Genomic DNA, 120,582 nt, shown 5'->3' on the forward strand with positions numbered 1-120,582 from the left:
TTTAATTTTTAAAAACAACTTGGCAAATGTATGATTTTAGTGGTTAGAAGTATTAATATAGCAGGGTTTTTTTTAGCCTTTATTTCATGCATGCACTTCTCTGGGAAACTGTCCAGATGTTTAGTTTTCAATGATGTGGCAGTTGAATGAGTCATGTAAATGTGTAGCTTTAACTCTTGAGCAGTGATACTGAGGTTAGCCCACTGGAACAGTTGAAAGTTAAAACTGCATGTGGGGCCACTATAATAATCTAAGCATTCTCAAAAGGATTTGGAAATTGTTACAGTCATTCCAAGTTAACAACCAATTTCAGTCATGCAGTTTTAGCTATATCCTCTTTAATACCTATAATATCTCAGAAATGCAAAGATATTATTTATGTCTTTCTGTCAGCAAATTGTCTCAGATTTTAGAGAAAGTACAGCAGGTATTCAAATGGGTACTTATAAATCTAATCATATAAACAGAATATGGAACATGGATCAAACGAAATTACACTTAATTTTAAGGTGCCCTTGTTTTAGTAATTATACAATTAAGTACTGAGTAATATTAATTAATATCATCTACTTACTATGTACTAATAGGGTATGTTGCATGTAATTATGCATTAGTTATACTATAATAAGTAGGCCTATATATAATATGCGTAACAAGAACATTGTAAAATAAAGTGTTACCAAAATTTACAGACATAAACAAGTGGATTACAGCAATTCTGTTTTAAAAGGCAACATTCAAGTAAACTAATTCATCTCATAAATATCACCAGTATCATGTCATACATTTTACAATTTACAACATCTCTCACTTTAAAGGCAAGCTTTCTGCACTACTCATCAGTTAATATAGCTTACTCAAGGAATAAGGTATTTTCTTATGCTGGTCAAAGACCAGGTCTAACACAAGAATCCTAGTTTAAGCATTATAAATAAAACTGATCAGGAACGAAAATCTCTATGATGACCAGAACCCAGTTATGGTAGATTTGCTCTGAGCCCCACCTGCTGGACAACAGGCTGCAACTGAATCCAGAAAATCAGTAGTTCCATAACAAAGACAGATCCTTGTGAAATTCAAATTCTTTACCATTCATTACCTTTAAATACTAGTTATACATAATGGGATGGCATAACTGATGTGTTCTCACATTTCTGAACAAGATGGTTGAAAAAACTTCATCAGCCAATTGTGAAATTGAAAATTGTATCAGAATCTTCAAATAATTGTTGTAATCATTTGCTTTCTTTTGTGTTTCATTGATCTTTAAGTCTAATCTTATATCCTATGTAAAAATTTCCAATGATGGAAAATTGTAACACTGATATCTACTAGATGAAATAAACCAAACTTTAAATGTTCAAGAACGTTTGTGTTCACTTTTTAGTTAGGCCTAGTGTTCTTTGCGTCCTAAAATTTTGATGGAGAATATAGCAATGAAGCTTGTTAGAAAACACTTCTAATTTAGCCTGTATAAGACAGAGTTTTTGTAAGACCAATTTTTTTTGTAAATGATAAAATACATAAATAGCATAAGTCCACAACAATATGTGAAAGTACCATCACTTTTCCCGTTGTTTGTGATTTAGTGAATAGGGCTTAAGGATAAGGATTTTAAAAATATTAAAATAAGAGAACTTCTTAAAGACACAGCAGCCCAAATAAACGGTCAAAGAGAGCGTGGGAAATAGTCAAAACTAAAACTAAACATGGCTGTTTTGACGAAGAAAAAAGATAACATTATAACTAACATTATAAGTGGACCCCTGAGGGGGGGATATGACCCCTTTAACCCAGACTGTGTCACGTGACCCGACATTCTCCGGACTGGCCAGGATGAGCGAAGCCAGAAAATGGCGGATTTTGAGGAGTTACGGGTAGGCGAAAGTGAAATGATAGCTGGTTACTTCTTTGCGTTTTTCATATTCTGAAGATATTTTGCAGTTACCGTTTTGATATGCTATTCAACCGGTCGGTTTGCTGCCCATGGGTTAGTTTCTTTATAGTTAATATAGAGACGTAACATGAGTCCGTTAGACGGATTGTGTTTAGCTTGTTAGCCACCAATCAGCTAGCGTACTCTTTTAGCTCTCGAGCTGCTATACAAACATTGAAGAACACCCTCAAAATGTCACTGCTTTCATTACCATCTTTTACTGCATGAAAACGCTTTATTATAATGCCTAACTGAACTTGACGACTGTTCGCTGCAGGTAAAAAGTTTTTTACGTTACAATTTCACGAATTGTTTTGGTTGGTCTTTTGTTAGCTAGCTTCCGAGCAATTGACAATGTCTACATGTACTCACAGGTGTAGTTTGATGTATAACCTGTATTTGCATGGGTAAATGATGTGTAGACCAGTGTGCCCTAATGTGTGTGTATAAATATAAGTGGACGCACGTTTTACATTAAATTGCGAAGTAAACATTAAAGATAGACAAATTGACAATGTTGTTAACAAACCTGAAGATAAACTTGATTTTTGTTACTGTGACCGTTTCATCAACACATTTGTCTCAAGATATTTTTTGTTTTTACTGGCATAAACCATCTTTCTAAAGTTTAATTTAATGTGTTGTACTTCAGCATGAGCACCAACGCAACCCTGCAATAACAAATGTAGACTGCGTTGGATACAGGAAAGTTAGACACCTGCTTTTGTGTACTAATTATATTGCCATTATTTGACTGATTCATGTTGTTTTGTAAATTGTTCAGAAACATCCCACATAACTATAAACCCAGCTTTTTTTCAGCAGGTCAGTTAATTTCTCTCTGGATCTAAGTGAACATATGTGTTTTGTCCTTTGTTATGCTCTTGATGTTCATCTAATGGGTCTTGGAATTATTCTCAACATTTTAGATGCATTTCGGTCATTTGTTAAGGATTTTTAAAGAAAAAAGGATTAACACATTCAGTCAAGCATGGACCATGTAATGAAGGGTCAGTTGAGATTTTCTTATTTCTCTGGGGTTTCTGGAATGGGTATATTTGGGTGGGTTGTCACCTCACTTCACACATAATTCTGAAATTAATTAATTAATTAAACCAAATTAATTTTGGTTCTTATTAATATATTATTTTTATAAATGCAAAACATGCCAAACTTGTCAGCATGGCACAGAGGGTGCTTTTTCTTACTAACTTTTGTGGCAAAAAATGATAACCTTGATCAGCCCATATGCTTTTCCATGTTTGCTATCTCAAAGTCTTTTATGTCTTGTCTGGATTTGTTTTGCAGAATATGGTATCAAGTTTCCGTGTCTCAGAGCTCCAGGTACTGTTAGGTTTTGCTGGAAGGAATAAGAGCGGTCGCAAGCATGAACTATTGCTGAGGGCTTTGCATTTACTAAGGAGTGGTTGTGGTCCTGCCGTGCAGATCAAAATAAAGGAACTGTATTGTCGGAGATACCCAAGGACTTTTGATGGTCTTCAAGATTTGGCAGCTCTAAAGTCAAGCATTAAATCCTACTTTCACATAGACAGTGGTGCCACAATTGTGAGCTCAGACCTTCCTCTGCAAACCGGCCATTCAGACTTCCTGCAGCAGCAGCAGGTGAGCTGCGATTCACCTGTTTTACATGAATTAAAGCCCATGATGAATATGCAGCAGCCCACGTCGCTTATGGCTCCTGTCCACCCGGACGTGCAGATGAAGGCCCTACCGTTTTACGATGTGCTGGATGTCTTGATCAAACCATCAAGTTTAGGTAATTTTATACAAAATGTCTAGATTGTTCCATGCTTGGTGAAATTAAAAAATAAATGAATAAACTTTTCATTTGAGTGTGGAATACAGCTTTATATAGATAAATGCATTGCACATATTTAGTATATTTATAGCCTTAAGCTTAAATTAAAAATAGTGTTCGAGTTTGTGTAACATTGTGATTTAGGTACACTAATAACATTGAGAAGTTTGGGGTCAAAATGTGTGTGTGTTTTTTTAAAGAAATTAACTTATTCAGCCAGGAGGTATTCAATTGATCAAAAGTGACAGTAAAGACATTTATGCTGCTACAAAGAATTTTTGTTTTAAATAAGAAAACGTTCTATTCCTCAAAGAATCCTAAAAAATGTATCAAGGAAATATTAAGCAGCGCAACTGTTTTCAACATTGTTAATAATAAGCTAAGCAATGTTTCTTGAGCACCAAATCAGCATATTAGAATGATTTATGAAGGATCATGTGACACTCAGGACTGGTGTAATGATGCTGAAAATTCAGCTTTGTCACCACAGGAATAAATTGCATTTCAATTTTTTTTTCAAAATGTAGTACTATTTTACAAAATTGCTGTTTTACTGTATTTTTGATCAGCATAAAAGACCTCTTCAAAACACATGAAAGAATCTTACCGACCCCTATCTTTCGAACGGTAGTGCATGTGAACCAATTGCTATCCCATCAGCTGGGTTGTGCATGATTTCCTCATTTCCTGTATCTTAGGTTTAAAACTATAAACCCTTTGACTTGTTTTAAAGGGACCCATGCTGTTCAGAGGTTTCATCATGAGAAGTACTTCATATTTGCATTGACTCCACAACAAGTGAGAGAAGTTTGCATTTCTCGGTAAGAACTAAATGACTTAAATGCGACTTAAATAATGTGACTTGTCTTTTACTCCTTTTCTGAAATTTATTGGTTCTTTGTTGTTCTTAACCTTTTGCATAGGGACTTTCTTCCTGGTGGAAGAAGGGACTACATGGTTCAAATTCAGCTGCGGTAATAACCAACTCAATGTGCTTTTCCTTTATACTGTCATTTGTATATCAGATTCTGCAGCATATACAAAGATGTTTGTCACCATAATCTCAATTAGGGATGCACAATATTATCGGCACAACATCGGCATTTGCCGATATGAATTAAGTATGCCGAAATGTCTTGCCGATATGATATCGTGTCGATATGCGCCTGCAATAACTCACGCAGGGCCTGAAGTTAACTTTTTGACCACCAGCCACTGTGGCAGGTGGATTTAAACCTCCACCTGCCACAGTAACTTTTTACCAGCCAATAAATATTTTTGTTTTTTTTGCCTCATAAAGGTGAAAAATAGAAATCACACAAACATTGTTCTTTAACTTGTAAGAATACACATTTAAGTGCTGTCAAGTCATTAACAAAATCATTATAAGTAATAATAACTCTTAAAGGGTAAGTTCGGCGTTTTACAAGTAAAGTCCTGTTTTAAGATCGTTTCTGATTAAATCGAACGGTTAAGGTTAAAATTTGGACACATGCAAGAATTTTAGGTTTTTGTGTTAGCAATATTTTTCCAACGCCTCACAACCGGACATTCTTCCAAAAACTAAGATAAAACCTGTTGGAAAGCATCTTTTGCAGCGGTTTTTGCGTGAGCATATCAGTGAACACCCCAGACCACTCGGTGAGTTTCACGTCTTTGTAAACTAAAGTTTAATGCGTTTATATAATGATTGTTCCAGTGCCCCTATGAAACCATTGTATAGGGGGGGGGGGGGGGTTGCGGGGGGTAGTGCTAACACAAAAACCTAAAATTCTCGGGACAGCAGCATGTGTCCAAATTTTAATCTTAACGGTTCGATTTCATCAGAAACGATCTTAAAACAGGGCTTTACTTGTAAAACGCCGAACTTACCCTTTAAGGGGGTCGCACACCGGATGCGCGGCGCCTCGTCGCACAGAACCACGTCTTTAAAATTCGAACACATTATCAGTGTAAACACACCAGCGGCGCCATTCGGCGTCTGTCCGCGGCGCCCATCAGCAGCTCAGGACCTTGTTCAAAATCCTGCCGCACCACAGAGCGCCGTTTACATAGTTTTACATTAAATGTACATTTATTGTCTCAAATCGTCGTTAATGTAAATACTGACTTCACCCTGTGCTGCAATATACATTTAGTTTTACATGCATTCACAGAAATCGGCTGCTTGAATGAAAATTGTTGACGTTATCGGACCACTGTTGCCAACTAATTTTCAGGGGAAGTTGCTAAAGGCAGATCGATTTGTTGCTAAAAGTTGCAAAATGACGTTGTGACGTCATTGCGCTATGACGTAATCGCAACGCAAAACTATGCCATTGTTATACGTATTATTTGAAATGCTAATTTAGATTTGCTTGTAAAATCCCCAAGACCTGTTTTCAATTGTGTGGTGATTTGTACAGCCCCAAGCAGCACACGAAGCAGGCATTTTTCTCAATTCCCGTAATGAGAGGTTTTGGAAAGTTGCCCTCTGCAATATGGCGGCGCCGTTGACATACGCTCCAGTGGCCAATAGGGCGTCTTATTATGTCTATGGCCCCGTCCCTGTGCTTGTTGTATTTAGTCTTTCGGTTTTCACAGCGATTTCCACAGTGATCTTAAGGAATTATGAATGAACCGCTCAGTCTATGTAGCTAGCTTGTACAAATGTGGTTTGGATTAGAGTCACTTTCCAAAAGTTGATAAAGTTGCCAAATAAATGTAAAAATTTGCTTAATTTGTTGCTAGGTGCTTTTTGGAAAAAAAGTTGCTAGGGTGGTCAAAAAAGTTGCTAAATCTAGCAACAAAATTGCTAAGTTGGCAACACTGTATCGGACATACGCAAAAAAAAACAAGAAAACTAATGAATCATTCAATTCTCATTGGCTACCCGCCAACGTGGCAGGTAGATTGACAGTTTTACCCGCCAATTGCAAAATTCACCCGCATTTGGCGCATGGTTAGGTGTTAATTTCAGGCCCTGAACTCACGCATACAAGGAGTGCTAGCGATAAGATCATGTCAGCAGTGTGGTCATTCTTGAAGTGAGCTTTTGCATGTATGGTGATTTATAATATTCACAGTTTTCGATTGCTGCCTTGAATTTGTGAATACGAGTACAGAAGGACGCGACACCCGTCATAAGACTTTTTAGCACGTGCAGAAGCCTCCTCTGGTAGAATGTTATATTTATTTAGTGGGGGTCCTGTTATACTAATAAAATGAAAAGTAGAATACACAAATAACTTGAAGTTACTTCTGTTTCTGGATAAATAAAGCAGTGTCATAAATCACAAGCATGAGTAACAGACGTAACAGACTTTATTATTGTTATTTTCAGAGCTTTTAATGTACTCCTATTATAAAAAGAACATTATTAACATTATTTATCTTTAACAAGAAACCTTTTGGTAAGGAGACCTCAGAACTCAAAACTCAGAATTCAAAAAAAAAAAATTGTATATCCTATCGGCCAAAATCCAATATCGTGCATCCCTAATCTCAATTTGAAACTCTTGATGTTCTGTTTTGATTCTAGGTTTTGTCTAGCAGAGACCAGTTGTCCACAAGAAGACAATTATCCAAACAGCCTGTGCATCAAAGTCAATGGAAAGCTCTTTCCCCTCCCTGTATGTAGACCTGTTTAATGTGTTTTCCAAAACTTGTTCTTATAAATGTATATGAATTATAGAGGTCTTGAGGCATTTTAAATGTTTAACTGTTTCTAACTTAGTCACTGTGAAATCAAAATGGACAAATCTTATTTTTTTAATGGAATTTTGCCGTGTTTATTATGATTTATCCATGCACATAATTTTTTTTATGATCCCTCGTAATATTTAATCAAAATAACTTCTCTTCCCTCTTGCAACAAACTCTCTTCTCTAATGATGTGGTTTCTGGCATTAGGGCGGGACAACCTGTCACTCACATGAGATCACAGGAATAGCAAACCATAACCATTCAATCAATTCCTGATAGACAAAATCAAGTCCTGCCCTAAATGTTTTCTTGTTCGAGGAGCTGTTTCACTCTGAAATGCATCATATTAGGGAAGAAAAGACCTTCTGAACTTCCATTTCATGCCAACTTTAAGTTAATGAAATAACTAAGTTAATGCAAGCTTAATCCAAGAACGGGGTGCAATTTCATAAGGTAACTAAGATATTCAACAAATAAAATATTGAATACAATTGTCGTAGTCCAACACCAAAAACAAAAAAATAGCTGATTACTGATGAAATGCATAATTTGTTATTTGAACAGGAACTTTGCTCATAGAAAATTTAAATCTTATTCAAACAATGTTTTAATGGCTGTTTTAGTGACATGACGTGAAGGCCAAGTATAGTAACCCATACTCGGAATTTGTCCTATGCATATAACCCATCCAAGTTACCGCACACATATTAGGAGCAGTGAGTAGTGAACATGTGCACGCACACACACTGCAAACATTGAATGGACACAGAGCAGCCATTTTGCTGCGGCGCCCGGGGAGCGATTGGAAATCGAACCTGCAACTTTCGGGTTACCCATTCGGCCACGACTGCCCCAAAGCAGAGAACATGCATGCATATTAAATACCTCTGTGAAATGTATCTATCTAGATAAACTTTAGCCTAATATGAGTTTGTGCTCAAGTTATTGCTGTCAATGGTGAAAACAGATGCGGTGCTTAATATTTTTTTATATTGTTTTATTTTTTTCAGAATTCTTTGATTAATAGAAAGTTGTTGTTTTTTTAAGCATTTATTTTAAGTACAAATCTTTTGTAAGGATTTAACATTTTTTACTGTCATCCTTGCTGAATAAATGTTTTTTTTTTTTTTTTTTTTTAATCTTGCTGAACTTTGTATATTTGTATAATTGCTGATCTGATGTCGTTATCACACAGGGATATGCACCACCTCCTAAGAATGGTGTAGAGCAGAAAAGACCCGGCAGACCACTGAACATCACATCGCTGGTCAGGTTGTCATCTGCTGTACCCAATCAGATAGTAGTCACATGGGCACCTGAAATAGGGAAGGTATGTAAAGTGCCAGTACATATTGCCGCCGCACTGCTTCAGCCATTTCTTTATGCTAAGCGTTGTATTTACTTTCATCTTGTTTTCTGCAGACATACTCCATGTCTGTTTATTTGGTGCGGCAGCTGACCTCCCCACTGTTACTACAGAGATTAAGAATGAAGGGGATCAGAAACCCTGACCACTCCAGAGCATTAAGTAAGGCGACATTTCCCTATTTGAGAAAAAAAGATACCAATGTTATCTTAATTGTAAATGTAAATATTGATCACTCTTGACAAATTTGTGTTCATTGTATTTCTTTTTCTTGAATTCTGTAACAATTAGCTTCTTCATCCTTATATATTAATTCATTGACTGACTTATTGAAATAATGTACTAAATCCACCCCTTCTTTACTCTTGTAACAGTTAAAGAAAAACTCACGGCAGACCCTGATAGTGAAATCGCCACAACTAGTTTACGAGTCTCACTCATGTGCCCAGTAAGTTACTGCATCTACAAGATCTTAACTGATTCATCTATATCATTTTTTGTTTGGTTTTCTGATGTAGTATTGCAAAAAAAAATTATTTTGTGTGACCAAATAAGTTGTCTTTTTTTATATAGCTTGGAAAGATGCGCCTTACAGTACCCTGTCGAGCTGTCACCTGTTCCCACCTGCAGTGCTTTGATGCTGCTCTATACCTGCAAATGAATGAGAAGAAGCCCACCTGGATCTGTCCCGTCTGTGACAAAAAAGCCACATATGAGAGTCTGATTATAGATGGGTGAGATTACTTTCACTGTAGCTGAGGTGCCATTTTAAACCACAATCCCTGAATATTTTGCCTTTATTGAGATAGTAAATATGCATGGAGTAAACCAGTGGCGTGCACAGACCTTCTCAGGGGCTGGGGCGGAAGGACCAAAAAGGGCACACAAAAAAAGAAGAGTTTCTTGTTTTTTTTTCTTCTTTTTATCCTTTATTTCCTTGGCATTCTATGAAAAGATGTTGATACAATTAGAATGCATAACACACATCAAACGAAAATAGGGAAATAATTATAATATTACTAAATATTATTTACTTCACAAAACAAAACCGTGAGAATCAAGAAGGTAATTATGAGGAATTCATGTTTAGTTTTGTTTGTTGTAAATAGTATGTATTTATGTATTATATGCATATAGTGTTAGCTATCATGAAATCAGTACCACTTAACAATAAGGTTTCATTAGTTAAATTTGTTAACATGAACTAATAATGAACTGCACTTCTACAGCATTTATTAATCTTATTTCATATTAATTTCAGCATTTACTAAAACATTAAAATCAAAAGTTGTATTTGTTAACATTAGTTAATGCACTGACTGTGAAATAACATGAACAAACAATTAACAGGTGTATTATTATTAACTAAGATTAACAAATACAGTAACAAATGTGTTGCTCATGGTTAGTTCATGTTAGTTAATACATGAATAATAAACAAATTAACCTTATTGTAAAGTGTTACTATGAAATCAAAGATATAAATTCCTTACAATTTTGATTTGGACATGGACTTAAGATTTCATTTCACTAGATGTATTTCCCCAAGATAATAACACTTCCCTTGGATAAAAACAAATGAAATTGCCAGACTCAAAATGCGGCTGAAATCAAGTTATACTTTTATTTTAGTTAAGTGTAACTCGCATGCTGCCACAAATTTCACAGTAGCATGGCAGGATAAATGTAACTTTTCCATATTAGCTTAACATTTCCTGCTGCTCCTGTAGTTTGAAGACTCGCGGCGAACTGCTGCTGTAGCGCTGCAAAGGAAACTCCGCCTACCACTTCATCTCCGATGAAAAATGTTTTATCATATTTTTTTGTATTATTATTGTAAGTGGCAATAGTGTATAAGTGTATTGTTATCTATTATACTATTTATAATAATAATTATTATTATTATATACAATTATCAGAGAGGGGCACAATACATTTTGAGACAAAACTTGTCTCTTCTTGTCAGGCTCTTCATGGAAATACTCAATGACTGCACAGATGTTGATGAAATCAAGTTTCAGGAGGATGGGACTTGGTGTCCAATGAGACCAAAGAAGGAGACGTTGAAAGTGTCATCTCCATGTATCCCAAAAATTGATTGTAAGGTTCATTACCATTTATAAGTGTGTGAGCTTTATCTCTGTGTGCCTATTTACAATTGATTGTAAATAGGATTTCCATTTTTGATGCATTTTGAAAGTATTTTATGGCCTCATAGGTGCTGTCACAGTGAGACAAGTGCAGTCACAGTCAAGTGCAGTGGTGCCACCTCCAGAAACCAGCAGTACAAAAAAGGCAGACGTGATTGACCTTACGCTAGAGAGCTCGTCTGATGATGATGATGATGATGATGAGGACAGCGATCCTCCTCTGAAAAAGCGCTGTGTCTACATGTCAAAGGCTGAGGAGATGCACAGCAAAGGGTTTGTGTTCATTCATTTAATACAAATCAGACCAGGCATTTCTGTGTACCTCTTATAAGCCTTGTCCTTTTGTGACCATATTTTGAATCGCCCATGGTGATGGTAATACCTAAAAAAAAATGTATTTTCTAGACCTGGGCACGTAATGTAAGTTGATAAAATCTTAAAAAAAGAATGGAAAGTTATTTTATTTATTTTGCACTCTAAAATGTTTCTTAGCCAGAAATATTATTATAACTATGGTAACACTTAACAATAAGGTTTCCTTTGTTAACATTAATTTATTAACTATTATGAACTAATAATGAGCAATACATTTGTTACAGTATTTATTAATCTTTGTTAATGTTAGTTAATAGAAATCCAGCTGGTCATTGTTTTTTCATGTTAGTTCACAGTGTATTAACTAACATTAACAAATACTAACGTTTCTCTATGATAATGTTGCTTTGTGTTTATTGGTTTTCATATGATCCTATTTTCATGTGTTAGGGTCTTGACTTATCAGCCATCAACTGTCCGGGTGCCAAATGTCCAGGCGCTGGACACCTCATTCCTGACCTCCTCAATAGCAGATTACTCGGTTCCATTCCACCATTCAACCTTATCCACTATTCCCACAGATATGCAAAGTATGCACTTATCTAGTCTGCCATCCAAAATAATATGCTTTCATTTATGCTCAAGCTTTTACAGGAATACTAACATGTCATACTACACACATCTTTTCCAAAGGTCTTGATTTATTTTCTCTGATTCAAGGGGACCCCCAGGTATGAGTGAAACATTCTTACAATGAAATATTAAGATTGCATGCATGCATACATATTTATATAGTCTGCACTGCTGTTTACCTCTAGTTTCCTTTATTGTTCTTTCAGCAACATTACAGAGGCCCCATATTTTTAGACAATCTCTCCAGCAGCCTTCAGAGTGCCACCACCAGCGCCAGCCTGGTCTCCTCATCCTCACAGTACGAGACGGCAACCCATAGCAGCAGCTCGAGTCATGAGACGGGTGTGATCACGGGAGGATCTTCAGGCCTGTCAGACATTATCTCTCTAGACTGACTCCTGGTACATCTTCATTGGCCAAAACAACTACACTCAAGTCAGCTGAGTAAAAACAATTTTGACATTTGATTATGGACCTCAAGTATCTTGTTTCAACAAGGACCCAGAAGGACTGCTATGAAAATATCTTGAGTGGGTCAGCAACAATACTGTTTTAAAATGCAAACCTGAATTAAGCCGTTTTCCCTCGAATTGGGGAAACTATCGGTTGCACAATGACTCTCTTTTCATTAGCTATTTCATTGGAGGAGCAGAGCAAAACAAACTGCATAAATGAGTTGACTGGAAAGCTCAGACACTTCCAATAACTGCACTCTTGTCTCCATTGCGTGTTGCTTCAGCAGTTCTGCAGTTGAAACAAAAGCAGGTTTTCAGCGGCAGCTCACTTTATATGTCTCTTCGATTTCAGCAGTGCAATTATGTTTTGTTACAAGACTTCAGTTGCAGCAATAAAAACTGTTTGTTGTATATTTTAAAAAAAGTGGTCTGATATCAAGGTAGAATGAGTCAACAGATCTTTTTTTTTTATTTGAATTTGTGGTTATTTGCTCAGATTCCCTTTTGCTGATGCAGTAAACCTATTTTTGATCTGTAATTTTACAGTGCCTTGCGAAAGTATTCGGCCCCCTTGAACTTTTCGACCTTTTGCCACATTTCAGGCTTCTAACATAAAGATATAAAACTAATTTTTTGTGAAGAATCAACAACAGGTGGGACACAATCATGGAGTGGAACGAAATTTATTGGATATTTAAAAAAATTTTAACAAATAAAAAACTGAAAAATTGGGCGAGCAAAATTATTCAGCCCCCTTAAGTTAATACTTTGTAGCGCCACCTTTTGCTGCGATTACAGCTGTAAGTCGCTTGGGGTATGTCTCTATCAGTTTTGCACATCGAGAGACTGAAATTTTGGCCCATTCCTCCTTGCAAAACAGCTCGAGCTCAGTGAGGTTGGATGGAGAGCGTTTGTGAACAGCAGTTTTCAGTTCTTTCCACAGATTCTCAATTGGATTCAGGTCTGGACTTTGACTTGGCCATTCTAACACCTGGATATGTTTATTTGTGAACCATTCCATTGTAGATTTTGCTTTATGTTTTGGATCATTGTCTTGTTGGAAGACAAATCTCCGTCCCAGTCTCAGGTCTTTTGCAGACTCCATCAGGTTTTCTTCCAGAATGGTCCTGTATTTGGCTCCATCCATCTTCCCATCAATTTTAACCATCTTCCCTGTCCCTGCTGAAGAAAAGCAGGCCCAAACCATGATGCTGCCACCACCATGTTTGACAGTGGGGATGGTGTGTTCAGGGTGATGAGCTGTGTTGCTTTTACGCCAAACATAACGTTTTGCATTGTTGCCAAAAAGTTCGATTTTGGTTTCATCTGACCAGAGCACCTTCTTCCACATGTTTGGTGTGTCTCCCAGGTGGCTTGTGGCAAACTTTAAACGACACTTTTTATGGATATCTTTAAGAAATGGCTTTCTTCTTGCCACTCTTCCATAAAGGCCAGATTTGTGCAGTATACGACTGATTCCTGTCCTATGGACAGAGTCTCCCACCTCAGCTGTAGATCTCTGCAGTTCATCCAGAGTGATCATGGGCCTCTTGGCTGCATCTCTGATCAGTCTTCTCCTTGTATGAGCTGAAAGTTTAGAGGGACGGCCGGGTCTTGGTAGATTTGCAGTGGTCTGATACTCCTTCCATTTCAATATTATCGCTTGCACAGTGCTCCTTGGGATGTTTAAAGCTTGGGAAATCTTTCTGTATCCAAATCCGGCTTTAAACTTCTCCACAACAGTATCTCGGACCTGCCTGGTGTGTTCCTTGTTCTTCATGATGCTCTCTGTGCTTTAAACGGACCTCTGAGACTATCACAGAGCAGGTGCATTTATACGGAGACTTGATTACACACAGGTGGATTCTATTTATCATCATTAGTCATTTAGGTCAACATTGGATCATTCAGAGATCCTCACTGAACTTCTGGAGAGAGTTTGCTGCACTGAAAGTAAAGGGGCTGAATAATTTTGCTCGTCCACTTTTTCAGTTATTTATTTGTTAAAAAAGTTTGAAATATCCAATAAATTTCGTTTCACTTCATGATTGTGTCCCACCTGTTGTTGATTCTTCACAAAAAATTACAGTTTTATATCTTTATGTTTGAAGCCTGAAATGTGGCAAAAGGTCAAAAAGTTCAAGGGGGCCGAATACTTTCGCAAGGCACTGTATATGGAAGTTGTTTTTGCTATCTTAACACATCTAACATATTCGCCTCAGAAACTATATGATTGTTGATAAAACTAAGCGAGTAATCTGTCTAATTGCATGGTTCTTGGTCATTATAAAACCAACAACTGCATGAAATGAAAATGAGGCCATTCATTGTTCTTTTAAGGCAATGGATTAAAGTTTTGATATAATAGGATGAGGATCATGAAATACAAAAATTGGTCTTTTAGAAATTGGCGTTTATTGCCAATGGCTTACATAATAGATACACAGTTTGAAGTCATCTTATATGGGCTGACTTATGATTATGAGCCATTCAACAGGCATTCATTTTGACAAAGTCTGAAGGTGTTTTTTTGTTTGTTTTTTTTATAGAAGTTTCTCCTTGTTACTTGTGTACTATTTTGATTCAAAGATGCCCATATATTTTAATGTAAAAAACAAAAAAACAATGATGTGCTGTTGATACAGTGCTTTTATTGTCCCTCTCGGTCAGGGTTGAGGTTTTTAATCAACATAGCTCTCCACTGATGATGGCAAAGGTAAAGCTGTTGAGAATCTTGAATTATTTGCACAAAGGAGGGTACAGTTTAAGATGATACATGTACATCCCTAAGACATGTAAATCAATACACAGTGATTAAAGCATTATTTCATGTTCATCTGGAAAAATATATTTTTTAAGTTTAAATATTATGTCCAGATTGCTGTTGTATTTGTTGTCTTTTATGTATGGACATATCCTCACAAGTTTAACTTGCTCAGATTTTATTTTCTGCAAGATTGTGCAGCTTTGAATATTTAAATTAAGCTCTATTGATTTTATTTCAATTAAGGTCTATTTATTTGTGTAAACATTATGCCATACACTTCAGAGTCATCATGTTAACATGGTAAGGTTAATAGCTTCAATCACTATATAGAATCTAGAGATTTTTATAGTTTGTCCAGGAAGTTGTCTAGCGGTGGGATGCCCTCCTTCAGACCTTTGCGTTTACGGGTCTCAGCCACAACTTGGCAAGGTTTGCTGTTTATGTCATAGGGGTCACCTGGCAAAATCTGCCAGTGGTCAAACACACACTGAGGGAAGGCCTGTCCACCAGTGTTAGACCTCAGGTCTGCTGTAAAACCTGTTCAGACAAAAATGCAAGCGAATTATAGGCACTAAGGTTTTGAGGACTGGTTTTAATGTCCACAATATAATAATTCAGAAATGTATAACATTTGGCACCATTCAAAAATGTTTAACTGCTATAACTAGTGTATTTATTGTTGAACATAAAAATGACATCAATGTCCTATTGCTGTCATTTTGAACAAGCTGTCAAATATAAAGTGTAAACTCACCAAATGATTCATTTACAGGTAGGTATGCCTTCACCACAAATATAGGTGTCCCAGCCACTTGGGACTCCTCAAACACATGGCCTCTTTTTCTGTTCAGCACACCGTAGATGCCACCAACAACCTGCTCTGGGCACTGGAGGGGAAAAGAAAATGCATTAACGTCATCAAGATTGCACTCGTTTTTCTGTTCCAGGAATCCACCATGTGTACCTGAATCTCAACCAGGTAAATGGGCTCCATGAGTCTTGGCTGTGCAGTAAGCACAGAGGCATACAGAACTCTTCGGGCTGTGGGAATGATCTGACCGCCGCCTCTATGGATGGCATCAGCGTGAAGAGTGACGTCATGAATGTCAAATCGGACTGCCCGCATGTTCTCTTCACAGAGTGCACCCTGGTAAGGTAACACAAAATTGTTTCTGTTGAAGTATCTCATTATTATACTGTATGAATGTCCAAGCATGAATTAACTTGACTCACTTCTTTTGTTGCCCACTGGAAACCAGCCACTACACTGTCCTTTATCTCATTCAGATACTGAACTCCCTTTGTGACATCCACAAGGACGTTGGGCCCTGTGCCATCTGGTCCAAAGCACCAAATCTTACGGGCCTCGCCCACCTCCCACTCATATTTCTCAGTCAGGTAGCGAGCTCTCTGTTTGAGCTCCTGCCGAGAGGTCACGTCACCCTTATCGATGTCCTCGGCCAAGCCATCTGGGAATGGCCTGGATTTCATGTATAGACGATTGTGCTTGTTGGGAGACTTGGACAAGCAAACTTGGTCTGATTCTTCACTGACTGTTTCACGATATGACACAACTGGGTCTGATTTCTGCAACAACAACAAAAAATAGCCTTGAACTGTTAGTGGAGAAGAATAGAATAAAACATGTCTGTATACACTTTAGTATTCTCATCCAAGCGCTACCTTCAGAGGGATGCCGGCATGATCTTCCTCAAGATCTTTAAGGCAAATCTCCAGATGAAGCTCTCCAGCACCTGCCACAATGTGCTCACCGGACTCTTCAATGATACACTAGCAAAAGGTGGAAAACAACTTGTATTTAGTATTGAAAAGACTGAATTCTGTTTATACCGTCTAATTACCCCACCAATATATTCACCTGAACCATGGGATCAGACTTGGCGAGACGTTTGAGACCCTCCACCAACTTTGGCAGATCTGCTGGGTTCTTGGCCTCCACAGCAACTCTCACCACAGGACTAACGCTGAACTTCATAACACGCATGTTGTGAGCATGTTCAAAAGTGCTAATGGTGCCAGTTTTGACCAGGAACTGATCAACCCCAACCAAACCAGCAATGTTCCCACATGGCACATCTTCAATGGGCTCTACATAGCGACCCATCATTAGGATAGTTCTGGGGAGACCATAGAGTAATGATCATTAAATCAAATCAAGTAAAGATGTCTTGTACTGTTAATGCAATTGACAGCAGCAAACCTTTGGATTGGCTTTATGTACAAGTCCTCCTTCTTTCCTGGTGTGAAGTTTGGGCCCATGATGCGCACCTTCTGCCCTGTAGAAACAACACCAGAGAAGACACGACCAAAGGCATAGAATCTACCCTTGTCGGTGGTTGGCACCATCTTGGAGATGTACATCATGAGAGGAGCTTTAGGATCGCAGTTCTTTACACCTTGAAAGTCAAAGGAGGAATATGTGTAAAGGTTGTAGAAAAAAAGCACATTTCTCGGAAGTGTAAAACACCTCGCAATGTAGTGACTAACCCATAGCGGCCTCGTCATCTCCAGGACCCTCGTAAAGCAGTTCACATCGATACTTTTGGGCAGTGACAGGAGAAGGAAGATGGATGGTAATCATCTGGAGCAAAGCATCACCTGCAGGCAACCAACGGCGCATCACAGCCTGGAAGCATTCGAAAAACCATGTGTCAACAACGATACCAGTTTAATTAGGTTGCAGGTTTAAGTCATTATTTCGAGTTGTACCTTAAGTAGAGGTTTCCCTTCTTTTTCTTTGTCCTCTGCATCAAGCTTTACTTCAAGTTTCTCAACCAGTTTCTGGGTCTCTTCTTTGTTGAAATTCATAATGGCATCAAATACCTGTGGAAAGAGTTCAAAAGAGAGAGTAATTGAAAATGAGTGGTAGTAGCAGGAGACGAGTGACGAGAAGAACCGATTCAAACAAACCTTAAAGATGGGATCCAAGACAAGTTGGCAGAAAGTACGAGGAAGCTTCTTGCCATCTGCATTGGTTGATGATTTGCTAAATTTTCCACAAGCAGGATCAAAGTACCTGAAAAGGATGGCTTTGAATTAAAGAGCTTTCATATATACACATAATTTACATTGGAAATTCCATGGGTAATTTGTATTCGTGTCCATGTGATAAAATGTCTTTATAACACAAGCCACTTACTTATCTCCCCAAAGCTTTTTCATCATATCCTCCACTTTCTTAGCTCGTTCTGCTGGAGAGAGGTCTGTTTTTTTCTTATCTCCTTTGGCAGCAAACTTGGCCACGTACATTTCAGCAAACTGCTTCAGAGTAAAAGCCCAGCCATGGAGACCTGACCCAAATCCCACAGTCCCAACCACAGGATCCACCTAAGGTACCCAAGAAACCAAGTCAAGTCAAGTCACCTTCATTTATATAGCGCTTTTAACAATATAGATTGTTCCAAAGCAGCTTTACAGTGATAATAGGAAATTAAAGTAACAGATAGTTTTGACTTTACAGCAGCTCTAGAATAAAGTTATTGTCCAGCTCAAGTTAGTTTTGATCGATTCACTTCCGTTGCAAAGATCATTAGTTATTAACTTAGGGACCGCTTACACGACACCGTTCTAACAGAAAACCCTTAACACACTTCAGCCCACTCATTCGTACAACAACAGTGCCTGGTGGCTCGAGAACGCAAACCTTGAAATAAATTCCAAAATGCAAGCCTTGAAAAATTTTGGGGGAAAAAAAGTTATCTCTGCACAAACTTCAAAAACGCAAACCTGTGAGAACTCTGACGGCGTGTACATGCGTATTACGTGTTTAGTCTATATGTATGCACGTTTGAATATATATGTGCGCAGTAGGAAACGCATAAATAAAAGCAAATATTTTACTCAGTCTATTTTATATACTTTATATTTATAAATATTTTACTTTTCAGTTTAAACTGTTACCATAATGTTTCCCATTGGTCCACTCTCTCCTTCACCATAGGTTGAGATGATGACATTAACGTTCTCCACAATCCGCTGGAAGGTTAGGAAAAGATCATTGGGTTCCAGCTGCAACTCAAGGAGGGCACGGTCCATCTTGTTCATCATCAACACAGGCTTGATGCGCTCTGCTATGGCTTGTCTCAAGACCGTCTCAGTCTGCACACACACACCTGTGGAACAAGTCAGCTTTCACCTTTTTTTTAAATCACTTTTTGGTCTGGCACAGAAATCGTGTCCCTTAAGGTTTCAAGATGAAATTATTTGTATGGTTTAACAAATATTGTTAAATTTTCTTTTTACATTAAGGGAATTGCCTCTACAATCACCTGATGCATGTCTGTGAAAGTATACTGCCTTAATTATAGAACAGAAGTGTGAATTTGATATCCTAAAATGATTTTGCCTTACCTGATACACAGTCTACCACTACAAGGGCACCATCTGTAACTCTGAGAGCTGCCGTCACCTCAGACGAAAAGTCAACATGTCCTGGTGAGTCGATCAGGTTGATGAGGAAGCCAGAACCATCCTTACACTGCTTAATGAAAGCTGAGTCATACTCGCTCAGCTCATAATACAGAGAGATAGCCCTGTAAGGGAAACATACATGTAAAGGGTTTTTTAGTGATTGTGAAAAGTCATTTTGGTGTTTCCTTTGACGATTTTGTTAGAATAGAATAAGAGACCCATAGCTTTATAAAGACTTTTACATTGTTACAAAAAACTTCCTTTAAACGTCCTAGTTGTCAAAAATCCTGACAAAAAATTTGCTGTATATCACTATTTCCACAAAAAAACTAAGCAGCACAACTGTTTTCAACACTGATAATAATAAACGTTTTTGGAGCAGCAATATTAGAATGATATCTAAAGGATCATGTGACATTAAAGACTGGAGTAATGATGCGGGAAAAAATCAGCTTTGTGATCACAGGAATAAAATACATTTTAAAATATATTTAAATAGACAGTTATTTTAAAGTTTAAAAACATTTCATAATATTTTTGAACAAATAAATACAGACTTGTTTTTAAACATTAAAAAAATCATACGGAGTCTAAATTTTGAATGGTGGTGCATGTTCAATAAAAATACCTTTTTTACTGGTCAAAAATGGTGGGAAATTTCAATAGATTGTGAAAAGATCTCATCCATATAATAGCTCTTGTGACATCAATATGATTAATAATAAAATAGTGACTTTTTAAATAGGAATACCTACGTTGACTTTATGGTGATACATCGCTCTTGTTCATCTTTTCTGGTGTCAGTAAATCTGGTCTCTCCTGCACGTGCATTAGCAATAATACCAGCTTTGCACACCAAGGAATCAGTGAGAGTAGATTTGCCATGGTCCACATGGGCGATCACAGACATGTTCCTGATGTTGGACTTTTTGTCCATAATCCCCCGAATCTGGTCTACTGTAAAGTTCACCTGAGGGAGAGAGACAAGTTTGTCAGGTGTTAATTGTGGAGTAAATATAAGTGTTTGTTGGTGAGGGACAATATGTGATGTCAAAACAAATGAATGCCTCTGGCTCAGTAGAGGATGGGAATCTACAAAAAGGAACTGTGACGGTGTAACTAAGCTCATGCATTTTTTTTTCTCAATAAAGGCTAAATAAATGTTTGTTTGTTTTTTTAGATTAAATTTACAGTAAAAAATAAATTCCAACGTTGCATATTTGGACCTGCATATGCCATTGACATGACGTGCATTTTTTTTGACCAAGTGCATTATTTCCTTTCAAAATAAGTTGATAAATTTGTGACATATACAACTTTATTCTATAAAACTTATTTAGTTTGAATTGATTTGTAGTTTATATTGTTCATATTATTTTGTTTTATCTTTAACCCCCAAAAATGTCAGGTGGAGTAACCGTCCGAACACATTAACAGACTACGAAAACTATTTAAAATGGTGTCTGAATAAGAAAAAATTAAAATACTATGGCATCATTTTAGGTTAAGCTATTCAAGGCTATATTAGCCTAAGCTAATATAGCCCGTTCTAATATAGACCTATTTTAAATGCCTATTTTTACCTGTATATGGTAAAGTGACTTGAAATGTCTAATATTTACTAGCATTTACTATGTATTTATGCCTTCAACCCAAATTAATTATACAATAACAGTAATCATTGATTTCAATAACGCTTTTTAAATGTATCATAATTCACAAGAGTGCAGTGAAGCCCAGCATGCACCATGAGTGAGCAGTTTCTGGATGTCCGCTGACTGTTGTGCTGCTGCTGTCTCCGAAGCACAAGCGCTGCCCAGCGATACACTCAGCCTATTTTTCTTCTAGCCTAAGTTGCGAATTTAACTTGTGCACAAAATTGAAATATCGTAACATTTGCGAATACAGCACCGTTTCCAACCAGTGAGTCAAAGAGTACAAAAACCGTCACTTCCTGCTAAACTGTCTGGCTCTAAATAAAAGTGGGAGAAGCCACTGTATAAATTACTTGCGCCTCAGAGCGCGAGTCACGCATGTCTTTTTTTGATGCGCATCGAGGAATTTATTCGGTAAACATGTTTCCATTGTAGTTTATGCCCGTCTTCTTAACGAATAAAATTTTTTATCCGATTCATGCATAAGTTTTTTAATGCACATTTTTTTAATTAGTGCGCATCTTGGCGTCTCCATCCAGCAGTTTTTGATGCGATATGATATCCCAATATCCCAAATTGCGCATTAAAATTGGTTAATGGAAACCTAGCAAGCTGTTTAGCTTGATAAGAATGTGTGGTTGTCTCGCCCCTCAAAAACAACAACATATTGGCCCCGTCACTATAATAACACTATTTCCACCCAGCAGCCCTCCACAGACAAGGCTTGCTCGGTCTCTGCGCATGAAACTTTAATACGCTCATTGAAAAGAACAGTGGGGGCGTGAACGCGCTATTTATATCGCGGTAACGTTATTCCAGTGCGTGCGCGTGCACTGTGTTGGGCCATATCCCAAATACGAGGCTTACTTTCACTTAAAAACAAAGATCCAACAAACCGCATGCGGTTGTGCTTTACAATTATGCGAAGTATAACTGTTACACGACGAACTTCATGATCTCCCGTCGAATACAAAGATGTATATTTCAATGCGTCATTCTCTTTCCTGACTGTTTTAAAATAAAGACATCAATTAAATGTTGCGGGTATAATTCATGTTCAAGGTTGCTATAAACGCAAGAATCTTCTTAGCAGGTTGTCATTACGTCATTGACATCAGAATAAAAAAGGATTGGATAGCCTAAATGACTGAATAAATGCGTATTAAATGTACACAAATGTTTTAATGTACAGCTGTAGTCATATTTTATGATGCCCTGGTAAATGACTGGGTGAAATTTCATACCATTTTTGCGAATGGCTCCCAAATCTAGGACGGCCTCTCGCTGCGATCGCTGCTCCTCTCCGCTTGAGGACCTGGGGGAAAGAGAGATAATGTGACGTAGAATCTTAGTTTATGCTGCGACACATAAGGTGTGCTCGACTTCGGTTGCGGAGGGATGTAACCGATCGGCGAGATTTGCCGCTTGCAGTCGGAGTCGGGGAGGAGCTGAAAACGGAGTCGGACACTTTTTGCTTCCCGTAGTGACGCTCGTGCGATTTCAGCTGAATTAAATGCAATATTTGTCAAATATAAAGAAGTTTAAGGGACGTTTTAGTCAAATACTTGATGTACTGCTTAATACAGTGTCTGTTTGTACAAGATTAAAGTTCAACATAAGCCTATACTATTTAAATACCCTTTAAGTGGGATATATGTTTTTTATTTATTTTGATAAGCATGTCACAATATAACATTGCGACAACATGAAAAGAGCATTAACTGTAATAAAAAATACAGATTTGTGAGAATTAGGGGAACTGACGGTGTCAGAATGAACACAAAACACACGTGATCGTTGTTATCGGTGAATCCGGCCAATCGTGGAACAGCTGTGTCGTCATCTCAGCTCGCTCAGCCGCTCTGGAGAAACTGCGACACATGTTATCCTCAACGGTCATCAACATATACAATAAGGATGCTAAAATGTTATTTATATTTTATGATGATATGTAATTCTTTAGAGTATTATATTTGAAATATTTTTATCTTTTGAAATGTTACATGTACATTTTTGGAAATAAACGTAAAAAAGAGGGAAAAAAGAAACTGCGCCACACCGGTTGTTGTGAAATATTCGTGTCTGAGGGTGCGTCTCAATCAGCTCCCAAGTTCATTAGTCAGGGCACTGATGAGGGAGTCAGCCATTCGGTGACTGAGCGGCGCTTACATGATATTCATGTAAATTTCCTGTTTTGTGTTAATGCGACTGACAATATTAATGCACGCTCATAAAGGTAGTAGCCTAAGTTTCCGCGTTAAACAAAGTTAAGCTTATATTCTTAACGTTAACTGCTATCTTAACTGCTATTTATGCTCAATCGTCTATACTGTTGTATGTCGTGTGTTAGCTGTTTGATATGATCACAGTAAAAGCGTATCGTTTTAAAAGTTGGCCGAAATGTATGGTAGCATAATAATATTAATTAAACTCCTGTGGTGAAGGCTGCAGTAAATTTTCCTTGTTTGTAGACTTGAATTTCTTGTTATATGTTAAATGTTTCCAAAATTGCACACATGCATGAAAACATGTTAATGTATTTTAAATGTATTTTAATGTTTATCTTAATAGGCCATAATGAATAATCCATGTAATATCATGTAATGTCTACTAATACTCTAACCTCGATTCTTTTCCAGAGATGACTTGTCCCTATCCATGTACACCAAATCAGACACTTTTATTTTTCACTTTGGTTTGACATGACAGTGCATAAAGGGGAACTATGCAGTTTTTTTATAGCTTAACTGAACAGCTTCGGAGTTATTGCTTTTTTCGGGTTGAGTGGTGGCCGTCTGCAATAATCATGCAAATTGCAATAATCATGTCTAACGACATCATAACGGACATTGTTACGAAATAATGCGACGTACACGTAACTTTATTGATGTCATCTGGCATTTTGTAGGTAATGTTTACATTACACTCAAAAAATCATGAAATTATACAGTAGGAGTAGGCTATAGGATATTTACTTGTAATTTAGCTGCAATCATGTAAAAACGTTATAAGCCATCAAACGTGGTAGGCTACTTTTTTATTATAAGGTGCAGAGGCCGTGAGTGCAGAGATGCTCTGCGTGAGCAATACTAGTAATACAAGTACTCTATAGCGACTCTAGGGGTCACTGTTTGACAAAAACGGAATTCCTGCATAGTGTGCCTTTAAAGTAACACTATGTAGTTTTTCAACCTTCATAATATATTTCCAAGACCCTTGTGATGGTACATCGACTTACAATAGGTTAAATGACACGTCTGCCATAGCCTGTATCGCTTTTACTGGCACTATGTAACTTCGGGTCTCGGGTAGTAACCGGAGCACAAAAAGAACTACAAAATTCGACTGCTTTACGGCATACATAGTTTTTCTTCGTTTGTGATGTCTTTCATAAAATCATGCATCATACTCTACCTTGTCTGTGGCCATTGTTGATTCCAAAGCCGGTGCTGGCAGTAGGCTGCGGTAGGCTAAATTATTTACGACAGCAGTAATGGACAATTCCGCTTCCAGCCTGTAGGGCGACCGCAGAGGAAAAGTTCCTTGGTGTTGCTTTAACATTTTAATAATACCATTTATTTTTTTGTAAATGTCATTTATTATATATTTTAGACTGATTGTGTCGGTTGCAAAGGCTGTAAACTTTCTAAACTTTCATTTGTCTGGGATGGCAAGACCGTATGTGTGTGTGCGTGTGTGTGTTTAAATAAGAATGTCATATATGTCATGACTTCTCATTTGTGAATGAAACTTCAACACAGAATCAATATTTTGAAGAGCATCCATCCATTATTATAGACCTGTAGCTTAAAGCACGAGAAGGCTAAATATGTTTTATTAACGATTTCTATATTAAAGATCCCTCAGTAGTCTAATCTTTCTTTTGACCATTTAGACTTTTTTCTGCTATAAGCTCCAATACTTATATTGATGCTCTTCAAAATATGTGAATAGCGCAGAACACAACAGCGAGAGAGAGGAGTGTGAGTTCATTCCTGGGATTCCGCAATATTTCAGTCCCCCAAACTTTTTAAAGTGGTGGTTCACCAAAATGAAATGTTAAAAGCTTTTCAAAGTACTTTGGTATGCCCACTGGAATGAAAAATTATTGCATTTAAAGATTTTTTATCATAAAATAATGTTTTTGTTTTTCATACACTAAGCATTTGTCGTGTCCCTGAGGCACTTCACTGAATCATTTACTAAATATTTAGCAAAATGTGCAGTGTCTATCATTTTTGGCAATATTGTTAGTATTTATTTCTATTACTTTCTCACACTACCCCCATCACAAAAAAATAAGATGGAATTTTTTTATTTTTCAAAAATGTATTTAATTCATAATTGTATAGCCTAGTGTGCCGTGACAGGTTGTCAGGTGTGGTGTGGAAAATGATCGAATTCCAAACAATAAATGCTACGAATAAGAATAGCCTACCAGTATCATCGCGCTGTCGGACGAAATCTCGTAGCTCTTTATTTTGTCATTTTTGTTTTATAAAATGAATCCTATTGGTCATCCTTTACGTCTGTATGTGGGTTTTGGTTGTACAAATATTTGACAAATAAAAAGCATTTAAAAGAGGTTGTGACTAAACCTCATAACTCCATTGGCTCCTCGAACTGTCAGTCAAACTCCACCCCCCTCCATTTTGAATGTGCCTGCCTGTAAAGTTTTCATAAATGTTAATATTATAAAGACACGTGCAAGTGTCTGACCATATCTATAAAAAGGCACAAAATACTAGCTTCGAAGACAGTGTTTTTTTATCACCAACAACATCAAATATGACATATCACACACAAATATGAACATATTGTGTTCTGACTTACCTGCCAAAGACTTAATATAAAGGGACTTTGTTTAAACTCAAGTTTCACATTTATTGTGAGTACTACTTTTAATATAATATGGCATTTGAAGCAATGCATGTTTAAACAATATTGTTATAATTTTATATAGGCCTAGTGGAATGGCCTGTCCAGACCCGTCGCCAGACCTCATCTTAAGGGGGGCATGTGAAATGCATGGGGGGGGCAATTATTATTAGCCTACAGCCTACGTATATTTATAATAATCAACTCTAGTCGCGCAGCACGTAATCATCACTTTTAAACGTATAACCAACCGCAGTATGACCAGGTCGCCTATAGCCTACACCACATTACATAGAAGCAATGTTATGAATATCCATAAAACACTTGACTATACGAACATATTAGATGTAACACCAGAAGCATCTCTCAAACATTGCATTTTAAAGCAGTCAACAGAGAGATATGCATTGCCATGAGACATACACAAGCACGCACATACACTCGCACAGAGACTTTGAATCTACCGGTACTTTGAGTGGAGGCAGCGCTGTCCTCTCTCCAGTCCCTCCTGTCAGTACAGTGGGAGGCGGCACAAGCACAAGGGCACAAGCATTTTTTGGGGCGGGCCCGGCCCCCTATGGCCCGCCCATAGCGACGGGTCTGGGCCTGTCATGAGATTTTTTACTCATCCTATCAAACTAATTTGGGAAACACTAGAGTAGGGTTAGTTAACACTGCTCTAACCCTACATTTTAATGAACATGAACATATATACATTTACAAACATTTTCAAATTCTTCCACTGAGGGTCAATTTCTGAGAAGGTATTGGGTCTCAGGGCTTAATCTTGTTGGGGGATACCTAAGTAGTTTGTGCATACAGAACATTTCAGGCTTGAGGCTTGTCTTGAGGTTTTTTTATGGGGGCAAGAGAGTGTTCTATTTTATTTTGTTATTATTATCCCCCTAAGTTTTGGGTTGATATCTCGTGGGATGTGCCTATTCACAGATAGAAAAAATCACAGATGCAAAAATATTGAGTTTGTGATTCCGCTGATTGTATATGAGGTATACAACTGTGGTTCTCAACCAGAGGGTCGGGCACTTCAGCCATTTAAAACACGGTAAGACAGTCTATCCCTCACAGCCTCGCTTTCACACATGTCTTTGCGCGGCCCAGAATAAGGTAGATAGCCTACCATGATATAGAGAACATTATAGATCCGTTTTCTATACCCGTTAGAGTCCCAAAATTGGGAAATGCTCTTTTGTTCCGCAGAGATTACTGGACAGACCAGTGAGGGCATTAAGATTCAACACAATTTTCTCTACCTAATAAAATGCATTATATAATGATGACCCACAGAGATGATAGGGTACAGCCTGCTGACAAATAGCAATCAAGCATTTAAACAAACAATCTTATTTTAACAATAATTGTGACATTTAAAATGAACAGAAATGATCACCAGAACCTTCGATTAAGTTTTAGACTAGTGCATCCCAAACAGCAGGTGGCGCTGTATCACTAACCATTTGTTTAGACTTCGAAGAGGAGGGAAAGTTCGAATCAGATGAGGAAGGGGACTGATTCCGAATCCGAAATATGCATGAGCTTGGATTTAATAAAGTACACATTAAATGTTAGGTATCTGTTGACTGCCTATATTTCGAGTCTTTGACATGTCTACTATTCCCTGTTTAGTTGATAGATGGAGTGAGGAGAATAACAACATAATATTGACTTGGAAGGTAACTTACTGTAGCAGAATAACTTTTTTATCGTTTACAGTAAAATTACCTTACGCATAAATACACGTACCGTTTACTCTTTCAGCAAAACGAAGTAAACCTTGAGCCAAGTCAAGATGTTCGGAAGCGATGCTGTTCAGAATGCCTTAAACTGCTTCAGAAAATACAAGGTATTGTTATGTGTTACTTTTGATGGCTTACAGAATGGCTATATTGACAGAATTAATAACCATATTGTGTTTACACAGGAATACCAGCAGCTACTGAACGACTCAAACTTGAAATGACAGTTTCATATAATACGTTTTTATTCTCGTTGGGTTTCTCCAACCCCAGTGAAGTTGAGGAGAGTATCATCCACACATTATTAAGAGGTAATTGAAGCATTGTTTTTGAATTATTACTTATTTATATGCTGTAGGCTATGTTTTATGTTCCCTCCATCTTTTTGTTTTTCTGTAGCTTTAGAGGCTGCAGGATCTCAGGTGTCCAGTTCTGATCCAATGAAGTTGTGGGAGGCTGTTCTTCGGACTTTTGGCACCTCAGTCATTGTGCCGTATGTCTACAAGCTTCTGCTGATTCAGTGGATGCTGTGGCTCATGAACTGTCAGTTAGAGAGAATTCTTACTCTTCTGACACAGACTAACCACAAGGTATTGTTTTTATAATCTTTATAAATATAATGTTAAGACTCCCCTTGGAGGTGTGCTGAAGCGTCCGACCCTGTTTGAAAACCATAGTTTTGCAATACTAATACATAGAGATAATCATGAAAAAAAATTAAAATTAAAATGAGAATAATAAGATGAAAACTATTCATTTTAAGAATGTATATTTGGCTGCTATACTGCTGTCATTCTCATCTCCTCTCAGAGAGAGCGTTCAGCACCTGTGAATCTACTGACAGAAACACAAAACCTTGCGTTGAGCATGGAAGAAGACTCCTCACTAATGGTTGCCATGGCAGCAAAGGACCTCAAGGATCTTTTGCACATCTGCACTGTGATATGTCAAGGTATGAAACGTCTGAACAAACTTATTATTTATACATTATGTAGGTCATTATATTAATGCCAGAAGAAATATACAGTACATGTAAGTGTTGTTTTATGATAAAAGATTGTATTTAGGTAAAACACAATATAGATGTAATTTTAAATTTCTTTGCAGTTTACAACAATAAATAGTAGAGCTGCCATTAGTCCTAAAATGTGTTTCTTGGCTTAGGGGTGGAACATGTGAAGATGGAGAAATATTCAGTGGCCCTTGAGGCTTTTCAGGAGGCTAAAGGCCTCCCAAGTCCCAGAAGTCTCTTGGCACTGATCCACACTCTTACAGGCCAGAGTTTTGCTAAGCTGGTAAGAAGCTCTGTTCTACAGTCCTCCATCCAGTGAACTCTGGCCTGAACTTAATAGACCTAAATAGACCAAATCTTGAACCAACAGTTCATGTTTATATTTGATTAATTGAGCTTGTTTAACTGATTCATGTGTGGTGGGTCATAATGAGTCTCTTGAGGCGCTGTTTCTTATGTCCGTGCAGGGTCAGCCCCATTGTGCTCTCCACTTTTATCGAAAGGCTGTGGAGGTGGATTGTGCTTGCCATTGTGCACTTTATCAAAGTGCTCTAGTGTTCAGGCAGCTTGGCAATTCAAAGGCAGAAATTGAGGCCCTGCATCTTCTTTACTCAGTAAGTCATTCTGCACACAACTTTTTTGCTTATTATTATTAAATATATTATTTACAATATTTTTTTTATTATTTTATGCAATGTACCTTGTGCTTTACAGCATGTATGAGAGGTGCATTTACACAAAATCATTAACAGCTTGTGATATCAGTGATAAATTATTAATTGTTGTCCTTACTTCACACTGACCATATAACAACTCATTACTAATACTATACTTATACTATATTAAAAACAATAAATAAACAAATAAGTATCGAAAGTCCATATCTCATGACTGTCTTCTAGCGTCAACAAAGTAGACCTAAAACAAATACATTTAAGTAGCAACAAGTTTTCAGCTGATATTTGCTGATTTCGCTTCAAACAGTAAAGGATGTTTCACATTCTCTCATAATAATCCAATGAATTTCATGTTATGTTATTCATGTTATGTAGTGTAATTTTAAAATGTGTTTGTTAAATAATACTTTTCTCTTGCTTTGTTTACAGGCAGTCCAGCTGCAGGCTGATAAAAGTTCATCTAGTGCTTCACTGGTCTCTCCAGCTACACTGCTTGGTGGTGAACAGATGACCTTCATTAGCAGAGTCCCTTCCTCCTCTATGGTTCTGCACACTTTGGCTCACACATGTGTGTTCAATGGCAGGCAAGTGATCCCTCAAAAAGGACCAATGCTCGACAAGATTATCAAATATCAATATTCAGATTTAGAAAATCAGATCAGATTTAGAAAAACTTTTACAGAATGCTAAACCTCTAAACAAACTATATATAATTTTTATCAATCAGTATTTCAGATGGTGTTGAGCACTATCTTGATCTGTTGGCGTCACTGCAGTCAGATGGCAAAGATCTTGTAAGGACTGCACTTTTTCAGGCATCAGATTCAGAAATAATGTATTATTTTTAAGGAAAATAACTTAATCAATGATGCAAACTTCATCAAATATGAGACAACAGCATGTCTGTGTTTCAGGTATCCACAGGGGATGGCACTCCTTTTCCCAGAATCCCAGTGGTCTACCTTGAAGCAGGATTTGCTTTGTTGAAAGCTCAAAGGTATAGTGATGCTCTTGTGGTCTGCGAGGAGGTCATCACTAGCACTTTAGACTTCATTCCCAAGAGGCTGCTACTTGATGCTGGTGAAAAACAAAAATCTGAATCCGATGTCGTACTTGAAAATGTGGACTTTGTGTTATGGGCTGGTGCGGCCCATCTCCTTCAAGCACAAGCCCACTGGAAACTGAAGGACACCAAAGAGGCTATTACAAACTTCACAAGGTACGATGTGATGAGAGTTTCATTCAGTATCTAGCTTTGTTGGCAAATAATGTTTTATGCAAATACTCTCTTGTTCTTTCCTTTCAGAGCGATTAATCAGCTGGTGAAAGTGTTTATTAAACAGAAAGGTAAGTAATCTCTTTCTTTCTAGATTACTAAGATTTGTCTGTCTTTGTTTGTGAAGTATCACACAGGTTGAAAAACGCAGACTTACAGACATAATTAACTATACACAAATATTTTTATCCTAGGGTTCTCATCCAGTATATATTTATAACAGATCTGCATTCAAGAGATGAAGCTGTTTTCCTATTTTTTATCTTACTGAAGCCACATTTGATGTGTGAACTTGTTTTATTGGCCCTCATTTATCATTCTTGCGTAGAAACTAGAAACGGGCGTATATGTTGGCGTAAGATTATGCTTACACTCCTCTCACCGCCTGATTTATGAAGCTGTGCGTACCTCTGAAATCCAGGTGTACGCCATACCTGCCCTTGATAAATGCCGCGGCTGAAAACGATCGTCATTAGAATAACACGCCAATATTCAAGTATCTGGCTCCCCCAGGCCCTCATTTTACGCCATGGACACACGGAAGACGGCAAAGAGGAGACACTTCTCTGGAGATCGAGACCATCACCATCATGAAAAATTATTATTAAATCAAACAACAATATTGTTGATGATAAATTCAAAGTTAATTGTATTTTTTTTTCAAAACGCTATAAATCCATCCATTTTTTGTCTAAAAAACAACAACAAAAACAACAACAAGAGAACATGCAACATATAATCAGGGACTCATACTATAAATTAATATAAATTAAATAAGTGCAACTGCATGAAATAAATAAAAGCCAAACAAAATAAATAGTAAAAATAAAATAAATATTTCCAATGTCACGTTCCAATATTGTCCACCACATAAAACAAATAATTTAAAAATAACACACAGAGACAGTCCTTAAATACAACAATGTTAAAAATACATTCAAATCATTTAGTAACATATTTAGGCTAATAGTAATTCGTGCCGAACTTGAAAAAAGTAATGATAACAATATTCAGGCCTACTATTAGGCTACGTGTTGTAGCCATTAACTAAGTGCATTTAGTTTCATATTTGTTAAAAAATTATAATGTTATTTTTTCCCATCTATGTTGATTATGAAAAGTGAACATAGGCTAAGATAGGATGCGCAATATATCGGGAGACATGCTCAGACATGATTTTGGCCACTTAATTAGATTTGGTTTAGTAGAAAGCCTTTCTTTAAAGTGAATTTGGTTTTGTAAAAATTGTATCTTAATTTTAATATTTTTTTCATCAACCAATTGCCTGGATTTAATAAATAAGGCCGTGTGTCCACAAAAGCGTTTTTAGCCGGCTGAAAACGCCTAGCTGTGGGCGCTTGAGAGCGTTTTGGCAGCGCTGCGTTTTTTCAGTTGAGATGATTCGTTGCTATGATACAGAATATCCGCAGCACAGTTTACTTTTAACTGATTTCGCAGATAATTTTTTTTCATATTAAAAATTTATTTTTCATCCATTTTGTTCGGTTAGCTCTGCTGGTTGACGTCGTTGTACAGAAAGAATGTTGTGATAGTTGGTCGTGTGGTATTTGTCCCGCCCCTCCTCCACTGTGATTGGACGGCTGTGTAAAAAGTGACAGTGATGAGCGAAGCGTTTTACCCAAAGTTGAACATTTTTCAACTCTCGGCGACCAGTAAAAAACGCCGGGCGCTCAGCGCTTGAGCGTTAAATACACGCTCAGCGCCTCGTTACGCTCATGGCGTTTAAAAAACGCGGCGCTCCCATTGAAAACAATTGGAATTTTACGCCAGCTGCGTGAAAAAACGCTTTGGTGGACACACGGCCTAAGAAGCAAATAGCAGACAATATAATCATGAGTCATGACATGGAGGCACGGGCGCGGTCCCTTGCATTGCACGTGAACTGGAGCGCATCTCATCACAAATTAACCGAAACTCAGTATATGCCTCACAGACATGAGAAATATATCTATAAAGAAAGCTTTAAATGTCTTTAAACGAAACATTTATAAACGAAAAGAAATAGGCTACTCTCTCTATAGGCGCGTTCACTATGGAGATGGTGATCATCAATTTCATCTTTGCAGACACAACACTAGTTTAGTAATAGAAATAAAATACAAATTTATTTTTAAAAATGGCTTTTATCGCGTTTTGGAAAAGAGCTCCTCATATCTTTTAGTTTGTCAGTGCGTTTTGTGGTGTTAGGAATTGTTTTTCTGCGCATTTCCGCACTAACTCAAAACGTGCGTACATGTACACCACCTCCTGACCTGGCGTAGGATTTGAGCGTACGCCAACGTCCATATTGATAAATATCAAAGTCACCGTGGTTTTGGGTGTACGCCAGGTGTACGCTGGAAATTTGGTGTACGCACTTTTGATAAATGAGGGCCATTGTCTTCTTTCATGTATCATTACTTACATGGTTTCATCAAACTTTTAGACTGGAAACAAAAACATCTTGGAAACTCTGAAGCAATGGTTGAAAGAATGGTGACTTTGGAAGCAACAAAAGGACAAGTACTAGCTGGTAGAGGGCGCTGCTTTTTGGAAAGGGGTCAATTGAAGGAGGCCCTGAGAGATCTTCACCTCAGTCTCCAGATGACACCAGGTTTTCAGCTTATATGCTGTCATTATAGTGAATTGTGCTTAGTCTGATACATTGCCCTGTCCTTCTCAAATTTACATGTGGAATTGAATTTCACTAGGTTGTAAGAATACTCAAATGTGGCTAACTGAGGTCTTGTGGAGGCTTGATCGTAGAGAGGAAGCATCAGCTAACTGGAGAGAAGCCCATAGTACTTCAGATACACCTATGTCAATGTAAGCTATTGGACAAATTATTTGTCAGACTATGACTTTTACACATGAAAGTCAAACATATTTGCAATCTATAATTCTGTAACTGGTGTGATGATTGTTCAGTAAATTTTTTTGACTTGCGTTACAGAAACCTACCGCTGTATTTGCAGACGTGGCCAGAGGACACAGCTTTTGACTCCACTGACTTGAAGAAGAAAATGTCCGATTACATTCATGCTAAAAATGTAATGACATAAGATGAGGATGCTCTCTATTATAAATTGCACCATGTCCTCTTTTTTGGTGCATAACTACATACAAAAAAAATCTGTTTTAATTGTGTTGTCTAATTTCCTTTTCCTTTTGTCTAATTGTGTTGTCAGATGTAACCATGTAGCATACACAGTAATTCCCCTACTACTGTAGCTGAAGTGTCATCCCTAAAACAAAATTAAAGAGCTGTGCTAATCAGAGGGCAGGATTTCATGCTACAATGTCTCTGTTGACATTGTGGATAAGATTGCATTCCACTTGTCAGAAGAATGAAAAGAGAAAGCATCCAGTCTGGAATCAAATGCTTTGTGTACTACTTTATACATGTTAAACAAAATAAGTCTAAAGTAGCGGGGATTTTCTGATTAGCATCTTGTTTTTGGAATAGAAATGAAACCCTTTTATCTATTATCTAGAAAACAAAATTTATAATGAAAAGGATTTGAAATGTATAACTTTCATTTAATCGTTATATCATGCTCCTTATTTCAACCCGCACAGTCGCATGTAACTTACATGATGTAAGTATATTATAGGTGCATTCATTTTTTTGAATGTCATGGAAAAGTGTATATTTAATTCAAAAAGTTAAAATTTCTATGAGTACTGCTTACAGCTCATAATATTAAAAATCCTGTATCTCCAAATAGTAGAGTATTTCCTAAGATCAATCAAAAAAGGATTTACAATACAGAGATGTTCAAGTTCTGAAAAGTACAATGTTCATTTATGGACTCAATACTTGGTCAGGGCTCCTTTAGCATGAATTACTGCATCAATGCAGTGTGGCATGTAGGCGATCAGTCTGTGGCACTGCTGAGTCGTTATTGAAGCCAAGGATGCTTTGATAGCGGCCTTCTGCTCGTCTGTTTATCATCTTTCTCTTGACAATACAGGTCAGGCGAGTTGGCTGGCCAATCAAGCACAGTAATATCATCGTCAGCAAACCAGTTGGTAGTAGTTTTGGCACTATGGGCAGGTGTGACATCCTGCTGGAAAAGGAAATCAACATCTCCAAAAAGCTTGTCAACAGATGGAAGCATTAAGCTCTGAAATATCCTGGTAAACGGCTGACTTTGGATAAAATACAGTGGACCACCACCAGCAGATGACATGACATCTCAAATCATCACCAAATGGAAACTTCACACTGTACTTCAAGCAACTTGGATTCGTGCCTCTCCATTTTTCCTCCAAACTCTGGGACTTTGATTTCCAAATGGAATGAAAAATGTACTTTCTTCTGAAAAGAAGACTTTCGACCACTGAACATCAGTCCAGTTCTTTTTCTCCTTTGCCCAGGTAAGATACTTCGGATGTTATATCTAGCTCAGGAGTGGCTTGGTATAGGAATGTGACAGTTGTAGCCCATTTCCCGAAGACATCTGTGCGTGGTGTCTCAGTCTGGTGCACTAACTCCAGCTTCAGTCCACTGCTTGTGAAGCTCTCCCAAGTTCTTGAATGGGCTTTGCTTGACAATCTTCTCAAGGCTGCTGTTATTCCTGCCACACTTTTCCCTTCTAGTCAACTTCAATATGCTTCGATACATCGCTGTGAACAGCCAGCCCTTTCAGCAATTACTTTCTGTTGCTTACCTTCCTTGTGGAGGGTGTTGATGATCGTCTTCTGGACAACTGTCAAGTCAGCAGACTTCCCCATGATTGTGGTTGTGTCGTGTGTATTGAACTAGACAGAAAGATATCTGGTATTTATACTGTATGAATTGTAGTTTAATCAAACTCATAAAAAGTACAAAAGGGAAACCAGCACTCGTGGTAAGGGGAACTTTAATAGTTTCTAAGAAATACCAACACGTTTTGGCTTAAGAGACTTCCTCAGGCTATACAACAATACGACAATTTAATCAAACTCGAAATAGATATTCGAATATTTTGAGGGTTTTTTTAAGCTATAGGCCGTAATTATCTACATTTAAAAAATGCGTGTAACATTTTAGTTCATATAATTTAGTAATATATTCACTTGCTTAACTTGATGAAAAATATACTTGTATACAATATTCGATTTTTTCAGACGCACCTGTTTATTATGACAGTAATATTGTATATACATTCACCAAATTGCTCTGCATTCCAGCACATTAAAATTATATATATATATATATATATATATATATATATATATATATATATATATATATATTAAACATATTATCTGAAACACAAATTTGGCGTTTTGTGTCTTTTTGAGATTACCTAACCTGTTGGGCAACATTGCCTATTTGGCTACAGAGTTGTTGGCATTTTGACACTCAGCAGGGCAGAGTAACCGCTTTATCAGACTCTCCCGAGCCGATCCAAAAGAGACAATTCACAACGCAGCAGAAAATAAACCAATCGCAATAAACCGTGTAAGACACCAATGATGTTTAAGCTCTTCACAGTTGGTCCAAGATTGGCCAATCGGTCAACGCAATAAATCGCGACGTGTGCTCTGATTGGCTTAACGTTCAAAATAGGCGAGGACACTTTTTCTCCGCAGAGTTGATGTTAGCAGGCTAATCCAGTGCAGAGGTAAAAAGCTAGTGTGAAGGTTGGAATCGGTCATTTAAGAGAGCTACTCATTTCCATCAACTATTTGTATCTTTTTGCGGGAGAAGCAATATGGCTTCTGGTGGAGAGTAAGTACAATTTTAGTGATGATATATTTAGTCTGTTTCATAGTTGTTTTGTTTTCTTATTGAGTGCCAGTTAGCCGTTAAGCTAAAAGACGAACGCATCATGAATGGTGATCAATAAAAAGAGCGAGTTCAGACGCTACAGATTTCTCATCCGAGTTTACTTGGTAATTGATATAATCTCTTTAATCCTTAGGTACTTCCGTTCTTTTTACCCATTCAAACTTCTGTGGGAGTTTTAAGGAGACTATGTTCAGCTGTGTTTAGCATGTAAGCTAACCGGACTGAGTCATCTCCCATGATCGAGGCTTTCGGCCCACCGGCATCACCGGCGACTGCTCAGAACAAAAACCCGTACAACACAGTTAAACGACCCGCATGTCGCTCCATAGAATAAAACCAATATTAATTCTCTATAGCAGTAAAACCGCGAATAAGCTTCAAAACGATTTTGTACATATAACGTTAAGTTAGCAGCAGCAGGTGATGATGATGACAAATCCCGTGATCTAGATATTTCAGCCATCAAATCAAAAACCGCTGACAATATGTGTCATTTAAAACGTTAGATGATAATGTATCAGACCCTAGAGCTTTTATAAGCACTTAAATTCTACCGTTTCAGCAGTTAGGGCTTCACATGTCACACAGGAGCATTTGCTGTGTCATTGGCAACTGGAGCTGGCTAACTGCTAGCTCGCTCATCGTCATCACACACTCTGAGAGGAATTCAAATCATACTTCCATCTAAGCTGAACATTATATGGCTAGGTTGTGTACACGACTAAAACTAACACTTGTGTGAGAAAGTTAATTGTATAGTTCAGTAGTATGTAAAGATATAACGTTTGCTGTCTGTTTAGCTACGAGGATGTACATTGTTAGCTTATTTACACGCGCTGTTCGCCTCTGCCTATTGACGTGTCTGAGAACCGTTTTGGTTTAGTTAATTTTTTTTTTCCTGTCAAAAAAAATCATTTAAACAGTGTACAGCTTATATTGTTGTATTCTGCGGGATCAGCCACACTAAGGCCTTGCTTACGATCGCATCCCGGCCTAAATCTAGCGGATCATTAAGGCTTTCAGTCCAGTGTTTTGTGGAAGGCTCTAGAGTAACTTGAGCTTGACAAACGTACATGTGAGCAGACGTGCACTTGTCCATAGACTCCATCGTGTTATTCTCTCGGAACAGACAGGTTAATATGTCATGTAAATTCTTTCTACATGAAAGGGCTGCGTAATATGCGTAATATGAATTGTAATTATCTTTCACTTCCGCCTCAAGTGATACTGAAAGAAAGAAAATAGCAACTATCTGTCTCTGATAACCACCTGTGAAGCACCAAGAATTGTTAAAGGGACAGCTCACCCAAAAAATAGTAGTCTTTACTCGCACCCATTTTGTTCCAAACATTTTTTGCTCAATAACAGCCTTGGTTACCATTATGGTTAAAGAAAAAATGGATGGCAGTGAAAGCAAATTGGGGTTGAGGCTGTCATTCTGCCGAGCATCATCTTTTCTGTTCCACGGAAGTGCCTCAGGAAACCAAGGGTGCCACAGGATGAATTAAAACCATTTGATTATCATCTATAAATAATATATATTAGGTGGGGGGGGGGGGGCCTAAATCTTGTGTTGGAAAATTGGGGGGCCTCTGAGGGGGGTGGTTGAGAATCAGTGCTTTAAAATGTTCCTCTTCCACACAGATCCAAAAATGACGATCTATCCACTGCCATTCTGAAGCAGAAGAACAGGCCAAATAGGTTGATTGTTGATGAATCCATCAATGAAGACAACAGTGTTGTGTCTCTCTCTCAGGTAAAATCTTCAATTGGATTATAAATGTATAAAAATGTCCATTTGCATGTGCCTATCACATTTTCTCTACTTTTCAGGCAAAGATGGATGAGCTCCAGCTCTTTAGGGGGGACACAGTGCTGTTGAAGGGCAAGAAACGGAGGGAGACTGTTTGCATCGTCCTGTCCGATGACACCTGCTCTGACGAAAAGGTTCGCATGAATAGGGTGGTCCGCAACAACCTCAGGGTGCGCCTTGGTGATGTTATCAGGTTAGACTGTTTTCTGTTTAAACTTTCATTGCATATGCTAGCTGAATGATCCTAGTAATGTTGTTACAACAGTGTTAGGGTGTTATTCTGATTGACAAGACTCAAATACTAGTTATTAGAAAATGTTCCTATTAAATGCAGGATGGATCATTCATTTGTTCCCCTTTCTGGTTTTCAGTATCCAGCCATGTCCAGATGTAAAGTATGGAAAGCGCATTCACGTTCTGCCAATCGATGACACGGTAGAAGGCATCACGGGCAATTTGTTTGAGGTCTATCTCAAGCCTTACTTCCTGGAGGCATATCGGCCAATCCGTAAAGGTAACTATTACCTCCAGTGTTCATTATAATAGTAATAAGATATTTTTTTTTTACTCCGTTCACTTTTGGATTAATTGTGAGATGTTAATTTTTATGTTAAATGTATGTTTGCTGCCATACAAAAGTTTGGGGTCAGTAATTTTGATTTATTTTGAAAGCAATTAATAGTGACTCAATTAATTGATCAAAAGTGACATTTACATTGTTACAAATTATTTGTATTTTAAATAAATATTGTTCTTTTGAACTGGCTAATCATTAGAGAGAGAGGGAAAAAAAGTAATATTTCACAATGTTACATTTACTGTAGTTTTGGTCAAATCAATTCAGCCTTGGTGAGCATAAGAGTCTTCTTTCAACAACATTTTTACAAAACTGAAACTTTATTTTAGTATCATATTACATATCATATACACATTGTTACATATTACATGTGGTTACAGTAGTAATTACTGGAGATTAGGGGCTTTTGCACCGGAGAAACCTTTTCATAGTTCCTAGAACTATTGGCAGAAGTACCCGCTTTTTGGCATGTTTGCACCACAGGAACTAGAAACGATTTTAGTTCTAGGGACTCCTTTTGGGTGAACTAAGTTGGCTCCTACTTTAGAGTAGGGCAATAAACCAGCATAATAGGAATTAACAGTGACGTAAGTGTACACTGGCTAAACACCCACACCCGCCATTTAAAAAAAAAAAAACGTGTACACTGATTATAGCCTATATATTTACTCCACTTACTCTACAAACATGGAAAACGGTGATAGATGGACCTTTATGAAAATCCAACACCACTTTGGACCAAGCGACACATGATTTTGTATTTCTGCTCAGCTAGTGACATTGGGCATCAACCACATGGCAAACACTAATACTTTTTAATATACGGTCTACTTTCTTTGTGCAACAGTTCTATCCAATTATGTATTAGACAGGACTGTTAAACAAATCGCAAACTAATGAAGAAAAAGAATGGGAGTGCTGCAGGCTCTGGCGTTCTCAGCGCCGTCAAAAGTCACAAGTGACTTTCGTCACTTCAGAAATAAGTGGCTTTCGTCACTTCAGAGTTCCTACTGGCGGTGTGAATGCAACCAGGAAAATGGCCCTACTGGCAACACACCCTGGTGCCGAAAGGGGCTATTCACCGGTCAACAAGCCATAAATCATTTTTTAGTTCAGGGTTCGTACAAGGTGCTTAAAGTGCTTGAAGTACTTGAATTTGACTTTTTGAAATTGAAGTCCTGGAAAACCCTTGAAAACAGCCATATTTTTGAAGAGGTACTTGAAAAGGGCTTGAATTATTAAAAATATGGATGCACCGATACCGAGCTCATGTAAAAATGCTCCGATACCAACAACTGATAGGCCTCCCAGGCAGCGTGTATAGTAACACACAGCTGTGGTGCACTCGCTGATCAGAGGAAACCGCGCAGTGGATTGAGCGCGCAGCGGCACAGACGCGCGAGCTGGTCGAGCGCATCCCTTTAAACAGAAGGAAATCAGTGGAAGGTTTGTAGTTCAGTCGGACGTCAATGGCAAAGACAATAAAACGAGGCATGTAGCTTATTATTAACGTTAACTGACGAGAGAGAGAGAGAGCGCAGTTCTGTTGAATGCTCTTGATTGCTCTTGATTGCTGATCGTTCACTCAGCACGTATTATTTGGATGAAAACTAAATCATATATGTAAGTAAAGTAAAACATGAACTGTTACCTGATTTTTGTATAACGATTGATTCCCTACATTATTACTGGACGTTTGCAGTCAAGAAGTTCCATGAACGCAAACATAAGCGCGCACCCCGCAAACCGGCGAATACTGAACGTCTTGCGCTTGTACGGACGAATGTCAGTTATATCTCAAGTGAAGTAGCTATGTTCAAATGCGTCCGTGCGTTCGGTCTTAAAGGGGCAGTTTAACAAACCCACTGCTGTTTTAATGATAATTAAACAATGGACAACTAAATTACTCACTGCTCTTGACTAAATAGGCTACACTTTTCAACTTTACAAAAAGATCCATCTATATTTAATTTATCCAGTAATGAATATGCAATTTTTTCACATTTTATTACTTTATTCAAATTTCTGTACCTGTTAGATCTACCCGAAAAACTCTAAAAACACTGTTTATTTCATTTGTAGCCTTTCTTTGTTCTATCGTATTTATTTGTAAGTTGATTATTCGTTCTTATATTGTTGCTGACTGCTTACCTTTAATAATGTTTTAAATTCACATTAATTAGGCAGGAAGTTTTTGTTGAAGTATCAAAATTGGATTAAATAATTGATATTTCACTGACCCAATCCTCAGCACTGACCCTGCTGGAGCTGCTCTAGTGTAAATATGTTCTGTGCTATTCAATGAAAGATACAATATGATAGAGCAATAGAATGTACAGTAACTGAAGCTCATACAATATATTTTAGCAGGCTTAATTAAGCATGAAAATAATTGAAAGAAATATATGTTTGATGAACAAATGAAGCCAACTAATATGATTTATATTCTCTTGGTTTATCTACTAATACATTTAAAAATTACAAATGAAGTGAAAATTCAGGGATCGGTTACGGTATCGGTATCTCGTTCTGCAAAAAGTGGTATCGTGCATCCCTTATTCAAAATATTGTGTTTTTTTTGTTGAAAAAATAAAATTTTCACGCTAAATCAACAGTGCAGCCCGTCTGAGAAACATCAGATACCTTATGTTTAATTTGAGTAAAAAAATAAAATGAAATAAATAAAAATAATAATAAAGACATTGTTTGATAAGTGCCGATTGAGGTCCTTGTAATCCAAAAAAGTAGTGCTTGAAAAGTCCTTGAAAGTCCTGGAATTTCATTTCACAGAGTCCGTACGAACCCTGTTAGTTTTATTTTGCCCGATCTCTATTGTATTGCAATCATTTCCCAAAGTGTCATTTGTGTTGAAATATTACGTCATCTATAAACAGGATGTTAACATGTGCAAGAGATGGGACACACAACTTTTTAAAGCGTCAAAGTGGTAGCTGCATAGCTGACAATGGAGAGATCTCACCCTTTCAAACCCGCCCATAGGGGGCTGGACCTAATGCGCTAACAGACCAATCACAGATCAGTGCCAGTGCGTTTGATTTCACCGGCAGAAACTTTTTGAAAATATGGACGAAGGTACTGAATACGCAGACGGATGCATTATGGAGGATTGGGATTACACATAGTGTCAGCCATCTTTTTTGGAAGGTAAGCTAGCAGGCTCTTGTTCTGTGGAGAAAGCTGAGTAGTAACTTTAGGGGTTACCGTCCTCTTTTTCCCAGACATGTCCGGGATTCAGCTTTTGCTTTCTGCGGTCGCCATTCATTGTTTACATGCACAGCTTTTGTTTCAATCTAACTGAATTCATTCTGATTGGTGAATCTGAATGTAGTGTTTACATGAACGCTAAACAAGTGATCGTCGATGTGCGTTTTAACATTGCTAAGAAAATTCCCGCTCCTCCGTGAGAGATACGAGACCGTTGCTCTCACAGGTGTCGCTCATCAGTAATCACGCCAACGGCCTCGCGTCGTTCTCCACGCGGCCTTCACTCGTCCTGCTCGCCACAGTAAACATGATGAATGGCGACTGTAGAACGCAAATAATATGGGGTGCCTTATAAATTTCACCTTTATTGTAAGCCGCTTTCTCCTCTGTCATTTGAACGACCGGTTGACTTCCTGATTCTATGAAACCACTCCCTCAGAAACAGGCAATGGGCTCAGATTGGTTAGTTGGGCTGGTGTGTGGTAATTGGCTAAACTGCGTAGCGCACGTAGTCCGGAAACCTCACGCCCATAATTAACTTTACAGGCGAAAGCTGCATGTGCTCCGGTCAAATGGAAATAGTGTCAATAGTAGAGATGCACCGATTGATCGGCTGGTGACCGGAATCGGCCGATTTTCACGTGATAGGCCATGACTGCCGACCGGCCGGTCAGTCTGACATATTCCGATTTTTTTTGCCGGTCAAATGCACACGGGCGCCACATGATTAACATCGCGCAACATCAGCATCACCCATGCACACGGAACCCACATGTAGGAAACCTCGTGAATTACGGCCGTTTCACACCGCAAGCGTGAGCAGCGCGGTTTTTTTCCCCCCGGCGTGCATGTTAATCAATGAGTGCATTCACACCGATAGCAGGAGCAGCGTGTGAGCGTCGACCAGGAGCGTCGCGTGAGCAACAGTGAAGCAGGGTTTCGACGCAGAGTCTGTTTTTGCTGCGCTGCTCGCGCTCAATTAAAGTGATTGTTTATCCTGGCTGGACTTGTGGCAGACGAGAGAACAACTGTTTGCGAAATAAAACTTGCCATTGATGTAGGCTACAAGTGATTGCAATAGGCCTGTGTGTGTGTTTTGAAAAACATCTTTATACTGCCAGGGTGTGAATTATGTAATTTTAGGGGCAAGGCCATTTTGCCTCCACCTTTTATTTTTTTGGGGGGGGGCACAAAGGCCATTGAGTACAATTCGATGGTTTTCCCATTCAGATTGATACCATGACATGGTAATTCCCTGTGCATCATGGTGAGCCTCACTGGCCTTACTGCAATGGATTCAGAGAAATCAAATTGTGAAATTTACAAAAACACAATTGCATCGGGAAATGCACATGTGCTGATCTTCAATGTATTGTCTATGGAGGCCTATACGATTGTACAAATAAGAAAATTCAGCTTGAGATCAGGGCTTGTCAAATTCAGCAACCCTTGAATGTATTGAAAGAGGTCTCTGTTTCCAACTACAACCTGTTAAGCTGCAACCCCACTTTTGAAAAATCCCCAGAAATGGCATACGCAAACTGAAACGGATACCGTTCATGAACCCTTTCTACTAAAAGCACGATCTCATTTGAAAGCTGACACCTGGTAGTTTATTGTAAATGTAGAATTAATTATTGTCATAAGGAAAAAAAGAGTTATAAATAGATTTAAAAAAATAAAGTTATGAGAATTTTTATGAAACATCTTCATGAAAATAAAATTGAAATTGGCTTTGTATAAATCTAGAAATGCACTGCAGCTAAAGCCACATGTCTGACCATGTTATACTTAAAATCTGAAGATGATATGTCTTAAACTGTATTTAGGTAAATGTTTTCAAGATCATGTCAACACATCATGACTCAAGTTGAGTGTTCTAAATAACCTTCTGTGATCTGATTTGGCTTCAGAAAAAAAAAAATAAGACAATATAATATTTTATGTATAATGCAACGAAGTCTATCGATTAGCATAACATTATACATATATTATGAACATGCCTGACATGGCTCGAAGAACACGGGTAAGTCAAATATCATTGCAAAAATGTTTGTCTCAAAACGACATAATCTGCATGTTACAGCGATCTGTTAGTTCTGTTTGTGGTCGGGGATTTGGGATTTCCTGCATTGTCGAACGCTCTTCTTCATGTGTTTCAAATATGGACTATAATGTTCAGTAGAGCGCCCTCAAGCTGCTGGTATGAATTGAAAACACAGCACATCAGTATACAGCGCTCATAATGATTACATCGACGCATTGGTGCTTTACAGGTCCTTCTCAAAAAATTAGCATATTGTGATAAAGTTCATTATTTTCCATAATGTAATGATACAAATTAAACTTTCATATATTTTAGATTCATTGCACACCAACTGAAATATTTCAGGTCTTTTAAGTTAAGTAAAATTTATTTATACAGCGCCTTTCACAGACTAAGTCACAAAGCGCTTTACAATAGACAAAAATGGATATAAAAATAAAACAGATAAAATTATCAATATATATAAAGTACAGAGATTACCCAAAAGCTAACTTGAACAAATGTGTCTTCACTTGTCCCCTAAAACTGTCCACATTCTCAGCAAACCTAATACTAGTTGGCAAAGCATTCCATAATCTGGGTGCCATAGCGGCAAAGGCTCTATCCCCACATGTCTTTAAACGAGTGCGTGGCGTAGATAGCAGATTTTGATTATTAGACCGGAGAGGGGTATAAAAAATGAATTATGTCAGCAAGATAAGCAGGGGCCTGACCATGTAAAGCCCTATAGGTTATGGTTAGTATTTTGAATTGGATCCTGTAAGTTACAGGAAGCCAGTGAAGGGAGCAGAGTATCGGGGTGATATGGGTGCGCCTATTTGATCGAGTAAGTAACCTAGCAGCTGAAATTTGAATGAATTGCAATCTATGAAGAACAGATATGTTAAGTGAAGAGAAAAGTGAGTTACAATAATCAATACGGGAGGAAATGAAGGCATGAATGAGCGTCTCCAGTTCCGAGTGAGAGACCACAGACCTCAATTTACTTAAATTACGTAAGTGGAAAAAACAGGATTTGGTCAGCGATTTGATGTGGGTTTCAAAGGATAGGGATTTATCAAATGTTACCCCAAGGTTCCTTAAACTAGTCCGGACCGCAGATGACAAAGTTCCAATGTTCAGCATTATCAGAGGAATAGCGCTGTCTGGCGCTACAATTAAAACCTCCGTCTTATCTGGATTCAGCTGCAGAAAACTTTCAGCCATCCAGCTGTTTATGACGTCTATACAGTCTAAGAGTATTGTATGTTTGGATGACTCATTTTGCCGGAAAGTAAAATGAAGCTGAATGTCATCTGCGTAGAAGTGATAAGAAATGTTAAAATCACTAATGATCTGACCCAGAGGCAACAAGTATAAAATAAACAATATTGGGCCCAACACTGAACCCTGTGGAACACCACAAGAGTAGGATCCTGCATAAGTTCCTTAAGATACAGACGGTGCACTTCAACCCCGGTGGATTTCCACAAACGTTCAGTCGTACGTCACCTCCTTCTTAGACAATGCACATCGTCCATCATCCAAGGTGTGGTGTTACAGATGGGCTTAGTTTTTATCTTTAAAGGAGCCACTTCGTCCAACACAGAAGAGCAGAAATTGTTAAAAGATTGCATTTAAGAGCTCAACATCATTGCTACAACCCATAAAATTAAGATCACAATCAAACCGAGAGATAAATTGCTCAACAGTTGTTTGAGTAATAATACGCGATTTTCAGACGTTTCTGACAAGGGGGGTCAGCGGTGGCAGAAAAATTAAAAAAGACACACTTATGGTCACTAATCGACATATCCTCACAACATATTGCATTAACATCCAAACCTAGTGTGAAAACAAGGTCTAATGTATGACCACCAGTATGTGTGGGTCCATGAACATGCTGCTTTAGATTATGTGAATCCGTAATACTAAGAAAATCTTTTGCGGCATTATCAGCAACATCAGTGTGCAGGATAAAATCCCCAACCATTAATAACTTTTCAAAATTAATAACGGATGACAAAGTCCGTAAACTCTGTTAAAAACTGCCCAGCAGGACCAGGAGGACGATAAATGAGGATACAAAAGAACCGTCCAACTCTCTACTGATTTGCAGTTCAAAAGAATAAAAAGTTTCCACGCTCACCAACTGACAGGAATAGCTATTCCTCCATACTATGGCAAGTCCTCCACCGCGGCCAGACAGACGCGGGGATCCAATTAACGAGCAGCCAACAGGACACAGCTCATTTAAATGAATAAATTTCGAGTTACGTTGCCAAGTTTCTGTCAGTAATAGAAAGTCCAAATTTTGCCTTACGAACAGATCGTTCAGAATGTGCGCCTTGTTCGCCACAGAACGGGCATTTAACAAGCACATATTAACAGAAGAAATAACTGAGTCTTCAGAGGTTGAGGAAGATGTACACTCAATAATCCTAAGCGTAGGCAGGCCACAACGAACCCGGGCCAAGGTGGGAAGGAGGTGGATCCCTATTCAGAAATCCACCGGACGCATCCGGAAACAATTTATTGTTTTAATACTGATGATTTCGGCATACAGCTCATGAAAACCCAAAATTCCTATCTCAAAAAATATGCATATTTCATCCGACCAATAAAAGTGTTTTTAATACAAAAAAAGTTGTGCACTCAATACTTGGTCGGGAATCCTTTTGCAGAAATGACTGCTTCAATGCGGCGTGGCATGGAGGCAATCAGCCTGTGGCACTGCTGAGGTGTTATGGAGGCCCAGGATGCTTCGATAGCGGACTTAAGCTCATCCAGAGTGTTGGGTCTTGTGTCTCAACTTTCTCTTCACAATATCCCACAGATTCTCTATGGGGTTCAGGTCAGGAGAGTTGGCAGGCCAATTGAGCACAGTAATACCATGGTCAGTAAACCATTCACCAGTGGTTTTGGCACTGTGAGCAGGTGCCAGGTCGTGCTGAAAAACGAAATCTTCATGCTTCCATCTGCTGAAAAGCTTTATAGAGATGAAGTGCTCCCAAATCTCCTGATAGCTAGCTGCATTGACCCTGCCCTTGATAAAACAGTGGACCAACACCAGCAGCTGACATCGCACCCCAGACCATCACTGACTGTGGGTACTTGACACTGGACTTCAGGCATTTTAGCATTTCCTTCTCCCCAGTCTTCCTCCAGACTCTGGCACCTTGATTTCCAAATGACATGCAAAATTTGCTTTCATCCGGAAAAAAAAGTACTTTGGACCACTGAGCAGCAGTCCAGTGCTGCTTCTCTGTAGCCCAGATCAGGCGCTTCTGCCACTGTTTCTGGTTCAAAAGTGGCTTGACCTGGGCAATGCGGCACCTGTAGCCCATTTCCTGCACACGCCTTTGCACGGTGGCTCTGGATGTTTCTACTCCAGACTCAGTCCTCTGCTTCCGTAGGTCCCCCAAGGTCTGGAATCGGTCCTTCTCCACAATCTTCCTCCGGGTCCGGTCACCTCTTCTCTTTGTGCAGCGTTTTTTGCCACACTTTTTCCTTCCCACAGACTTCCCACTGAGGTGCCTTGATACAGCACTCTGGGAACAGCCTCAGAAATTTCTTTCTGTGTCTTACCCTCTTGCTTGAGGGTGTCAATGATGGCCTTCTGGACAACAGTCAGGTCGGCAGTCTTACCCATGATTGCGGTTTTGAGTAATGAAACAGGCTGGGAGTTTTTAAAAGCCTCAGGAATCTTTTGCAGGTGTTTAGAGTTAATTAGTTGATTCAGATGATTAGGTTAATAGCTCGTTTAGAGACCCCTTTCATGATATGCAAATTTTTTGAGATAGGAATTATGGGTTTTCATGAGCTGTATGCCAAAATCATCAATATTAAAACAATAAAAGACCTGAAATATTCAGTTGGTGTGCAATGAATCTAAAATATATGAAAGTTAAATTTTTATCATTACATTATGGAAAATAATGAACTATCACAATATGCTAATTTTTTTTAGAAGGACCTATATACATGGAACTTGATCAGGGCCAGGGCACACAGGCCACTGTGGCCGTACGATGATTTTTTTTTCACGGGGCATGAAGGCCAAAGTGTAGGGCAACGGCGGCCGTGGCCGCAGTATAATTCCCACGCTGCTGCAAGGCTATATTTATTTTATTTTTATTTGCTATTTATATATTTTATTGCCATTACCTGTTTTCATACAGAAGTTTAGTTTCCTAAATAAGTAAATATAGGCCTATCACTTTTTTTTTTTAGTTGAATAGCCTGTATGGAAATGAAAATGGTTCTTCCACACCATAACAACACTGCACTAGATATGTGGGAATTTCCCACACCAGTAGTAATTTATATAGTTCTATTTTATTTAATAAAAAAAATGTTCTATGTAAAATATTCTATTAAAGAAAAGATAGAAAATAAATATTTGTGTTTGCTGTAAAGTGGTTAGAAAAAATGAAAGCGGAATCGGCTAAAATCGGTATCGGCAGGCCAAACTCATGAAAAATCGGAATCGGCCTAGAAAATTGTAATCGGTGCATCTCTAGTCAATAGCCTACTGCCGTATCAGTTTTACAGCCAGAATCAGACCCAGAAAGATGCAATGAAGAGAGTCAAGCAGAACCTCCCCACGGCTCTTACAAAACGTTTCTGAATGGTACATTTTATTATTATTATTATATTCTTTTCTATTCTATTATTATATAAGAATTTTGATACGCTGTTACTTGAAAATGCTACTGCTGCTTATAGCTTTTGAGATACGTTTTTCTCCTGATTAAACATTTAATATAACTGAATAAATGACAGAGTAATACCGTTTTTTTAAAGTTATTGTTTTATCAATATAATAAACAACCGTTTATCTATTCACAAAACTTAGTTTACTCAGTGTATCATTTTCTTTGGGTGTACACGTTTGTCTTACACACACAAAATGGCAACAAACTAACTGGGTCCTATAAACAAACAGCGTTGGCATTGGTTTACGTTCTTGATCAAATCGAAAAATTACGTCATAAAGTATACATTTACAAAATTAGTACATAATTACAAATTCAGGTCCAAAATGTTTGTACGCGTTTGTCATAGACACACGAAATAGCATAACTAAGTTACTAAAGCCAGCGCTGGCATTTGTTTACGTCCTTGATAAAACTAAAACATTGCGTCTGAAATTATACATGCAAATACATTTAAAATGATTAAGTCTTACAGGTTGTGGCCCAACAACTGCTGCCTCTGGTTTTAAAGTTGGAACTGCTTCATGTTTTAGTAGATTCCAAACAGGATCCAGTAGATTCTGGAAGCTGTCTTCCGTAAAATGCGCAGCACAGAGAGCTAAATTACGTTTGTAATTTTTAGGGCTGGCTACCGAGTTCGGTACTTTTTAGGTACCGACCGAATTGCCTCGATACTACAGAGTATCGAAACATGTCTTGTTTTTCGGTACCAAGTTTCGGTACCTAAGTCGTTAATAAGCATGCAGCATGATTGCCTGTGGTGGAAAAACACTAGTTTACGCGGCTGCAGAGACGTGGCTCGTCGCACGTGAGGCTGTGTGTGTGTGTGTGAGCGTGCGTCCCAACCCGGATAGATAGAAAATATGTGGAAATTATCAAAAGTGTACCTACCTATGCCAGAAGCACGTGATGCAATATTTTCGACAAGATAATTGCTGCCAAGACTGGCAACACGGTAAATATGATAAGGCACTTAAAAGCGCACAGATTATTTGAGAGTAGAAAGTTTATCCGTCTTCGACTGCAAGAACTGGAGGGCGTCACAAATGAACCGAAACTCGGCGTATAGGATACTTGCCTCACAGGCATGAGAAATAGTCCTATATACGCTCAAAATATGTCTACTATTAAACGAAACAATTATAAATAAATAGTTTGATTAGCTAATCCATAGGCGCGCGCGTTCACTAACGTTACTGCAGGAATGACGAGTCAGCATCGCCATAATCATCTTTGCAGCCAACACACTCAGTAAACACTTGTTCATTAATAAAAAATTAAAATATCTCCTTGATATTGTTTCCCGACACATCCATAATCATTAGGCTACTTTTGCCAATGCTTTGCGGCAAGCTTCATGTGTGCTGAGCGCGAGGCATATATGCCGCACTCCAGTAGCCTATATTTAATTCAATTCACATTTATTTGTATAGCATTTTTCAAAATACATATCGTTTCAAAGCAGCTTTACAGAAAATGCATGTGTCTAAATTACAATTTATAGTGATCTGTTATCAGAGGTGACTGTGTGTAATGCATTTCAATAAATTTTCATTCAGTTTCAATGTTAAACAATGCATTAAGTTAAGGCAGAAACAATAAGCTCATTGAAGTAAAGAATACATGTCGTTAAATTATTAGGAAACAGAAAACTTTAGCATTGGTGCTTTTTTACAGACTCAAAATATGAATGTAAAAAAGTCAACAAACTGAAAAAATAAAATTTAGGTAATGTTATATTGTTAAAACTTTCATAAAATTGGTATCGAAAAAAGTAGCCTATCGTCCAGGAACCGGTATCGAAGTCAAGGTATCGGTATCAAAATTTGTTACGATACCCAGCCCTAGTAACCCCAGGAACATAATCAAACATAAATTGTAGCCATTGTTGACGAACTACAGCGTCCGTAGGAACCCCGAACACAGAAGACCTGACAGCTGGGTGAAAATAACACTCTTTCGATAGCATGGCTACTGCTCTCCACTATAACTCTTCCGCTTCGACAAAGCCGCAGAAATAATGCAATGCCCCCTTTTTTGCATATTCCGGAGGGAGGGTTTGTTACGTATAAAACCCGGGAAGTATCGTTGTAGTCCCATTCGAGTCGTTTTTGTACGCATTGAACTTCCTGATTTTTAAAAGACTATATCTCTGCTTACTTTGAACTTTCAGTGCAGCAACTTTGCAGATACTGTTCATGCACCAACAGCAACATTACACACCATTTAAAATGAAAAAAGTGAAATCGCAATCAACCACCCCTTTAAGGTTATGTAATTGGTGTGTGAATTATAATTGGGTTTTTTTCCCTTCTCTTCTCAGTGATTGATAGGGATGGGCATGATTAATCGACGATCGATTATTGATCATTAAGAATTTCGTCGATCACGTTAATTTGTTATCGATTATCATTAAACTAATGCTGCTGCGTATAGTGTGAGTGGAAAGTGAACGTGTTCCCCGGGCTGGTCAAGTTAGCGCGGAGGTACCTGTGCATCCCGGCAACGTCAGTCCCCTCAGAGCGGGTGTTTTCAGCGGCTGGACTGAAGCCTTGTTTACACTCGACGCGTCCGCACGAGCGCGAAGGTGAGCGCGGCAAAAATGACGTCATTGCGGTATTCTGTGTTTCACAGGCGAGCGCGTCGAGTATAAACGCCTCGTCTGTTTGGGGAGGTGCGCGCGCAGTCTGTGGAGACTCGCGCTGCAGAGCCAGGCGAAAGTGTAAACGAGGCTTGACGGTCAAGTTGCGGTCGCGTCTGACCCCAGATCATGTCATCAACATGCTTATCTTTCTCAACAAAAATCAGTAGACTGGTGTAGAAGTTGTATGTGAGTTACTAGTTATTTTATATGAGGCTTTGTTAAGTAGCCTAGCCTAATTGATTGTTACAGTAATCTCTCTCACCCTCTTTCTCGACTTCGTTCTTGGATAGTTTTGAGTTACATTTTGACAAAACCTGTCAGATCTAAGTATTATTATGTTTTTGGTTAAGTTATTGTTTAACATGATTTTTTATTATTTATTATTTTGGAACAAACAAGGGTCTCTGTTTAAGAACGCCAACTCACAGCTGCAGGTTCCGTTGCTTTCGAGCACCGCAGCGCATATATATCTTCAAGTTTAGCCTAACCGAACGTCCAGTTTTACTGCCACAAGTTGATCATCTTGTAATAAAGATCTAATCGAGGAAAAACACGCTGTATTTTTGTATTTTCATTGCCTTTTTAATTTATAAAAAGTTAAATAAATAATGATTTTGAATAAAAAAATATTAATGATTAATCGATAGTCGATCGTTAATTCTCCCGACGATCGACTAAGAAAATTTAATCGAATGCCCATCCCTAGTGATTGATAATAGCATTGGTTTGGCTTGATTTCCATAGGTGATATTTTCCTGGTCCGAGGAGGCATGCGTGCTGTGGAGTTCAAAGTGGTGGAGACTGACCCCAGCCCGTACTGTATTGTGGCCCCAGACACAGTCATCCACTGTGAGGGGGAACCTATCAAGAGAGAGGCGAGTAGATGTTTAAATTTTGTCATGGTTTGAAATGGGTTTTGGAGGAACCGTGTGTATGAATGCGTCTGCACTCCTGTTTGCAGGATGAGGAAGAGTCTCTGAATGAGGTGGGTTACGATGACATCGGAGGGGTCAGGAAACAGCTCGCCCAAATCAAAGAAATGGTAGAGCTGCCTCTCAGACACCCAGCTCTCTTTAAGGCTATTGGAGTGAAGGTAATTGTCTGCACTGAGACTTCAACACATTAAACTTGAGAGTTTATAGTCCGGGATACAAATTATATATATTTATACATTTTATTTTCCTCAGCCTCCCCGTGGCATTCTGCTATATGGACCCCCTGGAACTGGAAAAACACTCATAGCTCGTGCTGTGGCAAATGAAACTGGAGCATTCTTCTTCCTCATCAATGGTGGGGATGCAAGAACACAATTTAAATTAATTTGAATGGCTTTTGATGATTTGTTTTATGCTTGTTTGTCGGTGCAAGTTTATGACCCTGAGGAAAATTGAAGTAAATTCTTTTAATTGTCCAAGGCCCTGAGATCATGAGTAAACTGGCTGGTGAATCTGAGAGCAATTTGCGCAAAGCTTTTGAGGAAGCAGAGAAGAATGCACCAGCCATCATCTTTATTGATGAACTAGATGCTATTGCTCCCAAAAGAGAGAAGGTAAGACTGCTTTTGTAATGGATGAAAGATTATTACGCCCAATCCCGTCAATTGCTTTGCACAAATAATCATTATTTTGATTGGGTTGTATTTTATTTATAAATTTTTTTTAATCCATCAGAAACATATTTTAAGCTGTAACACTTGTACATATTGATATTCTAATAACTTCTGTGGTAAGAGCTTTGTCTAATCATGGATACAAATTCTTGCCTTTTTTATCTTTCTTCACCCGGGCAGAAACCACTCTCAATTTAATTGATCCCATGCGTTATACAGCACAGTGATTGGGTTAAAAGTTCATTCTTATGAATAAATCCAGAGAAGCACTCAGAAACTGCTGACCTAGAATTGTGCTCTCCAGCCTCAGCAGCGCACACTCTGAAAGCACGCTTCTAACTCAGATTTCGTGATGTTGCTTCGACTTTGCTTTTCACCCCGGAAGAAGGAAATTGCTCAGAAAAATGCTGAGTGCTTTTAGTGTTTTCAGTGATGTGCAGCTTTTACATATCTGTTCGCATCAAAATGTTTTGGGGTTTCATGACCCTTTAAATATTTTTTTAAGCAATTAACTGTATGGGGAATAAAGTGAGTTGTTCATAAATCCTAAAGTGCATTAACTAACATTTTATAAATCAAATATTATTTTGTAAATTGCATAAATAATTATGAACAAAACGGCATCATTTATGCATAGTTTAATGCTAAGAGCCAAAGAGCTGATCACACCAGTACGTTTTTGCATTTAAAAACATGAGAAGCAGTGGAATGGGGGAAAAAAAACAAAGTCTCACGACTTGTTTTTTAGAAGTTGAAATTCTTTTAACTTTACACAGCTTTCTAAACGTGCGGCTCTGTTGTGCAAGACGTGAGTGCAACGGTCAAATATGTCTGTCTAGTGCATATTTTACATAGAAAACAATGGAAAAGCAGAGCAGTTAATGCATTCTGTGTGAACTGCTTGGTTACGGTGGTGACGCAAACAAGATCGCCGCATTGAGCTTTTATATTTCTGCAATGTTTTAAACAAGGCAACAGGTTCAACTCAATAGGCTAACAAAACATTAAAAGGCAATTACGACTCTTACATCACATCTCGTGCGCCACTGATAAGGCTGCATGACGCACACTGAAAATTTTAGTGCTTCATTTTTGCATTCGAAAGTGGATTTTTATTTTAAATTCAACAAATATTTGAATTTGACAGCCGTAATGCTGTAAAAGCTTTATTTCCTCTTATTTTACTTCTAATCCCATTAGCATTTACTAATTTACTTTTTTCATGTTCAGGGCTCAACATAAAAAAAATCCCAACTGGCCCCCAGGGCCAGTAGATCAGAGTTTTACTGGCCCCTTCTATATTTTTACTGGCCCTTAAAGAATAGAAGGAAAAGCACTTTTCCATTAAACTATTTATTGTATACATTAGGATTAATTTTTCTTGTCCCCTCACAATGACCGTAAACTAAGTATTACATTACATGATTGATGAGTAATGTTACTTAGGCTATATTTTCACTTCAAAATGGTGAAATTAGGCAAAAGTATATTAGTTTGGCTGATTATTTTTGTCATTCGTTTAACATTTATGACCTAAAAAACTGTCAATGAAGAAAAAATGAAGAACGCGCTGAATCTTATTATAACAAGACTGAAGCGAACACAAATTTGTGTAGCTTACACTTAATCACACATTTTTAGGGGGGCTAGGCAGAAGTTTAGGGGGGAATTTGATTACACTTTAGATAGCCCGCCGGCTATGCATTTTGGTCGGCTTTTGTTGGAAATTTCCGGCAAATGAAACAGTACATGCCCTCATCGCCTTTCTCCACCCAGGTGTACTGTGTTTTCCGTGACACTAGGAATTAGGACTGGGCGATATGGCCAAAAAATCAGATCTCGGTATTTTTTGGTTAAATGGCGATATACGATATATATCTCGGTACTTTCTACGTTTTTCTATTTGGATAAAGAAAATCTATATATATATTTTTTTTTTTTAAATCACATCCTGCTCAATGATATCCAAACAATATTGATATTGAAGGATATGGAACAAAAATATTGGGAATGTAATGTAAGCTATGCAATATATTTTGTGCAAAAAGGTGGTTAAAATCATATTACATATTACAATCAAAAAATAATGCTTTTGTTTTTCAAAATGACTAAAGGCTAAACTAAAAATGAAAATAAAAACAAAAGCACAAACTAATTATATTAGCCTGCATTTGATTACCCCATTATAATGTTCACTTTCATAAAAACATACTTGTAGGTTTAATTTCACATGGCACATTTATTGTCTCCAACAACAAATATTTTAGCAATATGTATATTTTAGTAAGAATTATTGCACTAATATTGTGCTCGTCTGTTAGGCGCGCGTGCTCGCGGCGGCGCTCATTCACTGGAGCTTGAAAATTAACGGAGATTCACTTGCAGAAGCTTGTCCTCTCCTCACAGTGAAATGGACATATTTGTTTGACTTTCTAACATTTACAGATGGAGAATATACCTGTGAAATGTAAGTTAAGCACTGAGGAAAGCACCACGTCTCAAACGCATTAAACAGCACAAGTATTTATCTGTCAGTCAGCAACAGTATATGTCAGAGCATCTGACAGGGCAAGCTGCTTTATACTTGTTAACTGTATCTTACCAGTTATTTTGAAGCGCTTAATATAAGCTTGTCATGTTTAGGACAAATTATACTATGTTCTTTCACTGCAGGAGCTCACACTGCGTAACGTTACTCCGCTATTTTTTAGATGTGCTCGTATCAAACTACTGTATCGATATAAACGGTATTGCCTCATTCCATATAGTTTATAAAAAAATCGATATACTGTAACCTTCAAACTCGATTTACCCCCCAGCCCTACTAGGAATGTCCTCTCTCGTATCAGCCTCGTAGTTCTTTGACATTTTAACACGTTATAGGCCTAAATAACCTGAAGTAACATTGACACTCTTTGCGCCACTGTATGACGTTTGCTGTTTGTTTTGCTGATGGCCAGTCACTGGCCCATCAACTAGCCCGACATACTCTTTTACTGGCCTCGGGCCATTGCTTATGTCGAGCCCTGTCATGTTACTATAAATCAAAAATGTACTATCATGCACCCAATTTTAGAAATATTCAAATATTGATAAATTATATTTATAAAGTCTGCTTTTGCGTTTTCCTACTAAAGTGACCTCTGATCTGAGGTTTATGATGTATAAATTGCCACCTCTCCACTGTACATGACAAACGACAGCCGCTGGACCGCAAGTCATTCATTTCCAATGGAGAGTAGTATGGGAGCTGCGTGGATCTGAAAGTTAGAATTAGCAATATTGCACACTTTAACGTTATATTAACACTTTCTATAAAATGGTGGTTAATAATTATGGCAGAATTATTAAATCAATATGTTTAGCTCAATACATCTAAAATAAAACAGTAGATTTTATAGAGTCATTTGTTTTGTGTGGATATATTCATACATGCATTACATTCATTCAAATTAATTTTACCATGGTGCATAAGCTGTAGAGCTTAGATTCTCTGCCCGACCCGACCCGCTACTATGCTCGGGTCGGGTCGGGCCCTTGATCCCGCAGCGTCTCCTCCACTCGCACGCTGTGCTGTATTGTGTAGCTTAAGTGCAACATGGAGCTTGAAGAAGTAAATAAAAAAATTAAAACAGGAGAATTAACTTTGCCCACGAGTTTAAAATATTTCCATACCTCTGACTTTCCTTCATACTTGCTCAGTGACAACATATGTGTTGGCTTTGTTGAGTGCAAGTGCGGCGCGATGCTAGAGAGTCTGTACCTGTTGTAGCCATTAAATAAGCGCATTTAGTTTCATATTTATTAAAATATTATAATGTAATTTTTTTCCATCTATGTTGATTATGAAAGTGAACAGAGTAGATAGGAGGATGCGCAATATCGGGAGACAGTGGTTCAGGCATGATTTTGACCACTTCATTGTTTTGTAGAAAGCCTTTCTTTAAAGTGAATTTCGTTTTATATAAATTGTATCTTAATTTTAATAAATTTTCCATCAACCAATTGCCTGGATTTAATAAATAAGAAGCAAATATAGCAGACAATCATGACATGGAGGTGCCGGTGAGCCGTGGTCACCATAGCACGTGAACTGGAGCCATCTCATCATAAAATTAAATCAATTCTCGGCACTCTTGTCACCGAATTTACAAATTCGCATCTTGCTTGTTGCACGCACACGTGTCGAAATAACATTATTAATAATAATGAATCTTTAAGAATATTTGATTGAATGCTGAATGTTGTGCTTGTTCAATTTAATAAAATTAAAACTATCATTGTGATAATTATGGTAATTAAAATAATTGAATATTAAGTGGCCAATTTTTGCACATTTATTAATAGTATATATGTATATATGTGTGTTTATATATATATATATATATATATATATATAAATAAAAATTGTGCAGCTCCCCACGGTCAATGGTCTAGCAACCATTCAGCACCTGCGTTAAAAAAATCTGTCGTCGCCCCTGGTTATAACGGCCCACGTATTAAAAATGGTCGGGTTTAAAACGGGCTCATAATTGTGTCGGGCTCTGACACAACGTGCTATGCTCTAATCAGCTGAGGAAATGGTTGCTTCACGACCAATTACAAAGTTCTGTGCGACAATCGAATGCGAATGTCGTGTGCAAAAGGCAGCCGAAGAATGTCTAAGGGATGTATCTCTAAATGGTTTTCCATCTGTTTTTCCAGACTCATGGTGAGGTGGAGAGGCGCATTGTGTCTCAGCTGCTCACTTTGATGGATGGACTGAAACAAAGGGCTCATGTCATAGTCATGGCAGCCACGAACAGACCCAACAGCATTGACCCAGCTCTCAGGCGATTTGGTGAGAACACTTTGTAGATGTCTCTTTACAAAGCAACACTTGAGCAAAGATGTTTCCAGTTGATATTCAGGCTACATGCACTGCACCTTAGATGGGAACATCTTGTGCTGATGTCCTGACTCTTGATTTCAGGTCGCTTTGACAGAGAGGTGGACATCGGCATTCCAGACGCTACTGGAAGACTTGAGATACTTCAGATTCACACCAAGAACATGAAGCTTGCTGATGATGTTGATCTGGAGCAGGTGTGTTTCAGTGAATGTTTGAACATTCAGTGCTCAGTGATGATGCATTTAAAACTGTTTTTAAAACTGGGTCTCCTTAAGCAGGCAATGGCATAAGCGTCATGCGCATTAAGTCTGCCCCATCAGAATTATGAGCCAAGTGGATTTTAAATGCAACCCCCCCTTCCAAAAAGAAGGCATTTTCAGAATGTGTCTGTGTCTTTCATGTCTCAGTTTTGCAGATGTTGTTTTTCCTCCCCTTCCTCTAGAATAGACACATTACTGGTTAGTAGGGCTGGGATGATACACCACGATACTTGAGTGCATATATATAAGTATTATGATTTGATATTGCTATGTATTGCCATTTGTTTGCTTTTTCTTTTTAACTCTAGACCATGAGGAAAAGTTGAATGAAACACATACATGATGGTGTAGGTCGTATATGTGTAGATGTCTCGGTCCACCATTTTTCACTTTCTCGTGTCCAGTCGTAAGAGATTTGACACTCACCGATACAACGCATATCACTCTCTCAGGGATTTGAGTCCCATTGCACACTTAACGAAAACTATTCCTTTTTAATGTTTGGTTTTAGCTAGTGCCCCTTTCAAATGAGTGCATAGGTGCATTTTCACACAATTTAGTTTTTTGTTTTTATTTTTTAAACCATCCTCCATTTGTTTTCAGGTGGCGAATGAAACCCATGGCCATGTGGGTGCTGATCTGGCCGCCCTTTGCTCAGAGGCTGCTCTGCAAGCCATCCGTAAGAAAATGGACCTCATCGATCTGGAGGATGAGACCATCGACGCAGAGGTTATGAACTCCTTGGCTGTTACAATGGATGACTTCAGGGTGAGGATCTTCATCTAAGTAACTTGTACAACATTCAAACCAATTAAGTGTGAGAATTGCATTCAGAAACAAGACATTGCTTTGCTCTTTTACCTAACAGTGGGCTCTTAGCCAGAGCAACCCCTCTGCCCTCAGAGAGACCGTAGTGGAGGTGCCCAACATCACCTGGGAGGATATTGGTGGCCTTGATGATGTCAAGAGAGAGCTGCAGGAGCTGGTGCAGGTACTTGGCAGTCTTATTCAGATTTTGTTGACTACAAATTGTACACACAGCTGATTTTTAAAATGCTTACTAAATTTTCTATCCTTTTAGTACCCAGTGGAACATCCAGACAAATTCCTTAAGTTTGGCATGACCCCATCCAAGGGTGTGCTGTTTTATGGACCTCCAGGTTGTGGTAAAACCCTACTGGCCAAGGCCATTGCCAATGAGTGCCAGGCCAACTTCATCTCAATCAAGGGCCCAGAACTGCTCACTATGTGGTTTGGAGAATCGGAGGCTAATGTCCGTGAAATCTTTGACAAGGTATGTGATCTTGTCATTTCGACTAAGCGGTTTCTAACTCAATCCGGTTTATTTATTTGATTTTGAATGTGAATTAAAATTATGCTTTTCAGTTGTTATGGGTCTATTGTTTTTTTGTTTTTTGCAGAAACTGACATGTAAATTAAGGATGCACTTTAAAGTGTTTTGGGGTCTCTCTTTGTCTATCAGGCTCGTCAAGCAGCTCCTTGTGTGCTCTTCTTTGATGAATTGGACTCCATTGCTAAAGCTCGTGGGGGAAACGTTGGTGATGGTGGTGGAGCAGCTGACAGAGTCATTAACCAGATCCTCACAGAAATGGATGGTATGTCCAGCAAGAAGAACGTCTTCATCATTGGGGCCACCAACAGACCAGACATCATTGACCCTGCCATCCTCAGGCCTGGCCGACTGGACCAGCTGATCTACATCCCACTGCCTGATGAGAAGTCTCGCATTTCCATTCTCAAAGCTAATCTCAGGAAGTCTCCAATCTCAAAGGTGAGGTTGGATGGTTTATTTTTTCTTTGAGTTTTTATTTTATTAATTGGTATTAAAATGTTGTCCTTCCGTAGGACGTGGACCTGGACTTCTTGGCCAAGATGACCAATGGCTTTTCAGGTGCTGATTTGACTGAGATCTGTCAGAGGGCCTGTAAACTGGCCATCCGTGAGTCCATTGAGAACGAGATCAGACGGGAACGCGAGAGGCAGACCAACCCTTCTGCAATGGTGAGATTTCAGTTTGTCTAATGTAGTGTTTCTCGAATCATTCAAGTACTACTTTTTAATAAATAAAAAACATCCTAGTTGGGCAATTTTTCAAAATTGGGCAAATTCAAATGTCGTGTTTTGATTAATATGTACCTGCATTTAAATTGGTATGGCCGTTTTGATTTTCTAACATTTTGATTGGTTTGATCTTGTATATTCAGGAAGTGGAGGAGGATGACCCGGTGCCTGAGATTAGGAAGGACCATTTCGAGGAGGCCATGCGCTTTGCCCGCCGCTCCGTCAGTGATAATGACATCCGCAAATATGAGATGTTCGCACAGACCCTGCAGCAAAGCAGAGGCTTTGGCAGTTTCAGGTGGGTTCCTAAATCATAGTGTTTAGTGGCAGCTTTTGTGATATTAAAGTAGTTTGCCCAAAAATGAGAATTGACATTTACTCACCCTCAAGTTGTTCCAAACTAACAATAATTTCGTTTTTCAGCTGGACACAAAAGATATTTTGAATAATATAGGTAATCAAACAGTTAATGGACCCCAATGACTTCCATAGTAATTTTTTTTTTTTTTTGGAAGTTAATGGAGTCCATCAATTGTCAGGATGCTGTCATTTGGTTTTCTTTCATTTAAGATTTCAATTATTATTATTTTTTTTATTTAAGATTCCCATCCAGTAACCAAGGAGGAAGTGGACCAAGTCAGAGCTCCTCTGGTGGTGGCGGAGGCACAGTCTTCAATGAGGACAACGATGATGATCTTTATGGATAAATGTGACCACGTGGCTGACCCTCACAGGCCACTCTTCGTACAGGCCTCTGTGTACAAAAGACGAAAAATAAAAATTCCAAGTTTTAGGACTGTGCTTTTTGTTTCTTATTTTCCGCTTCTCCTTTCAAGTCCATTCCCCTTGTTTTTTATTCGCCCCGTTCCCCTTCTGTCCACCCCCCTCTGTTGATAGAGAAAAGCATGTAGCTGCTTGTGTTTTGCTCTGGTTTGTGAAAGGATGATTTCTGAGAACTTTGATCTTAACATTCTGTGGGTGGGGGGGAATTTCAGTAAAAACCATACACGATGGGGATTTCATTAACTTCACAAGCTATATGAACGGCTTTAGTGGTGGGGTTTAATGCTAGGGTGTTGGATGGATGATAAAAATAAATAAATAAAATGAAAAAAAATAATTGCTAATGACTTCATTTTTTTATGAATGTAGCATATAATGTATTACAAGTTTGAAAAATGTTAAATAAAATTCACAAAATGTACCTGATTTTGTGGTGTTTAATTTGTAGTAGTTCGGGATCTGTGCACATGTACAGACAATGACCGCTGTACTTGCAATAGTTGTATATGCTAAGTGCTTGGTTTCATATAAAAGGCCATGTGTATTACACCCTAGGTGGGGTCTACATAATAAATTCAAAAGAAACGATTTAAATGCAGCTTTTTATTTTTCAACTTTATATTAAACCTGTTACCTTTAGATCTTAAGGTTTACAATTATTTTTGTCCCACTGTTTTGTTAATATGGATCACTGAAGGGAAAATATGGGTGTCCTGCATCTCTCCAAAGCTTTTGTCCATCTTTCTGAGGAGCGACAAGTTTTCTTCAGTCACAATAGACATTTCAATGCAGTAACGATTTTTTTTTTTTTTTTTTTGCAATTAAGTGTTCGTAGTTACCATTATAGTTGGAACAATAAGCCTTTCGTTCCTGTTAAAGGATTCGATGAGTCTCATGTCTTCATCCGATAATTTGAAATTAAACACCTGTGTGCAAAAGTGAACAATGGTTATTTCACATAATCTTCACTGCAGCTCTCAAATCTTTCTTTTAAGCATTATGCTCAAAAAATGTGCCTAACACGTTGCATTTCTGTTAACCAATCTCAATTGAGGGCACAATTTGAGCGCAACAGTGGAGAGAAAGATATTCACTGTATATTGAGCTTCATTTCTTACTCTTATTTCAACATTTCTGCATTTTAACTCTTATCCCATTAACTACCTTCGTTACAGCTTTTGTCCTCCAGGTGTCTCTGTATGCCCTCTCTTCTGTTGACATTCTGAACAAGAATGATGATGACTGACCTAGCTTAAACCCTCCAGACATTATTTTAGTAATTTGGTTACGTGTAGACTCAGTCGTTAAATAACCTATGCATTGAAGTGGAGATGCGAGAGCTTAGGTGAATCTGCATGCTAAAAAGTAGAGAATGTCATGGAGGATGAATATAAACGTTTCAAAGCTGAAGTGTTGAATTTCTGTCACAAGCATGTCTCTCTCACTGCGGAACATGAAATCCACGGGGAGGAGTCGGATCCAGATCCAACTCCTCCCACCTTACATACACCTAAACCTAGCCAACTCCGCCCCCTGATCCCTAATCCTACCCATCTCCACCCCTTGGATCTTGATCCGACTCCTCCCCGTGGATCTCATGTACTGCATTGAGGTGCTACTGAGCATGTCGGATGCACAAAAATAATAATTATTTTCAAACAGGTTTCCTGAACACTCCCCCCATCATCCATTGGGTGGACAAAATCATAGCCCGGCCCGTAACTCCCGCCATTAGTTGAGTCAGTTTTGCTGTGATTGTTTGGTGTGGATGCTCCAACAAAGCAAGCAATCCTTTTCATGGACTGCTAATTATATTTTAAGTTTTATGTTCATGAACTGCTAATTATATTTTCATTTTTTTAGTTTTATGTTCATTTATTTATAACACTATTCTTAGTATTACCTTTGCATCAAATTGCAAAGCACATGTTAATGCTGCTGTGAGGGTGTTCCTAATAATGGGCTGTGGGAGTGACGGTTGACATCTTTCTTTCTTCTGACAGCAGTATCAATATTTTTTCCCCTTTTTGTAAGTTGTGAAAACACTGTTGGGGAGTTTTTATTGTACTATTCGAGCAAATGAAAAAAAAAGAAGAAAAAAATATATATAATGTTTTTAATATAATATTTAAATATTCTCTCATTCACCACTACAGAAGTTTACCCAACTATGACGACTTCCGCTTCTGAGAAACCCGGCAAATGTGAAAAGGGTCATAGCAAAGAGACAAATCTTTTCAGGAAAATCTACCTCTTATTTTATCTGCATGTTCAAATGTGGCAGGAAAAAGTATTTTAAAATTTAAGAAAAGAAAAAAAAAAACGTTTTAAGTCTTTTTAACCTACCTCAATGTTCTGTTTGATCCTGGATGGAGTGACACTTTTGGGGATGCAAACGACACCCCTCTGTATGTGCCATCTATGAGACAAAAACAAATCCAGAAGTGCATAATGGACATGTACTCAAAAATACACTAATAATACTAATATAAAACTTGGTAAGAGTACTGGAGGAATCTATTCTCAGCAGTAAATGTGAACCTCTTGGATCTGTTTACCGTCCTCACCTGTTGATGACCTGAGCAGGACTCTTGTTATAGTGCTTGGCCATACCGACCACTCTTGGATCATCCAGCAGACGGGCTTGTCCAGGTGTAACCCATGGACGATCAGGAGAACCCAGAGGACTGTATGCTGTTACTGTCATCCCTCGACTCCAACAGTGAGATACCAGCTTAGTCTGAACCAGGTATGGATGGCACTCCACCTGAAAATATTGTATACAGAATACAGAAAAAAGCTATTTTATAATATTTTAAATATGATAAATATTAAAAACATGTATTTATTATTTATAAATAAAAAATTGAATTGTTATAATGGTTTTAGTTTACATGTCAAAGGATAAGTATAACCATATAGATAAAGATGTGTAATAATAATGCCTTTCGGATGCCTATCAGTTGTCAATGGTAAATGAATGCAAAGAAAATCCAGTCTTATGGTGTGCAGTTGTCACTCTTGCATACCTGGTTGACCACTGGCTTGTGTTTGGCAACACTGAGAATGTCATCAATCTGTCTGGCATTGAAGTTTGACAAGCCAATGGCTTTTACCAGCCCTTGGTCCACCAGCTTCTCCATGGCTGCCCATGTGTCTCTGTAGTGAGAGTCATCATACCGAATAGTGCCATCAGGATGCTTGGGCATCAGCTCATCTCCTCTCCTGAAAGTATTTAAAATACACTATTTATAATATTTTGTAGTACGCATGAAACCATATTGAAAACATGAAAAAAATACATGAAACATTCAGCTAAAATGATTCCTTCTTTTGGTTGCACAAGACACCTGTACAGCCTTGTTTCATTGATTCTCTTGCACAGCTTTATCCCAACCTAAACTTATTCTGTTTAGATGCACTACCGTTTCAAAGTTTGACGTCAGTAAAAAAAAAATATATATATTTTTTAAAGAAATTAATACTTTTATTCCCCAAGGATTTTGTTAAATTGAGCAAAAGTGACTGGAAAGACATTTATAATTCAATATAATTAAATGGTTTTAAATGATATGTATTGTGAAAAGCGCTATACAAATAAATGTGAATTGAATTGAATTTATGATGATACAAAAGATTTCTATTTCAATAGAATCCTTAAAAAGTATCGCAGTTTCCACAAAAAATATTAAGCAGCACTACTGTTTTTAACAATGATAATAATAAGAATGATCTTAAGCACCAAATCAGCTTATTAATATGATTTCTGAAGGATCATGTGACACTGAAGACTGGAGTAATGATGCTGAAAATTTAGCTTTTCTATCACAGGAATACATTACATTTTACAATATAGCCTAATAAAATAAATATAGTTATTTTAAATTGTAATAATATTTCGCATTATTACAGTTTTACTGTATTTTGGATCAAATAAATGCAGCATAAGAGACCTATTTCAAAAACATTTGAATGGTAGTTTATGTTGGTGAAATTCAGAAAAATTGCTCTGCTATTCAAGGGCTAGGTATGGTATGGAAACACAATGACTTACTCAAAGGCCATTGGCCAGTGCATGAGATACAGGTCCAGATAACCGAGTGTCAGATCTGACAAAGACCTTTTGCAGGCCTCCTCGACATCATCTGGATGGTGCTTGGTGTTCCACAACTTGGAGGTCACAAAAATGTCTTCTCGTCTCAGGGACTATGGTAGTCATAAATAGTACACATTTCATGTGTGGGACGTGATGGTGAGCTGTATTGATGATAGATTCTTATTGACTTATAGCTAAATAATGTGTTTTATGTATATAGTTTTATCTGCAGGTACTTTTCCTGGTCCAAGTAGTTCAGTCAGGGCCTCTCCGACCTCTCGCTCATTGCCGTAAGCCGCTGCGCAGTCAATGTGCCTGTAGCCACAGTCTAACGCTGCTAAAACAGCCTGCTTCACCTACAGTACGACACAAACCAATCCAGTTCTGACACAATCAATACATAAAAAAGAAGCTAACAAACATGGAGAAATAAGAAAATGCTACTATTACATACTGTGCAGAGGTCAAATTTTGGGCTGTTTTTGACATTTTTATCAGCTAATGTCTGGTTTGTCTGACATATGATGGAGTGGGAATAGGTTTACACACCTGTCCTGGGGCACTTTTCCATGTTCCTAGGCCCACCGATGGCATCTGCTGACCCGTGGAGAGAGTGATTGTTTCTGTCATGTTTTAATTAGAGCACCTTTTCCTAACAAAAAGGAGACATTTTCAGAGTAGCCAAACTAATTACAGACCTAAATATCATTTTTTTTTTCATTATAAATACTAGACTAACTAAAAAAAAACATAGTTATTCTGATAAATACATAGTATTAATGGTTCTATATTGTCATTTAATTTGTTAAGCAGTATCTGAACACAAAACTAACTGCACACAGTGCAACACAAATGAACTATTTATACAATCAAAAATTAACTTTTTTTAGTGTTTTTCTAGTTTGAACATTCAAAAATAAACATTTGACATAATTAAAACATTTGACATAACAGACTGAAAGATTTAGTTCATATCTTACCTTTCCAGTATGCAGACTTAGACTGACACGGTTACAGAGATTTATACCCTAAGGTCAAAGTCTTTGTTTACTCATTTCCTAAAAGGCTTGAACAATAACCGAAACCCATGCACACAGCTACAGCTATCTGATGAACATTCAGACCTACATTCATTCAGACAATCTTTTTTCATTATAACTTGCTAAACAGCATTGATGTTACTGCTTGTCAGTGTGGCTTTGGGGGGAATGGAGATAATGAAATGACTTGAGTCAGGAAACAGCATCTGTTTATTCTGGATGTTTTCACAATGGAGCCGTATATCAAAACAGTTTAGAGTCAGTCACATTCTGGCATGCTCAGGTTTAGCGCTCTCAGCTGTCACGGCCCTCCTGCTGGACAAATATAGAGCCAACGAATTATTACTGTCTGCCTCATGACTGCTCCAAGTGTTGTGACCTGGCAGAGCGCTCGACTCAAGGCTCACTCCACTTCCCTTATGTGGGCAGGCAGAAGAAATGACTTAGTCACCTTACAGAAGGGGAAAACCCTGCAACCCCCTGAAGAATATTCTTGATTGTGGACTCACTGATAGTCTAATAGCACCAATGGCTATTTTTAAAGTGAGGCTACTCTCTGAACGGTTGTAATACATATAATATGTGGGTAGTGTTTGTTGTACACCTCATTGGGTATGTGGCAATGGGAGGTGAATTTTAATTAGATCATTTCAGAAACTATTATTGTTACTAATAAAATTATGATGTGAAAGTTGCGATTAAAGTTAAAAAAAATCAAATTTTGACAAAACATTCTTAGGCGCTATTCACACAGAACATGTTTTACATCTTTTATCTATTTAACTAAGTTGACATCCGTTATCAATCTCTCTACATTTTTTTTAAAGTTGTGAAAACACCATTACAGCGTTTTTCTTTTAGTGTTTGAACAAATGGGAACAGAAAAAATATAGTCAATGTCGTCTCTCATTCACCGCTATAGAAGTTTACCCAACTATGACGACTTCAGAGAAATGTGAAAAGGGTCAATTTTCAAATACTGCTCAAATACTGTTGCCTCAAATCAAATTTCATAATGTTATGATTAGTAAAAACACATCAAGAGAGTCCGCTCACTCTACCAAAGAAGTTGGAATCAAATGCGAGATAAAAACAATATTTTACTGAAAAAAGGGGCAATAATGCTGTGATTCACATGATTGGTTTGGTTGGTAACTCTTTAACAAAGACCTTTTTTTTTCAAATTCCCAAGGAAAACCCATTGAGAAAAAAACTTTAAAAAGTATTCAGGCCACTGAAATAGTGGACAGGAACTGCTGAATTCTATTTTGCTTGTAGTTTATACAGGCTTACATAATCCCAAAATATCTGAGTGGCCAGCTCATTTACATGCACTGCACTGTATGAACTCTATAGAGAACTGAGTGGAACATCAGCAATCATTTCTTAGCTCACAGTGGCAGATCCATTAGAGCTCATGTCTGTGACACAGGTAATCAGACCCATCGAGACATGCACCATCAAATGTTTAGTTATGCTTAATGATCACAGAGAGATCTTGTACTTTGTCAGCAGTACACATCAACGGGACTGTGATTCATACTTCAACTTTATGAGGAAATAATTGAATTAACACCTTTAGTTAATTAACTTGTGAAATAATGCTTTTTGTGTGATGAAGGAAGTTGATTGAGTCCAATATTCTTGGTGACTGAGAATGGTCTGATTCACTGGGTAATTTCAGAGGGATGAGGATCATTCATTTCTGAGTCAAGCAATGTGACATGAGCCATTTTTTTCAGACATATCCGCATAATGAAAGCATTCTCTATTCATGTCACTTAAACTTTACATAATGTATTTAAAATGGATAAAAGAAAACGTTTTGCCCCAAATTATACTTTTATAACATTTATTTTAAATTCAAGAAATTCAAAACTGTAGTCCAGCATTGATCTGTGGAGTTGAAACCTTTGCTAGTTGTTACAGTATAACTGCATCTGTATAAACTATAGGAACTATAAATACGTTAAAATGTTGATTTGTTGTCAACATTCCAATTTTGTATTGAGATTTGTTTCCCTTGTGAGCCCAACATCGTCATGTCACTTGGAAAGCTGTAAGTCTGTCTACAATTCATTCAGTTAGAAACAGTGATCATTATTATTTTCCTTTTCTGTCAGTAAGTTTGGTGTATTACTTGCTCTTGTAAATCATACATAAAGCACCAAAAATGTAAACTGCAGCTATTTAAAATGAAAGTTACACACACACACACACACACACACACACACACACACACACACACACACACACACACACACACACACACACACACACACACACACACACACACACACACACACACACACCTCTGAATCACATGAAATGAACATATTGATTTATCCTCCCAATGGACACAGGGAGCAGGATTTATACATGAGGACAGAAGTCATAAACATGAGACATTTCAAATCTGACATTCAAATTCAAAACAGTGACTGGATGTCCAAAAGTCCTGTGAGTACATAATGAAACTATTTAACACCAGTCTTTAAAAAGGTTGTGTTCTTCCATACTTTCAATGTATCACCAAATACAGTAATAGCTAAATGACAGAGTAATGGCTGTATAAGAGATATCCTAGATGGATCTCTGGAAAAGTGAAAATTGTTGCTTATATCGAAAACACTGTTACTCAAATGCTGTTGTTACTGTAGAATGATGGTACATCACAAATCCATTGAAAGGAAACGATGTTCTTTAAATCTAAACTAAAATACAGACAACTTTTGCAGTTTATTTTACATTGCACACAATTTTTAAAGTGTAAAATACTGAAACCGTTCTATTAAAAAGCTGTTCGAAAACAAATCAATCCCTAATAACTTCATTAAAAAGTTTGCAATAATTGTAGCTGTGGTTACTGAACAATGAAGATCTGTATTTCAAAAAAGAAAAACTTTTGACATCACAGTTCTCAGTTTCACACAGACCAATCTTCAAACACTAGTCAACATTAGGTAACATAGTTTTCCATTCACTTCCATTTGCTCATAGGATGAAAAATTATATTTTCATCTTAATATATTGGGACTATCATGCTGCACTTTGGAGGATGCTTGTGTTTCTTTTTGTGTATGGGGTGGTGTGTATATTAAAATATACAAATTAGCATTTTTTTAATAGCTATTTGCTTCAATGATTATTAAACAATTATCCTGCCCACATAATTTTTTTTCCATGGGACACAAAATGAGTTATTTAGCAGAATGACCCAGCTGTTCTTTTCTATACAATGAAAGTGAGTTTGGACAGTCAAATTATAAAAGAAATCCTGACATAAAGAACGGACCAGAATTTATGTTTTTTTACTGAAACTTAATGAAGAACTGTTAATAAGGAAAATTAATAAAAAATAAAATTAATAATTGTCAGACCAAATCATAAAATGTTAAGGACATTTGAACAAGAAAGGGGAGGGGACAGAAAGGGGAGGGGAGAGAACGTGGAGGGGAGAGAACGTGGAGGGGAGGGGGCGCTAATGAAAACAAAAAAACTAAGTTGTAGGCTACTGTATCACGTGCCGTTTGAACTGAGGCGCTACAGCGATCTGTCACATTTAAAAGCGCCAAAACGTTATTTATTGTGTGAATCTCGTAAAAATATTGACAGAGTCTAACAGCTGTGAATTTGTTCGATATCAAAAGTAACCTTCTGTCTTGTCTGTCGGTGTCAGTGTCCTCTTTGTCTGCGATTTTTCTCTGCGTAAGAAAATGGATGTGTGGCGTGGAGAGCGTGTGAGAAGCATCAATTGAGTCTCACGGTCAATGCGTGAGAGTTGGCAGCTTTGATTCTGCTAGCTAACTCATGTGTTCCACAGAAACAACGACATGTTATGAGCACCATGACAATGACTACATCACCGATTTATCCTTTTGGCGTAAATACTATCCCTTTAAAGGATAATTCCGTTATTTAGCACTTTGAGTGTTTTCTAGTTTGTTTTGGATGAACTAGAGTGGTGGACACAGACATTTTGACGATGGGTTCTGTCTCGACTTTTGGACTCTTTTAGAATCGCCTTTGACCGCTTCAGAGTGGCTGTCTACCGGCATGCACAAACATGTCCTTAAAACAACCCTTACCGTTTGTTTTCAAAACTGTGCAACCCACCGAGTGGTTAGTGGTGTTCGTTGATGATTAAAGACAGGACCCATCGTCAAAATGTCTGTGTCCACCACTCTAGTTCATCAAAAACAAACTAGAAAACACTCAAAGTGCTAAATACCGGAATTATCCTTTAATGTTACTGCAATACATTATTTTTGTGTACTGATATGACAAAATAATCTGATTAAAGTATTTGTTTCAATAATACCCTTATGTCTATGCTAATGAAAATAAAACTGCTGGTTTGCCACGTTAAGGCACTCAAAATTTCTGTGACCTAAAAAATCCCTTGATCAGATCACAAAAAATGTTTACTAGAAATGCCAGTATACCTGGTACTTCAAAAAGTACCAGAGAGCACCTGTAGAGATGGGTCAGAGAGTGGAAATATATAAAATTGTTACCAAATGGCTCTGCTGGCGCTCAAAAATTCAGAAGTCTCCAACACTAAAGTTGTCTTACATAATCAACATTCAAAACAAGCTTATCGATTATTACAATGGAAAGAGTTTCATCCGCTACAAAATAACACAGATTAAATTTCAGAATAGCCGTTTGTTTTAGGATTGTCCTCATCTCCATCAGTGCACCAAAAATATTAACCTTCCATTCAAAAATTCACTCATTTTGTTTTTCTTTATAACAGTTTGCCTTCAACATGTTTATACAGAGAATAAAAACTGTTAAGGGGAAATAATAAAAGATTATTTAAAAAAAGTCCTGGGTGTTCCACATGTTCAGTGAAATTTATATAATAAGTTAATTAAAACTGTAACAAAATATCAAACGAGCCTCTGGTCCTTGCGACATATTTGTCCCTCTTTGATTCAGTGTCTGTATTTCTGAGGAAACCGTGTGTTTGAAAAACGCAAGCATAAAGGGAATCCACTGGACTTCCTCTAGGACTGTGGTAGGTGCTGTTTGATGATCTCTCTGGACTGGGGTGGTATTCTGTCTGGGAAGCGCACCTGGAACTCCACTATCAAATCCCCGCGTTGGGATGGATTTTTTGGGAAAGGTAGGCCTTCTCCACGCAGTCTCTTGATTGTGCCTGGTTTGATGATATCATTGCAGGGCAATGTGATGGCTCTGTTTTCAATGCTGGGAATGTTCACTGTGCAGCCACACAAAGCCTATCAAAAAGCAAAAAAGCAAAGTGAAGTCAGTTCGGACAGCTGATGGTATTTCAACACCTAAGCACAAACTCTACATGGTGACATAGAGACCTAGTGTAAGATGCCTCTATGATTTTACAGGCACAGAGAGCAAATGTACAGTATAGGTATAGTCTATATACATACAGTGTATATAGTGCACTGTAAAAAAAAACTCAGAAATTTACAGTAAAAACCGGCAGCTGTGGTTCCCAGAACTTTACCATAAAAAAATGCACCCAACACTTTAAGTTTTACAAATTTAACTTAAAATAAACAAATTTAAAAGAATATTAGAATAATTTTCTGATTATGCAATTAGTTAAAATAAAAAAACAAATAAATAAGATAAAATGGTTATTAATTGTTTTCATTTACTTTTTTCAAAATAAATGTATTTTATCAACAATTATCTACACAATAACTTCATTCACATTTGATTGATTGCAGGAGTTGTAAAGTTTCTGACTTGGAGTGTGTGTGTGTGTGTGTGTGTGTGTGTGTGTGTGTGTGTGTGTGTGTGTGTGTGTGTGTGTGTGTGTGTGTGTGTGTGTGTTTGTGTTTGTGTGTGTGTGTGTGTGTGTGTGTGTGTGTTATACTGCAGATGTGGTAGCTGAGTGCACAGAAAGCTAATTCTGGCCACTGCTCTTATTACACACAGCTAATGAAGCAACTGAAAAATCAGCTGAGGACATATATTGTGATTCCCAAATCAGAAGTTGCTATGGATAAAAAAGGATTCCATAGGAATGGTTTTCCATAGGAAAACAACCGAGCTAAAGCGAACCGAGCCGTGCCACGCCGCACCGAGTCGTACCACGCAGTGGAAAAGCGAACCGAGCCGAACCGTGCTGCGCCGAGCCAAACTGCATGCATGAGTTTCCCTCGGCTGCATGAGCCGTACCATGCAGTGGACTAATAAATACATTATTTATAGATATGTGTAGATATGTGTTGATTGTGTAGATATTACCTAGTAATTTCATGTCTCTAATGGCGCTTTTCCACTGCATGGTACGGCTGACCATGCGGCCGTGCCGTACCATGCAGTGGAAAAGTGCCAAATGTTGTTGGACTTATGGCGCTTTTCCACTGCATGGTACGGTACGGTTCGGTTCGGTACGGCACGCTTTGGCGCTTTTCCACTGCATGGTACGGTACGGCTCGGCTCGGCACGGCTACATTATGGCGCTTTTCCACTGCATGGTACGGTACGGCTCGCTTCGGCTCGCTTTAAATGGTACCACCTCTGTTGAGGTTCCAAGCGTACCGTACCAATACTAAAATGTGACGTGGAAGCACTGTAGATCACTGATTGGTCAGACAGACAGAATAGTCACTACCAGCGTCACTGTATTTGCGAGACATCAAACCCGCTAGATTTAAATAGCCAGTAACAGCCTCCAATGTTTTAAAACTACTTGCTTGACTTGCTTGAAGAAAAAAAAACTTCCAAAAAAGAAATGGCTGAATCGTGGTCAGTGGACGAGAACCGCAGACGTCCCTCTTGTTAGTTGCCGAGGAGCGGATAAACTATAACGATCATTCATAATCCCACCCACTTTGAAGCGGTACTAACTGCAGTGGAAAAGCAACCGAGCTAAAGCGAACCGAGCCGTGCCGCGCCGAGCCGAGTCTTACCACGCAGCGGAAAAGCAAAGCGAGCCGAACCGTGCCACGCCGAGCCGAAACGTACTGAGCCGTACCGAGCCGTACCATCCAGTGGATATGCGCCAAAAGTTTTCAGTTCGCACATTTTCAAGTTCGTTTGTTGTCATTGTTGTTGATTGGATTGTCATTCTGTTCAGCTGTGTGCACCTTGTTATCATCATGTTTTTGACTCTTTAGTTTGTTGGGTATTGTCTACGTTATGTGTGTGTATAGCTCCCTCTGTTTTGGATTAATTAAAGACTGACTTTTCTCTTCATCATCTTGTTCGTGTTGATCATCACCAAGGGTTTCCAAACTCGGTCCTGCAGAGTTTAGCTCCAACCCCAATTAAACACACCTGAAACAGCTAATCAAGGTCTTGATTAGGTGTTGAAGGTCATTAGGCATGCTTAAAACTTACAAGCAGGTGGGTTAAGGCAAGTTGGAACTAAACTCTGCAGGACAGTGGCCCTCCAGGACCAAGTTTGGACACCCCCTGATCTACACAGTGCTGTGACAGTAGTAACCACCCGAACCTCAATACTTGGTAGTTGGTACACAAAAATGGTAACATTCGATGAATCATTTGAGTATGAAGATCATTTTGAGTAGAAAATGAACTCCAGATGTCACAAAACAGCAAGTTACTAAACTTAACAAAGATAAAACAGTGTAAATACTCTGGAAAACAGCGAAAAATACAGTGACAGTATTAATTGTGCATGCCCCAGTGCATGATGGGAACACCAATATCAAAAAGGTGGGTAGGATTAGGGGTGGTAAAACACGATTTCACTTTTCTAACTTTAGCTAGTGTGTAATGTTGCTGTTTGAGAATAAACAACACCTGCAAAGTTACAGCGCTCAAAGTTCAAAGCAATGTAAGATATTTGCTTTTAATAAATTCAATTTCTAAGGACTACAGCTAACGGCCGGTTTTGGACTACACGACATTCCTCCAGAGTTGCTGACGTCAGCAAATCCCATTATTTACATAAACCCCTCCTCTGAGAATACTTAATAAGCGGGGCGAGGCCATTTTATATTGCTGTTTTGGAGATGAGTTGTCGCAATGCCGTCAAAACGCTGCTGTTATTTTCATCCCGATTGCAGGTCCACTTTGTTCAGCCTTCCTAGGGACGAGGGAGTTAGGGATCAATGGTTAATTATTACCCAAATCTCGCTCTCTGCTGCACATTTTACGGAGGAAAGTTTCCACAATCTTCACAAGTTCAATGCAGGATTCGCACAACAGCTTGTCCTGAATGATGGAGCAGTTCCAACTTTAAGAACAGAAGCTTTTGTTTACGGGCCACAACCTGTAAGTATGATTTATTTTTCGTCGATGTGTTTTCCTGTAATAGTTCGTATTGTTAATTGTACGTTGTAGCAAGGAAGTAAACAAATGACAACGCTGTTTGGCTTTGCAAACCAGCTTGTTAAATGCTCATTCATACTTAACGTTATCCGACATACACCTAATGTTTGGGTTAATAGTTCTGGCGACAGATATTTGTCTACAACCGTTCTAAAATTACAAGAGTAACGGTGGCATAAAGTCAGTAACGATCACTATAAATCTGCAGTCTTTACTCAAAAAAATCCCTTTGAGGATTGTAGTATAATTTGTTAGAACGATTATATGAAATTCTTGTTTATGAAGCTTATTTTTTGTAATACTATAATAATTAGTAAAATTAAATAACAGCGTATCTAAAAGGTAATGAGACAACAAAAAACAAACCTTTCTGAAACGTCGTTTAACAGCCGTTCTTGAACAGGTTCTGCTCGATCATCTTCACTAACATTCTCTGGGTCCGATTTGGGCTCAAATTGGTATGGTTTTATTGAAGCCATCGTTTAAAATACACCAAAGCACAAACTAACATAGACAGTAAAAGAAAACTACCGGTAAAGGTACGGGGCGTGACGTTTCCGGAAAACGTGCACTAGGCGGTTAGCAAATCACAGCACACTGGGCCAGCTAACCAATCTGAGCCCATAGTGTATTTTTGAGGGACTGGCTTCATAGAACCAGGAAACCATCAGACCGTTTTTAAAAGGAGGGACAGAGCAGTGTAGAATAAAGGTAAAATATATGAAAAATAATGCAATTTTTAAAAAACGAAGCATGAACACATGTTATAGTGCACCCCACAAACACAATCAAGCCTTCAAAAAAATGGGTTTTACCACCCCTTTCATTTTATAAGGTTGATATTTACGCTTTGATTTCTACAAACTTGAATTGAGTACTAATATAGAATTTACTTTGTTTCTTTAAATTCTTGCCTGACCTAACTTAATGTATAAATTACATTTGTTTGTTTTTTGTAGCATTTAGCCTACTTCACCACATGATCATTTTTACCTCATTTGTACATTGCTTTGCATACAATTATCTGTTGAATGAATAAAAGTAAAAAAAAAAAAGTTAAATCAAAAGAAGCGGAAGCAAGATACAGAATATTTTGTGACATGATTTATGTTGAGAATATTTTTGTGTTGCTAGCATTTCACTGTACTTGAGTGCATTGCATTCATGATTTTAGTGAGATGCTAGTGGCATACTCTGAGCTCTTTCGAAAAGTTATTGCCTAAAATATTTAAAGAATTTATAACTTCACTGCTTCATATAATCCTGCAATGTGAGAATGTAAACAGATGTGCCACACTTTCCATTATGGATGGGCTGTAGCTTTAAGAACCCCACTGGACCATCAGATAAAAGCATAGATATACAGATTTTAGTAAAAATAATAATAAATATACCAGATAAGACAGTTTACAAATGTAATTGATAGGATTATATGAACAAGATCGTTCTGTATTTATATATGTATGTCAGATTTAGTTAATTTTCATCTTCCAACAGAGCTGAAGTTCTTCACTGTTAAATATCAGGATATTAAAAACGAAATGGATAAAGTCAAGACTTTAAAGATTAAAGCTTAAATGTATATGCAGTGAAAAAGCCTGCGGTTATTTCATGTGAGCTTATGCTGGAAGAGCATTTCATGAACTTTCTGTTAATGCCAAGCACAAACATTGCCAGACAGCTCTGCTTAGCAGCTGCCTCAAGGGACAAGAAAATGTGTTCGCAATGACATCAGCTCCTTCCTACAGACAGCAGTGGTGTGGGCTGAGGGGATGGGAAACGGGGGATTCATGGAAAGAAGGGAGTAGCTGATACCCTCACAAAACAGTTGAACATTACAAGGTGCCAGGCATCTCCTCGACTCTGGCTAATGATGCTGTTTTTCCAAACATAGTCTTGTTAAAGGAACACTCCGACTTTTTGGACTTTAGCTTATTCACTGTATCCCCCAGAGTTAGATAAGTCCATACATACCTTTTTATCTCCGTGTGTGCTGTAAATCTATTTGACGCACCCACCGTTTGCCTAGCTTAGCACAAAGACTGGATGTAAATGGCTACAGCTAGCATACTAGTCCCAGTAAGTGACAAAATAAAGCAAACATTTCCTATTTACATGTTGTGATTTGTATAGTCACAGAGTGTACAAATAACAAGGTCATATTAGACACAGACATCTTTTAACCGTATAAATACTGGGAACTATATTCTCAGAAGGCGAAGCACTGCTACTTGGGCGGAGTGATAACCGCAGCACCTGAGAGACAAACGCACCATGCTGAGGAGCAGAGAGTTCGCTCAGAGTTGGAGTAATAGAGTCAACAATTACTAGATAATAAAAGCATAGTTCAAAATCATGGGTGTTCGCTGAATTGTAAAGAGCTGCGACATTAAACAGGAGAGACCAGGTAATACCATGATGTTTCATAGAATTCCAATCAAAAACGCTGATCTGATGAATCAATGGCTACTTGCTCTGGATATCGATCCAAACACACCTAAAAAGATCATCAAGGACCATCGTGTTTGCTCAGTACATTTCACTGAGGACGACTATTTTGAGAAAATGGAATTTGCCACACAGATCATGAAACGTGTGCTGAAGGATACGACCATCCCATCGATAGCATAGACGGGACAAAGTGGATCACCTGTGGCTGCGGTACGGCACGGAGATGAAAAATGTATGTATGGACTTATCTAACTCTGGAGGATACAGTGAATAAGCTAAAGTCCAAAAAAGTCGGAGTGTTCCTTTAAAGGAGATTGAAAATGAAACAAGTTATTTTATGGTCTACAGCTAAGTGTGACAAAGAGGTCTGTCACTGATCTGGACATTTGCACCAGTACGAAGTTTGCAGAACATTACCACTAGTGAAAAATATTGGCAACATCTACATTTGCAAACCCACTAAAGCAAGGAGATCATTCCATAAGTATGTAAACGATGACACAGGCAAAAAGTTAGTCAAATGCAACTATTCTCAAAATTCGATTGCAAGCCCAGACAATTTAGTTGGCACTCTCTTTTTAATACCCTAAATGTTTATGAACAGAACTGTATTTATTTAGACCTCCAAATGACTGGCAACTGTATTGTGCTACTGTGTAAACCCAAACATACAGGTTCAGCACGCTGTAAAGGTGCATTCAGTAGTTTGGTCAAAGTTTTACACGTTAAGAAATAAATTGTTTTTTTGTGTCATCACTTCTGTAGACTGTACTCATAAAAGTTTTCTTTTAATGGAAGTGTTTTAATTATGTATGGAGCATGTCGCTTGATGCAAAACAATTAGACAATGTTCTTTGTAGACACTTACTATTGACACTTACTAGAAGCGACAAGGAGAGAATCAGTTCATGTATGGCTGAAGAAGCAGAAAGCTCTGAAGCCAAAAGACAGACAAAGACAAAAAAACATGCTTAAACATTAATATGGCATACACAAGGTGGAACGAGTTGACGACAGAGAAAATCCTAGTAGTGATACCCAAATTGCTTTAATTAATTCCCTTTTACCTATCCTACAAAAATAAAACGCATTGAACACTCTCTAAAACTCACTAGTATCAGAGTAAAGAACTACTGAATGCACCTTTAAGACAATGCTCACATTAACAAATTAACTTGATGCAAGATCACATTTAGAGCTGTCTTGAATAATCCAGCATCAATATACAGATATCATCACGTGGCCTTGCATTTCCCCAGCATCGCTGCTAACAGGGCTCTTTAGTACTGCTGATGAGTAATTACTAGGTGAATTGGGTATGGAAATTACCAGCAGACAAGGACCTTATAGCTTTCTTGCTCTTGTACAAACCCATGGTCTTTACCAGCAGGCAATTAAAGAAGCTCAGAGCTCCAATTAAAGCAGTGCCTTGGGGTTCCACTAAGAGCATCTCTAAATGAACATTTTAAAAATGAAGACAATGTGCCTATGAGAACAGTCTATATCCATGCAAAATCTGTCCTGTGAATGTATCTACAATAAACAGGCAGATGAAAATTTGCCATCAGTTTGCATGAGATGGTACCAGATGGCAAAACAGTTTGTGATGTTCACTGGCACTTATCAAGTTTCATTCTGGGCATCTAATGGGCAAGTAAAAGTAAATCAATGCTCTGAAAACATCTCAGAAAATAGTACTCATTTAAGACAGATATTGTAAATCTTTTCAAATATTCAAATCTGTGGTTGACATATTACAAAAGCCAAAATGCTGTTTTAGGCAAAGGAACATACGCTGTAGAGCTGGAAATCTAACGGACACGTTAATGTTTGAAACAGCTGACTGCCTTGGCTGAGCTGCCAAGGTAAAAGTTGTCAAAAGTTAAGTTAACAGAAAGACAAGAAAATATATTTAACGTTAATGACAGTAGTGCTCTGAAACACTTCACGGTCACTCAAGACTGACATTAAGGCTATTTCTGCTGATGTCACTATAAAGCATTAACTGACCGTGGTTTTCTAGGTCACTGGACTAATAAATATATGCAGTTACTGCGATTATTATCCTTAGTGGGTCAGCCCATGAAAATCGCATTACATCTAGACCATGTCAATAGAATATTTAAATTATTGCTCTGATTAAAAAAGCATCATGTTCCAGCATTTAATTACTTGGGGCAGAATTTTCTGAGGTTATACTGGATCCCCTCAGGCTAGCACTGCATCAGTGACTCTGAGCTGTCACAAACTACTGAACTTTTATGATGAAAACACAACTACAGTATGCCACGATACAACAGAAATACAAGTCACAAAAATATAACTTTTCAATTCCAGTTATGATTGTTTTTTATCTGCTTGTTTATTGTGAACAAACTATATTATCAGCAATACTTTTCTGGTTCCAGGCGTGAAAATTAAATGTTCCATGTGCAATCCGAAAAACCGTGCTTGGCTCAGTCACATGGCAATTTTATATGTGGTTCAACTCTTCAAGGAGAGTTCAACTCTCTTTTTCAAAGTAAGGACTCTGCTTTGGCGTATGACACTGCACCATGACATTCCTGTGCTCTCACACTGAAGTGGGAGAGAGTAAATCAGCAATGACTTTGAGCCATGGAGAGACTACAGTCACCAAGCATGATTTTGTTCTATTGAGTCCTAAAGCTATGGTAGATGAACACTGGGCATGCTCAGGTACATTTACCCATATACACTTTATAATGTTATACAATAATATTAATATGTTCGGAAGGTCACAGATATATGGTAAGCTGCACTTTATTGGGAAAAATCTGACATTGCGATATTTTGTTTTCCTGCTTTATATATTGTAATATGAAAACAATTTCACCAGATGACTTCAATAAATTGGGAAAGAATGAATAGTTCTAGAATGCAGGGCTTCCAACTCTCATGCATTCAGAGACTCACGCAACTGACACTAGCCGCGTTCCAAAACTATTGCGAAATGGCGGTGTTTCCATTAACCAATTTTATGCGACTAAAACGTCATTTCAAAAATCATGGTGATGGATGTTGGTAGGTTTATGTATCCCAGCCACCACACTAGCCATTGTTTTTAATAGAAGGAGACGTAGCCATGTTATCCAAGCATTAATGACAAGGAAAGACCCTTATACTTGGGAGCAGCAAATATGAGGTGTTTCCCCCACCTATCTCCTACCCCCTTCAAGGTCTTGATAAATTGTGGCATTTCTTTGTTGTTTAGAATCCAGTATTCCCGTAATACTTTGGTCTTTTATGAGTTTAATGAAGAACTCTGTCTCGTATTCTGTCCAAACAAACCGCGCCATCTTCGTCAGGTGACCTGTAAATGTGCAAAAACTGTTTCCATTGCAGTTTTGCGAAATATTCCTTTTTCAAATTGCCTGAAAAACCACCTCATGCGAGCGTAAAAAAATGTTTGCGATATAAGGGAGTTTTTGCGAAATTGACGTGTTTCCATTGGGCGTATTTTCAATTCGCAATTTCAATTTGCGCAATTTGAAGGGCAATGGAATTTGAATGGGTAAAGTCTTACGGGAATACTGGATTCTAAACAAAGAAATGCCACAATTTATCAAGACAATGAAGCAGGAGGGAGAAATGCCGTCATTTCGCAATAGTTTGGAAAATATCGCTAAAGTTTTGCGCAAATCTGCAATGAGCAGATCTGACAGAGCAGGTTACTTTAAAAACAAAGTCTAAGCTTTCAAATTCTGAAATTTCATTACAAAAATGTGATGTGACAGATTGATTTATTATATTTTTAGTCATATCATTAAAAAACACATTATTTTAATTTGAGTTGTTAATTTTAACCTTTAATAATAATATCAGTAGACAGGGCTCCCTGTATGTTTACTGCTTTGAGATATTTGAGGAATTAAAATGTAGCTACTGTACCAAATATTTATCCAAATGTATCGATATTGAATCAAGATTCAAATCACAAGCTTAGATTTGCAAATGTAAAGATTGTAAAATGTTGTCAATAAACTTAATGAAATTCTGTTTAGTTACCAAATGTTTAGTTTAGTTACCACTTATTGTGATGCAAGGTTGTTCTCTTTCATCATCTCGTGTTCGAGATCCACCTATGGGAAGGGCATCCGTACCTGACCTCTGCAGAAGCATCCAATTGCACCAAGTCTGGCTAGACAGACAGAAGCGCGCAGCCAATGCCAGGTGAGGCCACACCCCCTCACCTAAGGGCATATAACATCTGGGCGCGCTGCTATTCCTCAGTTGACATTCGCTTCTCGCGATCTCTGCATCTCACAGCTCGGTTGGATTTTTACACTGCTCACCTCGTGTCTTCAGGAGGACATATCGACCAGATCAGCCTCCGCCGGACGTGACAGTTGTTTATTTTTCAACTACTGCTGCTTTGCATTCGGAGCCGCCCACGCTCTCGCTATTTTCACCGTTTCTCCTCACGGCTGCCCGCCACGGATTTCTCCGTTTTCTTCGCTGGTATGTCACTGTCTAAGCCTGCAGCCTCTCCAGGGGATAGCATGTCACGGGCCTGCCCGGCCGCGTGTGGTGCCCTCATCGCAGCTAAGGATCTTCATCAGCTTTGCGTGGTCTGTTTGGGTCTTAAGCACGCTCGGGAAGCCCTTGAAAACCCGGAGAATTGCAGTTTCTGCCTCTTGCTGCCTAGGAAGCTGCTAAAACGCCGTCTTAAGGTGGCAGTGACACAGTGCACCGGGCTCAGCCCTTCTGACTCGGACGGGGGACACGGTGATGACGACGCGCTACCGGGGGCCTCCCGGGGCGCAACGTCTCTCGTCTGGGCTGACCAGCCCAATCCCGCCTTCCCCGAGGAGGACATCTTCGGGGACAACCTCACTCTCGTCCACGACCTGCCCGGTTCTGGCGAAGAGGAGGATGCGGCCATTCTTGGGGTTTCAGAGGACGAGGAGGCCATCCCGCCCTCTGGTGTTCCCCAGGCTACGGCCCACGCGGTTCTGCCTCAAGCCATCCTCCTGGAAGTGTGTGAGCGAGCGGCCGCTCGTCTCAACATCGAATGGCCGGCACCGCAGAGCGCCACCGACCAGGAGAGGGATATTTATGATGGGAAAGTGCTGGGACCCCCTCCCGGCCCGAGGAAACAACTCTTCCCCATCCTCCCGGCGTGCGCGAAGCACATGAGAAATTATTGGAGCGACCCGCTCGACTTCAAACACGGTCTCACGGGACTCGAGGTTAAGGACATGGCGGCGCACGGTATGGGCGAACCTCCCACCGTCGAACCTTCCATCGCCAGGCACCTTAACCCCGCTCAGGGCGGGCTGCTCGCTCCCCCCAAGCCGGTCTTGCCCAACAAGATGGACCGTTTTGCTGCCTCCGTTCACCAGGCAGCTTATAAGTCCTCGGCCGTGGCTGTCAGGGCCCTTAACGTTTCTTCGCTCCTCTCCGCCTACCAGGCGGAGATCCTTGAAGAGTTAGGGCAACAATTGGAAAAGGGAAATCCTTCTGAAACCCTGTGGAAGGAGATCCTAACGGTGAACGACCTCGTCCTCCGTAACGCTCGGCAGGCCGTCCAAGCTTGCGGGCGCTCCATGGCGCTTTCCGTGGTCGGAGAGCGCGCGCTCTGGCTGAACCTGTCGGGACTCCCTGACAGTGAGAAACGGCGCATCGCGGGCGCGCCGGTGGAGCCCGGCCGGGCTCTCTTCGGCCCCGCCGTCGCACTGATGCAACAACGGTGTGACGATAAGAAAAAGGAGGATGAGGCCTTCAAACTTTGCCTTCCTAGGAAGTCAGTCCCACGCCAGGCGCCCCCTGTGCGTTTGCCTAACCCACCGGCCACGGGACGACAGTTTCATCAGGGCAGAGAAAAGCCCCGCAACAAACCACCCCCTCGGCAACATAACCCAGCACCTACACACAAGCACTGGGGTAAGCCCGCTCCCGCCGCGGCCGCGGCCGGGAGACCTGCGAATTCCAACCCCACCGACTCGAAACGCAAGCGGCCTGCCTGATGTTCAGCCGATGGGGGCTTCGAGTCCATGTTCACGGGCCGCAAGCCCTTCGGACTCCCCTCCTCTTCTAGGACCCCCGTCCAAAAAACCCAGGGGGTCCCGCGGATGGGTCAGCTCTCCGTGTGTAAACGAGACTGCCCAGCTCGTGTGTTCGAGAGATGTGTGTTTTCCCCCCACGTTCAGGGGGCCCTTTGTAAGGGAAAGTTTAAGCTCAGTGACACCACACTGCCCACACTCTGTTCCCCTCACTCTCTCAATAAAGGCTTCGGCCCCAGTGTTTGCCCAACACAAAACACACAAAACACAAAAAAATACGAATCAAATGAATTCGTTTCGGCGGGAAAACCTCTCTCCGCAGAGAGAATTCATCTCACTGCAGAGAGAGGAAATCCCTCCGAACCCCTGCATGTCGCCTCTAGTGTACCCACTAGATGGCGCCATTGCATCACAAATAAACCTGTCGGTCTCACACAGCTCCGCTCTGGCCCGAGCGGGAGCTCTCGCGAGTCACGAAGCGGCTTGGCGAACCGTTTCAGCTCCCGAGTGGGTGATGCGTACAGTAATGCAGGGTTACAGATTGCAATTCGCAGTAAAACCCCCGCATTTCAACGGCATTCTCTTTTCTCACACGGAAGAGAACGCCTCTCACATTCTGAAAGAGGAAATTTCATCTCTCTTAAACAAGGGAGCGATTCAGGTGGTACCTCCCAATCTGATGAACCAGGGTTTTTATTCCCGTTATTTTCTGGTCCCGAAAAAAGGCGGCTCTCTCCGCCCTATCTTGGACCTTCGAGTGTTGAACAAACATTTGAGGAAATACAATTTCAGAATGCTGACACAAGGCGCACTCGCCCGTGCCATAAAACAGAACGACTGGTTCACATCAGTCGATCTGAAAGATGCTTTCTTTCACATAAGCATCTATCCTCCGCACAGGAAGTTTCTTCGTTTCGCCTACCAGGGCATATGTTACGAATTCACAGTTCTTCCGTTTGGACTCAGTTTGAGTCCCCGGTCTTTCTGTCTGTGCGCGGAGGCGGGCTTAGCACCTCTGAGAATATCAGGTCTGAGAATCCTGACTTATATAGACGATTGGCTCATCATAGCCGAATCAAAGGAGAAGGTGTTGCAGGACACCGACCGTGTGCTCGCGCACATCACATCGCTCGGGTTTCAAGTGAATGTGAGCAAGAGCAATTTCACGCCCAGTCAGAATGTCATTTTCTTGGGCTTGGAGTTGAATTCGGTCTCCATGCGAGCGCGCCTCTCTCAAGAGCGCGTTCGCTCTCTGATGAACTGTCTGACGCAGTTCAGAGAAGGGGCGAAAGTGCAATATCGCACATGTCTCAGGCTACAGGGTCTCATGGCTTCATCCACCCAAGTTGTGCCATTGGGACTTCTGAGGATGAGGGCGTTCATGAAATGGGTCTTGTCACTACATTTCAGCCCGATTCGCGACCTTTGCCGCTCGGTAACAGTGACACGCGCCTGCTCGGCGACCTTGCGCCACTGGGAGAGCGAGAACTTTTACGCACGGGGAACCCCTCTGGGGGCGGTTACGATGCGGAAAGTTGTGACGACAGATGCGTCCTTGACAGGCTGGGGTGCCACCCAGGAGGGCAGAACGGTGAACGGTCTGTGGCCAAACAGACTACGTTCAGCGCACATAAACTATTTAGAGCTTTTAACCATTTGGAAAGCTCTGAATCATTTTCTGCCTCGCCTGCAGGGACATCACGTTCTAGTACGGTGCGACAATACCACGGCTGTGGCTTATATCAACCGTCAGGGCGGCATGCGCTCGTCGAAACTCCACGCTCTAGCTTACAAGCTTTTGGTGTGGAGCAGACGGGTTTTCCTGTCGTTACGCGCAACTCACGTTCCGGGCATTCTGAACAGAGGTGCGGATCTGCTATCAAGGGGAAACCCAATCTACGGAGATTGGCGTCTTCACCCTCAGATAGTGGAAATGCTATGGATGAGATTCGGACGGGCGAGCGTAGATCTATTCGCCTCGCGCGAAAACTACCATTGTCCTATGTTCTTCTCTCTAAGGGACATGGACGCGCCCCTCGGGGTAGACGCACTGGCCCACCCATGGCCCAGAGTGCTCCTGTATGCTTTTCCTCCCCTGTGCCTGATAATTCCCTCATTGGCCAGGGTGAGAGAGCAGGGCCTGTCTCTCATTCTGATAGCACCCAGGTGGCCCAAGGCACCATGGCTGGCGGAGATAATTCCTCTGTTATACGCCGAGCCGTGGCGCCTTCCCGTTCGCACGGATCTATTGTCCCAAGCCAACGGGGAGATTTACCACCCCCACCCGGACAGGGTGGCTCTCTGGGCCTGGCCCGTGAGAGGACGAACCTGAACGCACTTGGGCTTTCGCCGCGTGTGGTCGCCACTATTCAGAATGCCAGGGCAGTCTCTACACGGTCCTTATATGGCTGTAAGTGGCACGTGTTCGAAGGGTGGTGCGATGGGCGCGGTCTCACATCTTATCAGTGCTCAGTTCCTGATATTTTGTGTTTCCTTCAGGACCTCATGGAAAAAGGGAGGTCTTTTTCCACCATTAAGGTCTATTTGGCTGCGATTTCAGCCTGTCATGTGGGTTTTGAGGGCTCTACTGTCGGGCAGCACCCTCTAATCCGCAGATTCATGAAGGGTGCACGCCGCTCGTTGCCAGTCATCAGGAGAACTGTTCCGGAATGGGACCTCTCCATGGTGCTGGAAGCACTGTCTCAACATCCTTTTGAGCCCCTGGGGAGTATTTCCCTTAAGCTGCTGTCCTTCAAGACAGCTTTGCTCTTGGCCTTGGCATCTGCCAAACGTGTCAGTGAGCTACATGCACTCTCGGTTCACCCCTCGTGCACTAAGTTCTCCCTCAGTGGAGATAAGGTTTCCCTTAAGCCTAACCCGGCCTTCATGCCGAAGTGCTTCCCTGCGTTCACTTCGGAGGTGTTGGAGCTGTCCGCTTTTCACCCTCCACCTTTTACCTCTCTGGAGGATCAGAGGCTGAATGCTCTGTGTCCAGTCCGTGCTTTACAGGCTTATATGACCAGGACCAGCGCTTTCCGGAAGAGCGACCAGCTCTTTGTTTCATGGGCCCCTCCGCACAGAGGGAGTCCCATATCGAAGCAACGCCTCTCACATTGGGTTGTGGGCGCTATAACTATGGCTTATGAAGCAAAGGGAGTGCAGCCCCCAAGGGGCATCAGAGCTCATTCCACAAGGGGCTTAGCCGCCTCTTGGGCTTTGTTTAGGGGAGTGTCACTGCAGGACATCTGCTCCGCTGCCAGTTGGGCTTCTCCTCATACCTTTGTGCGTTACTACCGGCTGGATGTCACCAGAACCTCGGTAGCACATTCGGTTTTAGGGGTTGGGTCTTCTTAGCTCTTCCCTGTACCCTGTTGAAACCAATAAGAGTGAATGGCCCGGCTGGTCATGTTCATTCTTGCCACCAAACATTTACTTCCCGTTATGGGTTTAGTTTATGTGCCTTGGTGGGTTGGGGGTACTTTCATGTATGTGTCTCATGCATGCTTCATGTCCTGCGTGTCCACAGCAGTCGGTGTGGCGTCACCTTTGCAGGTTCATGATTAATGGACGTGTCAGGCACCGCCTCCCCGGGGTGACCGTCTTTCTCTGGCTTTCAGAACCTCACTGTGAGTGTATTGGGCAATCGGGGAGCTGTCCATGTCTCTCCCATAGGTGGATCTCGAACACGAGATGATGAAAGAGAACAATAGGTTACTATCGTAACCCCGGTTCTCTGAAACATCGAGTGGAGAGATCCACCAGCTTTGCCCCGCTTGCTGCACGAGAAGCGAATATACTTACTGAGGAATAGCAGCGCGCCCAGATGTTATATGCCCTTAGGTGAGGGGGTGTGGCCTCACCTGGCATTGGCTGCGCGCTTCTGTCTGTCTAGCCAGACTTGGTGCAATTGGATGCTTCTGCAGAGGTCAGGTACGGATGCCCTTCCCATAGGTGGATCTCTCCACTCGATGTTTCAGAGAACCGGGGTTACGATAGTAACCTATTGTTATTGTTGTTGTTTTACAACATTAATGATACAGACATCAGCAGGTATATTAGGCTGCTGTCACTTTAAGACCTAATGCACGGATTCAATATAGCCTGATGATATGCATCTGTTTTCTTTTTCAGTTGTTTACTTTCACTTAAGACAAGTGTGTTTACGAGGGTACTCGCAGAGATGGGCATTTTGACAATTTTGCATATGTGTCTGTTCAAGCACTAAAATATGAGAAAGAGAACTGAATTCAGTGTTCGCGTGCTGTCTGGGCGGCTCTGTCTGAGCACACAGAAAACAGCGCCCAAGTTCCGAATTGAGAATTCTCTTTTGTGTCTTCTTGTGCTTGAATGCTTTAAATTCGTTTGAATGTTTAAACTGACGGGACTTAAAACACATGCAAATAATAAACTTTCACTCTATGATGGTTAAACTTTGCTATTAACCCGCGACTCACATGTAGTCTGAACAGTGGGGCCTGGTCCATATGAATCAACTATGTTTCCTACTTATGTGACATCTATGTGACATCTATCTATCTTTCTATCTAACTATCGCAGAAGCACACATCGTGATGTCGATACTGAAACAATATTGTGCAGCCTTAGTCACAGACATTGCAGGAAATCAAAACTACCAATGGTTTGCGTTGGGAGAATAATGCAGCCAAATTTAGCAGCTATGCAGGTTAACAAGGTCAGCATTTATTTTGGAGTAGGGTTTGATACCAAATGAAGCCCATTAATTTACCCTTCAAGTCCATGTTAATGAGGGCACAAAGGCCAAAGGGTGGCCCATTGTGGAGACTGTCGTAAACCTGTCTAATCTAAGTCTAGGTCTGTCTATTCTTGGGCTACAGAAGCCAACTGATGAAACAACCCAGACTGCTATGACGGCCAGTAAGGGAATGTCAAGGAATAGTGGGAAAAAGCCCACAGGTGCAAAAAACAGACTGTCCATTAGGGATGCACAATATTGAACTCTGGCCAATAACCAATATATCAGTAGCTGTCAATCCACCTATTTTGTGCGAACTTTGGAATATCACATAAAAAACACTGGATGGAAATGCCAAAATGCGCATAAGTTCTAAGAATGCGCATAAAATACATGTGCACTCAATTGAGGCAGATATTTTTTTATCCAATGAAAAGACATGCTCATAAACTACAGTGCAAACACATTACCAAATAAATCCCTCTATGCGTAAAAAAAGTCAACATTGAATGTGATTGGATAACTGGTCTAACCAGCAGACCAATTTCATTGTACAGCATCCCAAATATTGGTGTGATCTGAAATGCCTGAGCCAAAGACTGTCACCAGAATGATTTGGTATAATGACCTCCCAGAAGTGTCTCTCATGTTTGCACTCTCAAACACCAGGTATCCAAATGCATGATGACATGACAGCATTTATTGTGTTTCTTCTGTGGCTCCGAGATAAAAGTAATTTATGATGTAGGAAAAAAGAGCTACAAGTGGCTTCCCCGATAGTAGCAACTTCCATTTTTATTACAGATATTTTGCACCAATGATATTTTTTTAAGTTAAATTCATAACTTTGAAAGGAAACATAACTAGCGTTTTCCAACCTTGCTCCTTGAGGCACACCAACACTACACATTTTCAAACAATTCCTCATCAACTCATTAGAAGAGACTACAAGACCTGAAATGAATAGGTAAAATAAGGAAAACATCCAAAATGTGTACTGTTGGTTTTCCTTCCGTAACAGGGTTGGGAAACACTGCAATATATTTTTGGTAAAAATACATGGTGGAAACCAAATTGACTGAAAACTGATTGTCAAAACAGTAAAGATTTAAGAGCACATACCTCCTTAAGACCAATCTTGGCTGTGTAAATGATATTAGAGCCATCCCTTTTGAAGAGTGGGTGCCCTTTGTCCTTGAGCACGAATGCAATATCAGCAGGAATGTTCTCAGGTGTCTCATCACCCTCTTTGGGGAAGGTGATCTTGGTCCCTTCCTTCCAGCCTCTCTTGATGACAATGTTAAGGATCTTGTCCTCTGTCCTCATTGTCCTTCCATCTGGGTTCAGTCGTCTGCGAGTGATTCGCATCCGCTTGGTACATCCGTGGAAGATCTCTTCTAGAGACACTTTAAGCTCATGTACTACCGGAGGGTCCTGTGCTTTCCTCCGGCCGCCATGAAGGGGCTCATTGCGATGTCTTCGACCTCCACCATGATGAAAACCGTTGATACCATTGAAGCCAAAGTGGCTGAAGGAACTGAAAGGATCATCATCTCCATCCATTTCAATGTCCTTGTCATGGTCACCATGGTCTGCGAAGCCATTAGTGGTTCCTCGCTGGCGTCCAGAGCCAAAGAATATATCGAAGGGATTGGAGCCTCCAAAAAATGAAGCAAAGGTGGCATGTGGATCACCATGGAAGGTGTAGTGATATGTAGTCCCTTGTCCACTAGATGAGCCTGTGCCACCTGTTTTCAAACCTGAATGGAAATACACAGGAGGAACAATGTATTAGGGTTTTCTGCATTTACTCCCAGTTATTTTAAGTTCTGCCTAATTCCACAGGTGAGCATCTTCTGTGACCGTTTCAAGTTAAGAAACTCTAGCTTTCAGTGATGATATTTCTTAATCTTTTTTTAAACGCCTACTACATACTATATTTAAAGAATTCAAGATTGTATAAATGTAGATTCCTTAATGTAAAGTGTAATTTTTCTCAAAAGAAGCAAGTACATTGACACACAGACCAGTTGGACCTCTTTACCAATACCAACGTATGCCAATTCCAAAATAATCCTTTAAATCATTCCCTTGACATTACTAAGAGGACAGTCTATTTATTTGCATGACAATTATTTGAAATAGCCAAAAAGTGAAATAGCCACACACAAATAAAACGTCATATGACATTTCTATTTGTTTAATAAAAAAAAAAGAAGGAAAACACTGGTAGTCCACTTCTGAATTATGATGACAGCTCTACACAGACACACTATAATTGGAAACTGAGTTAATTGTATAGTCCTGCTGGACAATTATCAAGTACTAGCCTACTCCATGACGTAGCATGGAATAGAATTTGATTTAGTCTGCAACTGTTTACACATCACCATTTTGAGGTGTAAAGCTCAACAGAAGACCTTCCAAGTCTTTCTTTCTCTCTTTTCTCCACCCCCTCTCAGTTTGGCTACAAAAAGAACGGATTCAAATTGCTAGGCAAAGAACAGAAATGCTGTCTTAAACAAACAGTCTTCTACATTTCTAGCTGACTTCACTTGGTGGCCTGGATCTGAAAAATGGGCTGAAAAGAACAAGTAGCACAAATCCTGGGGAACTAATTATCCTGTATGAGTGGAAGGCCATAGCACGGTGAATATGTGTTCTCTAAGCTCAGGTGTCTGAACTGTGTTATGAGTTTTACTGTAAAACAGTCCTTTGCAAAAAAACAGAAGTATAAAAAGAGCAGGTCAATTACGATCAAACAATAATAAACTTTTTTGACTGTTTTTCAGTTCTGTTAAAAAAACATTAACATCCATGTGTTATGGTGGATGATTGATGGCTTGTAACAAATGCAGTCCTTCTAAATAACAGGACACAAGCTGACTCGTCTTGCAACTTCACACCTTCAAATCTATACTTAATGCGGATATCTTATAAAAACATGTTTCCATTTCATTCTTTGCAATTTCCATGAACTCTTCAGACCAAAACAGCTAATGAGGGGATGGTTATTAAAGAGGGTCATTTGGGAATAACAGATTCATATCTTAAAATACAGATTTAAAAACATAATTTTTCAATGTGTTAATAGAGCCAAATAAGCTCTCTGCTGCTGCCACAGCCTTTTGAGGGAACCCACTGGCTCTTTTTACAAGCAAAATGGAACCACGCCATGGTGCACAGAAAGAATTAAATGCAAATACTCTAAAAACATAAAGGGAGTCCTTGCAAAATTCAGGAGTAACTTCAGTGAAGGAGGAATTGGCAAAGGTGTACTACTCAGTGCCACAATGCTTCGTTTGGCATCTAGCCTGGAGTTGGCATAAGTGGGAACATTTGAAATACTTTGTTTCCGCGGACATATTTCTTATTTTGGAACAGTGCCATGTTTATAGTCCTTGCATTAGTCAGAGAACTTTTCTGCATCATCCTGCAGTGTGAAGGAGTTATTTTGATTGTTGTGAAAAAGCAGAGGTGGTAGAGTTGCACTGACAGTGTATAAAGAACAGTGGTCTATCCACGTGAGCAACGACAAGATCCTTTTATGGGTTGTCCTATCTGGTATAAACAGAACTTTGCCTGTGTCCATGAAGTCTTTTTGTAGCATCTGTAATGTTTTCTTAGAAAAGATAGCCTATGTTGGAGTATAATGCACTATTTTAGACCAATGATTAGAAACTTTTCACACTGGTAATTAACAACACCGGGGAGGGGAGCACTACTTTTCACTTTCGCGATCACATGTACTCTGTGTATAGGCCGATAATTTGCGGGCATCAGGTAGCTGCTATGAATATGCTGGGTATTGAAATTCCTTGAGATCAAATTCACAAACACGCACACTCAATGTAGCCTATAGGGAATTGTGGTACTGAATGCACATTTTACAAGATAAGATATTTGTCAACTCTTTTCAACTGAACTAAATGGTTTTTATTTCTATAAAAGAGCAAAACGACAGTGGAGGTGGTGCTGTGGTGGCCAGGTAATGTAATCAGCGTACAGCCGAACACCGCGTAATGCCATTAACACCGACTACCACAGTAAGCATAAAGGGCCTGATATACTTCAAGCAAAATCGAAGATCGGAACAAAATCAGGTCGAAACTAAGTTCGTTTGGAGTTCAAAACAGCTTGCCAAAGCAAACTTTACGGAAAAGTTCACTCCGGCTGCTAAAACCTTACCATAACCACTTCTTTTCAAGTGAAAATCTTTTCTGGTTAATTTTTTCCTGTGCAGTCAGTCGAGGTCAGACGTCTGTGAGTGAAAACATGAACACACTTAAGAGCTGCTTTATAGTATAAAAATGCAGTTGTACTTCTGTTGAAATGAGACACTGACACTGTTTTTCATGTTTAATACAGTAATGCTGCTTGATTTTATGCTATCTAGTGTATAAAGTGATATAATAAATGTGACATGACTTCACTGGAGTGTCATAGAGCTCGTGCAAACATAACCACGGTGCTATAATCAGATGCTTTTCAAATGCTTTATTAAAATGCTTGCTGTTTTCTCAATTTTGTTGTGTATTTTATTGAGAGGAAAGCGCACAGCATATATTCACATATTCATCTAACCTACGCTCTCAGCAATGTGGGCGGTGTCAGATGTTGGATAACAGTATACCGCTGCTCACGTATTTCAAACTTCGTTTTACCCCTAAACTAATTTTAATTTGCACTTAATAATAATAATAATTTGTTACATTTTTATGGAGGAGGAGGGTCTTATCTAGCGAAACGATAGGTCATTTAAAAAAAAAATATATATATATATTGGGGGGGGGGGGGGTGCCGTCTGCACACGCAAGGTCTCGTTCGCTTACCTCTCTGCGGTTTGAAACACAATATCTGTCTCGCATGCACGCTCGCTCTAGATTACGGGATATTTTATTTTAACTTATTTGCGATATAATTAGTCGATCACGGGTGGCTCAACAGGTAGATATATAGATAAACTCATCTTTCAGGCATTTGACCGACCGGGTTGACACTTCAGCGTGAGAAATCGGGGGTGTGGCGTGAGAGCGTGAGAATTGGGTCAATTGTGTGAGTCTCACGCTCAATACGTGAGAGTTGACAGCCCTGTATATATATACTTTTTTTTTTTTTTGAAAATGACCTATCGTTTCGCTAGATAAGACCCTCCTCCTCAGCTGCGATCGTGCACAGTCCGTTGAAGCACTTCAGAGACCTTTGAAACTGCATTAATTTGGACTTCAAAACAGTGGTTGCCATTGAAGTCCATTATTCGAAGAAAAATCCAGAAATGTTTTCTCAAAAAACTTAATTTCTCTTCCACTGAGGAAAGAAAGACATGGATATCTTAGATGGCATTGGGGTGAGTAAATTATTAGGAAATTTTCATTTTTATGTGAACTAATCCTTTAACCACCACCGATGTGCAGCATTCACGTGGATGATGCAACGGCAGCCATATTGCGCCAGAACGGCCACCACACACCAGCTTTTTGGTGGAGAGGGGAGAATGATTAAGCCAATCAGTATATATGGGGATGATTAGGAAGCCAGGATGGGCAGAGGCCAATGGGCAAATTTGGCCAGGATGCCGGGGTTACACCCCTTCTATTTTTCCGAAGCACAACCAGGGAATTTTTTTTCTCTTTACCACAGAGAGTCAGGACATCGGTTTATCGTCTCATCCGAAGGACATTGCTTTTTGACAGTATATTGTCCCCTTTAGACCCCCTGCTGGCCTCGCTAACATCTCTAAATAATAATTAATATGGCTTTTCACACTTGAAATAGTGGGCCATTCTAAACCCTGCAAAAACTGAATCCTAAATTCACACTAACCTGAGGTTAATAATAAATCCTAGGTTTGTATAATCCAACGTTTCACACTGTTAATTCCTAAACCTTGGGTTTACGTTCTTATTTGCATATTTGCGGTGTCAGTGATTGTATGATGAACACATAAGGTTTCATAACCTGGGTAAAAAGTGGTGCTAACACGACTTCTAAATTACAAGTGTGAAACTTTCAGCTTAAAGCTGGCTATATAATGATTATCAAATTGTAAAAAGGTTACTATTGTTTCCAGAAAACTGATAATGCCCCAATAATGAGTCATAGAATCCGATAAGGTACTAAGATGTTTGGTTGTAGTTCTTTTGTACATGGAACCAAACATACTCACCATCCTCGCCATACTGGTCATAGATCACTCTCTTCTTTGGGTCACTCAGAACTTCATACGCTTCTGCTATCTCCTTAAACTTCTCTTCAGCATTAGGATCCTTGTTTTTGTCTGGATGAAATTTTAGGGCCATCCTCCTGTAGGCTTTTTTGATTTCATCCTCATTAGAGCCTGCAGGTATGCCCAGGATCTTATAGTAATCCTTCCCCATGGCTTTAATTTACAGAAAGAGTCCTTCCAGAACCACCCCAAGCTCACTACAAAACAAAGGTGAAAATAAACAAGGTAACCAATAAAGAAATAAAAATGCATTCAGGTTTGTTACTCTGATAGATTGACCAATGCAGTGTGGTAAAATGCAACAGCCGCTGTTTTCAAACTTATTGGTTTGATTAAGGTGTTGTGCATAGCCTATGCTGTAATTTTCTTTGCGCGTGAGAGTTGATTTGCATGCAGTGACAGTGGCGGGTGCACAAAGTTCATTATTACGCTTTTTCAAGAAATCATGGAAAGATGAGCGAGAAGGAGAAAAAGTGCCATCTACATATGTGCCTACTTCACCTTTCCACGAGGAGACAGCGAATCAAGCACATTTCCAGGACACGTATTTCATCACTGGACAAAAGAAGGGAGACTTCTACGTCACAAATCTGCACAATGCCAAAATATTTTTTCTCATTTTAACAGCAGAAACAACTAAAAATTCTCTGTCATTTATGGTCATACACACATCACTTGAAACTATAAAGAGTCTATTTTTATTTATTCGGTTTCCTTTCCGTGAAGTTATAAGTGTGTCTGTCACAAAAATGTATGGAAACTGCGGACAGGCTACTTGTCGCACAGTTTTTTCTTTATTTTTGTTAATCTGTAGGCCTATTTAAATGAGATTGGTATTTTAAGTGTGTATTTTAGTATTTTAACATAATCCTCATGTTCTGTTGTTTAGGATGCTATTTGCATAAAACAGAACAAAACAAATGTAGGTATTTTTAATGGGTCACAGACACTTATTCATTCGAATTTAATTCTAGTTAAACATAATTTTTTCAGTTAACGAGCATCGGTTGTATCAAATACTTTACATGTAAAACACAAATTGGCCAATTAACTATGTAAGGGATAATGTAGAGCGAGGCGGTTGTTATTGCGAATACAACCCCGACAGGCTGATCAGGACCCTGACGCGAAGCGGAGGGATTGTTGCAATAACAATCACCTCGCTCTACATTATCCCGCTTATTACATGGCTACCTACCAAATAAATCAATAATTTGACGCAAAATATTGATTTAAAAAGGAGTTTATTGATTTAAAAACGATTGTATTGCTCCAGAGTGAACAGAACTGTGTCCATGGCAACGCTCTGTTTTTCATGGTAATGGTGTGTTATACTTAGCAGTGGTCTGTTATGTAAGGGTTAATGCCCGACGAGGTGTCCATTGTCAGGTATTAATGGACGACGGCCTGGCGTGAACCGTCCGACGCGCAGCGGAGGTCCATTAGCCAAAGTCAATTAATACAATGGACACCTCGAAGGGCATTAACCCGCTTATACCATGGTCACTTGCCAAATAACACATTTTTTAAACATTAGTTTATATTTTAATTAGTTTTACAATCGAAATCTAAAGTTTTTACAAACAATAACTTGGATTCCCTGGTTACGCCTGACGGTTTATTTAGCAACCAGAGATATTTATAGTCCGCTCAGCGGTGTTATCTCCTTGTGTCGTTTCTCCGTTTTATTTACAATTTTTCTTTCTTCAGCAGCATCCCAGTCATCAAAGTGGTCAAATTCTCCAAAAAGGTTAAAAGAAATAACGAAGTCGCTCATTGTTGTATTAGTAGGCTATGTATAACGGCTAACTAGATGTTTGTTTTGATACAATAAATTGTAAACGGATACTTTGACTGCCTGTTGCTATGGTTACTCACAGCTGATGTAGCCAGCGCATTTATTTATCAATTTCGAACGGTAAACAGTCAGTCCTCTATCACATTTTAATGGACACCCTGTAGCCAATCAGAATCGAGTATTCACCCAGACCATGGTATAACAAGAAATAACAGACCGCATTCTACATTAGAATACAACCAAGCCATGTAATAAATATATATAGCCTAGTTAATTGGCTAATTTGTGTTTTAAATGTAAAGTATTGAAATGAGGGGGCACTATATATATATATATATATATATATATATATATATATATATATATATATATATAGTGGGCCCCTCATTTTAAGATGGGGGAAAAATTAAATGGGAAAAAAAACATAAATTCTGACGGTCGGTAAATTCTGGGGGGGATCTGAAATATACAAATGAATTGGCCAATTTGTGTTTGAACTGTAAAGTATTTGAAATTGAGTAGTTTTTAATGAACTGTTAAGTAATATTAAACGCACAGTCTCTAACGTTACCTATACGGCATTTCAGTCGTGCTAATATGAAGAACAGCAGCACTTCAGCTCGTTGGATATACCCTACTTATGCAGAGAGCTTTTGCTGCAATCAGTCAGTGTCCGATATTCATAAAAACACAAGCAGTACACATAAATATCGTACAGCAATATTCTACAATCGTGTGTTTCATATAGTGGACAAGACAAGAGTGTTACACAGCATGCAGTAGGCTACACAAACGTAGGCTATTTGAAAATAAACTGTAACGTTATCGGGCTAAGAGATCCATTGAACATTTGAGCGTTTTCGTTTGGGCGGCACTGCAGAAAGAAACAGCTCGAGAAACACTAACAAAGATTTATGTTCAGCATATTATACATAGCAGTATCGATTTGCACACATGCGTTTAAAAAGTGTCATGCTGCATTTAGGCTATTTGCTTGTTTGGTCTATTTTCCGTTTAACAGAGAAAAAAAAACGGTTCTAAAATACACCCCTATATACCTACCTATAAACCTATACCCTTCGACAGATCGCGAACAATTTCTTTAAAGCTCACCAGTTACAATATCTGGAGATTAATGATGCCGGTTTGCCGCATCCGACAGGAAATCCTCATCGCTAAATCAAAACCTCTGAGGTCTCCCGGTATTCCTCTCCGGTATTTAATGATGTCACGCTGACCACCAATGAAAAAATAACGGACGACTGGTGACTGAGTGATATCTCACTGATGTGAGTTAGACAAGCCTGGCCTCTTTTGTATTTTTCGCATAAAAATAGATGTTGGATTATCCGCGTCTGCACCAGCATGCAGCTATAGCCTACGTTATAAGCTCTGCAGAGTGTGCACACCAGGGTGCGATTAGACATCCTTAAATTAGACACAAGGAAAAGATGAAATCAATACGGGCTGTCTCAAATCCTTCTGAGCTTTCTGCAGCAGGCAGCGAGGTTTTGAAAAACACGCACTTTCATAAAAGTAAAGACCATACAAATCCAAAAGCCTGAAGCTGATAACAGTCCTTGAACTGTAATTATGACATATTTACAGTTATTGTATTATATTAATCATTAATATTAATTAGAAACCTAAATGGTATTTTAATTCTCGTTGAGAGCTACTGAAGATGTCAAATTCTCTCCGGCAAGACCAAAGTTTTTTTAAAACAGTCTAGCCTTTAAAACCTCACTGTGAAATCTTACAGGAAATGATAACTTATGCTGTCTATCACATTCTTGATATGTGTTTCACTTGTATTTGTGAAGGCATACAGAAATGAAAACAGAGCTTACCGTGTGAAAATGTCCTAGCCGTCTGCCGGTTAGAACTGCATGACATTCTACTCCATTCATTTGACCACGCCCACAATCTGCATAGGCCCTGCCCCGCACACAGCACAAATAAATCACTTCAAGCAATTCATCTCCATAATTATCTGCCTCATTGAAGTGCATTGTAGAGATCTGAGAAAGTGCTCACAACGAAGGGAAATTAATTAAAGGTTTAAAATTTGACATCACTAATAGTAGACACTCATACAGCTATTTTTCCAAATAGGCCTAAATTAGTTTAAAATATTACATTTTTCTAATGTTAATTAAAAATATTTGTTTATCTTCTATTTGTATTTAAATGTACAGTAATATGTCTGGAGTGTGTACTTTTAACCTAGAGTATCATTGTGTATTTGACAAATGAGAATTTTCATTTTGAGGAAGGTGGAGAGAATATTTCAACTGTCAAGCATATACTGTATATGTATATTGTGAGATGATGCCGCCTTGCAACCAAAAACCAAACTTGTTCTATTAGCATGCAGATGAGTCATATATTAAATGCTGCATCATGCTGTATTCAGTTTATTAGATTATTTTAGTGAAATGTCATTACAGAATCCCCATGTCTTGATCATTTGTATAAAGGTAGCTGATATCTTTAAATAGACAGAAATGAAGAGTGACTGAAAGAGGTGGACTGCTGGGAATAAGTGCACCTGAATCATCATCAGAGTATTTGAGTGTGGAGGAGAAATGTAAATGATTGAGTGACTCAGAACCTCCCACAGGCGACAACTAGTACAGTGACTCTGCCATATTACTGATAGTCATTTAACCCCTTACATGCGGTATAAGAAGAAGGCTATGAGTTGAAGAATTGTTGTTTTTATTCATTATAAGTTGCAATGACAGATTTTGCCATCACACAGGTGTTGGGAGAACAGTTAAATCCGAACTCTCAATATTCATCCAGGGGCAGTTTGATCGTCATAAGTCTCTGTCCCAATTCGTCCAGGATTCCCCTAAAGGCACTACTCCATCCAGAAATACCCCCGACCCACAGCTAGATAAGTGTCTCCATGGCAACCGGCTCTACAGACTGTACCTCCACTGTCCATCCACCTCTTCAGCTCTTCTCTACGTGACTAAACAGTTAGATGACTTAATAAACAAATAAATAAATAAAATCCCACTCACGTATCTAACTAACTGATTTCTTGCAGGGCAGGGGTCGCATATCTACAAGTGGAGGCTTTCCTTTCCAAAAAACAATTTATTACTGGAAAATGTGTATGACACAATGTACGTCATTTAATGGTCATACAGAAGCAAGAACACTGTCTGTACAAATGGAGATAACACACAGAGAGAGAGAGAGAGAGAGAGAGAGAGAGAGAGAGAGAGAGAGAGAGAGAGAGAGAGAGAGAGAGAGAGAGAGAACGCTGGGTTTGAACACCGGGTAAAAGAACAAATTTCCCACACAAAATGTACTTCAGCATCAGACAGCATAATGGTAGCCATGACAACTAGACCCCGAGCTAGACAGTCCATTTATATCTGAGTCTCTGTCCCTGTCTTCTGATACCATTGACATCTGTCAATACAGCACAAAACAGAGGTTTATATCATTAAGTCAAATCACCTTTGTTTGTATAGAGCTTTTTACAGTTTTTGCAGCTTTACTGTGATAACATGAAAAAAATACAACAAAGTTTGTTGTATTATTAGAAGAAACAATTTTTTGTATTAAATAGAAGATTGTATAGAAGAAAATTGCGTCATCGTTACACGCACACACACACACACACACACACACACACACACACACACACACACACACACACACACACGCACACACACACACACACACACACACACACACACACACACACACACACACACACACACACACACACACACACACACACACACACACACACACACACACACACACACACACAGACACACACACACACACACACACACACAAAAATCTGGTTCACTGTCTTTGTGGGGACTCTCCATAGACGTAATGGTTTTTATACTGTACAAAATGTATATTCTACCCCCTTATACTAACCCTACCCTAAACATACCCATCACACAAAAGTCTGCATTTTTACATTTTCAAAAACATGATTTAGTAAAAATATTCAAAAGATAAAATATTTGAATCAAGGTAAATATTTGGATCTAAAGGGTAATTTAACATTTATACAGATAGATCACTGTTTCATTAAATGTTATCGGAGAAGGATTTGTTTGCAAGATTCAGAAGACATTCCTGAAGTATAGCTCATCGTCACTCAAAAAAAGTCTGTGGGCTGCAGACGCAAAGGTTAGCATTACATCTCTTAGCATGATTCAGCTGGAAATGTGGCAGAGACTAAGAGATTCTTATCAGCTGTCATTATCAAATTGATGAGAAATACACACAAATTCAAATCCTGCTTGGCAAATGTGGCCTAACTGAAACCTGTTTGCATCAGAAATTCAGAAACAAGTTGATGACACAACTTCTATCTCTGATACTGGTATTTTCCAGTTAAATATGTGTGCAGAGAAATATTTATTTCAAAACACATTAGAATTACATTCTGTTTCTATGAGGTGAATGTCTGCTCATGTAACAGTTTGTGATGGAGACCCCCTATGGGATTTTACATGAAATCAAGACTCACAGCTTGTATCTATTACCTTGTTAAAAAGTGTCACTTGTTCATGTCATTTCACCGACATCAAGTTGCAAAGTACTTAGACAAGAAAGTTTTCTCTGATAATAGTATAGAGGCTACAGTGATAGAGTGGAAGTCCCATAAATGCAAGTGGAAATTCTGAGCCATGTTCTCGTTCTCACTCCTGGCACTCGCTGTCCCTCTGCTAAAACAGCACGATGACTCAGACTCACTGCTGCACTGCTTTTCCAGCACTGTAAAACTTTTGTTCAACACACTTATAAGTCAATCCGTCAGACACATGTCTACAAAGATGGTTGTGAACCCATAGAAGGAATTATTTTTCTTAATAAAGGCTTGTCAGACTTAATAATGGAAATGTGGCAACTAAAGTTGGCTGTTATATTAAAAGAGATTCATCAGAACAACTGTCAGTTAATCCTCATAAGTCATGTGTTTCATTAGTGCTATATTGCAGAAAGGATCTCCTGTCTAAGTGCAATGCAGTCTTAGTTTTCAGCGCAGGATTTATTGTTTCTATAATTTAATATAATTTACCAGTCAAACTGCAATAATCTTTGAGGCTTGACTTTATAACATATATAGTCATGTGAAAAAGAAAGTAAACCCTTTTGAATTGTATGTTTTTATGTATCAGGACATTAAAAAATCATCTGGTCTTTAGCAGGTCTTAAAATTAGGTAAGTACAACCTCAGATGAACAAGTGAAGTCAAGTCACCTTCATTTATATAGCGCTTTTAACAATATGGACTGTTTCAAAGCAGCTTTACAGTGATAATAGGAAATTAAAGTAACAGAGATAATTTTGGCTTTATAGCAGCTCTAGAATAAAGTTATTGTCCAGCTAAAGTTAGTTTTGATCGATTCACTTCCGTTGCAAAGATCATTAGTTATTAACTAAGGGGCCGCTTACACGACACCGTTCTAACAGAAAACCCTTAACACGCTCGAGTTCTTCTGCTCATTCGCACAATAACAGTGCCTGACGGCTCGAGAATGTGGAAGGAGCAAGCCTTAAAAAAAATATATATATATATATATACATTTTTTTTTTATCTCTGCGAAAGCTTTAAAAACGCAAACCTGTGAAAACGCTGACGGAGTGCACATGCGTATTACGTGTTTAGTTTATAGGTATGCGCGTTTGAATATATAAGTGCGTAGGCGTGTAGTCTTTCTTTACAAATTGACCTAAGCTAATTACTTGTCTGGCCTTAAAAATGTATAATACAGAATTATTTATGGCTTCCGAGTAGCCATGTGAACCGGAACTATTTTGACAACATTTTATCTGTACAGAGGTAAAGGGAAGGAGAAGGAGGACTTCATAGGGGAGAGACTAGTTGACACTTCAGGACTGCGTTGTCGTCGTGTCCAGGTGCAGGTCCTTCATCAGATCTGGATCCGGCAGACTGCGGTAAACCGCGGGATAAACAGAGAGACTAATATTAGCGTAGATGCCATTCTTCTTATGATGTAACGAGTACATCAGGGTTTATGGGAAGTGTTCCCGGTTCCGGCTGACCTAATCTATGCAGCCTAAAGTTGAATTATAGAAGTTTATAATGTGTTATGTGTGTGCTAGGTCAAAGAGATGTGTTTTTAGTCTAGATTTGAACTGACAGAGTGTGTCTGCTTCCCGGACAATATTAGGAAGACTGTTCCAGAGCAGTCGATCTTGATATTCTAGGTATTATTAATTATCAAAATTAATAATTTTGAGATCGCAATAGACGTGCAGGACTATAATGGGTTAAGAGCTTGGTCAAGTACTGGGGAGCTAAACCATTTTGTGCTTTGTAAGTAATCATCAATATTTTAAAATGTATTCAATGCTTAATAGGGAGCCAATGCAGTGTTGATAGAACCAGGCTAATATAAGGTTAATAAAGTTTTTTGTCCAATAATTAGAATCTATGTTTTTTCAGAGTTAAGTAGTAGGAAATTACTTGTCAATCCAGTGTTTTATATCAGCTATGCATTCCGTTAATTTTGTGAATTGGTAAGTTTCGTCAGGGCGTGAAGAAATAGAGCTGAGTATCATCAGCATAACAGTGAAAACTAATGCCATGCTCCCTAATGATATCTTTCAAGGGTAGCATGTACAGAGTGAACAGCAACAGTCCTAGTACTAAGCCTTGTTGTACTCCATACTGAACTTATGATCGATAAGACATCTCTTCATTTACTGCTACAAACTGATACCGGTAACTGTCAGATAAGTATGATTTAAACCAAGCTAATGCAATTCCACTAACGTGAACATAATTTTCGAGTCTATTTAAAAGAATGCTGTGGTCAATAGTATCAAATACAGCACTAAGATCGAGTAACACTAACAGAGAGATACAGCCATGATCGGATGATTAGAGCAAATCATTTGTGACTCTAATGAGAGCTGTCTCAGTACTATGGTACGGTCTAAATCCTGACTGGAAATCCTTGGAGATACCATTTCTTTTGAAAAGGAACATAGTTGTGAGGATACTGCCTTTTCTAGTATCTTTGACAGAAAAGGTAGATTCGAGATCGGCCTGTAATTGACTAATTCTGAAGGATCAAGTTGTGTTTTTTTAACAAGCGGTTTAATCATAGCCAGCTTAAAAGTTTTTGGTACGTATCCTAATGACAAAGATGAATTAATGATATTAAGAAGAGGATCTATGACCTCTGGAAGCATCTCTTTCAATAGCTTAGTTGGTAGGGTCTAACACACATGTTGTCGATTTAGATGATTTAACGAGTTAAAAAAATTCTCCCTCTTCTATAGCAATGAATGATCAAATTTTTCCTCAGGACGACTACAATGCACTGTCTGTTGCGATACTGTAGTAGATGGCTGCATAGTTATAATTTTCTCCCTGATATTATCAATCTTGTAAGTAAAGAAGTTCATAAAGTTATTACTGCTGTGCTGCTTGGAAACATCTGGGGTTGAAGTTTTATTTTTCGGTAATTAAGCCACTGTTTCAAATAAATACCTAGGGTTTTGTTTATTTTCTTCTAATAGGGTTGAAAAATAAGCAGACCTAGCAGTTTTTAAGGCCTCTCTGTACGCAATCGTGCTCCCGTTCCATGAAATGCGAAAAAAAACTCTTTTTTTCCAGTTGCGCTCTATTCTTCTGGCTGCTCTCTTAAGGGCCCAAGTGTGCTTGTTGTACCACGGTGTTGGACTATTTTCTTTAATCTTCTTTAAGCGCAAAGGAGCAACTGTGTCTAAAGGGCTGGCAAAGAGAGAGTCAAAAGTTTCTGTCGCAATATCGAGTTCTTCTAAGTTATCTGGGATGCTGAGGAGATGAGACTGATCAGGAATGTTATTAGTAAAGCAATCTTTAGTGGCAGAAGTGATATGTCTAACATATTTGTAACACGGAGTCGGCTTTGAAGCCTTGGCTAAATTAAGTATACACGAGACTAGATAATGATCAGAGATGTTATCACTCTGCTACAGAATTTCAACGGCATCAACATTGATTCCATGTGATAATATTAGATCTAGAGTATGATTACGACAATGAGTAGGTCCTGACACGTGTTGTCTAACTCCAATAGAGTTCAGAATGTCTTTAAATGCCAATCCCAATGCATATTTTTCGTTATCTACATGTATATCAAAATCACCATCTGCAGCCAGTACTAACTCTGATAGAAAATTAGCTAATTCTTTGATAATGTCTGTATGCTGCCCTGGTGGCCTGTATACAGTAGCCAGCACAAATCTCAAACGTTTTTTATCATTTACATTAGATAGTGTCACATTAAGCATCAACACTTCAAAAGAATTAAATTTGAAACAAGACTTCTCAGTAATTCTGAAGATATTAATATAAATACAGCAACATTTTCCCCTTTGCCTTTCAGACGAGGCTCATGTTTATAAAAATAATCTTGGGGGGTGGACTCATTTAAAGTAATGTAATCGTCTGGTTTTAACCAGGTTTCTGTCAAACAGAGCACATCTAGGTTATAATCTGTGCTCATATCATTAACTATAAGTGCTTTTGAAGTAAGGGATTGAATATTCAGCAACCCGAGCTTTATCATTTGTTAATTTGTATATATCTGTTTTTTATTTGTTGAACATCAATTAAATTTTTACCCTTAAATAGGTTTGGGAGTTTTTTGTAATTCCTAATTCGGGGAACAGACACAGTATCTATATGATGATATCTAGGTGAAAGAGTCTCTATGTGATGGTATTTATCTGACCTCAGTGATGTAAGACAGCTAGAAGACGGTCAGTTTAGCCAGTCTGTCTGCTTCCTGACCTGAGTCCCAATTCATGTCTGAGCTCTAAGACTATGTGCCATATTACTAGAGAGAAGAGCAGCACCATCCCAGGACGCTTTGATGTCAGGCGCTCTGGCTCCTGGCAAACATGTGACTATGGTGGGTGGTGTCTCTCTTTGCACATTCCGTGTAATAGAATCGCCAATAACTTGGGCACTTTCAACAGAATTCTCAGTGGGTGTTTCACTGAGTGGGGAGAATGTATTTGATATGGACTTATGGTAATCGGAACGGAAGAGCGTTTTTTTTGTCCCGCGACCACAGCGACCACCTCAACAACAAATGACATATTACACCGTGTCATTATTTATTTAACAAAAATAAAGCCAAAATGGAGATGCCATGTGTGACAAAGTACATCCCATGTTTTAATATCTTAAAAAACACCTTTAGCAGCAATAACTTAAAGTAATAATTTTCTGTATGACAGTATCAGTCTCTCACATCATTGTAAATTAATTTTGTCCCACTCTTTTTTTACAACATTGCTTCAGTTCATTGAGGTTTTGGGGCATTTGTTTATGTACAGCTCTCTAAAGGTCCTTTGACTGGGCCATGGCGCTGTGCATTATGGCCAAGCATCTCCACTTTGGTCTCATCTGTCCAATGGACATTGTTCCAGAAGTTTTCAGGCTTCTTCAGATGCAACCTTGCAAACCTAAGCCGTGTTTCCATGTTCTTTTAAGAGAGAAGCTTTCTCATAGCGACCCTTCCAGACATGTCATACTTGTCCCATTTTTTTCTAATTTTACTGCCATGACCGTTAAAATTGAACATGTTAACTGAGGCCTGTAGAATCTGAGATTGAGCTTTTGGGTTTTTTGCAGTTTCTCTGAGCTTTGCACAGTCTAACCTTGGGGTGAATTGCTGGGATGTCCACTCCTGGGAGGATTGGTAACTCTTGAATGTTTTCCACTTGTGAATAATCTTCCTCACTGTGATGGACTTCAAATTGTTTGGAAATGGCTTGTAGATTGATGGCAGCAACAATTGCTTCTCTAAGATCATTGCTGATATCTTTCCTCCTTGGTATTGTGTGAATATACAGCTGAATGCTCCACCAGCAAACTGCCCAAACTTCTGCTTTTATAGAGGTGATCACGCTTGCTAATGATCAATTAAATGAAAGGCATTTGATTAGCAGTGCCTGACTTCTACTTACCCTCTTAATTCCTATGGAAGCAGCAATGGTGTACTTAGTTTGTCACACATGGCATCTCCAGTTTGGCCTAGTTTTTGTTAAATAAACCATGACGGTCTAATATGTCATGTGTTGTTGTTCATCTGAGGTTGTTATTATGAATTTTTATTATATCCTTATAAAACTATATTCTATTCAAAAGGGTGAACTTTCTTTTTGACATGACTTTAATTCTGTGCATTTGTCAGAAGAACCTCTATGGCTTTTACAAGTATACAAACATAAATTCAAATGTCCATATCATGTATTTCATCCTAAGCCAAAAAGAGCATCCACTGTGTCAGAAATCTTTCAGTCACAGTCTTCATCTACACTGTAAAAACTAAAGGTGCCTCAAATATCCTGTCGGATACTCAAGGAACTTGGCAAAATGTAATTTAAGTGCCTCAAACCTCTTAAGTAGGGTTACTGATGGAGCATTGACATTCTTTGCTGTTCTTTTTTTTATTTTATTTTTTAATACTGTATTTTTATTCTTTTCCTTTTGAAAAAAAATAAATACAAAATAAAAAAAAATAAAAAAACAGCCACAGCAACATACAATTGTACAGAACAATCGTTTGGTCACTCAAAATTAATGAAAGTATGTATGTCAGTATATACATCAATACGTCAGTATATATGCTCAATAAACATGTCATGAATTCGTAAACACAATCCATCTTTCCCAATACTGCAAATACTTATCCTTCCTATCCTTCTGTTTAAAGCGAAAGTCATCCTCTCCATATCTTTGACACTGGACATAATGTCCAGCCATTCAGCCTTTGTTGGGGGTTCAAATTGTAGCCACTTTCGTGTTACAGCTTTCTTGCTGGCTGCTAATAATATCTTTAAAAGGTACTTGTCTTTTATCATCAAATGAGCTGCTAAGTTTCCCAGATAAATTGTGGAAAATGAGCAGTCAATTCCATCACCGAAAATAAAATGTATTACTTGTATTACCTCCTGCCAGTATGACTGAATAGCTGGGCAGCTCCAGAATACATGAAAATGGTCTGCCAGCTGTTCCCCACATTTCCTCCAACATAGACCACTTCCCTTCTCGCGAGACTGAATAGATTTTAACTTGGGGGTTACAAAGTATCTAATAAGATTCCGCCAACAGAATTCTCTCCACATACCCGAGCTGGTAGAAGTGGCTTGTATAGAACAGATATTCAGCCAGTCTTCCTCTGAAATATAAAATTTTCCCATTTTAATCTAACCTTAGTTGTTGAATGTTTCTTTACGGATTGAATGGCTAGGTACAGTTTTGAAATGAGTTTCCTATTATCTTTTTTTTTATACATGTCAATAAATAAGTCAATTAAATTGGTGTCATGCTTCTCCATGTATCGTATCTCTTTATTAAAATAAGTCCTTGTTTGTAAGTACCTAAAAAAATCTAGTTCCCTTTCGTTGTCACTCCGAGTTACGTCGGATGACGACGAATGGGGGTTTCGCTTAGAACACCTATCGACTTCGAGTATTACAAAACGAGCCAATGGCAAGGAAATGCCATGGGTCTGCGGAATTTGCATGGCGTAACTCCGCCCCACCTCGTGGGTATAAAAGGAGGACGCCGGCAACAGGCAGATATGTTTTCGCTTCGGAGCCAAGAGCATTTCTTCACTCCACAGTCATCTCTGACTTCGCTCTACGAGACGAGCTTCTCTCTCCGGTGTTGGTGTGACGGCGATCTGCAGCGAGCTCACAGTGCCTGCTGATCTGTGCAGTAATCTGCCAGTGTGTGTGTGTCTCCCTGTGCGCTTCAACATCGCGGAGTTTTTTCTCTCCTCTCATAAAAGAGCTCGCACACGGCACGTCTTTTTAAAGACGGCTCGCCCGTGCATTTCTGGTTGCAGCGGACTGGTATCGGACTCTGATGGGCACGAGCGCTGTCTAGTGTGTTTGATCATGCTTGAACAGCGCTCGTGGGTGACTCATGTTCTCGCAAGGGAACGTGATCATCGCGTCATAAATAGGTCGAGACTCGGTGAACTCGCAAGAGTGAGAGTCCCCTCATCCACCCCCCGATCTTCGGCGGGTGGCCAGGGTGACCTGAGGGTTACGGTCTGGAACAAGGCGCCGACTATGTGTCCGTGACCCCAGCCCCCCTCTTCAATGACGGTGCCCGCTAGTGAACTGCTGATTCCCGCGAGTCTACCCTCTGGTGGCCCGCGTGTTTCAGTTGAAGCTACAGAGGAAGATGCCATGTCTGTTGCAGCATCACTAGGTGGGCTTGAGTCTTCTGGAAGTGAGGGCTCGTCACAGCTGCCACCTTCCGGTGTGCATACGGCTGTGCCTGAGTCTGATCCGAAGATGACGGCCATGCTTTCCTGGGACGATTGGTTTTGGGTAAGGCCGCCGACCCTCGTCCGTGGCAAACCCCAATACCTCTCTTCCCGGACGTGCATGATGAGATCTCGAAGTCCTAGAAGACCCCCTTGTCTTCTCAGGACCGCTCGCTGATCTCATCCGCCTTTCCTCCCCTCGATGGGGCCGCTGCCCTTGGGTACACTGGGGTTCCCCCGGCTGAACGCTCTGTTGCGATGCTATGTGTCCTCAGAGTGCTTCTTCTCGGCGCTATCCTAAGCACCCGCCCGTGGCCTGTAGTTTTTCGTCTACGCTTGTGGCGAGATCCTATAGCGCCACGGGACTGGCAGCCGCCTCACTGCATGCCATGGTCATTCTGCTGGTCCACCTGACCCAGATGCTCATGGACCTGCACGAGGGCGGGACTGACCCAGGGCTCTTCACTGAGCTGCGCGCCGCCACTGACCTTGCTCTCTGAGCGACGAAAGTGGCCGTACGCTCCCTGGGTCAGGTGATGCTCACCAGTCTGTGGCTGAACCTGTCTGATGTGCTGGATGTCGCGCGGACCCGTCTGTCCGACATTCCCATATCCCAGGTCGGCCTCTTCGGCGGTGCGGTTGAGGGCTTGCCCAACTGCTCTCAGCCGCCCATGAGCAGAGTGAGGTTGATTCTGTCCCGACGGCCCCGCCGTCCGCTCAGATCCCTCGTCTGCCCACCGCCGAAGGCGCCCTCCCGCGGCTCCCACCCCGCCCGTTCACGGGCCGGCTCTGGGGGCCGCGGGCGGACGCCTCAGCCCTCTCCAGCCCCGCCCCCCGCTACACGCCGGGTTAAGCGGCGCTCGTGAGACGGGCACCTCGGCGATGGAGCAGACTGAGGTTGATTCTGTCCCGACGGCCCCGCCGTCCGCTCGGATCCCTCGGTCTGCCCACTGCCGAGGGCGCCCCCCCCCGGACGCCACAGTCCTCTCCAGCCCCGCACCCCGCTACACGCCGGGTTAAGCGGCGCTCTTGAGTTGGGCTCTTCAGAGATGGGACTCAGTTCTTTCCAGGAGTTGGTAGCAGGACCACTCCTTTCCCCGGGGAGGGCCGGGGAAGAATCCTTATTCTCCAAAGAGCTGATTCTCCCGTCTCTGAGCACAGAGTTCTCGGACGTCACAGAGCGCCGCCCACAAGCCGTGCTCTCCTCGTCCCCCTCTGTCCCAGAGGTGGTTGACATGGCGTGCCGTCCACGGACCGCTTCGCCCCTGTCCCCCTCTGTCACCAGACCCCTGGCAGAGCAGGCCCCCGCGGGACGACCAGCCTGGTCCTCCCCTGGCCCCTCTGCCAGGGCGCGGTTGCTAACTGTGCCCCCACATCGGGCCGCTATGCCGTCCACGTCTGGGCCAGTTACTCCGCTTCGCTGCCCCTCCGGGGGGACGCCTGTGGTCGCATGATCCCGCTGGTTCAGTTCCTGGGAGCCTGGTTAGAGCTTCCCCGTCTGGCGCGCTGGGTCGTGCGGACCATCAGGCTCGGCTATGCGATTCAGTTCGCACGGTCTCCTCCCCACTTGGGGAGTCCGCTCCACTTTTGTCGGTGGCTATGCCCCCATCAGGAGAGCAGAGATTGCCACCCTGCTGGCGAAGGGCGTAATCGAGACTGTCCCTCCAGCCGAGATGAGGTCCAGCCGGCTTCTCAGCCCCTACTTCATTGTCCCCAATAAAACCGGTGGGTTACGGCCAATCCTGGACTTGCGCGTGCTGAACCGCTCCCTTCACAGGATGCCGTTCAAGATGCTCAAACGCGTTTTCGAATGCATACGGCCCAGGATTGGTTTGCAGCGATCGACCTGAAGGACGCCTACTTCATGTCTCTATTCTCCTGACACAGACCATTCCTTCGGTTTTCTTTCAGGGGCAGGCATCCAGTACGCGGTTTTCCCTTTCGGGCTAGCCCTGTCTCCTCGCATCTTCACGAAGGTCGTCGAGGCTGCCCTTGTTCCCCTTCGGGAACACGGGGTTCGCATCCTGAGTTATATCGACGACTGGCTGATCATAGCTCACTCTCGAGTTCAGGTTGCGAACACAGGGACCTAGTGCTTCGGCACCTAGCTCGTCTGGGCCTTCGGGTCAACTGGGAGAAGAGCAAACTTTGCCCCGTGCAGAGGATCTCTTCTCTCGGTATGGATATCGACTCGGTCGCCATGTCCGCGCAGCTTACGAGCTAGCGCGCGCGCAGTCACTGCTGACTTGCCTGAGACAGTTCGAGGGCAAGAGTGCGGTTCCACTGAAACTTTTTCAGAGGCTCCTGGGCATATGGCTTCTGCAGCCGCGGCAACGCCGCTCGGATTGCTTCATATGAGACCGCTTCAGCTTTGGCTTCGCGACCGAGTCCCGAGGTGGGCATGGCAACACGGCACCCTCCGAGTAACAGTTACTCCGACCTGCCGTCAGACCTTCACCCCGTGGTCGAACCTCAGTTTTCTACGGGCCGGAGTGCCCCTGGAACGAGCTTCGCGGCATGTTGTTGTAACGACAGATGCCTCCTCCACGGGCTGGGGTGCCATGTGCAATGGACGTGCTGCCGCGGGCTCCTGGACAGGACCCCGTCGCCTCTGGCATGTCAATTGCCTCGAGTTGCTGGCCGTACGTCTTGCTTTGCGCCGCTTCCGGGCCGTGCTCAAGAACCAACACGTACTAGTCCGCTCAGACAATACCGCCACTGTAGCGTACATCAACCATCAAGGTGGTCTACGCTCCCGCCGTATGTCGCAACTCGCCCGCCACCTCCTCATATGGAGTCAGAAGCATCTGAGGTCACTTCATGCCATTTATATCCCCGGAGCCCTGAACTGTGCAGCCGAAGAGCTCTCACGGCTTCAGCCCCTCCCGGGAGATTGGCGACTCCATCCCCAGTCGGTCCAGCTGATTTGGGACCAGTTCAGGGACGCACAGATAGATCTGTTTGCCTCTCACGACTCGACCCATTGCGCCCTGTATTATTCCCTGACCGAGGGCACGCTCGGCACGGATGCACTGGCGCACAGCTGGCCGCGGGGCCGCAGATATGCGTTTCCCCCAGTGAGCCTTCTTGCGCAGACCCTGCGCAAGGTCAGGGAGGACAAGGAGCAGGTCATTCTGGTCGCGCCATACTGGCCCGCCCGGACCTGGTTCTCCGAACTAGTACTCCTCGCGACAGCACCTCCCTGGCCGATTCCCCTGAGGAAGGACCTCCTTTCTCAGGGACGGGGCACCCTATGGCACCCTCGTCCCGATCTCTGGAACCTCCACGTGTGGCTCCTGGACGGGACGAAGCAGGTTTGAGTACCCTTCCACCTACGGTGGCGGCTACCATCACTTCCGCTAGAGCGTCGTCCACGAGACACGTCTACGCGTTGAAGTGGAACCTCTTCGTCAACTGGTGCTCTTCTCACCGAGAAGACCCCCGGAGATGTTCGATTAGTGTCGTGCTTTCCTTCCTTCAAGATAGGCTGGAGTGAAGGCTGTCTCCCTCCACCCTGAAAGTCTATGTTGCCGCTATTGCCGCACACCATGACCCAGTCGAAGGTAAGTCTGTTGGAAGGCACGACCTGATCATCAGGTTCCTGAGAGGAGCGAGGAGACTGAATCCTCCTCGCCCTCCTCTCGTTCCCTCTTGGGACCTCTCAGTGGTTCTAGCTGCCCTGCGGAGTGCTCCCTTTGAGCCTTTGCAATCAGTGGAGCTTAAGTTCCTGTCTATGAAGACAGCGCTCCTGGTTGCATTGGCCTCCATCAAGAGGGTGGGGGACTTGCATGCATTCTCCGTTGACGAAGCGTGCCTGGAATTTGGGCCGGCTTACTCTCACGTGATCCTGAGACCCCGGCCTGGATATGTGCCCAAGGTTCCTACCACTCCCTTCCGGGACCAGGTGGTGAACCTGCAAGCGCTGCCCCCGGAGGAGGCAGACCCAGCCTTGGCACTGCTCTGTCCAGTACGCGCCCTCCGCGCCTATGTAGACAGGACGCATTGTTTCAGGACCTCAGACCAGCTCTTTGTCTGTTATGGTGGGAAGCTGAAGGGAAAGGCTCTCTCCAAGCAAAGGTTGTCTCACTGGATAGTGGACGCCATTGCCTTGGCATACCAGCAGCAAGGTCGACCGTGCCCCCTTGGTGTGACTGCCCACTCCACCAGGAGTGTGGCATCCTCTTGGGCTCTAGCGCATGGCGCCTCGCTAACAGACATCTGCAGAGCTGCAGGCTGGGCGACACCTAACACATTCGCCAGATTCTACAATCTCCGAGTGGAGCCAGTGTCCTCTCATGTACTCGCTTCAACCAGCTAGTACTGGACCCGCTCAGGTGTCTTCGCTTGCTCGCCATTCCACTCCACGGACTGGATACGTGCGATATTCTCCTCAGGTGAGCTTCCCCGAAAAGCCCTGAGTTCCTCCAGCACTCCTGACGTTGGCGCCAGTGTCTATTGCCTGTGCGTCGGCTAGGTGCCTCCCGTGTGCATGGTCCCTCCCCTGAGCGACCCCCACATGTGTATTTCCACTGTAAGCCTCTTGAGCATGTGTCTTTCCCTTGGCAAGCCACCTTGCCACCCCTGGGGTTGAAATATTCCACCTGCGGCTGGACACCCCAGTGTTCTCCATGTCTCCTTCGGGTCACATGTGTATTCTCTAAGTCCCCCCCTCTGGGTTGGCAGTAATTGCATATTTCCCCTGAATTTGGGATATGCTCCCCAGTGTACCTTGGTATTCCTGTGCTAAATAGGAGTCCTTCGTCCGTGCCAGTCTCACGACAGGGATCTCAGATTTACGCAGGGCAATGGAAGACAGCTGAGAAGGTGGCGTGATTAGACTGGTAACCCCATTCGTCGTCATCCGACGTAACTCGGAGTGACAACGAAAGGGAACGTCTCGGTTACGTATGTAACCCTCGTTCCCTGAGTAGGGAACGGAGACGTTACGTCTGCCTGCCACTTTCCGCTGTACCGCGGGGATCGCCTTAGCTCAGTCTTGGCTCCTCAGCGAAGAAACATATCTGCCTGTTGCCGGCGTCCTCCTTTTATACCCACGAGGTGGGGCGGAGTTACGCCATGCAAATTCCGCAGACCCATGGCATTTCCTTGCCATTGGCTCGTTTTGTAATACTCGAAGTCGATAGGTGTTCTAAGCGAAACCCCCATTCGTCGTCATCCGACGTAACGTCTCCGTTCCCTACTCAGGGAACGAGGGTTACATACGTAACCGAGACGTTTTCCCAACCCATATTTATTAGAGATCTCCTGAAAGCTATATAATTCTCCCTTTGAATTTGAAATTGAACTAAAAGAGGTGATGCCAAGCCTATACCAGAGCTGAAACCTCCCATCAGCCCTTGCTGGTTTAAAGTCGGGGTCAAAAGCAACCCATTTTAATAGTCTAGATTGTCTTTCAAGTAACGGAGATTTGCATTCTTTAAACCAGATTCCAGATATAATGGTTTGCTACCCAGCACTGATTGCAATGGTACAGTCAGCTGCGAGATCTCCAAATCCATCCACTTTGCTGTATACTCTGGATTACAGCAGCATGCTAAAGGTTTTAGCTGGGCTGCTTTGAAATAATCTGATAAACATGGCAGTGATCTTCCCCCTTTCTCTTTCGGTAGCTGCAGTGTTTTAAATTTAGTTCTTAGCCTCCTACCCCCCCATATGAATCTTGAAATCCACTTAATCCATTCATTAAATTGTTTTAAAGGGACTTCAACTGGTAAGGATTGGAAGAGGTATAAAAGTCGGGGCAGCATGTTCATTTTCACTGTATCTATCCTGTTATGCATCTCTAAGGGCAGTTGGGACCACCTATCTATATCAGATTTAATGTTCTAACTTATAGGACTATAATTTTCTTTGCTGTTCTTGATGGAATTTATGGGATACTTTAAGCACTCTGTATTCAGTTCAGAGGTTCTGGAGTCGCCTTTTCAGTGACCTCGAAGTGCTTTGGGGACCTCGAAGTGCTTTGGGGAAAATTAGAGGAACTTGAATGCTATAAAAGGGGTTATTGTAAGATCTTTTAACATTTAAGTGGTTCCTGGAAGATCTCTTATGTTAAAGCCAGCATCTGGAGCAACCCAATGGTTCTGTGAGACCAGAATGATATTATTATTATACTTAAGTTTGATTCAGTAGACATAGGCTTACATTTATTTGTATAGGCCTATTTTATTGATTAATTTAAACCTTAAACAATAAATAATAATAATAATATATTTTTAGAGCTTAACAGAATACTGATCCATTTTTACATAAATTGTTGCAATTAATTAAACTAGACATGTGTACATAAGAATGGTTTCATGAATGATTTACACAATTTTTTTTTCTGCTTGTGTTTCATGCAGTGAAAGCAAACGGTGACTGTGTCACGGGTGGTTGCAGGAAGGCAGATGGAGGCGAGGATATAATTCCAAAAACGAAGGTTTAATTATAATATAACACAGGAGAGCAGAACAGGCAGCAACACACACTAAATACAACGGAGATCATACAAAGACTGGCTGAAACACAGATGACACTGATTAACAGAACACAGGTGATACAGATGATGATGGCAGTGAAGATGACACGTGACATGTGAATACAAGCAGACAAGTCCAAATGAAAACAAACTAACCCAAACACCACTGTGACAGAACGCCCCTCCCCGCAAGACGCGTCCTTGCACTGTAACGAGAGAGATGATGGTGGGGAGGTAGGGGTTTGGGAGGAGGAAGAGGAGCCGGCGGAGGGCTGGCAACAGGAGTGGGCGAAGGGCTGGAGAAGGCAGGCAGAATATCAGGAGGAGAAGGGGTTGGCAGAGAGGCGATAGGTCCAGAGGGATGGATGATGATCCATGGTGGAGCCGATGGAGGGTGGAGCCATGGAGGCTGAAGGGTAGGAGGTTTTACGGCGATGACAGACAGAGGCGGAACCAACGGGGGAGGAAGACAGGGAGGAGACGGAAGTTCGCCGGGCCATGGTGAAGCAGCGGGTTCAGAGGGACACGGGGAAGCCGCTGGCTTGGGCGACTGAGGTGTAGACGGGGACACAGAATGGCGCGGGGGAGACAGAGGGACTGAGGACCAAGGAGGAGCAGAAGGGAGTGAGGAGTCCAATGGAAGACGGGGACACAGAAGGGACGGGGCGTAGCCAAAGGAGTGCAGTCCAGAGGTGATAGAATGTCAACAAGCGACCAAGGTGGATCCGGGTGGACGGGTAGCCCGGCGGAATTGATGAACTGATGGGCCACGGCAGAGATGAAGGAGGTAGGAGCCAAGGGTGAGCCAGTGGACTGGTGAGCCGATGTGGAATCCTGGACGCGGTGGCTGGAGTTGGAACCCAGGGATCCACTGTCCAAGATGGTGCTGAGGACTGGAAGCCCCTCAGTGAACCCACCATTCCATTGGCGTGTAGAGGGCGATTGACGGGGCTAACAGGAGGCAGAGGAGATGAGGATGACCGCTGGATGATGAGAGGCAGCGGGAGAGGGAGGTTGGGTGGGAATTCAGGAACAGACTCAGGCTCGGGAACAGATACTGGCTTGGGGACAGACTCAGGTCTGGGAACAGGAACAGTTCTTGGGGCAGGAACAGGTCTAGGGACAGTACAGGTCTTGGGACAGGAACAGGCTCTGACATGGCGGCGGCCATCCAGGCTGAGGGCTCAGGCGGCGAGGCGGCGGCCATCCTTGCCGAAGACACAGGGACGGCTGATCTGGCGTGAACAGTCTCTGGCTCGGCAGGACTGACGTGAAACTCTGGCTCGGCAGTCATGGCGTGAAAGAAGCTCTGGAAGGGTGGTCTCGGCGGGACGAGACTCTGGAAGGGTGGTCTCGGCGGAACGAGACTCTGGAAGGGTGGTCTCGGCGGAACGAGCCTCTGGAAGGGTGGTCTCGGTGGAACGAGACTCTGGAAGGGTGGTCTCGGCGGAACGAGACTCTGGAAGGGTGGTCTTGGCGGGATGAGACTCTTGAAGGGTGGTCTCGGCGGAACGAGAATCTAGTGATGGTGGTTGTTTTGTGGATCGGGACACAATGTTCGATGACCTGGTGGAAACTGGTGTAGGGTATGGACCAATCAGACACATACTAATTATTCATTATATACAAAGGTTTATGAAACTCCTCACACAGCCCAAATGAACAAACACAAGGGCAGAAACAGTGTCATGTTACAGGGCATGATAAGGAGATTTTACGACCTCCTAGGAATGTGGCCACATACTCAAGAGAGAGACTATGAAACAGAAACCCTCTTTAAAACAGACTTTGCTGCATTAATCATAGACTAACTGATCTATAAATGAACATGCATAAAACTGTGAAAGAAACAGTGTAAATGGTTTACTGTCTCGTGTACTATTAGGTATATATTATGATATGTATCCTGGTATACAACCAACTAACGATCAATGTAACCTCACCTGTATCATGCCTCCTACCTAATTAATCCTCATTTAATGACTCACACTTTGATGTACATCACCTTCTTCTAGAATGCAGTGTGGATGTATTATAGCTATTTGAGCATTAATGAAGGTATAATCATGCTAGGGACAAAGATCCGTAAATCAACTAAGAGCCACTTTCCCTCTCAGACATGTCCCCTTTCTGATTGGTCGAGTTCAACCCTTAGGGGAGGATCTTCTCCAGGCCTTATTAGAGACAGTCCACATGTGACCTCCCTCTCTTAGTTCTTTCATCCAGCCGCAACAGTGTTCTGGTGTTACTGGGGAACCCCCTCCCCCTCCACGGGGGCCACAGGGCCCAGCAGGCCTCGATTCCAACCAGATATGGGCTCAGGCAGGAGAGAGATGACTCTCTCACAAAGAACCAAGGACAATCTCAAGAGTTTTGGAACAAAGACTCCAACCAACAACGACTCCAATCACCCATCCTTCCGACTTCCTCACTTCTCCTGGGTGCTCGGCGTGGCCTCAACAGAGTCCCAGGCCTTCACCAAACCAGTCATGCGTTCCTGGAGAAAGAGAACGCTCAACCAACTTCCACTTGACACTGCCGGAACCATCAACGACTTCAATTTTCAACAACTTCAAGAATTGTTCCCATTACAAATGCAAGTATTCAATTCAATGAAATGTGAAAATGAAATTCTGATGGTTCTTCTCATAGACCCTCTTCCGGTTTCCAATTTCATCCTATCACTAACCTATTTATGTATTCATGTGTGTATGTTGTTTAGTTTATTTATATTCACATAAATATCTATATTTAGTTAATAAAACTTGTACATAATATGTATTTGGTTCTGTTTTGTTTGCAATACAAGTCACTTTACGATCACGGTTTTTGCTACTGGCTCAAAGTACTGTACAGGCGAAGAAATAATTATTCTTCGGTGGCCATGGAAGATACCATTTTCTTAGTATAAATTAATAATCAAAAGAGTTCGTTGGAAGAACTGATTAATTGATTGTAATATTAATTCAGCCACATCAAGTTAATCCAATTAACTGACCCAAATATTTATAATTAATAATAACAAGATATTATTGATTATTAATATTTCCAAAAAGCTGAGTTCCTTACACTGGCCCCGATCCAGAAAAGCAGCTTGAGGGTTTCATCGCTAGTGACGGCTCGACGAATAAAGTTCTCCGTAAAGGAGAAAAATTCTGTGCTCTCTGGAGCAATTGCGACAAATATAGCCCTGTCGTCCATTTGGGCTTGTCCGATCTTCTGTCACGGTGTGGTGTAGGCAAAAGAAGAATCAAAATGCAAACTTTTACTCACAATATAAATCATACAGGTACATAGAAGACGAGCAGAAGGTTCACACACACTTACTACGACAGAGATCGGACAAAGACTGACTGAACAGACGGAACTTAAATACAAACACTGATGACACTGATTAACAGAACACATGTGATACAGATAATGATGATGAATGCAGTGAAGATGACACGTGACATGTGAATACAAGCAGACAAGTCCAAATGAAAACAAACTAACCACAACTATCACTTTAATAACATTACTAACAGTAATTTTTGTTCTTTGCAGGGACCTCGGTAAGCTGAAATACAAGTTTGAACAAGAATAAAAATCCTCCCGTTGACCTTAAAAGTGCCTGGACCATCCACCAGAAAAGAGGAAAAACAAACGGAAAAGGAAGCTGCTGCACCTTTTCACTTTTCTAACTCGTTAAGTACCTCAAATGTCCCTTGTGAATATTTTATTATTGATTGCATTTTATGTTGTAGCGAGTATAGGTGCGGTCACATTTGTGAATTTCATGAAATTACACAGGCAAAAAAGTAGCAACGTAATGTATGAAGCACAGCTCACACTGGAGTCACTTCAAGCAGCTTTCTGTTGGTCAAATCCAGCAAATTCCAGTGACCAACTTGGTCCCATAGTGAAATTTTTGACCACACACGAAATTGATGATCTTGTGGATTCTTATTGAAATGACTGTAATTCAGCAGTGAAAATTCACAGAATAACAGATAATTTTATTGCACCTTAACTCTGTTAAAATGGAAAATGTTTTCTGCTTGCTGTGACATAAGGAATACTGTTTCCGGGTCGAAGCCTCTTCTGCTTCCCTTATCTTATTTCTAGGGAGAATACTCAACAACCATTCATGAGCACTGTTGATTCAAGTCACACATTTAAGCTTTTCAAAAGCCATAGTGTACATTACAGTCTCCAGTCTCACGGCATCCCAGACATCAACATTTTATTATTCAAAATAGCTGAATAACTAACCATCTGAGATTTCGGTATAGAGATAAAAGTTAGGATCATAATTTTCATGAATATTACAGCACAATGAGTGTATATTAGCACCGTTGTTTGTTTTTGGCATCTGATAGAGCTTTTGGACTTGGAAACAGTGACGTCAGACTTAACAAGGTGACTGAAACACAAATGTTTTAAAGTTAAGTGAAGATGGACATTTTTAATTAGTCAAAATTTGAATTTTTTACATTGATTTATTACATGGAACATATGTGTTTCCATGCATTTTGTTGAGTTGTCTTTTCTTGTATAGCCTATTGTATATACATGCTTGATTATTCATGTTGCTGTATTATACAGTTTTTTTGTGTATTCGTTGATATTAATCTATTATTAGCTTTTTTTCCCAAGTGCATGAAAGTGTATGTATTAAAATGTATCTAAAATATGTAATAAGCAATTCTTATTTTGTATTTGGATCAGTTTGTTTATTATAATAGAAGTTAATGGTAACCATAGTAACAACATTAAATAAAAATTTTTTTTTAGGGAAATTTGGTTCCTGGAGGTACCCAAAGTGATTCTACGCAGTGCCTTATATAAGTGTTCCTCAGGAAACCTGTGTAGTTCCTCAGAGAACCACCCCTTTTTAAAGGGTGCCTAGAGAATTTACAGACGGTTCCGCCGGTGTGGCAAAGTGAAGAACCCCAAAAGGTTCCTTCAGGCACCTTTTATTTTTACAGTGTAGAATGTTTATAGGTTGAAATAAGGTAACTCTGATAGAAAGAGTGGATGTTGAAACTACAGCACAGAGTATCTTATAAGCTTTCAGACAAGGTCAGCTTATAAAAGTCTCTCAGCCACTTGTACCTCGGACAGAGGTACAGTACAAGCACAAACTCACAGGCCTTTAGCGCTGTTGCGGTTCCCTCCACCCATTTACACTCTGGAGATGAGAAATCAGTGGACTTAACAAAAAAAAAGTAAATAAACTTCACACATAATTGAAAAAAAATAGTTTTGTGAACTTGACAATTCCATATAGGCTAACTTCTTTTTTTCCAATTACGCATGAAGTTTGTGGTTCTGCCCTTTCTAAACCTACACAAACTCTTAATTTAAGGTATAATTCATTAAAAATTGGTGTTTTGATATAAGGCTGCAGAGCACAACTACAGCGACTGGTAATAAATAAATAAATGAAGTGAGATATGTAATTAAATGTGGTAGACAGTAGGAGAAGCGGCAGACGTCCAGCTGGCACCGCACTAGATACAAGCTTCACAAATTGATGGCACACGGTCAGATCACCATAAGCTGCTATCCGTTTGTATCACGTTTTTGAGGACATAAACAACACTGTTATAGCAAACTTAAATTAAATGTTACAGATCTTAAATGTTAATACTAGTGCCAAGCCATTGCGAGTTGATGCAGAACTCGCAGCATATGCATTTTTTATTAACTTTTGTTTACTTTTATAATATGTACATACATGCTGCTGCACAGCTACTATTCACAGATGCTCCAGCGTGTCATTCTGGGTTGGATGTGAAAGAATGCATAAACACCTAAACATAAGAAAAGACACCAGCATGCCACATCTCAGTCTCCCATCTGCTGTCTGGGTACGCTGTTAACACTCCCTCTGTAGCATCTATTAAACTGGATGAGATCGCCATGGTGACCGCCATATCCTGGGATGTGAGTTTTACAC

The 120,582-nt window shown here is 40.2% G+C and overlaps 6 protein-coding genes across 14 annotated transcripts; 3 read left to right on the top strand and 3 right to left on the bottom strand.

The window, feature by feature from the left end:
- The first annotated feature begins 1,753 nt into the window (after window positions 1-1,753).
- pias2 (protein inhibitor of activated STAT, 2) lies at window positions 1,754-15,194 on the top strand. Of its 8 annotated transcripts, none has more exons than XM_077231374.1 (17): window positions 1,815-2,213; window positions 2,721-2,761; window positions 2,866-2,946; window positions 3,245-3,713; window positions 4,489-4,576; window positions 4,679-4,729; window positions 7,276-7,366; window positions 8,635-8,769; window positions 8,862-8,967; window positions 9,180-9,253; window positions 9,379-9,539; window positions 10,772-10,905; window positions 11,024-11,228; window positions 11,721-11,860; window positions 11,964-12,001; window positions 12,110-12,903; window positions 14,503-15,194. In XM_077231374.1, exons 4-16 carry the CDS (start codon window positions 3,248-3,250, stop codon window positions 12,296-12,298), a joined length of 1,878 nt encoding a protein of 625 aa, XP_077087489.1. In that variant the 5' UTR covers window positions 1,815-2,213; window positions 2,721-2,761; window positions 2,866-2,946; window positions 3,245-3,247; the 3' UTR covers window positions 12,299-12,903; window positions 14,503-15,194. The 8 variants fall into 8 exon arrangements, with proteins under 8 accessions (XP_077087487.1, XP_077087493.1, XP_077087489.1 ...); XM_077231375.1 differs by having other exon boundaries at window positions 12,110-12,798; window positions 14,524-15,194; XM_077231379.1 differs by having other exon boundaries at window positions 1,825-1,877; window positions 12,110-12,798; window positions 14,524-15,194.
- eef2l2 (eukaryotic translation elongation factor 2, like 2) lies at window positions 14,990-22,851 on the bottom strand. The gene is made up of 15 exons (XM_077231366.1): window positions 22,456-22,851; window positions 20,312-20,526; window positions 19,497-19,678; window positions 19,047-19,258; window positions 18,286-18,473; window positions 18,057-18,162; window positions 17,856-17,969; window positions 17,634-17,772; window positions 17,347-17,542; window positions 17,005-17,263; window positions 16,809-16,916; window positions 16,359-16,712; window positions 16,090-16,272; window positions 15,880-16,012; window positions 14,990-15,662 (listed from the first exon to the last, which is right to left on the bottom strand). The coding sequence occupies exons 1-15, from the start codon at window positions 22,456-22,458 to the stop codon at window positions 15,469-15,471; spliced, it is 2,586 nt and encodes an 861-aa protein (XP_077087481.1). The 5' UTR covers window positions 22,459-22,851; the 3' UTR covers window positions 14,990-15,468.
- Window positions 22,852-26,972: 4,121 nt separating this feature from the next.
- fancg (FA complementation group G) lies at window positions 26,973-34,533 on the top strand. The gene is made up of 15 exons (XM_077231381.1): window positions 26,973-27,152; window positions 27,734-27,780; window positions 27,866-27,950; window positions 28,029-28,154; window positions 28,243-28,433; window positions 28,654-28,795; window positions 29,008-29,138; window positions 29,323-29,469; window positions 29,962-30,116; window positions 30,260-30,326; window positions 30,447-30,751; window positions 30,839-30,879; window positions 33,255-33,422; window positions 33,520-33,634; window positions 33,762-34,533. The coding sequence occupies exons 1-15, from the start codon at window positions 27,092-27,094 to the stop codon at window positions 33,868-33,870; spliced, it is 1,890 nt and encodes a 629-aa protein (XP_077087496.1). The 5' UTR covers window positions 26,973-27,091; the 3' UTR covers window positions 33,871-34,533.
- Window positions 34,534-36,358: 1,825 nt separating this feature from the next.
- vcp (valosin containing protein) lies at window positions 36,359-61,636 on the top strand. The gene is made up of 17 exons (XM_077231367.1): window positions 36,359-36,527; window positions 38,232-38,343; window positions 38,421-38,593; window positions 38,772-38,914; window positions 52,335-52,465; window positions 52,552-52,683; window positions 52,778-52,880; window positions 53,006-53,139; window positions 57,904-58,039; window positions 58,172-58,284; window positions 58,954-59,118; window positions 59,219-59,341; window positions 59,432-59,644; window positions 59,834-60,142; window positions 60,217-60,372; window positions 60,576-60,730; window positions 61,034-61,636. Exons 1-17 carry the CDS (start codon window positions 36,511-36,513, stop codon window positions 61,137-61,139), a joined length of 2,421 nt encoding a protein of 806 aa, XP_077087482.1. The 5' UTR covers window positions 36,359-36,510; the 3' UTR covers window positions 61,140-61,636.
- A 167-nt stretch (window positions 61,637-61,803) lies between these two features.
- akr1a1a (aldo-keto reductase family 1, member A1a (aldehyde reductase)) lies at window positions 61,804-70,503 on the bottom strand. 2 transcript variants are annotated; one of them, XM_077231386.1, is made up of 9 exons: window positions 70,468-70,503; window positions 65,861-65,963; window positions 65,548-65,667; window positions 65,270-65,421; window positions 64,245-64,440; window positions 63,783-63,982; window positions 63,562-63,634; window positions 62,055-62,141; window positions 61,804-61,959 (listed from the first exon to the last, which is right to left on the bottom strand). In XM_077231386.1, exons 2-9 carry the CDS (start codon window positions 65,939-65,941, stop codon window positions 61,894-61,896), a joined length of 975 nt encoding a protein of 324 aa, XP_077087501.1. In that variant the 5' UTR covers window positions 65,942-65,963; window positions 70,468-70,503; the 3' UTR covers window positions 61,804-61,893. The 2 variants fall into 2 exon arrangements, with proteins under 2 accessions (XP_077087501.1, XP_077087499.1); XM_077231384.1 differs by lacking the exon at window positions 70,468-70,503 and adding an exon at window positions 66,292-66,333.
- Window positions 70,504-71,245: 742 nt separating this feature from the next.
- Window positions 71,246-94,244, bottom strand: dnajb5 (DnaJ heat shock protein family (Hsp40) member B5). The gene is made up of 3 exons (XM_077231383.1): window positions 94,001-94,244; window positions 88,957-89,594; window positions 71,246-71,597 (listed from the first exon to the last, which is right to left on the bottom strand). Exons 1-3 carry the CDS (start codon window positions 94,209-94,211, stop codon window positions 71,364-71,366), a joined length of 1,083 nt encoding a protein of 360 aa, XP_077087498.1. The 5' UTR covers window positions 94,212-94,244; the 3' UTR covers window positions 71,246-71,363.
- Between the last annotated feature and the right edge of the window lie 26,338 nt (window positions 94,245-120,582).

The sequence above is a fragment of the Siphateles boraxobius genome, unplaced genomic scaffold (assembly GCF_051911475.1).
Source record: "Siphateles boraxobius isolate OS27281-9 unplaced genomic scaffold, OSU_SipBor_1 16, whole genome shotgun sequence".
In the NCBI taxonomy this organism is placed as follows: domain Eukaryota; kingdom Metazoa; phylum Chordata; class Actinopteri; order Cypriniformes; family Leuciscidae; genus Siphateles; species Siphateles boraxobius.

Excerpts from the sequence above, each read along its gene's own strand:
- pias2 (XM_077231372.1), top strand. The coding sequence starts at position 1,854 with ATGGCGGATTTTGAGGAGTTACGG. Across the intron at positions 1,878-3,244 it reads CGGATTTTGAGGAGTTACGG|AATATGGTATCAAGTTTCCG; the intron begins GTAGGCGAAAGT and ends TTTGTTTTGCAG. Across the intron at positions 4,577-4,678 it reads AGAGAAGTTTGCATTTCTCG|GGACTTTCTTCCTGGTGGAA; the intron begins GTAAGAACTAAA and ends CCTTTTGCATAG.
- eef2l2 (XM_077231366.1), bottom strand. Across the intron at positions 18,163-18,285 it reads AAAAAGCTTTGGGGAGATAA|GTACTTTGATCCTGCTTGTG; the intron begins GTAAGTGGCTTG and ends CATCCTTTTCAG. Across the intron at positions 15,663-15,879 it reads ACCTGTAAATGAATCATTTG|GTTTTACAGCAGACCTGAGG; the intron begins GTGAGTTTACAC and ends TTGTCTGAACAG.
- fancg (XM_077231381.1), top strand. The coding sequence starts at position 27,092 with ATGAGGTATACAACTGTGGTTCTCAACCAGAGGGTCGGGCACTTCAGC. Across the intron at positions 28,155-28,242 it reads CATCCACACATTATTAAGAG|CTTTAGAGGCTGCAGGATCT; the intron begins GTAATTGAAGCA and ends GTTTTTCTGTAG. Across the intron at positions 30,752-30,838 it reads GCTATTACAAACTTCACAAG|AGCGATTAATCAGCTGGTGA; the intron begins GTACGATGTGAT and ends CTTTCCTTTCAG.
- vcp (XM_077231367.1), top strand. Across the intron at positions 58,040-58,171 it reads CCCAGCTCTCAGGCGATTTG|GTCGCTTTGACAGAGAGGTG; the intron begins GTGAGAACACTT and ends TCTTGATTTCAG. Across the intron at positions 58,285-58,953 it reads ATGATGTTGATCTGGAGCAG|GTGGCGAATGAAACCCATGG; the intron begins GTGTGTTTCAGT and ends ATTTGTTTTCAG.
- akr1a1a (XM_077231386.1), bottom strand. The coding sequence starts at position 65,941 with ATGACAGAAACAATCACTCTCTCCACGGGTCAGCAGATGCCATCGGTG. Across the intron at positions 65,422-65,547 it reads AACTACTTGGACCAGGAAAA|TCCCTGAGACGAGAAGACAT; the intron begins GTACCTGCAGAT and ends TGACTACCATAG. Across the intron at positions 63,635-63,782 it reads CCTGCTCAGGTCATCAACAG|ATGGCACATACAGAGGGGTG; the intron begins GTGAGGACGGTA and ends TTTGTCTCATAG.
- dnajb5 (XM_077231383.1), bottom strand. The coding sequence starts at position 94,211 with ATGGGGAAGGATTACTATAAGATCCTGGGCATACCTGCAGGCTCTAAT. Across the intron at positions 89,595-94,000 it reads TGACCAGTATGGCGAGGATG|GTTTGAAAACAGGTGGCACA; the intron begins GTGAGTATGTTT and ends ATTTCCATTCAG. Across the intron at positions 71,598-88,956 it reads CCAAGATTGGTCTTAAGGAG|GCTTTGTGTGGCTGCACAGT; the intron begins GTATGTGCTCTT and ends GCTTTTTGATAG.